The 141178-nt window shown below is 37.9% G+C and overlaps 14 protein-coding genes, 1 long non-coding RNA gene and 2 pseudogenes across 27 annotated transcripts; 7 read left to right on the forward strand and 10 right to left on the reverse strand.

The window, feature by feature from the left end:
• Window positions 1-21423: 21423 nt before the first annotated feature.
• LOC106380611 (tobamovirus multiplication protein 2A-like) lies at window positions 21424-23684 on the forward strand. Of its 2 annotated transcripts, none has more exons than XM_013820412.3 (7): window positions 21424-21617; window positions 21906-22215; window positions 22292-22391; window positions 22516-22596; window positions 22701-22805; window positions 23003-23212; window positions 23306-23684. In XM_013820412.3, the coding sequence occupies exons 1-7, from the start codon at window positions 21455-21457 to the stop codon at window positions 23411-23413; spliced, it is 1077 nt and encodes a 358-aa protein (XP_013675866.2). In that variant the 5' UTR covers window positions 21424-21454; the 3' UTR covers window positions 23414-23684. The 2 variants fall into 2 exon arrangements, with proteins under 2 accessions (XP_013675866.2, XP_013675867.1); XM_013820413.3 differs by having other exon boundaries at window positions 21451-21617; window positions 21898-22215.
• A 1183-nt stretch (window positions 23685-24867) lies between these two features.
• Window positions 24868-29721, reverse strand: LOC106380610 (midasin-like). Of its 4 annotated transcripts, none has more exons than XM_048758526.1 (14): window positions 29539-29721; window positions 29297-29453; window positions 28961-29118; window positions 28782-28876; window positions 28483-28684; window positions 28156-28389; window positions 27827-27956; window positions 27638-27740; window positions 27339-27557; window positions 26964-27242; window positions 26750-26884; window positions 26427-26624; window positions 25166-26345; window positions 24868-25064 (listed from the first exon to the last, which is right to left on the reverse strand). In XM_048758526.1, the coding sequence occupies exons 9-13, from the start codon at window positions 27471-27473 to the stop codon at window positions 25944-25946; spliced, it is 1149 nt and encodes a 382-aa protein (XP_048614483.1). In that variant the 5' UTR covers window positions 27474-27557; window positions 27638-27740; window positions 27827-27956; window positions 28156-28389; window positions 28483-28684; window positions 28782-28876; window positions 28961-29118; window positions 29297-29453; window positions 29539-29721; the 3' UTR covers window positions 24868-25064; window positions 25166-25943. The 4 variants fall into 4 exon arrangements, with proteins under 4 accessions (XP_048614483.1, XP_048614482.1, XP_013675864.1 ...); XM_048758525.1 differs by having other exon boundaries at window positions 27827-28042; XM_013820410.3 differs by having other exon boundaries at window positions 27827-28047.
• Window positions 29722-39913: 10192 nt separating this feature from the next.
• On the forward strand, window positions 39914-42317 carry LOC125587650. The gene is made up of 2 exons (XM_048758527.1): window positions 39914-40124; window positions 40207-42317. Exon 2 carries the CDS (start codon window positions 41225-41227, stop codon window positions 42299-42301), a length of 1077 nt encoding a protein of 358 aa, XP_048614484.1. The 5' UTR covers window positions 39914-40124; window positions 40207-41224; the 3' UTR covers window positions 42302-42317.
• A 1510-nt stretch (window positions 42318-43827) lies between these two features.
• Window positions 43828-46209, reverse strand: LOC125587230. Its single transcript, XM_048757439.1, has 2 exons — window positions 44899-46209; window positions 43828-44826 (listed from the first exon to the last, which is right to left on the reverse strand). Exons 1-2 carry the CDS (start codon window positions 46207-46209, stop codon window positions 43828-43830), a joined length of 2310 nt encoding a protein of 769 aa, XP_048613396.1.
• A 3307-nt stretch (window positions 46210-49516) lies between these two features.
• On the reverse strand, window positions 49517-51775 carry LOC125587651 (midasin-like). The gene is made up of 6 exons (XM_048758528.1): window positions 51655-51775; window positions 50794-51185; window positions 50549-50681; window positions 50389-50474; window positions 50208-50293; window positions 49517-49846 (listed from the first exon to the last, which is right to left on the reverse strand). Exons 1-6 carry the CDS (start codon window positions 51773-51775, stop codon window positions 49822-49824), a joined length of 843 nt encoding a protein of 280 aa, XP_048614485.1. The 3' UTR covers window positions 49517-49821.
• A 96-nt stretch (window positions 51776-51871) lies between these two features.
• LOC125587649 lies at window positions 51872-59923 on the reverse strand. The gene is made up of 2 exons (XM_048758524.1): window positions 57459-59923; window positions 51872-52116 (listed from the first exon to the last, which is right to left on the reverse strand). The coding sequence occupies exons 1-2, from the start codon at window positions 58702-58704 to the stop codon at window positions 52094-52096; spliced, it is 1269 nt and encodes a 422-aa protein (XP_048614481.1). The 5' UTR covers window positions 58705-59923; the 3' UTR covers window positions 51872-52093.
• Window positions 59924-61587: 1664 nt separating this feature from the next.
• On the reverse strand, window positions 61588-67671 carry BNAC05G28690D. Of its 3 annotated transcripts, XR_007323928.1 has the most exons (4): window positions 67120-67671; window positions 66938-67013; window positions 66421-66609; window positions 61588-65001 (listed from the first exon to the last, which is right to left on the reverse strand). XR_007323928.1 is itself a non-coding variant. In XM_013820416.3 (3 exons), exons 1-3 carry the CDS (start codon window positions 67669-67671, stop codon window positions 66572-66574), a joined length of 666 nt encoding a protein of 221 aa, XP_013675870.1. In that variant the 3' UTR covers window positions 66224-66571. The 3 variants fall into 3 exon arrangements, 2 of the variants coding, with proteins under 2 accessions (XP_013675870.1, XP_022563021.1); XM_013820416.3 differs by lacking the exon at window positions 61588-65001 and having other exon boundaries at window positions 66224-66609; XM_022707300.2 differs by lacking the exon at window positions 61588-65001 and having other exon boundaries at window positions 66224-66609; window positions 66871-67013.
• Window positions 67672-67762: 91 nt separating this feature from the next.
• Window positions 67763-69548, forward strand: LOC106380617 (stem-specific protein TSJT1-like). 2 transcript variants are annotated; one of them, XM_013820421.3, is made up of 5 exons: window positions 67763-68115; window positions 68492-68579; window positions 68720-68799; window positions 68917-68960; window positions 69148-69548. In XM_013820421.3, exons 2-5 carry the CDS (start codon window positions 68526-68528, stop codon window positions 69204-69206), a joined length of 237 nt encoding a protein of 78 aa, XP_013675875.2. In that variant the 5' UTR covers window positions 67763-68115; window positions 68492-68525; the 3' UTR covers window positions 69207-69548. The 2 variants fall into 2 exon arrangements, with proteins under 2 accessions (XP_013675875.2, XP_013675873.2); XM_013820419.3 differs by lacking the exon at window positions 68917-68960 and having other exon boundaries at window positions 67876-68115.
• Window positions 69549-71521: 1973 nt separating this feature from the next.
• On the reverse strand, window positions 71522-77705 carry LOC106358893. 2 transcript variants are annotated; one of them, XM_048758523.1, is made up of 7 exons: window positions 77400-77705; window positions 76120-76982; window positions 75768-76040; window positions 75446-75691; window positions 74898-75376; window positions 74713-74818; window positions 71522-74620 (listed from the first exon to the last, which is right to left on the reverse strand). In XM_048758523.1, exons 2-7 carry the CDS (start codon window positions 76978-76980, stop codon window positions 73961-73963), a joined length of 2625 nt encoding a protein of 874 aa, XP_048614480.1. In that variant the 5' UTR covers window positions 76981-76982; window positions 77400-77705; the 3' UTR covers window positions 71522-73960. The 2 variants fall into 2 exon arrangements, with proteins under 2 accessions (XP_048614480.1, XP_022547672.2); XM_022691951.2 differs by having other exon boundaries at window positions 77268-77705.
• Window positions 77706-77921: 216 nt separating this feature from the next.
• Window positions 77922-82105, reverse strand: LOC106380614 (midasin-like). Its single transcript, XM_013820415.3, has 15 exons — window positions 81859-82105; window positions 81470-81783; window positions 81254-81338; window positions 80849-81127; window positions 80581-80764; window positions 80313-80482; window positions 80001-80110; window positions 79793-79912; window positions 79567-79645; window positions 78959-79066; window positions 78782-78881; window positions 78631-78700; window positions 78426-78545; window positions 78294-78350; window positions 77922-78213 (listed from the first exon to the last, which is right to left on the reverse strand). The coding sequence occupies exons 7-15, from the start codon at window positions 80094-80096 to the stop codon at window positions 78028-78030; spliced, it is 936 nt and encodes a 311-aa protein (XP_013675869.2). The 5' UTR covers window positions 80097-80110; window positions 80313-80482; window positions 80581-80764; window positions 80849-81127; window positions 81254-81338; window positions 81470-81783; window positions 81859-82105; the 3' UTR covers window positions 77922-78027.
• A 26998-nt stretch (window positions 82106-109103) lies between these two features.
• On the reverse strand, window positions 109104-109637 carry LOC125587982. The gene is made up of 2 exons (XR_007324376.1): window positions 109416-109637; window positions 109104-109312 (listed from the first exon to the last, which is right to left on the reverse strand). It is a non-coding gene; the product is annotated as an uncharacterized LOC125587982 (long non-coding RNA).
• A 369-nt stretch (window positions 109638-110006) lies between these two features.
• LOC111208064 lies at window positions 110007-113381 on the forward strand (annotated as a pseudogene).
• A 663-nt stretch (window positions 113382-114044) lies between these two features.
• On the forward strand, window positions 114045-115846 carry LOC106377728 (annotated as a pseudogene).
• A 933-nt stretch (window positions 115847-116779) lies between these two features.
• On the reverse strand, window positions 116780-119041 carry LOC106379173 (B3 domain-containing protein REM9-like). Of its 2 annotated transcripts, none has more exons than XM_013819180.3 (4): window positions 118010-119041; window positions 117500-117562; window positions 117104-117386; window positions 116780-117029 (listed from the first exon to the last, which is right to left on the reverse strand). In XM_013819180.3, the coding sequence occupies exons 2-4, from the start codon at window positions 117560-117562 to the stop codon at window positions 116998-117000; spliced, it is 378 nt and encodes a 125-aa protein (XP_013674634.1). In that variant the 5' UTR covers window positions 118010-119041; the 3' UTR covers window positions 116780-116997. The 2 variants fall into 2 exon arrangements, with proteins under 2 accessions (XP_013674634.1, XP_022561374.1); XM_022705653.2 differs by having other exon boundaries at window positions 117104-117413; window positions 118010-119040.
• Window positions 119042-119371: 330 nt separating this feature from the next.
• LOC106443766 (glutathione S-transferase T3-like) lies at window positions 119372-122960 on the forward strand. 4 transcript variants are annotated; one of them, XM_048756563.1, is made up of 4 exons: window positions 119372-120516; window positions 120782-121337; window positions 121420-121476; window positions 122613-122952. In XM_048756563.1, the coding sequence occupies exons 2-4, from the start codon at window positions 120792-120794 to the stop codon at window positions 122637-122639; spliced, it is 630 nt and encodes a 209-aa protein (XP_048612520.1). In that variant the 5' UTR covers window positions 119372-120516; window positions 120782-120791; the 3' UTR covers window positions 122640-122952. The 4 variants fall into 4 exon arrangements, with proteins under 4 accessions (XP_048612520.1, XP_048612518.1, XP_048612519.1 ...); XM_048756561.1 differs by having other exon boundaries at window positions 121420-122958; XM_048756562.1 differs by having other exon boundaries at window positions 119372-121337; window positions 121420-122960.
• A 1739-nt stretch (window positions 122961-124699) lies between these two features.
• Window positions 124700-127319, reverse strand: LOC106379176 (ribose-phosphate pyrophosphokinase 2, chloroplastic). The gene is made up of 8 exons (XM_013819184.3): window positions 126866-127319; window positions 126398-126580; window positions 126073-126321; window positions 125845-125988; window positions 125468-125635; window positions 125323-125392; window positions 125173-125254; window positions 124700-125093 (listed from the first exon to the last, which is right to left on the reverse strand). The coding sequence occupies exons 1-8, from the start codon at window positions 127007-127009 to the stop codon at window positions 124913-124915; spliced, it is 1221 nt and encodes a 406-aa protein (XP_013674638.1). The 5' UTR covers window positions 127010-127319; the 3' UTR covers window positions 124700-124912.
• An 8828-nt stretch (window positions 127320-136147) lies between these two features.
• On the forward strand, window positions 136148-137512 carry LOC106377730. Its single transcript, XM_013817983.1, has 2 exons — window positions 136148-136297; window positions 136394-137512. Exons 1-2 carry the CDS (start codon window positions 136148-136150, stop codon window positions 137510-137512), a joined length of 1269 nt encoding a protein of 422 aa, XP_013673437.1.
• Window positions 137513-141178: the final 3666 nt, after the last annotated feature.

A 141178-nucleotide genomic window follows, 5' to 3' on the forward strand; every position in this document is an offset into this window, starting at 1 on the left:
TAAATTTAGTTTTTTTTATCGCGTCAAAATAAATTACTTTACATAAAACACATCCAATATATTTTCTAACATTGTAAAAATATCAACAAATAATTCATTAATACCTCTTTGTGTTTCTTTATATTCGTCATATTTTCATTTTCATGAATCTACTAAAAAGTATTGATTAAATAATATTTTAATAGATAAATATGAACAAAAAACAATTAAACAAACCTTTAGACAATTTCAACATATATGTTTGTTTCTCAATTTTATCAGCTATTTTCATATCCATAACCATATCAACACAATCTGTACAAATAATGAAGAAAAGATTATTGATATTTAATATAAAATGCAAAAGATTAAAAATATATATATATTAAATCAAATAAAGTTAATTATTACTTGTGTCACTTGTTTTTAAGGGTAGTCCTGCACTAAAATATTAAATTAAATTTGTTTACTTCATTAAGGAAAATTTATTAAATTCCTAAAAATCTTTTCACCTTGCTCATTATAAAATTTTGGTAACATAAATTTCTCATGTGTAATAAAACTATTGGAATTAGTTTTTTTGAAAACCTGGCATTTTCTGTAATTCAAGTGCTTTAAAAAAATAACATAAAATATCATCATTGTTGACTTTTGCATCACTGATAATATATCAACAATTCAATAGCAAACACTCACTAGTTGCTATTGTTAATCTATATTCATCATCATCATTGTTGACTTTTGCATCTATAAATTTAGAAGAAGATACCAAAAACCATACCTTAACAATAATTAAAAAGATGAAAGAATGAGAAACAAGATGTAAGAATAATTTTGCTGTAAAAACTTCAATATATAGATCCTTAAAAGATACATATAAAGCTACTTTAGAGGTATGTGTTGTTTCAAAAGGAAACCTTTCAAAGAAGAGTTACGATCAAATAATACATTCAAACAAAAAAATATTTTAAGACCATTAGATAAAAAAATTCAATTATGACCATCACATCGTAATTCTTCAGATTTTTTAAAAATCTAATATAGTTATAAGAATGTATGTTTGTCAAAGTATGTGTTGTTTAAATAATGAAAATGTATGTTTTTTAAGGGATGTGTTTTAAAAAAAAATTGTTCTAAGAATTATAAAAAGGCATGTATGTCCAAGGATGTGTTGTTTAGATCATGAAAATGTATGATTATTAAAGGATGTGTTGTTTAAAAAGATAAATGTTCAATGAAGAGTTGCCAAATATAAATTTTTGATGACTTCAGCAAAAGTATTATATATGACCCTTAAATCATAAAAAAAAAGATAATTATGACCATTGGATTAGTGTGTTGTTTAAATAATGAAAATGTGTGTCTTTTAAGGGATGTGTTTTTTAAAAAGATAATTGTTCTAAGAATTATAAAAAGGCATGTATGTCCACGGATGTGTTGTTTAGATAACGAAAATGTATGATTCTTAAAGGATGTGTTGTTTAAAAAGATAGATGTTCAATGAAGAGTTGCCAAATATATTTTTTGATGACATCAGCAAAAGTATTATATGACCCTTATTTCATAAAAAAAATTACGACCATTGGATTAGAATTTTTTTTTACTATAAAAAAAGATGATGTCAGCAAGTACAAAAATTCAGTTTGCTATTATATATAGATTGATATTTGAAGAATAAAAGTTTTGATGCATACGTATATGTCATAACACATATGTAACATTTTATCATATCTTCAATTTTAGTGTAGTTGCTATGTGAAAGGATGTATCAATATAATAGTAAACATAATATTTTTGTATGAACGAAAACGTTTGAGTTTTTTTCTCCCACGCGACATTGAGAAGAATAAAATACACTTTCTCTAATAAATATTTGTGATATATTTTGTCAAAAAGGTTGACGTCAAACTACATATATGCTTGACTCAGTCAAAAAATTTCGAAGAAAAATTTCTAGTCGTAAAACTCTTAAGAATATCTAAAGAAAATGACTAGAATACAACGTGACTTCAGACTAAGAATTACCTAACTTGTAGATCCAAGATCAGACTCTAACCCTTCTTACTACAGATTTAGAAGACTCACGAGTGAAGAACCAAATAAAATTGGAGCTTCGTTTCCTTCTCTTAAAGTGTATATCGGTGCTTCGCTTGTTAGATTCTCTATAAGAAAATCATGCTTAAGAAATTTCTGTTAAGGCAGAGGATCTATAGGAACAATTTTGTAGTTTTGCTACATTAATATAAGCTGAATGAATGTAAGTACCTTTCTAATGGATAAAAAACTACTACTTCTTAGGGTCAACTTGTTGCCCGACCCGGATATATATTTCAGTGTGACGATCAAAGAATGAAGATATCTTCAGTGATTTGATCATCTTCAGTGAAGCTGAAGATCGTTGTAACCTATACGAGGTTATAAAGGAAAGAAAGAAGAGCCTTGGTAAATACTCGAGACGTGGGATAATATAACATGAATATGGCTTATTAAAATCAAAACCATATGTTACATTTTATATTTTCTGGTAAGATGAGCAACATCTACAAGACAATCAACGATTAACAAAACCCTCCATAAAATACATACGATAATATTTAAAAGTTTTTCACTTATTCTAGGTACAATTTTAGTGGATAGCTCAAAACAAAAACCAAACGGAAAGCTCGAAAAATGACAATAATGTGACAGTTTGAAAGTCAACTCGACTCGTGGGAACTACCCAAGCTCAATTATTTATTATCAAGCAAGACGAACCTTTAGATGACGTCAGATAAGGGTTAAATGATACTTACATCTTTATATATCAGGTAAAAAAATTAGTTGTATCATTAAAGATGATGCTTGGCATTCATGTGTCTTCATGTACTACCATTTTAGTTAGACCGATCCCAACACTGAGAGGAACAAAAGAAATATACAATACGAAGATGAGATCAGAGTTACTGCAAAAATAAAAATACATTAGTAACATATTTTTTAAGTGGATATCCAAGTACCTGATTTAAAAATGTGAGTCATTTGTAAGAGTTAAATTAGGTTGAAGAAAACAAAGAGTAACATTTGGTTGCAGGTTACAATAGTTATAATTGATATTGTTATTAGGTTGCCATTGAAGTTACTGCATCAAACTTACATTACATACAAATAAGGCAACTAATGAGATCAAGAACGTTACCTGAATGTTCCCCAATTAGTGCAGTGGCAGTTCAGATTGCATCCAAATTGTGGTGGGGACATTGGGAAACAAACTTAATTTCATTAATCCAAAAAGTGATATGGACGTCTGAGACGTTAACTTCATTTAATTCTCTCATTCATCAATTAGAATCCGACCAACAAGATTGTAATTTAACTAATTTTTGGATTTTTCTTTTTGTCGTGTTGTATCAAATTTTAGTTAAAATTTTGGTTGGATGAGTCATATTAAATTAATTAACAGGAAAATTAAACTTAGTTAATGTCTCTGACGTCTATGTCACTTTTTGGATTAATAAAATTTAGCTCATGATGTTAACTACATCTCTATAATATTATTTGAGAAGTCAGTTTCCTATTTGTCGCTCTCACGTTAACTCTTACGATGGTTGATTACACTGATACCCTTAATGAATTAAAAATATTACATTTAAAATTCTATTATTTATTTTTTATTTAGTTTCCTTTTTAAAATTTTCCAAAAACATATACATATAATAAAAAAGGAAAGTTTTATAAATTAAAAAAAAAAGAATTGAAAAACGAATATATATATATAATATGATTTCATAAAAAAAGGGAAAGTTAACAAAATAGTAATATTACATTTAATTTTTTTTTTAAATAACATAAAATATACTTTTGAAGTAATAAAATACTTTCTTTATATCTATATTTTCTTAGATGAAAATATAAATTTGTATATAATGTGATTTCATTAAAAATCAATTTACACAGATAATCTTGATATTATAAAAAAAATATTATTTCTTTTAAAAAAAAAATTTAAACAATACAAATAAATTCAAAGTAATAGAAATATTTTTATATATCTATCTATTTTCTTAGATGATTACAAAAAATAATTAAGTAACATAAATTGATATATGTTTAAAAATAGTTTATAATTACTACTATTGAAATGCTTTATTTATTTTTCATATATTTAGTTGACTATAATATCTTTCAATTCCAGCAAAAATATATTGATAAATTATATTTTACTTATATAATATTATTATCAAATAAAATCTCAATTTTGTTTACTGCTTATTTTTTAAGATATATAAAAAAATGAAAAAGTAAAATTTTAAAATAAACATCGTTTGATCAAATAGTTACGAAATAGTTTAATGAGGTAGATATATTATATTTTATCATTATTAAAGTTATTTGTTTTCTTAATATTAAATTTTCTTTTAAATTTTATGTTTATATGTTTGTGGAACTTAATAGAACCATAATCAAAATACCAAAGCAAATCTGAATTCTCATTTTTAAGATTATTTAAAAGAAATATCAGTTTCCATTCAATAAATCAATGACATAAAGTTATTTAGAATTTATAAAATATTTTAATTATTGTAAATATTGACATATGTTCATGAGCTTCCAAAAATGTATTAGCTACTTATGCATGTAACTTCCTATTGATCATCGCTTTATTTTCTAATATTTTTTTAAAAACATCAACGTATAATTTGATAAATTTTATGAAAATACATGCACATTTAAACGATGAATAAAATTGTTTGATATGACTTAATTATAATAAAAATAATTATACTTCATTTTAAATTTGAAAAAATATATGTAACTCAATATACTCACAACATGAGTCACTCGACTAATCCAACTTATATCTAAAATCATAGATTTAACTACTATAAGAATATATAATTTTATAAGAATAGTAATTTATTTTATAAATATAAATCATAGGACAACTCAAAACATATTAAAAATAAAAATAAAATATTAAACATCTATTACAATTTAGTTTTTTTGTAAAATTTATATATATGCATGAGACTTCCCAATATTATCGTTATATTAATTTATATAATTTAGAATCAGACACTTTAGTTTATTTTTTTTATTTCATTCTAACCACAATATATCTTAAGTTATACATAATCTCATAAAATATATGTACATATCTAAAACAACAACCACCTAAATGTAAATAAGAAATTAATCAAAATTTTAATATATATAATAAAAAATATAACAGTTGAATTCAGAGATGCAATCCAATTTACCCCAATGATAACTAAATCCACTGTAAAAATAAAAAAACCGATTAGATATAACATATATAAAATCACATGTATAAGTAAAGTAATATAATATTATTAATATAAATTATGCATACAAATTATAAATTAATTTAAAATTTAAAAGTAAATAGCAATCAATTATTATAGTATATTTACTTTATAAATATTTATACCCGTGCATGAGCACGGGAAAATCACCTAGTAATATCATTAATTTAAGTGATGTTGTCATGCATAACATATATTTTGTTTAGCTAGATTAGATATATAGAACCGCCGGGATTTCATTGGTTCATAAAAATAAACAAAAAATATAGTAGTTTAATCTGCATGCTAGCCATGTGATAGTTAATACTTCAGATAGCCAACAATCATTTTTCCTTATTAGAAAAATAAATGATAGAACAATTAAATGTTATGACATTTTTAGAGATGGTCCAAGATGAAATATCACATATGAATGAAGTCATGTCTTCTATTGTAATAGTATAGATGATTGGATTGTTATCCATCAAAGAATCACTAAAAAGAAAGGTCTAAGGAAGGAGAAGTAAAACTACATTTGTTTCTTCAATGAATCAATGTTAATTAGTTTTTTTCTCTAAAAAATATTAGAGTTGAATTAATATAAATTTAGAATACGGTTTTGGAATAGATTTCATTATCGAAATCATAAAAGAATATTTAACACATAAAACCAATGAATTAATCTTCAATTTAACAGAATAGCACAACAAAAGAGCTCAAATAAAGTAACATCAAAGGTCTGTTTTATACTGTATCTTTAAGTGGTAAGAGGGATGAAGCTTATTAATAATCTGGCGATCAAATACAACATATTTAGACCTCAATTCTTCTTTAACATTCGCTATCAAATTTTGTGAAAAAGAAAAAAAAAATCATTTAACTTAGAAACTACATTTCTATAAAACAGTTACCTAAGACTTGACAAGCTCAGCAATTATTTCCAAAAAATCGATAGAATCAATTTAAATTGAGATAGTGTTTCAAACGTACAATAGCGGAACATTGGTTCCGAATGGAGAAAGCGGATCAAGCGTTGCGGATCTAGCGGATCAAGCGGATCGAGCGGAGCAAGTGTGGATCAAGCGGATCGAGCGGTCCAAGTGTGGATCAAGCGGATCTAGTGGTTTAAAACATATATTTGAATGGTTAAAATGGATAAAAAATAGTCCAAAATACTGTACATATTTAAATTAATATATATATAATTTTGAAATACTGTATATTTTCCCAATTAAAAGAGTTTTTAAAAAAATAACTTTATAAATGAAAATAAAAAATTTAATTCAAAATATAATAGATTATTTTACACATATATATTATCATTTTGATTTTTTTAAATTAAACATTATCTGATTTTGGTTGCTTTTGAAATAATTATATTTGATAAAAGAAGTGTAAAGTTAATTTAATGTTATTTGTCAAAGAATTGAATTAATTTAATTTTTATAATTAACTTTAATTATTTATAAAAATAGTTAACTTTCATTCATTAAGTTTATAAATAATTAAAATATACTGTCATAACTAATTCAAAATATCCAATTAAAAAAAATTAGATTCTATATTGATTTTTAAATTTACTCAATTAATTTTTGTTCACAAGTATTAAATTAAATTGGAACATACAAATTGACTATAATATAGTTTAGTTAAAGATGAACTGGAAAAATAAATTTAAATGTACAGTAAATTAATTGAATCAATTGGCTCAAAACAAATTTGCTAAATAGTTATTGTTCTTACAGATACTCCTAAGTCCTAACAACAAAGTCGATAATTACATTATTTAAAAAATCAACCTAAATAGTAAAAGTAAAAGGAACGCTAAAACCACTCCACAATTGTGATATAATTAATGTACATGGCAGTTCTTTATTTTTGCTCATAAATTCAGACCGCAAGCAGTCCAATAATATTATACTAATAAATAAAGCGGATCAAACTTGAACTTACAAAAACGGTTGAATGGAGAAACAGATGATGGACCGTACGCTTCGGTGTGTCATCCACCTTTTGCCCACTCCCCAATCAAAACCTAATGTTAGATTTATGCCAGGTGAACAAATAACCCTTAACGATTAAATCTTTTCACATACCACACGACTTTTGATGCCTAGGCATGGGGATTCGAGATTTCGGGTCGGGTTCAGATCGGTTCTTTTCGATTCTATATCTTTCGGATTCTAGACACTTGGATCCAATTAGATATCTGGAAATTTTTGGTTTGAATTCGGGTCGGTTCCTTTCGTACGGGTCGGTTCCTTTCGAGTACGGATCGGTTATGATCTATAATTAAAATACCTATAAAATACTTATAATTTTCGGGCCCGTAAAGGTTCAAGTATTTAAGACCGAAAAGCTCAAATTACCAAAACTTCATCAAAATTAGCTAATCCATCATATCTATCGAAAGTTCTGAAAATAACCAAATTTTTTTTATTAATAATTGAGTTAAGCAGTTTAAACTCTAAATTTGCCATTAAAAATTTATATTACCTGAAAATATTACAAAAATAATAATAAATATTGCAAACAAAAAGATAATACAACTAAATCATAAATTAAAATATATAAACTAGTCTTGGAAATTCACATTTTTGATCGGATGTAAATCGATTTTTATTTGGTCGGATCTATTCGAGTCAGTTATTTTTGGATCTGGATCTATTCGTGTCAGTTCTGTTTAATTATTTTTTTCGGGTAGAAAATTTTTAAACCCAGTTAAGTACTAGTATATTTTGGTTCGGTTTCGAATCGAGTATTTTCCAAGGTTTGGATTTTCGGGTGGGGAAAAATTCTCTTGATGCGCTTCAAATTTTTAGACATTGCCTAAAAGGATAAAATATATATATACTAGAGGTGTGCACGCGCTTCGCGCGGGATATATGTATTATTAGTTGAATGTGTTTTTGACTGGAAAATTAAATGTATTGTGTGTATATGTTAATTGTTTGTGTTCTTGGTGAAGCTAGAGGAGTGGTGGAGATGGTATATTTTTTGAGAAGTACTGTGATTTTTTTCTTCTAAAAGTTTGACAGTGTTTTTGTTTATATGAGAATGTGTTTTGCTATTGAGCGTGGATAAATTATTTTTTAATTACAATTTTAATGTGTTTTATATTTTTGATGATTCACACCTTTTTAATATTATTTTTTATAATGATTTTGAAATAAAAAATTTAAAGACATATTTTAGCTGTTAATATGGAATTTAAAACGATTTTTTTTTTAATTTTAAAACCAAATTTTCTATGGCATATTATTGTAAAAAAAATATGAGGATGTTTTGTTTTTATTTCACTTTCGGTACATTTATTTTAGAAAGTTTGAAAAATAAGTAAAGTTTGATCTTCTCATAATTAATATATTATTTTTTACATAAGAGTATTTTGAAACATTTTTTACTATTGGTTTTGAATTTGATTTTAAGTTATTTTGATATAATAGTCAAATATATGATTTAGCTATTAATCCTTTTTGCATCATTTTTTTGAAATTAATAAAATTAGTAAAAACTAAATATATATTCTTTTTTTTTCTGATCTGCAAAATAAATATATTCATGAATAATATATTAGTCTTTCTAGATTTTGGAATAAAATAAAAATGACTACTTTGTATTATAAGTACATTTGACTTATATATTACTGAGTTATTTGCTTCTAAAATTCTAATTCTAATTTATTTTTATTTATTTTGTTTTCTATTTTTTTCGAATTCTAATTTAAATTACAACTTTATAGAGAACCAAGTCGTTTGCTATGTATCATCAATTCAACAGCACTTCACGCAAGGTCCAAATGAGGGGTAATAGATTATACAAAACGTAACTCCGAGAAGAGACCAAATGAAGCTTTTATGCTTTTTCAATTTTTTCTCTCTCGTGTAACTTTGTTTGAAGGCTTTTGTCAGTAAATATGGTGAGTTTGGTGAAGATGCTAGCATAGAATACCTTCTCGCCGCTCTTGCAGAAGTTGCATTTTTCATTGGTCTTGAAAAGAAAATGTTTCTTCAGTTTTTTTTGTCTACCCAGGTCCCGGGCTTTTGATCACAACTTAAAACACTAAATGAGCAAAACATCTTTCATGCTTTCTTTGTTGCAGTGACATTGTGGAAATGGCGAGATTACATACACATAAAGGTACGTCGGGGAAAATATATGCAGAAAGTGTAGAGCCTGAGTTATCTGATTCTTTTAAAATGTGTTTTGACTTCCAAATTCGTACGCAGACTGTAAACTTTGGAGCTACCTCAGTAAATATAAAGGTGTTGATTAGTGGACTGGATCCAAAAGTGATGAGTTTCAGGACAAGACAATAATTACATCTACAAATCTGATGGATGGAAATTCTTTCACACATTTGATCAATAAAAAGAAAATTCCTTCAGACATCCAAAGAAGCTAAGTCAAGCCTTTATCACAATTTTGAGTGTTTTTCTTCTGCTTACTGGTTAAATCTGATTTGATTATTGCAGGTTTTGCCGCACGAAAGCTAGCTTAAGAGGGCTGTGGAGGATCTGACAAGCATGTATCCAACAAACATAGTCATCTCGGTGAAGCTGATGGCGGTGGTGAAGTGACATATGAATAGAGCTATAGAAGAAGTTTACACAAACAGAGTTCGGATGAGCCATCATCATCCAAGACAAATAAATATACTTTTTTAAAACAGATCATAACATTGATAAGAACACTACAAGAAAACACAAATTTAACGACGGCCAAAATCGTCGTTATTTCCTCGTAAAAGAAGAGTTACGAGGAAATGGCGATAAAAGGCGTTTCGTCGTTATACGTTTGTCGTAAGAGAAGATTCGTCGCCATTTCCTCGTCCATTAGCGAGGTTATATTTTCCTCGTAAAGAAGAATTAAGTTTTCCTCGTAAAGACCACGTGGGCTTTCCACGTAACGCGGTCGTTGTGCTTCCTCGTAATAAACTCGAAAAGGATTCGTCGTAAAAGACCCGCAAAAACCTCTAAATATATTCGTCGTAATAAAAACGTTAAGAACACGAAAATATTTCGTCGTAATTGAATCGTAAAGTATACGAAATAGAATCCACGTAAAATCCTCGTTAATAGTTCCTCGAGATTTTGTCGTTAATTTTCCTCGTTAATACATCGGGAATTAGCGACGAAATTACTTTGTTTTCTATTTACTGAATTTATAAATAAAAATAAAATAAAAATTATATTTATTTAATTTATTAATAAAATTTTAATTGAAATTAAATCGAATAGAAAATTTTTTTTTGGCCGAATCAAAATGAAATTATATAATATATAAATAAGTTTTGAATTTTAAAATACAATAACAAAAAAAAAACTAATGCTGCATTGCCGCGTCGTAGAATTCCTCGCTCCTTCTCGAGAGATCTGCCTCGTTGACTTGCACGGATGTCTCGCCTGGAATGGGGTTTTGTTGTTTCATGGTCCTGAACATGGCCTCCCATTCCGGATTTGTGGCCGCTATGACGTCCAAGAAGTTCTCGAGACCACTCATACGAGCTGTGAACGACGTTTTTGTCGAGGCCAACTCGTTTTGTGTCGACGTCAGCTGATGTTGTGTCGTCTCCAACACGTCGCGCAGCTGAGAGACTTCATCATCCCGTCTCTGGCCATAAGAGGAAGTCGCTCTCGGAACATCGTTGACGGAACCAATCACCAACACACGTCCTTTTTCCTAGGAGCGACCTTAAAAAACAATAAAATATATATTAAAATTTAAATTTTAAAGTAAAATGGAATTAATAAAAAATTTATATAAAATTTACCTCCTCGTAAATTCTATCCACTTCTATTGTGGATAAGACGACGGGTGATCCGTCGGCGGACTCCTGCGCCAGCTGGGTCTCACGCTCGTCAATACGAGCTGCCACATCATTGTAGATCTTCTCAGACTTCTCATCTACAAATCCGCCCGCCTTGTTCTTGTGGGTCCGATCGAAAAGTTCCATAAGAGTCGGTAAACGTCCCAACTCCTTGGCCTAAAAACAGTTAAGAAAGTTTTTATTATATATATATATATATATATTAAAAATCAAAAAGTTAAATATTTAAATTACGTACCATTTCCAAACGGACGCGGGCGTGTGGCTTTTGGCCCGTACTATGTTGCATCGCCCTGTGGCCGTGCTCATCTACCGAGTTACGGGAGGCGGAGCAAGACTGGGCGACTCTCATGGCATCAGGATCCCTCCAATAACGGATGAGGCCATCCCACACGTCCGTGGTGATGGTTGAGGGTTTGCCCCGCTCATAGCCCTTCACGATCCAGTCACCCTTCCAGTTGGAGACCGTGTCCAACAAACGTTTCTTCGCCTTGTCGATAAACTCTTTCCGCACCTTCTCAGTGACCCCCATGGACCAATTAAATTTTTGCTGCAAAAAAAAAAAATATTAATAATTAGTTTAGAAAAATAAAATTTTAAAAAATATAAATCAGGAATAAATTGTAAAAACTTACAGCGTAAATCTTGAACCACGTCCTTCTGATGTAGATCGGAGTGGATTTCCAGTTGGGATGTGCCATGGAGAAGTAACCTTTAATCGTCTCGGTTACTTCTGTTGCAAGGCAATTATCAACCCCAAACCTGAAAAAAAAAAAACAAATTTAAAGTTTTAAATATTTATTAAAGTCACAAATGAATTTAAAAAAATTAATGTAACATACATACCAGAGAGTTCCGTCAGGTCGGTCGGGGTCTATGATCGGTAAGCCTTCTCTGCCTGGCAAACCGAGAATGTCCTCAACAGTGTACTGAGAGTAAGGACAACTCGGTGGCACCATCAAATCAGCATGAACCTGATTGGCGGGCATCTGAGGAGGCACATGAGGAGCTGGCATCGGATGAGGAGCTATCGGAGGAGGCACATGAGGAACTGATGGCGATGCCGTAGAAGAAGGCGAGACTCTCTGAGAAGATTGAGTCTCGGGGACGGTCTCCTGCTGACCCGAAGAACCGGGAGCTGAAGAAGAACCGGGAAGTGAAGGCGGGTCTAACCGACTACCCGGTGGACCGAACATCTGCGAGTAGTGAGCAGTACGCTGGTGCTTGCGAATAGTCTGCAAAATTTAAATTTCTAAATTAAAGTCAAGAGTAAAAAAAAAAATTATGAACAGTATTAACTACGTAATTAATAAAATTACGAAACCTAAATTTTCTAAACTAATTTCGTAAACTAAATTCCCTAAACTAACCACCTAATCTAAATTCCCTAAACTACTTAGAGAGGAATGAGAGACTTACCATGGTGAGAGGAAATAGAGAGGCTGTAGAGAGGAAATAGAGAGGAAATGAAGAGGGCCTGCGGTTTCGCCTATATATAGGATTACGGTTCGTCGAAGATTAATCGCAAAATAACGAGGAAAGACAGAGGCCCGTCTTTCGTTTCGTCGCAAGGCCCACGCAAATTAACGAGGAAATACAGAGGCCCGTGTTTTTTTTGCGAGGAAATACAGAGGCCCGTCTTTTATTTTACGTCGTTCTTGCGACGATTTTTGTTTTTATCATCGATTTTACGTGCAAATGGCGAGGCTTTTTTTGCTAACCCCTAAAATCTTAAACCCCAAACCTCAAACCCTATCTTTCTTATCTCCAAACCTCAAACCCTATCTTTCTTATATTTCTTATCTTATACTTCATATATTTCTAACCCTTTAACTTCAATATATATTTTTTTGAATTTGAAAGGTTTAATACGTTGAAAAACAATTTTACAATATCTTACGTATCAAATATGAAAGGTTTAATATGTGTTTCCAATATCTTACGTATCTCGTCATATGTGTTTCCAATATATTTTTTCTCTTTTTTTTTTAAGTTTATATAAAATAGAAAATAATTTTTTTTAGGGTTTGCACATTTGGGGTTTAGGGATTTGGGTTTCATTTTAGTTTAGGGTTTATATTTACCGACGAATTAACGACGAAAAGTAAAATAAAAAGCGAACCTCGCTCATTCCACGTAAGTTCACGAGGCTCTTACGACGTTTTCATCTTACGTGGAATAAGCGAGGTTCGCTTCTTTAATTATAAAGCGTCTCTTATTCCACGTAATTTCACGAGGCTGTTACGACGATTTTTGTTTTTATCATCGACATTACGTGCAAATAGCGAGGCTTTTTTTGCTAACCCCTAAAATCTTAAACCCCAAACCTCAAACCCTATCTTTCTTATCTCCAAACCTCAAACCCTATCTTTCTTATATTTCTTATCTTATACTTCATATATTTCTAACCCTTTAACTTCAATATATATATTTTTTTGAATTTGAAAGGTTTAATACGTTGGAAAACAATTTTACAAATTTTGAATTTGACATATCACACAACAAATCAAACACACTCTACAATTTTGAATTTGACGTATCTCGTCATATGTGTTTCCAATATCTTTCTTCTCTTTTTTTTTTAAGTTTATATAAAATAGAAAATAATTTTTTTTAGTTTATATGAAGTAGGATGGGGAGTTTTAGGGTTTGCACATTTGGGGTTTAGGGATTTGGGTTTCATTTTAGTTTAGGGTTTATATTTACCGACGAATTAACGACGAAAAGTAAAATAAAAAAGCGAACCTCGCTCATTCCACGTAAGTTCACGAGGCTCTTACGACGTTTTGGTCTTACGTGGAATAAGCGAGGTCCGCTTTTTTAATTATAAAGCGTCTCTTATTCCACGTAAGTTAACGAGGCTATTACGACGTTTACTGTTACCGTGGAATATGCGAGGTAATGTATTATAAATCGTCGTAAAATTCCCGTGAGGTAACGTGGAAAGTACGACGACTGTCTCTAAACCCCTAAAACGAAACGCCAAACCCCAAACCACATCTTCTTTATCTTCTACTTCATATATCAAACACTTCTATCCTTTAACCTCAAGCAATTCATTCTAATCCAAACCGAAAATTATAAAAACACAATTCCTTTACTTATAATTAATGTCGATATCTTATTTATAAATAAACTCCCATTATCTTTAATTATATATAATAAATCAAACTCATACAAATATCAAATACATTAATCGGATTCATCGACATTCTCGTCATCACTTGAAACATCATCATTTTCATGAAACTCGTCTTCAACAGCTTCCTCCGTGGGATCTTCGGTAAGATCTTCATACTCGTGATTATGCGGATCAATGAGAAGGATGTCATCAATTTCTTGTTCAGGTTCATGAACTTCATTTATTTGTTCTTCTTGCAATGGTGGTTCTTCTCCTATGATGATTCGTCCTCGAGGTGTAACTTTGATCACGGCTAACCAATTTATACCCGACTCTCTCATCCGAGGGTATGGAAGGAAGCTAACTTGGTCTGCTTGTGAAGCTAAGATGAAGGGCTCGAATTTGTTGTACCTCCGGCCACCGTTGACATCTACAACACCGAATTTGTTCAACCGAACACCTCTATTGACGACGGGGTCGAACCATTCACACTTGAAGAGGACGCATTTTAGCTTCAATATCCCTGGGAATTCGACTTCAATAATCTCCGTCAAGATTCCGTAGAAATCTGTTTCTCCTTTCACACAAATTCCATAGTTACTGGTTGCCCGCTGTTTACCATACTCATATGTGTGAAAAGTATAGCCTCGTGTGAAATACATCTGTGATGTGGTGACCTTTACAAGTGGAGATTGAATTACTTCGTGTAACCACTTAGGATAATCTGCATCGTCGTCATAATCAACCTATTTAAAAATAAAAAGAACGTTGAAATACAAATCATTCATGTATGAAAATTTTAAAAGTATTTGATTAATACCTGATTCTTCAACCACTTAACAAAGTGTTGATCTTTTCTTTTGTCTACGTCACTTGTGGATATACCAGGAAATGTTTCTTCGACTTGTGAAACAAACATGCTGTAAAATCACATTTTACATGAATTAATCTCTCTCAATTATATAATGTATACTCAATTTAAGTTACCTTTCAAAATAACGCATCAATGGATCCTCGCAATTGAGTAGAATATAGGTGTGTGCACTATGAGCGTCTTCTTCACTCGACCACCAAACCTGTTTTGATTTCCCACCAAGTCGTCCAATCTGGCTAAAGATTTCTGGAACACCAACAACTGCATATGTGGGCGCAACGCCACCATCATCATATCTTCTTGGAGCTCTTCTTCGGGTACGTACTTTTGACGCAAAGTAGTACGATGTGAAGTGAGAAACTTCTTCTGTCAAACTTCCAGCAATTATAGAACCTTCAACTTTGGCGAGGTTCTTTGCTTTTCCCTTCAAATATTTCATGGCTCGCTCGTACTGATACATCCATCCGTAATGTACCGGTCCACGAAGCAATGCCTCATATGGGAGGTGGATAGCTAGATGCTCCATCACGTCAAAAAAGCCTGGAGGAAATATCTTCTCCAAGTTGCACAATAAGATAGGAATGTTCTCCTGAAGCTGTTCTACGACTTCTTCTTTAAGAGTGCGTGTGCTCAAATCCCTGAAAAATGCTCCAATGCCTATTCCAAAAACAATTAAACACATTGTTAGTCAAATACTATTATTGTAAACTAAACCAATTTAATATTATTGTCCTATTGTAAACTACCTGCAAGTGCTTCATGTACGTTTGTTGGAAGTAGCTCCGCAAATGCAAATGGCAGAAGTCGTTGCATAAAGACATGACAATCATGACTCTTCATCCCGGAGAACTTTTGACCCTTTTCAACACATCTTGAAAGATTTGAAACATACCCATCAGGGAACTTCACTTCTGATGCCACCCAATTGAACAAAACCGACTTTTTTTCTGAAGACAATCTAAAAATTGGAACGGGAACTTGGCCATTGCTTTTTATATGTAACTCACTTCTTGAGCAAATATCCGGCAAGTCCAACCTCGATTTTATGTTGTCTTTTGTCTTCCCTGGGACATTCAATATTGTATTCATGATGTTCTCAAAGAAATTCTTCTCTATATGCATCACATCAAGGTTGTGGCGCAGAAGAAGATCCTTCCAATATGGTAACTCCCAAAATATACTCTTCTTGTGCCAGTTGTGATGAACACCGTAAGAATCAGGCATATTACGAGGGACATGCCAATTACCACCCCAGCGAACTGTTTCGTTAGCTCCGTAGTAGTCGATTTGCGCTTCAATTTGTTCTCCAGTTAGATATGGAGGAGGAGTGTCTCTCACAACCTTTTTGTGCCTAAACAAATTCTTGTTTCTTCGGTACGGATGGCCAACTGGAAGAAATCGACGGTGACAATCGAACCAACTTGTCTTTCTACCATTCTTCAGTTGAAATGCATCTGTCGTTCCATTACAATATGGACAAGCTAATCTCCCATGTGTAGTCCATCCAGACAACATCCCATAGGCAGGAAAGTCACTTATGGTCCACAAAAGCATAGCTCGCATCGTAAAATTCTTCTTCGTTGAGCAGTCATACGTCCTCACCCCTGTTGACCACAAATCCTTCAACTCTTTTATCAGTGGTTGTAGGAAAACATCAAGTGACCTTTTTGGATGCTTCGGACCGGGTATTAATATGGTCAAGAATAAAAACTCCCGTTGCATGCACATCTCCGGTGGCAGGTTGTATGGCGTAAGAAAGACTGGCCACAATGAATATTGTCTCCCTGACATTCCAAATGGACTAAATCCATCTGTGCATAATCCGAGGTACACATTCCGGCTATTGCTAGCGAAATTCGGATGTACTTTGTTAAAATGTTTCCAGGCTCTTGCATCTGATGGATGAGTCATCTCACCATCCGTCTGAGTATGCTCGGCATGCCACCTCATCTTTCCAGCAGTCTGCTCCGATTGGTACAATCTTTTCAATCTATCTGTAATTGGTAGGTACCACATCCTTTGGTACGGTACCCTATTACGTCCCCTTCCTTGCGGCTTGAATCGTGGTTTCTTGCAGAATCGACATTCTTCCAACTTCTCATCATCTCCCCAGTAGATCATGCAGTTGTCGATGCAAACATCTATCATCTCCGAAGGCAACCCAAGACTATAAACCAGTTTCTGAATCTCATAATAAGAATCAGCAGACTCATTGTCTTCCGGCAAATACTCTTTAAATAAATCTGCCCATTCGTTCATGCAACTTTCAGGTAGATTGTGATCAGTTTTAATATTCATCATTCTAGCAGCCAATGACAATTTAGAGAGACCTTCTCTACAACCACTGTAAAGTGGTTGATTTGCCGCATCTAACATTTCATAAAACTTTTTTGAATCTATGTTAGGTTCTTCATCTTCATCATCATGAGCTACGAATGCATCAGTTACCATATCATGAACCCTATCATAATCTACCATTGCCTGATCCTCCTGATGGTAACTATGTGCATTATGCAATTGATGATCAACCGGTTCTTCTTGAAAGTTGCTATTACTACTACTAGCTTCATTCTGATCATAACTATAACCTTCTCCATGTTGAAACCAGATATAATAATTTGGCGTGAAACCTCTATTTACTAAATGCTTCCAAACATTTTCACGATTTGCCAACTTTGAATTGTTACATTTTCTACAAGGACAGAATATTTTACCGCTTTCTTGGGCGAGCGGTGTAGAATCTGCTTGATGCATAAAACGCTCCAACCCAGCAAGATATTCTTTCGTCACTCTCCCGTTAGCATCTCTATGCATATACATCCACCTCCGCAACTCGAAAATATTTCCCAAGCCCGACATTTTTTTCACGTTTTTTTTTCTTGTTGGTGTGCTTAAAATTATGTTCAAACCTCCATATTTATAGAAAATTTTTGAATCTGGTAGTTGAATTTTGCTACGAATTTACGACGAAATATTAGGTTGGTGGCAAAAAAAACGTGTTAAGTTGGTGGATTTCTCGTTCTTTCCTCGTAAGTTATTTCCTCGTAAAAATCATGCTAATTTTACGACGAATTTGCGACGAAACACATTTTTCTCGGAAAAACCACGTCAACTTACGACGATTTTACGAGGAAACGCATTACTCGGTATTTTACAAGGCCGTTACGAGGAAACTTTATTTCCTCGCAATTTCATCGTTAAGTCAACGTAATTTCACGAGGATTAGTTTTCATCGTTAAATTTCCTTGCTAAAACTGTGTTTTCTTGTAGTGGAAAACCGGACTAATATTAGAGCTCATCTTCACCAACCTGATACTTCTTAGTCAACTCATAGCAAAACACATCAGTAACATTTGTGTCAAACCCCATGTTGTTAGCTTGACTAATCTGAATACCATTGTAATTATTCAATGTTACACGTGACTGTTCACGTCCCTTAGAGATTATTGAGAAGCCTAAAATTGCACATATGGTCGTCGTGGAAAACGAACTTGTATTTTACATACCTACTTGATACAGCTACATCTGTGTAGATATCTTTCATTATTTTCCTGCCTTTGCACATGTATAGTCAGATTCAACACATAAGTAGAAGACTCGAGAAGTATAAATAAAAAGCAGAACGAACCTTCTCATCTAGGTATGAAGCAATCATAGATTCAGATGTGAACAAATATCTTCTCATCTAATATAACTCTGTCCACCCCATAAGCTCTCTTCTCCACCCTTCTTCAGGTTCCATGCTTCCCAAAAACGGAGGACCCTGTCACAACAGTGTAACGACCCGGTTGGCTGGATTTTTCTCATTAATTAATTTTGACTCAACCAAACCATTTCCTAAACCAATCCTTATATATAATCTTACATATCTTTTTCCCTAATGGAAAATCCCTAGCCGTATGCCTTTGTAGTTATCTCCACCATCTACTCTTATGATTCCTCTCCTTCTCTCGTTTGTTCTCGCATGGGTGTGTGGTCTCGCCATTTTCATGTGTCCGATCATCACCACCACTCTCGGTTCCATACCGGAGGAGCTTTGCTGTGCTGGAGTTGATGAAGGGACACCGGAGATAAAGCCTTGCCATTGGAGACGTTGTCGTTGCCTCATGCCAGTGGTGGTACACTCGCCGTGATGAGAGCCAAGCCAACCAGAGCTGCCGTGTTCCTCACTACCGATCAATAATACATACCAACGTGAGCCTTTGGTCTTTGGAGATGAGATGTGTTGACGGAGAGGCGTAGATGCAGCCTCGTGATGTGCGTCACGTATCTGGTCGGTGATGTGAGAACGTGATCAAAGACGTTAAGGTTTAATTGTGGTCCTTGTTCCTTGTGTGTCAAGCTTCATTAAGCCCTAAATCTAATATTTCTTTTCTTATGTCATTGTTTTATATTTATTATACATGTGTATCTTTGTTATGCTTTTCACGCGATGATGGTGAGAAGCCGAGACAAGTGTGAAAGTCTAGGGTTCTTGGTGATCAAGTCATCTCGTTTTATTCCTCGGTCCGTTTTGGTTCTCGTTTGTGGCTACGGTGAGGGCTATTCCGTTAAATCCTGAGCTAGTTTAGTACTACTATTATGGAAAGTCTAGTTTCGAAACATGATCTGTCTCTCTGAATCAAGTCGGATTGAGAGTCTTGTTTGATTATTATTATTATTGATTGTTAAACCGGAAATAGGATAATAGAAGATTCAACGGTTGAATGAATTGAGTGATGTTAAAATGCTATATATATGTATATATATAAATATGTCCATTTGTGTGGATTGCGGTGCACAAAGACGTTTGTGTAAGCCGCCGACGAGCAGTGTGATTGCGGGTGCACAAAGACGTTTGTGTAAGCCGCCGACGAGCAGTGAGATTGCGGGGGTACAAAGACGTTTGTACCAGTCGCCGACGCGCAGATTCTTGGAGTACAGAGATGGACTACTGTACGCCTAGAGATATACATATATCCTTATGAGGAAATGCGGGGTGCATAGAGTAGCATGTACTATCAACACATTGGATGTTTTATGTGGTGTACTAGACACTATGTTTGTTTCATGCTAAAGCTAGGCCTACATTGTCGTAGTGCTATGTACTGAGTCAGTGGTTTGCGGTTTAGCATCCCATACCTCACGGAGTAACTCCCCTGTTACTCACCACTCTTTCTTCCCCTTGCAGGTGAACATGACGAGTAGTTGGATATGTGGACGGATTGGTGTCTTGGGGATCACATATTTTATTCCGGTCTTACAATCGATTTATTAGACGTATTTTTATAAATCAATTTAAAGATGTAATTCTTTTGTATTTATTTTATTAAATGCTTTGGTATTTTATTCGGTTTTGAATAACTCGGTTTGATTCGGTACTTTTCGGTAAGTAGCACGCCGGTCTCGAAAGAGGAGGAGACGGGTGTTACTAACAGTCTCCCTGAAATTACCAACCTTTAAATCAGACAGAAGCAATTGAGGGTTGGTCATGATCGAAGAGGATCTTACTGAGTTCAGCATTTTAGAAAATTGGGAGAGAAAGAGATGTACTGATTCCCCTCTTTAGGTCAATATTTATAATGTATGAATAAGATGACAAACGCTTGGAATCAGGAAGGATAAGGCTGTTGATTCAGAGTTCATCTGATTGAATGCTATCATTATTGCAACTTGGAGATGTTACAGTCACTTGATCGACAGTTGGAGATTTCGTCTGCAAATTCGAAGCTGAGAAGAAGATGAAAACTTAGATTTCAATGAGCTGAATGTTATGTAAAAGCCCAAACGTAACTTTTCTATGATAAAAAAAAATGCAAACCAAATGTCCAGTTCAGAAAAGGCACAATCATTCGAAAACTTGAAATTTTAACCATGACACGTGATGCAATTTGTCCTTCTCTCCATGGTGACGTGGCAGTAGGAGAAGAGAGAATATTCTACTTTATTGTTATAGATAGATAGATATATATTCTTATATGTAAAATCGAAATTGTTATCAGGCATGGTGACGTTCATGATAACTACGGTAAATCCGCTAATAGTCGATGGCACGTGTCAAAAAGGATTGCATTCAGTCAACAATCATAAAACAAGTGTCAACTGCACTCCGAAGCGGGTTGAAGATATTTTAGTCCTGGTTAGATCCATTCTGAACCACGTTCTGAAGATGAACTAAAGTTGGATTTGTTTTTAGTAAAATAACAAACAGAAATTGTGTGGGACTGTACATTCAATTCCACACACAAAAAAAAAAAAGAAAAAAAACAAATTTTAATTGCCGACTGAATAATAATAAAGATTATCATCCAAAGACACGTACACCTACTTGGGCTCCTGACACTTAAAAGGCCTTATATATCTTCAAGTTGTCCAATAATAAAAATAAAATGACAGCTGGCACTAACAATGATGACATACAGCAAAAATACAAAACAAAAGAAAATTCCATTCCCTTCCCTTCGGTTTTTCTTCACCTTCCTCTCGACGACAAAGATAAAATTAAAACTATCTATTCAGACCTTTGCTCGAAGACTCAATCATTCATCCTCCGTAAGTTTCTTCCATCATCTCTCGCTTCGATCCCCTAATTCCGATTCGTTGTCCTTGTCCCGATCTGAACTAATCCGATTCGTCTATTTTTTTTGTTCTCCGGAAATGCTTCGTGGAATCATTTCTGTGATGATTAGGAAAATTTTATTTCTATATCTCTCAATTTCATATCGTTGCGATGGTTTATTCGTGTATAGTCACGACGTTGGATTTTGAATTTTTGTAATAACGTTTCTAGGGTTGCCTAAATCAACAAGTAGTTAGTTTCGATTAATTTTAGTTTTTCAGGAGAATTCTTCCAAAGGGGAGAAAAAAAAGCTGAGTCAACCATACATAAAGGAGCTGAGTCGTTAAAGAACAAAATGGCATGTAGAGGTTGTCTAGAGTGTTTGCTAAAGTTACTCAACTTTCTTCTGGCGGTTGCTGGACTTGGGATGATTGGTTATGGTATCTACTTGTTTGTCGAGTACCAGAGAGCAACCGATAACAACTCTCTTAACTTCACTGGCGACGACCAAAGTTACGTCTCTTTCGGGAGGCCCATGCTTATGTCTGTCGCTCTCTCTTCCAATGTCTTTGACAATCTCCCCAAAGCTTGGTATGTCTTGTCCTGTACTAGTTATTTTTCTGTGTCCCAAAAAACATAATCTTGGTCACGTAAAACTGAACTGCAGGTTCATCTACTTGTTCATTGGTATCGGCGTGGCTTTGTTTGTTATTTCATGCTGTGGCTGTGTTGGTACTTGTTCCAGGAACATCTGCTGCTTATCTTGTGTATCCTGGCTGACCATGCTTCTCTTAGATTTGTTTGCTCTTGTGAACCTTTTTAATTGCGCATACTACTCTCTGCTTTACAAACCGAAAGTCTCAACCTTTTAGATTCCTTAATTGAGATTAGTACTCTCTGCTTCTCATCTTGTTGATCTTGGCGGAGCTTGGAGCTGCTGCGTTTATTTTCTTCGACAACAGCTGGAGAGATGTGAGTTTCTTTCTTCTTCTTTTCTTGGGCTTTAGGTTTCATGTTGTCTCAAGTCAGGACTGTACTCAATTCTTAGCTAACCATTTTGTATATCTGTTCTCTAGGAAATTCCTTCTGACAGGACTGGAAACTTCGACACCATCTATAATTTCCTCAGAGAAAACTGGAACATTGTGAGATGGGTAGCTCTAGGAGCCGTTGTTTTCGAGGTAAGAGCAAGCAAACTTTTGATATCAATTTTAAATATTTTTTATGAATAAAACTTGTCTGCAAATCTCTCTTTAAAAGTTTAATATCCCTGTGTAAGGGCTTGTATGGTCTTTACATTGAGATACTACTCAGAATATTGTAATGGAAACATACTATCACCTCGAAAAACTCTTAATGCTGTCTTGTTTCCTCGCAGGCTTTGCTTTTCTTGCTTGCCCTTATGGTTAGGGCAGCTAATACACCAGCGGAGTATGACAGTGATGACGAGTTTATTACTCCACCAAGGCAGATCAGGCAGCCATTCATCAACCGCCAACCCGCCCCTGTTACTGGTGTCCCAGTCGCTCCTACTTTAGACCAACGCCCGAGCCGCAGTGACCCTTGGAGTGCACGTATGAGGGAGAAGGTAACATGATTAAATTGCGTAAAAGCTTTTGAAACAACAGGTGAAAAGAAACGAGATACTGAGATTCGCTGATGTGTTTTTTTGTTGAACCAGTATGGGCTTGACACATCTGAGTTCACATACAATCCCTCAGAGTCGCACCGGTTCCAGCAAATGCCAACGCAACCAAATGAAGAAAAGGGTCGATGCACCATCATGTGAGTCCATGCTAAAAGGTCTTCGAAAGAGAGAGTTCAGTCAGTTCTCTTTTCCTGTTTTCTTGTCTTCGTGTGTAGCAATCAAGAGAGTCAGTGAAACTAGAGGGTTGTTTCTAGGTTGATGATGATTGACTCTTAGCATTGGAGATCTGTCTAATCAACCTAGAAAACTCTTTTTGTTGTGTCTTTGTAGTCGTTTGTAATTTCATATTTGGTTGTTTGATTCGGTCCTATAATTCTTATTATATATAAAATTCATCTGCTTCATCATGTTATCTAAGTTTTAAGACTAAGTTTTATGAGAGTTTTCATGAATACACACACCTGAACATGTTAAAGAGAGTCGAGAAGATATACTTTTTTGGTTCTTCATTTGGTCAATAATTCGGTACGTAAACGCAGCGGTAGAGACTAGCGACAACGAAAAAACACGGAGAACAAAGAAATTAATGTAAAATATCACGGTGGTGAGAGTGGAATAGGAACAGAAGTTGCCGCTGGCGACTCAAATAATTCCGGAGTCTGACGCTCTTTTATCTGGCGTTCCACAATTTCTCTCGGTTTCTCCGCTTCTTAACGTCAAAGTGATCGCTGCGTCTTTCACAAGCAAAAGAATTTCACCATTCCTTCTGTACTTTTGATCGCTGTCGCTGCCGCAGCGTTAACGCTCCGAACAGGGCTACAATCTTCATTTGGTGAACTCCATCGAGTCCAGATTTGAACAATTTCAAATATACGAAAAAACTTTTGGATTTATGTTTAATTTAAAAAAACTAAAAGTGATACTTTGAGAACATCATGTTTAAATTTTGAAATTTCTTTAACAGAATGGTACGCATTTAAACATAGTTCGAGAATCAATATTCATGGAAATTCAAAAGTCTACCGAGTGCTCGACCTTTTTTTTTAAAAAAAGTGAAATATTATTATCAAAACATAGGTTGATTATTTCAGTATCGGTCGCCACAGCTTAAAGAAGTTTTTTGAAGTTGAAACTGATAAAATTATTTTTCGTTCTACTATTTCACAAGAAATGTTAACTAGGTTGGCTACAAGAAAAAAATGTAAAAAAAAGTTATATTTCAACAATAAATGATCTAAATATCACTGTTTTTTAAGTAGTGCTAATAGCTTTGCTTTGTTCATAATCATAACCTTGAAAAGCTTGTTACTCAAAGAAGATCAACTTTAATCATCAAGGGCCGATGACCCAAAAAGAAGCAATTAAGGGCCCAGACGAATGCATGTGGCAAAGTAGTTGTTGGGTCAAAGAAATAAAAAGAGTTGATAAAAATAGCAGGAACTAAATCAGATGATATACCAAGACAACAAACCGGTCAGATAACTTGATGTCATACATAATTTTCTTGTGCTTTATCAGTTTGTAATGATACCTTTACCAGCTCGCAATTGAAAGTGTACACACTTTAGGAGAAATAGCAATTGACGTTGTGGACATTCGCAAAAGAAGAGGGCTTTCCCCACATATATAAATAATAAAAGATAAAAACAGCATCTGTGGGTTCTCATGTGAATTAACTAACTACGGTCGTTGTATACTATAACAGTCTAGAAGCAAAGGCATCACACCCGTCGAACAAAATTTCAGCCCTCGACCTCTCTCAGTCCCGCGAGCTTTGCATCAGCTCAAACCACTGCAAATAAACACATTAAAGAAAAATACATTTCAAGTACATGACAGTGGTTTTCTATTTTCCCATACAAAAGACAGCAAGTGGACAAAGAAAATGTGTACCTGTCTCTGGACATCACCAAGTGTTCTGGGTAAGGCTTCAATATCTCTCAGCACAATGTAGTATGGGAAGGGGAATGAGGAGACCTTAATTCTTTCTTTCCACTCCTTCAATGCATCACCAACGTTCCTATAAGGATTTACCTTGGTTTGTTGAGATCGATGACTGGCTCTGAGGAAATTCCATCTTTGGTATGCTGTCCGTCAACGTCTCACCACTGGCCATGCTAGTCATCGTGAATTTCATCTCAGTGTTCCTACCCGAAGGCGGATCCATTGAATCTGTGAGTTCATCCGAAACATTAGTAGCTGCCAAATTTTCTTGTGGTGCTGTACTTCCTGCCCCCAATCCGTTAAATCCGTGAGGATTGTGTGAACCAGCGTCCACGCCGGAAATATTATCATTACAGACGTTCGGCTTCATGTCTTCTGACATGACGACTTCTTTTCCTTCTATCGGTTCCGTTTCACATTTCTGTTCAAGATCATTTCCAGGATCTTTTTGGGGTGATTCAGACACATCTTCAGCCCCAGCCTCCGTTGTTTCCTCAGCAGGCTCTTGACTCTCTTCATCATTTTCACCTTCTTCAGGATGCTTTTGATCTTCCGGACAAGGTTCTTCCTGCTCATCTTCCTTTTCAACCTCATCTGTTTTGTCAATCTGCATGGCATCATCAGTCTGTTCATTGTCCAATTCAGGAGTTGGTCCAGATGTATCTGTAAGTGCTTCATTTTGGTTCTTGATTTCATCTTCTAAATTTTCGGGTTCACCAAAATTATCCTAATCCACATTCTCATCGTTTCCTTCTTCCGGTTTGTCTGAAGTATTGGACTCCTCAGGCTCATCGGCAGTGTCAACACCATCATCATCCTTGGCTCGTAGCTCCCTTGAACTTGTGTCCTTGTCAGCAACAGATGGTCCAGATTCATTCTTCTCATTCTTATTTCCTGCCTCCTCATCTTCATCTTTGCCCCACGGCTTTTCATCAGCTTTTTCAGCATCAGAACCCGCATCTCCCAGTTTAGAGTCCAACTGCTCATCCTCGCTTTCCTCGTCCTCCTTGTCTTCTTCCGAATCTTCACTAAGACTATATTCTTTGCCCTCAAATTCTTCGGTCATCTCAATGCCTTTATTCTTATCCAGCACATTGTCCGGGGTATCTTGCTCTTTCTCTTCTTCTTCCTGCAAAGACAACACGGAAGAAAAAATCTAGATTGGTGAAAATTTTCCATGCAAAATTCGGGAATGAAAGACGATATATACCTTGCCACGCAGTTGATCTTCATCTTCTATTTGGTCACTTACATCTTTTGCTCCCACACCATCTCCCATTCCAGTACCTTTTGCAGCTTCTGATTTTTCATCTTTAGAGTCATCATCTTCATCGTTTTTGGAGATGCCAAACCCTTTTGTAAATAGATCAGCCAGAAAAGTTGCAAGGACATGGGTTATCAATGACACCTACAAAACAAAAGTTCACAAGGTACCAAAATATTCAATTTATAGGATAACGTTATAGCCCAGACGAGTATAACTATTGCTCCGAATGCCTAGGAAAGAACAGCAAAGGATTAAAAACAACATACCGTTTTACTTATCGCCAAAAACTCTTGGAGGTAAAAATCGCCAAAGTTCAATAAAAGTTCCAAAAATGCTTGAAGTTGCTTCAACTGGTCCCCAACACAAGCTGAAAGGACGCCCGATGAGTTCAATAGTTTTTCCTGAGAAAATAACAGCCTCAGTTCAATTTAGGTTTGAAGAAAAATAGTATCCCGTAGGTAAAAAAATAATCTGACTTACAATGGAACCAAATGTTTCTGACAGCAGTTTGCATAAGTTATCAAGGTTAAGGTCATTTTTTGCCTTCTTAAGCAGACCATCCCATATAGTAATATTCCCTTCCTCTTCTTGAGAAACACTTCTGTCTTTATAAGAGCAAAGCTTTCCAATCACATCCTTAACATTTTCAAATGCATTTGCTAAATTTGCTTCAAGAGCAGATTGTTCCTTGGGTTCCATTCCGGTTGATTGGTCTCCCGTTTTCAGTAAACAGTTCAGATTTTTAGCCAGCAATTTCCCCTGCGTTAAATTCATTTCTTAAATCCTACTCTAGAACCCTAAAAACAATCTATATGCTAGGCTAGAATCCACAAAGGATGAACAAAGATGGGATACCTCTTTAAAGACGGAGGCAAAATGACTAAGAAGAACGTTTATAGCATAGGTTTTCTCATTGTCTTCACAGAAAGCCGAAATTTGATTTTCAAGGTCCGTAAGCTGATTAAAGTTGTGGCATAGCAGCTTAACCATATGCTGTGTGACAAACTGATTACGACAGCTACGTGGCGTAATGATAAAACCGTTGGAATCAAGTAGAAGCCTATCCAGTGAAGCCTGATGAAAAACACATCTTCAGACCATTGCAAGAAATAACATACATTAGAGGATTGAAAAGAAGCGCGAGGATTCTGCACCTTAGAATTCAACAGTTTGACAGGAGTCCAAGTGTGTACTTCCAACGGTTCTCAGCAACGCCAATTCCTCCAGAAGCATTGCACTGAAGTTATCAATTAGTTGCTGCCATGTCACGAAAGTAACAAATTAACCAAGTGTTGTTGCAACAGAGGTTCAGTGCACATCATTCAAGTTAGAAGCTGAAATACCTTTTGTTGCCACATGCAATTGAATATAGCATGTTGATTTTGGGGAAAACTCAACAAAGACGCATCCTTTCTGTCCTCCTCCGCTGAATCTCCTAGTAATTTTGCGAAGGGTGAAACACGACGGCGAAAGCTGTTTAGAAGTTCAGCAAAACCGTAAGCAGTTTTCCTTTGCTGCCGTTGTATTTCCACAAGATGGTTGAGAAATGAGATTGAGCGCTTGACTTGTTAACATAGGAAATTTAGTGCGAGGACAATAAAAATTTGAAACAACAAGTTAAAATGGGATTCATAGAAGCTCGGGTATAAATTACAAGCTTTGGAAAGCCTACCTGCTCGGATGTAATATCTGAGTGTTTTCGTTCAATATTTAACATGAGTTGCACTGAAGCCAAGCTCTTAAAGTAAAATTCATTCGCTGCTCGCCACTCAGCCACTGAACTTTCCTTGTTTTGATCTTCGACAACCCTGGAAGTATGCATGCTACTTTTGGCATCTGTTAGCAGTAACAGATGATTTGGATCGTATGCTGGCTGGTAAAGCAACTCTTTAAAGTGATTTGACATCTAAAAAAGAAGATCATCATAGAATTAGTTAATCAGTAAGAAGATCATGTCTAGGAAGTACATAAACAGATGCAACAAACAAAAGTTTCTTACCTCTACATTTTCAAACTTGTGTTTCTGCAAACCACATTTTTCCAATGACTTGAGAAGGTAGGCAAGGCCCTCTTTTTTGCAACATCTCTATCACTGTTTCTCCATAGATCTGAACAGCTAGCTATCTTCTCACCAATCTTAGAAACTGTACTCCACAGAAATTTCCAATCACCCTGATAGACAGGGGGAGGGTACTGATGATCTGCCAAGATATTATGCAATTTTAAGAATATGCAGACTCCGCAAAAGCAAAAACAAAAATAGATCATATAGAACCCAGCAAGTGTACAAAGAAAAACCTTCACCCCTCAGTAATTCTTTAAAATGCATTTCTTGGTGGAAGCATCCTACCGACTCCTTTAATTTTTTCCTCCAAACAGCATACCAGGAAAACCTATGGCGAAGAGTTTACATAATGGAGAATTCTGTTTCTGTAAACTTCTAGTAATGTAGAAGGTCACAAGGTACACATGCATACCTGTCATTCACTTGTTCTGCATCTAACTTACTAACTAGAACGTCGACCCTCATGTTGGACGCTCCATTCATTAGATCTGGTCCTAGTAGAGGGAGAAATTGTACTCTTTCCTTTGCTAGGTTTGGCCTATCAAGCATTACAGGGCGCTGCAGCATGTCCTGCTCAAAAACAAGAAGCAATTTAAAAATCTCTTTGATAAGGCTCCACAATTTTAACTCATAGAAAACAAAAATTCTCTATATAATAACCCCTAGAAAAATGAAAAAGAAGACTCTCGCTATGGCAAGGAAGCTTTCAATCAACAGAAGCAACAACTACGCCTTAAACGTTACTTACAGTAAAATTCTGTATCAGCTTCTTGACCTTTTGCCTGGTTCTTTTAGTGGTCTCAATGAGCAGATGATTATCTGGCCTCTCCCACCGACAAAGTTTTAGATGCTCCTTTAACTCAGCTTCAACATTTTTTCTATTCAAATCTAATTGCTCCATAGCACTGATAAACAAATTTGAATTAAGAACATCTCTGGCCAAACAATCTCGAACTGATAAAAATCAAGACAGAATTATAAAAGGCTTACACTGGTAGAAACTGAATATAGAATCCAAAAATATTGTAGCAAATTTCAACCTTCCTCTTGTGTGAATCACTGTTAAAGAAAATGTATGATTTAAGGCAAAAAGACAGCCAGTACGGAAGATACAGTCATGTTAAAACTAGAAGTCAACTGTAAACAGTGGATGTGCAACCAACAGTGGCGACTGAAGGAAATAACGCTGAAACACATTTAAATCCATCAAGATTGAAACGGACGAAAAAATAAAAACTAAGTGATATATCATAGAGAAAAAAACAAAAATAGCACTAAATCAAGTTTTTGTTCCCAAACTAGCATTCAAGGTCAAAAGTCACAAAAATAGCACTTAATGTTTTATCAAAAGTCACAAACTTAGGGTTTAGAGTTTAGGGTTTAGGGTTTAGAATTTAGGGTTTAGAGTTTAGAGTTTAGGGTTTAGGGTTTAGGGTTTAGGGTTTAGAGTTGAGAAATGAGGTTTTGGGGATAATATTTCAAATTTTAAGAAATAAAAAAATTAAAATTTTCAAAAGATAAACTTAGAAATGTGCTATTTTGGTCATTTTAGTTTTTGAGTGCTATTTTTGTGATATAAACTTAGAAATGTGCTATTTTGGAGATTTGCCTTATATCATACGCAGCTAACCTTGAATATACTCCCAACGAGCGCTACCCATACTTAAATGAAGAAGGAAGCGAAGGAGAAGCTCAAGACGTCTCTTAAATTCACCAATATTTGACGTTTCAATGAACTCCATCAAACTGCGACAAAAGATCTATTAGATGACCGAATTTGCAAGAATACATATGTAAGCACCAGAATTCGTTTGGTGCACACCTTTGTGAAATAGACTCATTTTCATGTTCTAAAAGTTCAACACAATCCTTCTGGAAGAGAACTGAAAACAAAGGAAGCCACAACTGCAACGAGAAAAAAAAATGTTACCCTTAAGAGTGTTATTGTTCATGACTACAAATTTTTTTAACTAGTCCTACCTTCCTTGCGCTTAGTTCATACTGATCCTGAACCTCATCAAGCAATGTAGGCCAGCACTCAAATTCTAACTTCTGCCAAGAACTTGCGAGGGAAATAATTGGCTCCAAAAGATCTATAAGACACAAAAACAATATGACAATCGATAAACAGAGTAAATAATGGAAGAAACAAATGGTATAACTAAAGAGAGAAACGATTAAAATCCATACCAGATACGGGCAATTTACATCCCTCTTCCTGTAACTTCTGGACCTTGCAAATCAGAAATTGCAATCCTGAAAGAGCCTTTTCAAACAATGGCAAAAAGGAAAGTAATGGTTATGATGAATCACTAAAACATCAAAGTGAAGGGAAGGCGATTCCATGGGTATAAGCTACCACAACCAATTTGAGTATATATGTATACCTTTGCCAGCAGAGTCCTTGAAGGAATATCCATGAGCATTCGCAGGATATCAGAGTTTTTGAAGACCAGGATGGTCCTCATGTTCTTGCAACAGAAAATTAATTCTCAATTGAAGTGGAGTGAGAAACTTGACCATTTTCCCCAGCTCAGGACCATCAAAGTCCTATAAAAGACACTGTCAGAACCCAGGCGGAAGTAACATAAATAAGAGAACTTCTTTAGCAAACAAAAAGCTAGCAGACCTTGTAGAAGTTGTATTTACAGGCACTGTCCGTGTGAAGTGAAGGTTTTTTTGTATTCCTTGCAAAGACGAAGCAGGTGTTCTGGAACAAGTTTTGCATCCAAGCTTGATGTAAATAGACCCTTCAGCCCTGTCGGAATCAAAAGATAATCCAGTAATGTATTTAGTATAACGAATCAGCCACATTAAACAATCAACAGCGACAATGGTGTCTGATGGTCACCTTTGATCATATTGACTCCAAGTTCATAGGAATCAGTGAATGAATCCAGCCTTCTACTATCAGTAATACATCTTCCAGTCTGAATATAATATATATTGCTAGATACAACGGAATTGCGACAAGTACTTATGCAACATTTGAAGAGTTTAAATAGAAAAGCTTTTGGCAATACCTTTTCATAGAGGTCACAGAAACCAAATAACTCATTATGTGCGCTATATATATTATCTACATGCTCCTCTATCAAGTCCCAATCATCCTCCAAATTTTCGTCACCCTGGTCAGTTTGCGTCTGTGGAGAACAAAAGAAAAATCAGAAGTGATAAACAAGAGAGTTTACAAGTTCCAGTAATGCATTAGAATGAAAGGTTTACCATAAGTTTCATATCATCATTAGCCAGATACTCTTGCCATTCTGAAAAGCTCTCACTTGGGAAGTACTTGCCAAGGGCAGATATATCTACTTCCATGACACTCTCAATTTTGAAGTCACGGGAACGAAATTTGTACAGCCCAAAAAGAGCGTCAGCCCTTGTTCTTACTTGATATTTCATCTCCATCCAATTTCTCGCCAATTCAAAATATATGCTATCCAATATCTGCAGATGGAGTTCTTGGAACGTTAGATAGCAAATTTCCATATTCATATGCATATAACTGGCAAATATTTTATCTCAAAAGAAGCTTTATCCATTAGCCCAGTGTTTGCAACAAAGTGCGCAACACGAGCATGCTGATTTGAAAGTAGATATGTTTCCCTTGAAATATTCTTGTATTCATGTGTGAATATATAGTACAATGAGTCGAGAGATCTCAGGGATCTTTACAAAACTGTTATGAATATATGGGAGAATATTCAGTAGAATATCTCAACTATACATGAGGATAGTTATCGTCTAATACCCTCCCTCAGTCGTAGCGGTGGTTCAACGACGCCTAGACCGGATAGAAAACTGAGGAAGAGAGAGGATGGCAAGCCCTTCGTAAAGATGTCAGCGTACTGTATTGTTGAAGGAACATGAAGAACCCGGACCTCTCCTTTGATGACCTTTTCCCGAACAAAGTGTATGTCTATTTCAATATGTTTCGTCCGCTGGTGTTGTACAGGGTTTGAAGAAAGATAGACTGCACTTACGTTGTCGCAGTAAACGACCGTAGCTTTTGTAAGTGGCCTTCCCATTTTGAGCAAAAGATTGCGTAGCCAACACGCCTCGGCAACTGCATTAGCCACTCCTTTGTACTCAGCTTCAGCACTCGATCGTGATATTGTTGGTTGGCGCTTAGCTGACCATGATATCAAGTTGTCTCCAAGGTAAAGGCAGAAGCCAGAGGTAGACCGCCTGGTTGTGGGACACCCAGCCCAATCGGCATCTGTGTAAGCCGTAAGGGAGGAGTGTTGTTTCTTCAACAGTTGTAATCCAAGCGTCTTTGTGCCTTGTATATATCGTATAACACGTTTCATCGCTAGCCAGTGACTCTCTCTCGGATCGTGCATGAATAAGCACAGCTGTTGAACAACATATGATAAGTCTGGCCTGGTGAATGTAAGATATTGCAAAGCTCCCGCAAGGCTTCTATATTCAGTCGGGTTTGACACCGGTTTGCCGTCGTCTTCTGCAAGTTTTGACTTTAAATCAACAGGAGTGGAGCATGGTTTACACTCTGTCAAGCCGGCCCTCTGAATGATTTCCTCTGCATATTTACTTTGATTGAGGAATAGTCCTTTGGCGTTGAACATCGCTGATACGCTTAGAAAGGAATGAATGATGCCGCAGTCTGTCATTGGGAATTCGGACTTTAGAACCCGTATGATTGTATCTTTTAGACTCGTTGTTGATGCTGTTACGATGATGTCATCAACGTAGAGAATTAGATACGCCATTAGCCCATTTTTATTGTAAACGAACAAGCTTGCATCCGATCTGCTTTGCACAAAACCATTATTAGTAATGAATGTAACAAATCGAGCATTCCAAGCCCTTGGGGCCTGTTTCAATCCGTAAATAGATCGCTTGAGTTTGCAGACGTAATCAGGTTTCGTCTTGTCAACAAAACCCGGAGGCTGGAACATGTAAACCGTCTCATCCAGTGTCCCATGTAGGAAAGCATTTTGAACATCGAGTTGATTAACCTCCCAATCGTTAGCGAGTGCAACGTGTAGGACCGTTCGAATTGTAACTGGTTTCACAACAGGACTAAACGTTTCGTCAAAATCGACCCCATGCTCTTGAGACTTTCCATTCGCTACAAGCCGTGACTTATGCTTGCAAAACACTCCATCTGCATCATACTTATGTTTGTACAACCACATTGAGCGCACAATGTTAGTGTTTGGTGGTCGCGGGACAAGATCAAAAGTCTCGCTTTTAACAATAGCATCGTACTCTATAGTCATTGAAGGATTCCAATTGGGATCGTCTAGAGCACTAAGATGGCTTTTTGGTAGAGGTGAAATGGTTTGAGTTTGAAGAGAGAAAATTTGTTTTGGTTTTGAATTGCCATGCTTAGAGCGAGTAGACATAGAGTGCCGTGGTGCCTCATTTACTACAGGTGCAGTTTGAGTTGGCGCCTCGGTTGAAGGTGGGGCTGCAACCGGGATGTGGTTGGTTACAGATGGAGCTTCCAATATCTGTCGGAAGATAGAGGATGAAGAGGGCTCAATATGAAGAAAGTCATAAGCTGAAGTGTTTTGTGTTTTGGCTTCTTTGTAGGGAAAAGATGTTTCATCAAAACTCACATGTCGTGATATTATGATTTTTTTTGTAGATAGATCCATGCACCGGTATCCACTGTGATTGGTAGGATATCCCAAAAAATGCATTTTGCGGACCTAGGAGAGAGCTTATGTGTGTTTGAGTGATTGATATTAGCAAAACATAAGCACCCAAAAACTTTTAAATGAGAATAAGAGATTGGCTTTTGAAAAAGTAAAGAGAAGGGGACCTTGTTTTGAATAGCCTTTGAGGGAAGAAGGTTTAGAATGTGGACAGCCGTGTGTAGCGCTTCTACCCAGAAGGAAGATGGTAGATGAGCTTGGAAGAGGAGACTACGCACTGCATTGTTGATTGTGCGGATCATCCTCTCCGATTTTCCGTTCTGCTGAAAAGTATAAGGGCAAGAGAAACGGAAGGTAATACCCCTAGTTGCGAATAATCTGTGAAACTCAGAGTTGTTGAACTCGCCACCATTATCACATTGAAGTGATTTAATGTCTTTGCCAAACTGCGTTTTGACATAGTTAGCAAAGTGAAGGAATTTTGAATATGTTTCATGTTTATGTCGCAAGGGGTACACCCATAAGAAGTGGGTATAATGATCAAGAAATAGTACGTAGTACTTAATACCACTGAGACTGTTGACAGGCGATGTCCACAAGTCACAATGGATGATTTCGAAAGGACAGGAGACAGATGTGTTTGATTGATAAAAAGGAATCTTTGTTTGTTTTCCAAACTGACAAGAAGAACACAAGTGATTAGAATCACGTTTATTACATAATAAAACTGAAGAAGCAAATAAATGATCTAATGTTTGGTTGCTGGGGTGAGCCAGCCTTTGATGCCAAACGTTAGACGAAGCTGCAAAGAAAGAAGAATGTTGCTCAGTCGTATTATTTGATGATGGAAGAATAGGATAGAGATCTCCTGTGCTGTCACTGCAGAGAATCATATTCTTGGTTTGAAGATCCTTCACAGAAAAACCAAAAGGGTCAAATTCAACAGAACATGAGTTATCCTTAGTAAAGCGACGAACAGATATGAGATTTTTTATAATAGAGGGGGTAACCAGAACAGAATTCAGTGAGAGTGGTCGACTTTTAGTGAGAAAAGAACGTGAGCCAGAGAAGGTAACCGGAATCCTTCCTCCGTTAGCAACGGTGACTGTTTTTCCGATGTTATTTTTAAAAACAGAGTGAAGATTACCTGCCGAGTTTGAGAGATGCGCGGTAGCTCCTGAATCCATGTACCACTGATTATCTGAAGGATCGAAGAGCGTCATTGTGTTGTAGGCGGAAGCGAAGTCCGCTGTAGGCGCATTCTTCTGATCTGCAGCGTTGACAGGAGTATGTTGTGGTTGTGGTCGTGGACCTAGCAGACCTGGTTGAGCGTAGGCAGGTTGTGGGAACTGAGTCCAAGGATTGAACTGCTGTGAGTTCCACATAGGATAGCCGTTGTTCCAGTATGGAACACCCCATTGATTGAATTGAGCGCGAGGATGGGTTGAGTTATTTCTTCCACGACCTCGTGAGCCACCTCTGCCTCTATTTCCTCTGTTCTTGCCAAAGTGGTGAGGTTGCTGCTGCGATGATCGGTCGTTTGGTGTGACCGCAACGTTGAGCGCCTTTGTTGATGATGAGGAGTTATCAACAACCTTCTTTCCTTTCCCTAATCGATCTTCCTCAAGGATCAACATTGAACGAGCCTCATCAAAGGTTGGAAAGGGAGTGCGATGAATTATGACGTTTATTATGTTGTCATATTTGGTATTTAGCCCATTCAGCAAGTAAGTCACCAACGCTCTCTCCGTGACTGGCGCGTCGACGTTGGCTAAGTTGTCAGCAATGGATTTTAGTTCCTGGCAGTAGGCGTGAATAGAGAGATCACCAATTTCTTGAGATCGAAGTTTGTGGTCAAGTTGGATCGCACGGGCTTCTTTGTTGTTGCGGAAGAAATTTTCGAATCCAAATCTCCCGCGATGTACCGCCGGTTTTGAAGGTACTGCAAAACAAATTCTTAGAGAGTGTGCCGTAGAGCCACAATTTCACCAAACCATCTTTTTTTCTCCACGCAACATCATTGTCATCGACTGGGACGAGAGTGCCATCTAAGTGTCCGGAAACATCAAAACTCTGACAGTGTGTCATGAATAGTTCTCTCCAAGCATCATAATTGCCATCATCAATATCCAAGAGGAAAGGGATATGTGACTTGATGTTGGTGACGCCGTAGGCGCGTTCGTGGGGAGCGAGAATAGGTTGCTCTGCCATGGAGGGAACTTTTTTCTTTTTTTTGGAAGAGAAGAGAAAGAAGAAGGAGAAGAGTTAAGAACGCAGGGAAGAAGCGTTAAAAGGTTCAGAAACGTGAACCCTCTGATACCATGAAAGTATATATGTTTCCCTTGAAATATTCTTGTATTCATGTGTGAATATATAGTACAATGAGTCGAGAGATCTCAGGGATCTTTACAAAACTGTTATGAATATATGGGAGAATATTCAGTAGAATATCTCAACTATACATGAGGATAGTTATCGTCTAATATGATTTTTATATAGTGCAGTCTTGAGTTGCAACTCGGAGATCTACAGTAATCAAGTGGAAGGTAATTATACATAAGCAACTTCAAAAGTCTGATAATCCTTTTCATTATGTTAAAGAAAATCATAATATAATTCAAGAAATCATAAGAAACTTACTTTTCTCGTATAGTCTGCACTTGAAACAGAAATCAGTTTGTGCAGGAAGCCAACATCCAAACCTAACGACTTAGCACGGTAATCTGCATCATGAGAAAGGTGCAGCGGTGGCAAGCTCTCAATGTAGGTAGCTGAAGCGAAGGAAGAGCTCCTTGGAAATCTCATTAAGGCATAGATTGTCTCCTGCAAGGATCATAACTCATTATTATTTTGTACCAACATTTGTGATAAACAAAAGGTTAATTAAGTACCATGAGTGAGTCGACCGTGTCTATGTCAAATCTGCTGAGAATTTTTCCCAAGAGAGCACCTGAGACAAAGAGTGATAAACCCATTTTCATCTCGTATACCGAAACTTGTATTGGCTGAGTTATATCAACATATTCGGAATAGTCACTGGACAACCGATCAATAAACGATGTTGCCGTCTCCTGCCAGTTGAAAACTTGCTCAATAACCTGGTTCCAGTCAACCTTGTCAATATCCTTAATCAGACTTATCGGACGTGTGAGAAATCCGGCGAACTCATCCAGCGCTCTTCTCAAATTCTGGTACTTATTAGGATCAGAGCGAAAAATAACCTGTTTCAGAAGGAAAACAAAAGAAACAACAAGTGAACAGTGGGAGGTGGGATAGGTATAATCACGAAGCAAATAGGGGGAAGCTGCAGTGGCTGTTTCATACCTTTCGTTGCAACCTTTTGCGCTCAGTATTGAGCTTAGATAATGTACATTCAGTTCTTTCGTCATCTCCAGTGTAAAGCAATCCAGACAGATACTCACATTCTTCCCGGACCTGTTCACGATTGACATAGGTCAATAAAAACAATCAGAGACAGTATGCAATTGCTGTTGTGAACCTAAATAATGCAAAGAGCAACCACCTCTTTGTTAAGCTTCAGCGATGAAATCTTTTCTTCTAGTTCTGCCAGCTTACAAGTGATCTTCATGGCAGGATCTATAACATCCAAGCTATTCAAAAGATTGAAGCGCAATCCTCCAAGATAAATCCATGCCAGACCAAGATTGGAGTAGAATTCTACAAACGTTGGGAAAACTGTAAGAACCATTCACACGTCGAGGACGGTTTACCTTGCAGAGACTAAAATTGTTGCAGCTTATATATAAACTATATACGATACCATTTGATGAGCACTCAGAATAAAGATGTTTCGCTAATGGTTCGACAAATGAGTGAGAAAAAGATTTCAATTTCTGATGGCTTGATGAGCTGATAAGTGAAATGAGAGACTTAATGCCATCCATCTGCATAAACGAGAAGAGATGCATAAACTTGGAGCTGTAGCTTTTCTCCACAAAGATTCTAAACTGTAGCTTTTCTTGTTTAAGGTGAGATTGGTCTCGGATAGAGTAAACAATACTAAAAATGGGACGAACAGAGGCGTTTATTAGATTTCGAGATGAGGTTACAAAGGTGGAGAAAGTAAAAGAGCCGGAGCTCGTGAGAGCTTAAACCGGAAAAATACAAACAGCAGAGAGATGATTGTACGGACAATAAATCATAATCTCGCCGCCGAGTTTGTGTAGCTAAGTGTCGATATCTTTCTCCTTTGCTTTCCTCTCCTTTTATAGTCTGTTCGATCGTCTTAACCTAATCTCCTTTTAGTTGATTGGGCATTGTCGGCCTTTCGGGCCTGATTAGGGGAATGCTCGCCCTGAGCTGTTTAGTCGATCGATCGTGCTCTGTTTGCTCTCCACTTCGACTAAAAGCATTCCTTGGTTAAGTCGAAGCCTTGAGCATCGGCTTCCGAGCTGATGGCAATCCGGCTTACTGGATTGGGCCTTTTGTTTGATGGGCTTTGTGGATGGGTTAAATCCATCCCCAACAATAAGTCCCCCCCCAGTTCATTGATGGTCGAGTGGTCGATCTTCAATGAATTTGGTGTCTTTAGTTCGGAGGATAAAAGGCTCAATCCGGGCAAACGACTGGATCTACTTGAGAGATCAAAACGCCAGATCGATGCTTCTTAACCGAGAAAATGAACCAGCGCATCTGTCGATCACGCGTTGTGATCGTGGAATAAATGCTGGTCGGTCGAGAAAATGGACCGACACGTCTGTCGATCACGCGCCAATTGGGTTTAGTCCCATTTAGGCCTCATTAGGCGTAATGATTACGCCTTGATCCCAGCGCTCACCCTCCTCTATAAATAATGCGCCCCTCCTCGCTCCTCTTCACTTTTCTCTGCAGCGTCAAGGTACTTTCTCTCTCTACCCTCTTTCTCTCTCTTAATCTTTGTTTAGAACTTCGATTATCGAGATGTCGTCTTCCCAAAAGTTAATTTGGGAGCAAAAGGGGAAAGAGGTAGCGCTTAGTCGGGGTTCCTCCAAGGATTCGTAGGGTATTCGTCACGAGGCGATGATGGATACTGGGAGCATGAATCCGGCGCAGCGTCTTCTCATCTCGGAGGCGAGGGAACAATTTCGGGATGATGACGATGGTCAAGAAGCAGTGGACATCTCGTGCATTCCGATCAGCTATTATCCGGGAAATATTTTTGCGGAGGAGAGTCCGCTGGAAGCCTGGCGGGTGCATCCTTCTGTTGTCGACGGTCAGGAGTGGCCGAACGTCGAGAAGACGAAGTCCACTGTAGAATCAGTGGAGGCGATTCTCCGATATCTCACTGCGCACGGGGTCTCGTTTATAATCCCGAAGGAAAACCAAAGGCCTTGGTCCCCGCCGAGAGGTTACCAATGTGTCTACGAGTCGTACTTCCAAAACGTCACGAAGCTGTGGTTTCCGATTCCCCGAATCGTCACGGCCTACGCGTTCCGCAGGGGGGTTGCTCTGAGTCAGCTAATGAATGGCTCGCTTCGCCTGATGGTTGTTTTGTCGGTGATCGCGGCTGAAGCGGGGATGTCGTTGAGCGTGAGGGCATTCGAGGAACTGACTTCGGCCTCAATCTCTGATGACGGGCTAGTCTCGACGAGGATGCGTCCAAACTACAACGTGGTTACCGGGTATCCGACCAAAACCTCAGACTGGCAGCGTTCATACTTCTACGTGAAGTCGAATAGGTCGGCATTTGAGGAACCGCCGAGATCTAGCTGTCGTGTTTTTTGGAATGCGGAGATGGGTATAGCATACTGATTTAATGACGACTGTTGCGCGTACTTATCTGATATTTTGTGTTTGTCTTTTTTTTTTTTGCAGTTGGTCACCCGAATATTGCCACCTACCCCGAGGATTGGAAGACAAGTGCCCGAACCGTTGCGCTGCAGAAACAAGATTATTGGGAGAATTTTACTCGGGATAGGACTTGCAGATCTATTGATCGAATCGCCAACAGTGAGCCCTCACTTTTTCCTTCTTTATTTCCGAGTGATTGTTCGATAACTTACCAGTTTTCCTTTTTCCTTTCTTTTTGCAGGGGATTGGATCTCGGACTCCCTCCCTCTTGTTAATCAGTCAACGACGAAGAGATTGTCGCTTTTTACTCGAGCCGAGCAGAAAGAAATTAATCGAGCTAGATCCATGAAGCAATTACCAGATCTCAGTCTCATCGTGGCCGGGAAGTTAGGTACCCAAAAGGGGACTTCTGGGGGTAAGGTTGGTACTTCGGGGCCGGAGACTACTGACGCTGTTCCTGTTACCGCCGAGCAAGCACCTACCGGCGGTTCTTCTCAGGGGAAGAATTCAAAGAAGAAGAAGAGAAACATGGAGGCTCGGAAGGAGCCTAATGATGTGGAGCGAACCGACGTGGGTGATTCCTCCAAGAAGGATGGGAAGAAGAGGAAGGCCGGGGATCCGCCTGTAGAAGACGCTCCCAAGAAGAAAAAGATGAGGAAGAAAGATTCCTCCTTGCCCCGACCATCCTCAGTTTGTGAGGAGGAACTCCAGGCTTTGGTCCCTGATGCTACTCCCGAGGCTGGAACCTCGGATGATGACGAGAACGAGACCATCGCCTTGCGTCGGCGGAGACGAGAGGGTCAGACGACAGAAGGAGGGTCTCTTGGAGTCTCGACGGGAGATCGGGGCGTCTTGGAGGTTCCGAGGAAATTGCAAGCTTCCGGGGGACAGCAAGTCCGCCTGATGGGCGATTCCTCAGCTCATATCACGGAGGGATCTGAGACCCGCGTGTCCGGACGTCCCAAAGAGACCCCGGAAGATGGGTTCAAGTTTGAGTTTAATCGCGAGCTTCCGTTAGCTTGTTACCCAGAAGATTGTGCTCGTTTGCTGCAATCGGTTAAGGGCGGCCCCGACCAGCTTCCTCCGGTAGGGGATCTCCTCTTTAAGGACGAGTATGAACACGCCGCTTGCTCGTCTGTTAAGGTAAGCGTTTGCCCGCGCTTTTCCATCACTTGTTCTCGATATTTTGTCTAACTTTTTCTTTGTTGTGCCCTGATCAGAGTCAAGGCGATTGGAACGTACTCGTTGAGAAGTACGATATGGCGTTAAGGCGAACCCGAGAGCAGGTTCGTGAGGGCGAGGAAGCTAGGAAGAAAACCGAGGAAGCTCTCCGAATTGCGTTGCGAGACAAGTCCGACGCGATTACTCGGGAAAAAGCCCTCAGAAAGGCGTTCGACGAGACGAGGACGTCTGACGCGGCGGAATTGCAAATGTGCAAAGAGTCCATGAAGAACCTCGAGTTGGTGCTGGACAAGGTGGCAAAGGAGAAGGCCGAGTTAGAGAAGGCAAGGGCTGCGGAGTCGCTGAAGTACGAGGAAGAGATGAATAGGCTTCGGAAGTCTCGCAGGTACGAAGTCACGCATGAGAGGATCCGCGTGATGATCGCTATGATTGCCAAGGCCGAAAAACGCTTTCATAGGATTTCTCTTCGGGAAGCGCGAAGGGACAAGTACGAAGAGGCTCGATGCCTGCAAGGCCAAGCTTTCGGGACGAGGAGATGTCTCGAGCGGATCAAGGATGCGGGAACTGAAATCCCGCCGGAGATTATCGAGACTTTTGCTGGGCAGGAGGAGCATTACAAGCGGGAAGCAGCTCGTCTCGAGGTTAAGGAGATTCCTGAGGAAGATCTTTGCCTTTCTCCGTTGGTGTTGGAATCTCGGTTCTTAATCGACGAGGTTTGGCGGCAGATCGATCCGTTCGGATCGAATATTGATTTGATCGACTCTGAAGCCGCTATTGCTCTCCGAACTCCCCGCGCTAATCGAGATCCACCCCCCGAAGATCAGATGAAGGAACCCGCCCAAACCGCTGGATCTTCCACCCAGCGCGCTGACCAAGATGCTGATCTTACGAAGCAAACGTCGATGGATGCGGTCATTCCGGAGGACGGAGCTGTGCCTACCATTGTCCTGACTGATTCTCCTACGAAGGCGTCTAAAAATCTAAGTTCTTCGACGTCTTCTTCTGAAGAGCTTAAGAAGGATGGCGGCGTTTCTGCGGGTCGTCCGGAAGGCGTTTCCACGGCGAACGAGGACCCACCGATCCTAACTTTTGGTCGTATCTCGGGTCCCGGGGAGAAAGATGGCACGGTGAGCAAAGATCCCCCGGCTATTTGACGGATGAAGACCGCTGTTTGTTGTAGCTTTCTTTTTTTTATTTTGTTCTAGGCTCATGGAAGCCCTTGACTTTATGTATTGTGTAATCGACCTTGATAGGTCTTGTTGTTCGGTACTGGGATAGTTCCATTTTTTCGTTAAGACTTCTTATTTTTATCAAGTACTTTCATCGTAAGTGCATTGTGAACGAACACAAATGACTTAAATGATTTTGAAGTAATTCATTGCTCGTTAACTTAATCCCACCAATCTTGTTTGCGATTAGTCGGGTATCCGGATGCTTCACAGTAACCGAAAGAAATTTGGTCGGCCAACCCACTATTCTTCAATTTGTGATAAGATCTGGAAATTTTGCTCGCGAATTGGTCAATGCGAGAAGCATCGGTGACTCTGTTTTTCCCTTCGTTCGATATCTGATCGGGATACGTTCGATTGATTGGGACGAGTGCTCGTGCGCCGCATTCGAGTTAAGGGGCTGGCATCGTTTGCTCGGATTTTTACTCTCGTTATTTTGCTTGAGAAAAAACAAGATAAGTAAACAGGTTTTTTTTTTTTGGGCGAGTAAAAGGTGATGTAGATCATTTACTCGCTCTTGCAAGTTACTCATTTTACGAGTAGAAACGTCGAAGATGCATGGAGTTCCAAGCTCGTGGGATTGCCTCTCCGCGGGAAGTCTCGAGTCGGTATACTCCTGGTTTGACGACTCGAATGATCTTGTATGGTCCTTCCCAATTCGCGCCGAGCTTTCCGGCGTTGGGTTCTTTGGTGTTTTCGAAGACTTTTCACATGACCAGATCACCGAGCTCAAGAGGGCGCGAGCGGACCTTCTTGTTATAGTAGCTCTCGATTTGATTTTGGTAATTCTGGATCCGAAGGAGGGATTGGTCGCGTTTCTCTTCTAGTTCATCGAGGGCATCTAGTAGCATCTCTTGGTTAAGCTCGACGTGCTGAGGCATCTTGGATCGGCGGAGACTTGTGACGTTGACCTCAACCAGAGACATTGCCTCCATCCCGTAAGCGAGAGAGAAGGGGGTAGATTTTGTTGCTCCTCGAGGAGTCGTCCTGTGCGACCAGAGGACGCCGTCGAGTTCGTCGGCCCAGTATCCCTTCTTGAGATCAAGACGCTTCTTGATTCCGTCGATGATAATCTTATTCGAGGATTCTGCTTGTCCGTTTCCTTGAGGGTATCTCGGTGTCGAGGGGCTTAGTCGGATGTCCCACTTGCTACAGAAATCTTTGAAATTTCCGGACATAAATTGTGATCCATTGTCCGTCACAATCTCGTACGGTAGGCCGTGGCGACAGATGATGTTTTTCCAAACAAAACCGCGAACTTCCTTCTCAGTAACCTGCGCGAAGGCTTCTGCTTCAATCCATTTGGTGAAGTAGTCGGTTAATACCAACACGAAACGACGTTGGCGAGAATTCGGCATTGGTCCGATGATATCCATCCCCCATCGCATGAATGGGTAAGGAGCTGCGGAGGTTCGCAGTAGTTCGGTTGGGCTGTGGATACTCGGAGCATGTCATTGACATTTGTCGCATCGCCGAGCATACGCTTCGTAGTCGGTATTCATAGTTGGCCAGAAGAATCCTAAGTTTCGAATTTTTAAAGCTAGTGCTCGGCCTCCGGAATGGTTACCGCCTGCTCCTTCATGAGTCTCGGCCATTACTAGCTGCGTTTGCTCGCCAAAAATGCAGTTGAGGAGGACCTTGCTAGCTGTTACCCGGTGGAGTTCTTCTTCTATGACGACGTAGTGCGCGCTGCGTCTCTTTAATCGTCTCGCGGCCCATTTATCAGTGGGAAGTATGCCCTTGGTGAGATACTGGATGAATTCAGTTCTCCAGTCCAGTATCAACTGATCTTGGTCTGTCATCTCGGAGTCGTCATTGGTCGGAGATAAGGGCGTTGTTTCGGATTCCGTAGTGACGAAGTTAGCTGCCTCCGTTGAGATGTCGATGCTTGGTTTTTCGATTCGATGGATCGGAATAGTCCTTTTGACTTGATCGCGGAGCTTGCTTCCGAGTGCTGCCAATGCATCGGCACATACATTCTTTCCGCGAGGAACCTTTGTGAGTTCGAAGAATTCGAACTCTTTAGCTAACGATTGTACGACTCGGAGGTAAGCGTCCATTCTGTCGTTGTGCGCATCATAATCACCGCTGAACTGACTGGCAACGAGCTGTGAGTCGCAGTATGCACTGAGCCACTTAGCTTTGACTGCTTTTGCGAGACGAAGGCCAGCGATGAGCGATTCGTACTCCGCCTCGTTGTTTGATGCCGGGAAACCAAACCTGAACGACTGTCGAATGAGTTCTCCCGATGGAGATTGAAGTTGAACTCCTGCTCCTGAGCCTTTGTTTGTCGAGGAACCGTCGACATGCAGGATCCAGGTTGAACCTGAGTTTTCTAAATCTTGAGCGAGTTCCGGGGATAACTCCACGAGGAAATCGGCGAGGACTTGAGCCTTAGCGGGTGTCCTACATTTGTAAGTGATGTCGAGCTCTCCGAGTTCAATCGCCCACTTGGTAATACGGCCAGCTCTGTTCGTGTTTTGCAAAACAGTTCAGAGCGGCTGGTCGGTAAGAACTTCTACCGAGTGCGACTGAAAATAGGGGCGGAGTTTCCTCGCTGATTCGACAATGGCCAAGGCCATCTTCTCAACTGTCGGGTGTCGGGTTTCTGGTCCGGTCATCCTTCTACTCATGTAGAAAACAGGTCGTTGTTCTCCTCGGTCCTCCTTGATTAGTACACTGCTGACTGCGGCGGACGAAACTGCAATGTAGAGGGATAAAACGTCGCCTACGTCTGGCTTTGCCAAGATCGGAGGCGTCGTCAGGTAGTGCTTGAGCTGATTAAAAGCCTCTTCGCACTTATCGTCCCAGATGAATTTCTTATTTCCTCGGAGGAGATCGTAGAAGGGGAGACATTTGTCGGTGGATCGGGAGATAAAACGATTGAGTGTTGCGATTCGGCCGGTCAGTCGTTGGACTTCTCGGCAGTTTCTCGGGCTGGGTAGGTCGAGGACGGCTGATATTTGCTTCGGGTTTGCTTCAATTCCCCGCTGTGTCACTATGTAGCCAAGGAATTCTCCGGATGACACGCCAAATGTGCACTTGGCTGGGTTTAACTTCATTTTGTACGTGTTTAGGATGTCAAAACACTCCCGTAAGTGCGTTAGGTGGTCGTCAGCTCGGATTGATTTGACGAGCATATCATCGATGTAGACTTCCATTGTTGCACCAAGCTGTTTAGCGAACATACGGTTGACAAGTCGCTGGTACGTCGCTCCGGCATTCTTCAGCCCGAAAGGCATCACTTTGTAGCAGTAGGTTCCTCGATCGGTTATGAACGACGTCTTCTCTCGATCATCCGGATGCATCATAATCTGGTTGTATCCTGAGAAAGCGTCCATAAATGTGAGCATTTCATTGCCGGCAGTTGACTCAACGAGTCTGTCGATGTTCGGGAGCGGGTAGCTATCCTTTAGACAGGCCTTGTTGAGGTCGGTAAAGTCGACGCACATGCGCCACTTGCCATTTTTCTTTTTGACGACCACTGGGTTGGCGAGCCATTCCAGGTAACGGACTTCCGTTATGGAGCCCACGCTCAGTAAGCGTTCGACTTCCTCGACGACTGCTTTGGATCTTTCGGGACCCAACTTTCGTCTCTTCTGTCGGATGGGCTTAATATTCGGATCTACGTTCAACTCGTGAGTCGTGATGGACGGGTCGATCCATTGCATGTCAGACATTGACCAAGCAAAGGTAGACAAGTTTTGCTTCAGGAAATCCAGGATAGCACGCTGCATCTCGTCCGATAGATAGGCGCCTACTCGTAGCACTTTACTTGGATCCGACTCGTCGATCGGGACTTCGAGCACTTCTTCCTTTTGTGGGCAGACCATACTTATTGGAGGGGAAATCTAGTTGACTAGTGATTGTGAACGTTGTAACTTGACCGTGGCGATTAAGAGATCTCGTGCAGCTCGTTGATCTCCTCTCACCGTCTTAATGGTACCATCCATTCCCGGGAATTTGACACACTGATGGTATGTGGATGCAATTGCTCGCATAGAGTATAACCATGGGGTCCCTAGTATCACGTGATAGGGAGCCTTGGTGCTGACTACCGAGAATTTGACCATCCGAGCTACCCCCTCTGCTTGTACCGAGAGACGGATAGTCCCCAGGATTACCTCGGAGGAACCGTTGAAGCCAGTGAGAGTTCTGGAAGACGGTTTCACGTCTTTTAAGTCGATTCCCATTTTTACGAGAGTTTTGCGAAATATGATATCGACCGAACTACCAGTATCGATTAGCACTTTGGTAACATCGTACTTATCGATAGCCAAAACGACGAGAAGGGGATCGTTATGAGGGAAATTTACTCCAAGGAGGTCTTCTGTCGAGAAGGAAATTGGGAGATCGGTTGGGAGCTTCTGTGGCCAACGCTGTGAAGTATCCACCATTCGACGGTGATCCTTGACCGCCCGTACTGAATCCCCGCAAGGCGGAGATCCTCCCATAATCACGTTGATCCGCGGCCTGACGCTTGTTTGCTTTTTGATGAGAAGAGCTCGGAGGTCCTCGCTCTCCTTTGGTGATTCGGCTCTTTTACGGTCCAGCTTTGTACGCAGATCGTTAATTCGTGCGTTAAGCTGATCTCGCAAATCGACGATAGGATTATCGCCTGTAGATGCTGGTGAAGGTCCTTGGCTCAATGCATGCTTGGTTCTTTTAGCGTTAAGCTTGACTCGGAAATCGGAAGGTCCGGGAGTCTCGTTATTTGTCGACGTGATCTTCCGCTTGAGGAGCGTACGTAGGTCCAACGGGTCAAGAGCTTCCTCGAGATCGCTCTCTTCGTCTGATGAGGGCTCCGGTTTGACGCGAATAACTTCGATCCTTTGTCTGACCGCTGGTTGATCCTCCTCAGCTGAGGCGTCACCATCGTCGTCCTGATGTGGTGTTTGCTCGGCAACCTTAGGCTTTTGGTCGTCTTGACGCGGTTTTCCTTGATTTTTTCGCTGATTTTTCCTATCCTTGTTCCTGCTCCAACTGTTCTCGCTTTTAGGCTTCGGAGGAGGGATCTTGATTTCGCCGCTTTCGAGCGAGGAGAGGAATTGTGCGAAAAGTGTCTTGCACTCTGAAGTGTCGTGGCCTTTTACACCGTGGAGTTTACACGACTTGGTAAGTCCTGGAGGGGTCCGGGAGGAACCTGCTGCGGAATCGACCTGGGTGACCGCGGCCGTCACTGTTGCTCGGGGGGATTCGCTCGGAGGATCGGCTTCTCGATGAAAGGTGTTCCATTTCTTCCCGTTTTCGTCGACGACGTAAAGGAGACCATTCTTACGGTTGTTTTGTCACTGGGAGCATGCTGACGAGGTTCGACGTGAGCTATAGCAGTGTTTTTAGGCGCTGATTGCTTCGCCGAGTTGTGCCTGCTCATGATGGCTTTGGTGTCCTCTTCCATACGAATGAAGTTGTGGGAACGAGCAACGGCGTCTTGCAACGATGTGGTGGGAGACCGATAGAGGTCTTCTCGGAACTTACATTCTACGTGGAGATTGTTCCTCAGGACGTCGACGGCGATGTGATCTGGAATGTCGATTCTTGGCACGACTGACTTAAACCGTTCCATGTAATCGCGAAGGCTCTGGTCCTTCGTTTGCTTGAGGTTCCAGAGGGTTGAAGCTGTTACTTCGCGTTTGGTGAACATGATGTAAGTCTTGAGAAACGCCGAGGAGAGCTCTTTGAAGCTGCTAATCGAGTTCTCTTCGAGTCCCGAGAACCAAGTTAATGCTTGTTCATTGAGTGTTTCGACAAAAAGTTGGCAATATCCCGCGTCTCTTTCGTCGGGAGCAAGTCTGGATCTTGCCACCGCGATGTTGAAAGCTGTCAGATGCTCGACGGGATCTCCCCCCCGGTTTGTACTCTGGGAGACGCAACTTGTCCATTTTTTGGAGTTTGACCCCCGTCAATTCTTCGGTGAAAGGAGTGCGCGACGTTGACGCGATGACGCTGTCGATCTCAGGTACTGCGCTCGTTGCTTGGTGAATCCTCGAGCTCATTTGTTGGAAATTTAACTTTAGCTCGGCGATTTCTCGGACAGTTGATGGGTCGGATGCTGCCGGAAGAGCATCAGCGATGAGGGTCTCAGCGAGTTGAAGAGTAGGGTCAACTGGGTTCGTCGTTCGCCCTTCTGTCGGAGTAGGGGGGTTTGTATTGAAGAGGTGACGACGGAGTGGTTGCGAGCTGCCGGTGGACGCGTTGAGGGCAGCGACGATGGCGGCGAGCTGGTCATTTGTCGTCTTTTGGACCTCTTCTTGATGGGCGAGTCGAGCTATGACTGAACTCATGAACTCCGACGAGAGAAGGGGAGGAGACGGAGGAGGCGGAGGAGGTGTGAGTGCCGGCTCCTCTCCTGAGGTATCTGGGTTCGTACCTCCGGTGGTCATTTCGGTCTAGAAACACTGGGTCTGTTCGGCCCCACGGTGGACGCCAATTGTTTAAGGTGAGATTGGTCTCGGAGAGAGTAAACAATACTAAAAATGGGACGAACAGAGGCGTTTATTAGATTTCGACATGAGGTTACAAAGGTGGAGAAAGTAAAAGAGCCGGAGCTCGTGAGAGCTTAAACCGGAAAAATACAAACAGCAGAGAGATGATTGTACGGACAATAAATCCTAATCTCGCCGCCGAGTTTGTGTAGCTAAGTGTCGATATCTTTCTCCTTTGCTTTCCTCTCCTTTTATAGTATGTTCGATCGTCTTAACTTAATCTCCTTTTAGTTGATTGGGCCTTGTCGGCCTTTCGGGCCTGATTAGGTGAATGCTCGCCCTGAGCTGTTTAGTCGATCGATCGCGCTCTGTTTGCTCTCCGCTTCGACTAAAAGCATTCCTTGGTTAAGTCGAAGCCTTGAGCATCGGCTTCCGAGCTGATGGCAATCCGGCTTACTGGATTGGGCCTTTTGTTCGATGGGCTTTGTGGATGGGTTAAATCCATCCCCAACATTTCTCCACAAAGATTCTGAACTTTTAAGAAGATTCCAATATGTTTTACAGGAAAGACGGAAGAATGAATGGGAAAAAAAAAACTTTGGAACTATACCTTGTTCTGTTTCTTCTCAACCGCATGAAATGCAGACTTAATATCCGCAAACACTTCAGGCTTAAATGACTTTTGGTGCGTATACACCATCTACAAAGGTTGAAATCATGATCAAAATCAGTGTGAAAAGAAACAGATTATAATATTAAAGCGTATCACGACTCCGTACCTGTTGGAAAAGGGAACGCGCTATTGATAGTAAGGAACCAGGCATTTCTTGGTAGGATTGTGCGCTTTTCCATAGAACTCGTGAAGCAGAAAGAAATTTCCGAGGTGCTGATTGGATGTCAACGTCACAATTTAAGGTGACTATTTATTTGCTGTCCGACCATGTCGTGAAAGCTACATTAACGCATTCAAGCACCGTCTTGAGTTCGCTGTCATCTTCTTCTTTTGAAGACCTATCCTTTTTATCTTATGCTGTTGTAGTTTATCCTTTCAATCAAAGAGTATGGACAATTCCCTCTATTATTTGTAATCAAGCAAGTTGAAGTTAATGAAAAAGTTGTGCTTCAAAAAAAATGAAGAGGATAGTCCTTAACAGCAAAAGGATTATCCCTGCAAAAACATTAATAAAAAAGCTTTTACTTTTTGTTAATGAAACCCTAGTTTTTCATCATGCAACATTGAAAGTGTATTATCCTGGGGGGTAAGCATTGCAATCACAGTACAATGCATCAATAATTGTCGCTAATAAATGTTAGGTATACCAAAGTTGAAGGAAAAGTATAAAACATGTTAGCTGCCACACCAAATGCTAAGATTTCACACCGTTTAATGGAGTTACATCACTTACAGAATCTGATCAATGGTAGCTGTTTTCACAGGCTGAATCAGCATAGAAGGCGACATAATCCGACAGTTACCGATCTCTGAGATACTCTGTACGCCCCGTGAACATGAATGAGATGAAAGAAATATGTTACATAATGCGCAATCTAGGAACGACTGAACAAAAGTCATTTAGTTTTGTTTACCATGAGACCGATTTGACAATTTTTCCACAAAACAGAATGCCACCAGTACCACATTTCGAGAACAAAACCAGCAATTTTGGTGTCCACTGCAACAAAGCCAAATATAAGAAACCAGATAACTTAAGTAGACAAAAGTAATTGAAGATCCGACTTTATTTACCCCGGAGGACAGAGGCACGGGCATCAATTGCCCACAGTAGTTTTTGATGAGCTACAAGAGTCTGTGGAGGTCTTGTTGAGGATAAGGAATACTCTAGAGCAGGTTTAAGCAGATTTCGAATATCCAAAAGATCCTGCAACTAAGTAAAGTAAGTTTTAGAGAAGTAAACAGGAAGCTTGATTTTAACCAGGGATTTACAAAGAGTAGTGCACCACATCGACATTTTAATTCAATTATTCACTAACCTTATGTTCAGTAGATTGTGCCACCAAGAGGTGCTGAAGTACAGCAAGTAACTCTACATCTAACGAACTACTTTCACTTCTAGCAATAGAATATATCTCCATCCAACTGCTAAATCCAAACCCTGTAGCCACAATCTCTGGGCGAAAAATACAGCATGCAGCAGATCTATTTTCAATATTATCATTCTCACTGTAAACCATTCTATCCTGCATTCTCTTCTTCTCTAGTTCCATCCTCTCCAAAAACATCTGGTGATGATGGTCAACTGTGAGAGCAGATAGAGACATTTGATTACACACGGTAGAATAAAGAAAACAAACCTGGTAAATCTCATCCAGCTGAAGAGCAGCTGCATCATCCTTGTCAGCAATGTAAGATGAAATGCAAAGACCTGTTACAACGACGTTAATTACAGGTACAATACTCTCAACTGATGGAGTGAGTTTCTTTTCAGCTTATATTTTCCTTATAAAACTAAGCTAGTTCGATCACAGAAGCTGCCTTTGTAAAAATGGCAAAAAAAAATACCAAAAGGATATCAAACAATCAAATATAAAAAGCACTGTATATCCTTCACGCATTTAAAAATTAAGAAACATTTAGCATATTTCACCGAAGTTCTCTGATAGGTACTCATAACATTCTCTTGGCGTAGTTTATTTTATGAAAAATCTATACAGTAGATGCCGCAATTCCGTATATTTCTACGTTAACCCACAACAATCAACAATCAATTATCCCCTGCTTGAAGACAAAATTATAGATAGTGCTCAGCAATGTTTCTTGAACACTACATTCTGCTTGTATTTGAGACAAGTAAATTGAAACATGATGAGCAAAATTTAATTAAGAAAAATTACCTTCCAAGGCAAGCAAACATAACTCAGGGCCCGAAAATGCAATGGCTTTGGTAAGATGATCATTTCCTGCCAAACACCAAACAAATGTCAGAAGAGAGTTTAATTTCTTTAACAGAACCATAAAGAGTGTTGTGACACCCGGTTTTTTCGGGATATAATAAATAAATAAAAGCGGAAATTAAATAAAATCGAAATAATAATAATAATAATCTCCATATCATAATATAAAAGTCAATACGATACCATAAGTCAAAATGAAAGTACTGATAACAACATAAGTCCAAAATATATAAAGACAACATAATTCCAAAATATAAAGACGAGAAGTCTGAAATAAGAAATAACATAAACGATAAAAGCCCAAAAGCCTAGAGGCCCGATAACGATAAAAGCGATAAAACGATAGAAGCCCAAAAGCCCAATAGCACCGGTCCGAAAATCACTCCTGCTCGTCGGTCTCACCTGAAAGGGGGAAAGAAGGAGGGGTGAGCGACAAGGGAATCGCCCAGTGAGGTATGGGATGCTAAACCGCAAACCACTGACTTAGTTCATAGCACTACAGCTATGTAGGCCTAGCTCTAGCATGAGACAATCACGGTGCCTATTACACCACACAGAACAATCATATGCCTATTGCACCATACAACGAGAAACAATGCGATGATAGTACATAGCTATTCTCTGCACCCCGCATTCTCCTCATAAGGATATACATATATAACTCTACAGGCGTCGCTAGCACAGTAGTCCACACTGCACTCCGCAAATCTCTAAAGCGTCGTAAGTACAAACGTCTATGTACCTACGCAAATCTCCACAAACATGGCAGTCAGTGCAAACGTCTCTGCACCCCGCAAAACTCCTCAAACATAGGCAGCCAGTACAGACGTCTCTGCACCCCGCAAATCTCCACACTTGGACTCGCATATATATACATATATATAACAATTCTTAACATCAATCATTTCAATCAACAGTTGAATCCTCTATTATCCTATTTCCGGTTTATTAATCAATAATAATAATAAACAAGCAAGACTCTCAAACAGACTCGATTCACAGAGACGGATCATGTTTCGAAACTAAACTTTTCATAACGGTAGTACGACTCTCAAACAGACTCGATTCACAGAGACGGATCATGTTTTGAAACTAAACTTTTCATAACGGTAGTACTAAACTAGTTCGGGATTTAAACGGAAAAGCCCGCACCTTAGCAACAAGAAGAAGTGGTATCTATGAACTCCAGATGCTCAAATAGACTCCAAATCTGAAATCAGGGTGAAAAATCGAGTCAGAACGCCTTTCGGGTTTAAAACGGGTCTGGTCAATGTCTAGAGAAAAGTCAACCCGCTGGTCAAATGTCAATCCGGTCAACCCTTGACCAGAAATCAATTTGACCTAACCGATCGGTTTACCATAACCGATTTCGAATTCAATTGAACCAGATCCTAATTAATTGCAATTCGGCTTACTTCTAACCAAAAATTAATTTCCAATAACCAACCAGTTTAACCTAACCAGCCCAAAATCGATTTAAACCAGTCAAACCACCGGTTGACTGAGTCACCGAGTTGACTCACCGAGTCGACTCAGCCGAGTTGGCTGAGTCACCGGCGAGTCACCGGCTCAGGTCACCGGCGGCGATGGAAGAGGGGCGGTGGCTTACTGGAAAAGTTACCAGCGGCGGCGAAGGTGCGGCGGCGATGCGGCGGCGGCTTCCCGACGGCGGACTGACGGTGGCCAAGCACGGCGGCTCCGAAGAATGGCGGTCGGAGACGGTGGCGCGTGGCCAGAATGCGTGGTGACTCCGACGGACTGCGGCGGCGCGTGCGTTTCACGCGAGCGCGGATGCGAAACTTCGGGAGGCTCTAGCGGCTTCTTCCGGGCTCCGATTGCGGCGTGGTTGGTGTCTACGGCTTCGTCTCGACGAGAGGAACACGACAGTGGTCTTGCATGCATGAGATTCTCAACGGTTAGGGAGATATGATCGATTTACTAAAACGGCCGAAACTGAACTAAATGCATGATGGTTTTGCGGTGGTTACCTAGGGTTGCGAACGGTGGTGTCGAGATGAACGTGATCACGGCACACGGTTGCTCCGGCGACCCACTCACTGTAAAATGATCACACTTCTTCTCTTAGCTCACCTTCTCTCTAACTCTTCTTTTTTTTTGTATGAAGTTTCTGAGAAACCAAAGTGGATAGAGGGGTTTTTATAACAAAATACCTTGGGCTTCTGAAATATGGTTTTGGGCCTCGACCTGAATTCTTTGGGCCAGAATTTGGGTCATTACAACTCTCCCCAACTAATAAGGAATTCTACCCCGAATTTCGAATCACCAACTGTCTCTCCAATGATGTCTGGAAATAGCTCCGGGTAATCAATCCTCATCTGGGGCTCAGACTCCCAAGTCTCCTCCTGAATACCATCTCTCTCCCAATGAAATTTGACCAACATGGTCATCATACCATGATCTGCTCTCACTTGGCGATCCAATATCTCTACTGGCTGACACGGCGCATGCAAATTTCTACCAAGATCACTGGGCGGCTGCTGCAAAATAAGCCCAGGTTCTCTCACGACTTTCCTCAAAACCGACATATGAAACACGTCATGGAAGTCTGATAACTCTCTTGATAAATCCAATCGGTAAGCAACTGCCCCAATCCGCTCCAAAATAGGATATGACCCCATATATCTCGGTTTAGGCTTCTTTAGCTTCCGAGTCTTAGATCATCCCTGAAATCTCCTCATTTTCAGGTATACCAGGTCGCCTACCTGGAACTCCAAATCCTTACGCCGCTTATCTGCATAACTCTTCTAACGGTCATGGGCTTCCTTAAGCCGAACCTTGAGCATCTCAACCTGCTCTACAGTCTCTTGAACCATGGCTGGTTCTATCTCACGTCGCTCCCCCACTTATGTCCAACAAAGTGGTGTGCGACAAGGTCTACCATATAGAGCCTCATATGGTGCCATCCCAATACTCGAATGATAGCTGTTGTTGTAGGCATACTCGGCTAGAGGTAGATACTTCACCGAACTACCTTCCCAATCTAAGACGCAAGCCCTGAGCATATCCTCTAAGGTCTGGATAGTCCTCTCTGACTGACCATCTGTCTGCGGGTGATAAACCGTACTCATATGAACTTTTGTCCCAAGCGCCTTCTGGAAGGCTCTCCAAAACTCGGACGTGAACTTTGTATCCCGATCCGATATAATGCTGACAGGAACTCCATGCAATCTCACAATCTCGCTGATGTAAGTCTGTGCTAACTGATCAGCTATGTCCGTCTTCTTAATCGCTAGGAAATGGGCTGACTTGGTAAGTCTATCCACGATTACCCATATGGCATTCTTTCCTCCTGAGGTGGTCGGTAAACCCGTCACAAAATCCATAATTACCATGTCCCATTTCCACTCTGGCAATGGTAGGTTCTGCAATAACCCGCTAGGCACCTGATGCTCGGCCTTGACCATATGACACGTCTGACACTGCAATATAAATGAAGCAACATCCCTCTTCATACCAGGCCAATGGTAATATCGCTTCAGATCCCTGTACATCTTCTTATTCCCCGGGTGGATAGAAAAATTCGAGTGATGTGCTTGCCGTAAGATCTCCTTCCTTAACGGCTCATCGTCTGGCACACAAACCCGGTTTCGATATATGTACATCCCACTGGAGGCTGTATGATAACCAACACTCTCCATCTCAATCTGCTTACACAAAGCCCCATCACTATCCTGAGCTTTGCGTATCCTCCATAGTAAATCTGCCTGCTCCACAGCCTCAACGCCAACTGTCTCTCCCTCTACAGTAACTGCACATAATCTGAGGCTAGTAAGTGTCTCCGTAAGCTCCTGAACTTCTCTGGTTCCCGATACATCGTTTCTGCGCCTACTCAAGGCATCCGCCACATGATTGGCTTTGCTCGGATGATAAGTAATCTCCAAGTCGTAGTCTGCTAACAACTCCATCCATCTACGCTGCCTCAAATTCAAGTCCGTCTGCGTAAATATGTACTTCAGACTCTAGTGGTCCGTGAAAATCTTCACCTTCTCTCCATACAAATATGACCTCTAGATCTTCAATGCAAATACAACTGCAGCTAACTCCAAATCATGTGTAGGATAGTTGACCTCGTGAGGCCTCAACTGACGTGATGCATATGCAATGACCAGACCTTCCTGCATCAATACACTTCCCAACCCGGTACTTGACGCATCAGTGTAGACCTCATATGGTATTCCTGGCCTCGGAAGTACCAAAACTGGCGTATGTGTCAGCTGTCGCTTCAACTCACCGAAACTCCTCGATGAATCGTCTGACCAATCAAACTTGACGTCTTTGCCCGTCAGCTTCGTCATCGGCTTTGCAATGCTTGCAAACCCCTTGACGAACTTCCTGTAGTACCCTGCTAAACCGAGAAAACTGCAGATTTCTGTAGCACTCTTTGGCGTCGGCCATTCTGAAATAGCGGTAAACTTCTCCTGATCTACGGCAACTCCTGCTTCTGAAACCACGTGGCCCAAAAATCCAATCATCCTCTGCCAAAAGCTACACTTACTCAGCTTGGCAAACAACTTGTGTTCCCGAAGCTTACCCAGCACAATCCGCAAATGCTCATCATGCTCTTCTCTACTTCGAGAATAAACCAAGATGTCGTCGATGAAAACGATCACACACTTATCCAAGGGCTCCCGAAACACATCATTCATAAGCTTCATGAACGCTGCTGGTGCGTTCGTCACCCCAAATGGCATCACCACAAACTCGTAATGTCCATAGCGTGTACGGAAGGCCGTCTTCCGCACGTCTCCCTCAGCTATCGCAATCTGGTGGTATCCCGATGCCAAGTCAATCTTAAAGAACCATGAAGCTCCCTGCAACTGGTCCAACAACTCGTCGATACGCGGAAGCAGATACTTATTCTTGATTGTCACTTTGTTCAGACCTCTATAGTCGATACAAAGTCTGAAACTCCCATCTTTCTTCTTCACAAACAACACTGGTGCTCCCCACGGTGAAGTACTCGGCCTGATAAATCCCTTATCCGATAACTCCTCCAACTGCTTCTTCAACTCCGCCATCTCAGCTGGTGCAAGGCGGTATGGGGCTCGTGAAACTGGTGCTACTCCTGGCTCCACCTCGATCCTAAGAACGTCTGCTCTAGCTGGTGGTTGCCCTTTTAAAGCCTCAAAAATGTCTTCGTACTCGGAAACCACTGGAATGTCATGCAGCTCCTGCTGACCATCCTCCTTAACCATCGAAATGGTCGCCAAAAATCCTTATGCTCCTCTCTCCAGTAGCTCATCTGCGCGCAACATGGAGACAATGGAAATTTCATGGTGCGTCTGAATCCCCTGGAATATGATCTTCCCTTCTGCTCTGGGGATATGAACTCTCGCTCTCGGATAATCCAGTACTACTCGATGTCGTGATAACCAATCCATCCCGAGTATAACATCATAGTAGTTCAGCTCCATCTCAGTCAAATCTCCGAACAAGTCGACTCCTCCAAGCATAATGGGTACATCGCGATGAACGCCGACTGCTCCCAATCTCTCTGTGCCGACTATCTGAATCTTCTTAGCCTTCGGTTCGAAGACACCCCGAAAGGACTAAGACTGGACTACACGCGGACTCACAAAACTATGAGAGGCTCCTGTGTCGAATAAGGTATGAGCTGACTCTCCTCAAACCAAAACCGATCCTACACGAGATTTTTACTACCTACACAAGATAACCACGCACCAAAATATTCAAACACAAACAAGTATGGAAAAGTCACATACCCGCTATCGGCTCAACTCCCTGGGGATCTCCAACTGCAAACACCCGTGGAGCGATCGCTGGACGCTTCAGTGGTGGTGGAAGCGCTGCATTGCCCCTCCTCGGACAATCTCTGTAGATCTGACCCGGCTGGTTACAGCCGTAACAGTTCATCGCTGCCACTGCTGGTGCTACTGCCGCTGCTGGCGCTGCAACATGAGTATGTGGTGGCTTCCTACAATTCTTTGAAAGATGCCAAAACTGATTGCAATTATAGCACTGGAAACACTCTCTAAAATGGTGGCGACGACAAAGTCCACAACGGGGTGCTCCAGTCTGCTCCCAAGGCCTCTTCTGCGACCCCGAAGCCCCTCCTGCCTTAGGCTGAACTGCTTTGGAGAACTTCTGGTCCTCACCCATACATTTCTCCTGCACAGCCGCCTTCTCTACCAGATCCTCCAAACTGGTGTAGGTAACCACACTGCACCTACCACGAAGCTCTACTCGCATCCCATCTAAGAACCTCCTGATCAGATCCTCCTCATCTATGTTGTTACCCACAAATCTGTGGAGTTGGTTAAACTCCCGCCCATACTCCCTGACAGACTTTGCACCCTGCCTCAAATGGTCGAAATCATTCTTCTTCTTCTCATGCAAAGCTTCCCTCGGAAAATACTTCTTGTTGAACGCGTAAAGAAAATCATCATATGTCAGCTCGCCACGGTGCATAAATCTCACTCCATCCCACCAGATTGATGCATCTCCACACAAATACAACTCAGCGATGTTAAGCTTGAGCCTTGGTGGGCACGAGATGGTCTTCAAACACTTATCCAAACTGTGCTTCCAATCCTGAGCAACTGTAGGTTCCGTCGTTCCACTGAAATGCTCCAAACTCACATACTTCATCTGTCCCAACACCCTGATAAATGTCTCATCAACCTCGGGCACCTGAACTGGGAAAGCAGGTGGCGGCGGTGGAACCTGAAAAACTCCTTGAACCGGCTGAACAGGAACCTGAGGGTACTGCTGGGCTGGAGCCAGCTGATGTGGAACCTGATGATCATGCTGAACATGAACTGGTGGGGCCTGCTGCATGTGAATCTGCGGGCCCTGCTGCACCTGAACCTGAGGACCATGCGGAATCTGCTGACCCTGCTGAACTGCAGCCATCTGTCTGGCAACCTCCTGAGCTGCTACTCGGGCAGCCTCCTGGGCAGCTAGCTGGACTGCCTCCTGTGCAGCCTGCCTAGCCGCATCCTGAACCATCTAACTCAAAGCATCCTGATCAATAGGCGGAGCCACCTGCTGCGGAACTGCGGGCTGGACATGCTCATCCTCAGCCTCTCTAGCAACTCCGTTGGTCTGAGTACGAACAACTCTCTTCCTGGGCGGCATCTGAAAGAAAAGCGAAAAAGTTAACTTATGCCGAACTCTGGATACCAACATTTAAGGAGTGATGCCGAACGGAAATGTGCTATTTATTTTCATTTTCAAAATTCCCAAATCCCCGAAAATATTTTGAAATCGTGTAAAACCGTTTAAACCGAATAAAATCGAATAAAACCAGGTCTCCAAAATCGCCATCCCGGGTCGGAGCCGGGACGGAACCCCGCTCTGAAACCAAAATTGTGACACCCGGTTTTCTCGGGATATAATAAATAAATAAAAGCAGAAATTAAATAAAACCGAAAGAATAATAATAATAATCTACATATCATAATATAAAAGTCAATACGATACCATAAGTCAAAATGAAAGTATTGATAACAACATAAGTCCGAAATAAATAAAGACAACATAATTCTGAAATATAAAGACGAGAAGTCTGAAATAGGAAATAACATAAATGATAAAAGCCCAAAGACCTAGAGGCCCGATAACGATAAAACGATAGAAGCCCAAAAGCCCAATAGCACCGGTCCGAAAATCACTCCTGCTCGTCGGTCTCACCTGAAAGGGGGAAAGAAGGAGGGGTGAGCGACAAGGGAATCGCCCAGTGAGGTATGAGATGCTAAACCGCAAACCACTGACTCAGTTCATAGCACTACAACTATGTAGGCCTAGCTCTAGCATGAGACAATCACGGTGCCTATTACACCACACAGAACAATCATATGCCTATTGCACCATACAACGACAAACAATGCAATGATAGTACATAGCTATTCTCTGCACCCCGCATTCTCCTCATAAGGATATACATATATAACTCTACAGGCGTCGCTAGCACAGTAGTCCACACTGCACCCCGCAAATCTCTAAGGCGTCGTAAGTACAAACGTCTATGTACCTACGCAAATCTCCACAAACATGGCAGCCAGTGCAAACGTCTCTGCACCCCGCAAAACTCCTCAAACATAGGCAGCCAGTACAGACGTCTCTGCACCCCGCAAATCTCCACACTTGGACTCGCATATATATACATATATATAACAATTCTTAACATCAATCATTTCAATCAACAGTTGAATCCTCTATTATCCTATTTTCGGTTTATCAATCAATAATAATAATAAACAAGCAAGACTCTCAAACAGACTCGATTCACAGAGACGGATCATGTTTCGAAACTAAACTTTTCATAACGGTAGTACGACTCTCAAACAGACTCGATTCACAGAGACGGATCATGTTTCGAAACTAAACTTTTCATAACGGTAGTACTAAACTAGTTCGGGATTTAAACGGAAAAGCCCTCACCTTAGCAACAAGAAGAAGTGGTATCTATGAACTCCAGATGCTCAAATAGACTCCAAATCTGAAATCAGGGTGAAAAATCGAGTCAGAACTCCTTTCGAACGGTTTAAAACGGGACTGGTCAATGTCTAGAGAAAAATCAACTCGCTGGTCAAAGGTCAATCCGGTCAACCCTTGACCAGAAATCAATTTGACCTAACTGATCGGTTTACCATAACCGATTTCGAATTCAATTGAACCAGATCCTAATTAATTGCAATTCGGTTTACTTCTAACCAAAAATTAATTTCCAATAACCAACCAGGTTAACCTAACCAGCCCAAAATCGATTTAAACCAATTAAACCAGTCAAACCACCGGTTGACCGAGTCACCGAGTTGACTCATCGAGTCGACTCAGCCGAGTTGGCTGAGTCACCGGCGGCGATGGAAGAGGGACGGTGGCTTACCGGAAAAGTTACCGGCGGCGGCGAAGGTGCGACGGCGATGCGGCGGTGGCTTCCCGACGGCGGACTGACGGTGGCCGAGCACGGTGGCTCCGGCGAACGGCGGCCGGAGACGGCGGTGCGTGGCCGGAATGCGCGGTGACTCCGACGGACTGCGGCGGCGCGTGCGTTTCACGCGAGCGCGGATGCGAAACTTTGGGAGGCTCTAGCGGCTTCGGCCGGGCTCCGATTGTGGCGTGGTTGGTGTCTACGGCTTCGTCTCGACGAGAGGAACACGATGGTGGTCTTGCATGCACGAGATTCTCAATGGTTAGGGAGATATGATCGATTTACTTAAACGGCCGAAACTGAACTAAATGCATGACGGTTTTGCGGTGGTTACCTAGGGTTGCGAACGGTGGTGTCGAGCTGAACGTGATCACGGCACACGGTTGCTCCGGCGACGAGCTCCAGCGACGAGCTCCGGCGACGAGCTCCAGCGACGAGCTCCAGCGACGAGCTCCGGCGACCCGCTCACTGTAAAATGATCACACTTCTTCTCTTAGCTCACCCTCTCTCTAACTCTTCTTTTTTTTGTACTAAGTTTCTGAGAAACCAAAGTGGATAGAGGTGGGTTTTTATAACAAAATACCTTGGGCTTCTGGGAAATAGTTTTGGGCTCGACCTGAATTCTTTGTACCAGAATTTGGGTCATTACAAGTGTAGTGTAGTATCAAATATTTCTGATATCCAACCTTGTCCATCTGATTCTGATTTTAATGGCCAAATTGTGCTGCTGGGCTAAAGTACAAATCTGCAGAAACCGGCAAGGAAGGATGGCCCCCATATGCCCATAGTAAAGACTTTCTGGCTCACCGTGCAAAGTTATATTGTTAATATTTTTACTTTCCTCCTGCTGAAGACAGCCGAAATTATTGAGCAACCAGTATAATAATTTGAAGACAAAAAAAGCTAATGGATAACTTAAAGGCTGGCTTACCAAAACCACATGAACTTCTTCAGGAAAAGAACTGTCCAACTTTTTGATAGCCTTTATTAGTGACCAAAAGAAAAACAATTTACACTCGTCTGAAGACGAGACCAAATCAGACCAGAAAAATGAATGCTTTTCAATAACTTCAATGTACAACTGAATCAACACAGTGAAAGAAGGTGATCCAACAATTTCGCTAAGAATTTTCTTCTCCAGTGCGCGAAGGGAATCCAGAAAGCGAATAAAAGAGGATACATCAGTGTGGTTGTAGTTATTTTCTGCAAGCCACTGCTGATAGGTAAGCCGAAGAACGCCAACAGAGCTAAGAGACTCAAAGAGGGTTTTACTAAGGGGTTTTGACTGTTCATTCGATGCTGCTATATCAATCAACTTGGAGGACATCATCGGAATTGAAAAAGCATCTGGATCCAGTTTGCAGAGGGATTTCAGGTGTTTTCGACAGCTGGATATATGACTCCAGATTGGATGCTGCAACTCATCTTTCAACATATTGAGAAAACACAGGAAAAAGGGACAGTATTGTTGCAGCCTGGAACCAAATCAACTAATCCACACCAGATAGAGTTGAATGTCCTCTTCCTGTTCCATTGTCCAGTTGGCAGCATACAATAGCTTCTTTGAAGTCAAATCATGGTCAATTTTTGCTGTATCTGCGGAACGAGTTGACCCAATTAAGGCTTTAGGAAACAAGATTTTATTTAGCGTCCAAGAATCAGTAGTATAAATCATTCTCCGTTTCCCAGCAGTCAAATCCCTACCTCTCAACTTGACATTGTAGCTTATTTTAGACTGATATGATGCGTATTTTACGCATTGTCGATTTTAAGATTAATGTTTTCAACGTCAAAATTTTATTTTATTTTGTTCATATTTTTGAACATTATAACTTTTAAGATGTTTTTTTCCTCTCTCCATATTTTGACCTTGAATCGTCACCATCACCGGAAAAAGATTCACCTCCTGCTCTTGTTCTTCCTCGCCTTCTTTGTCAGTGAGATTATAGAATTTGCTGTAAACTGACTTTATGAGTTCCCAGTTGTGTGGTTGTTTCTCACAACGTTGTAGGCTTTTCCAGTCAATATTGGTTGCTCCTCTTCTTCCTTAGATTTCGGCTGATGTTAAGAACTGCATCTCCTTGGGCTGGGTCAGATTTTAGTCGTCTTTGATGTTGTCTTCCTCGTCGTTGGTTTGCCGTCAATAGTCCTTGCTCGTCTTGGTTTTCAAGATCTAGTTTTTGGGGATCTGACTTCTATGCTCTCTTTCATAACTCGAGGACAGCTCCATAGTTTGATGATTTTGTTTTGTCTCACTTTCCCTCTCTGTTTTCTCATCTCGTTGCAGCTTTCATCGCTGCTCGCATCTCTTGTAGCTCTCCCTTTCACCATGCTTACCACTCCAGGTTTGGATAATGTTTTCGTTTGTGTATGGTATGTGGGCTTTGAAGGTTATTTCTGGTCTCAAGCTTATTCTCTGATTTCGCGGTGGTTGGTTTCTATTATCCCTCCCTCATGTTGTTTCTCTTCTTCCCATGTTTCTTTTGGTATAGGTGTGCGGAGTTAGTCTCTTGGAGCTTTGGTCCCTTCTATCCAGAGATTTGTGTTTCTTCACTTGCATGAGCGCCTTGTCTGTTCTTGTTTAGTTTGTGAGGTGTTTCTTACCTTTTTGCTAGTGGTTGTGCTTCCAGTACTTTAGGCATGTATCTTCCTGCTTTTTGATGACTTTGGCCTTCCGATTATTATTCTCCATCTTGTCCGCTTTCCTAATTATTTGCATATCGCGCTTATTTTTGTTCGGAGGATTGCTTTGTTTCAGATTTTATCTTTCTATCTCCTTTTTTTTTACTTGTTCTGGCCAAGACACTTTATGGTACAATGAGGTAAGTTAGTCTTCGTTCTTGATCTCCTTTCAGCTATAGACCTCTATTGAATTAGCGTTAATATGGCATTTTGATTTCCCAGTGATAATGGAGGTTTTAGGTTTAAATTTTGTGTTGTGCTCTAGTTTCTTATTTTTAGTTTGGTTATTTTATAACTTTAATTGTAAATTAAATATATAATTTGTAAAAGAAATAATAGAAAATAATAAAAATAATAAAATGATGAAAGTTGATGCTATTTTTAGTTGTGAATAAATTAAACATTTAAAATATATTTATATTATTTTACTTATTTTAGAATTTTAGTGACCAATAAAATAGATTCTCAAGCGATAATGATACTTAATGTGAGAATGATTAGATAGTGCACAATTAGAAAGTGATGAGACAAATGTAATAATCTATAAGAAAAAAGATCTAAAATACAAAAAGAAAAACACGTGGACACATGTCAACAAACCCCTATTTCACATGTCATAAGAAGAGAACAAAGTCTACTTTATATATATAGATATTTATTTGTTATTTCGCTGTAGTTATTTCATGCTAATGTTACTTTGAACTTTCCATTGCTAGATATGGCCTCAACAACCATCGAGGAACATTAGGAATGAATAGAAAAAGAATGAATAGGAATAAAATTTTGGGAATGATGAGGAATGAGAGTTCCTTATCAAAATTAACAAGGAATAAATTTGCAGTGTAATTTTCTACAAAAAAGGGAATGAGAAGGAACGAAGAGGAAAAAATATTCCTCATGAATGGTAACATTTTTGAGGAACGTTAAGGAATGTATTGTTCCTCTTCATTCCCTTGATTACCATTCAAACTCTATGAGTTACTATAGTTATTTGTCAAATTTTCAAATGGTGGAAGTATGAGTAGGAAACGATGCATGGGATGCACTGAAGAAGTCATCAGTTGGAGTTTTTCCTAGATTTTACGAGCTTGATTTCACATGGTCTGCAAAGGTTGTTCGTTACCTCTTAACGCATCAGCTGGTAGTTAGAAAGAATTATGAGATATGGTCGTTGATTGATTGGCAGCCCATTCGTCTCTCTTTGTTAGAGTTTGGTGAGATAACTAGTTTGAATTGTGCTATTTTTGATGATGGTGACCTTTGCAAAGTTGACCATAAAGAATTTTGGGCAGAACTGAATGTGTGTACATGTGTTGGTCCTAGTCTGTATGAGTTACTACATCATCATCTTCTTCCTCCAAATCTATTTCCTTAAGTTCGAGACAAATATTCATAGGTTCGGTCTTTAGTTGCTCCAAAATTCCAGAAAATTGTCTTTGATTTCCGATATCTATAGGCGGTGTGTTATGTGGTAATGTCAACAAAACCTTTTTTGGATACATGTAGCTCAATTCTACCTTGGAATTTTGTGTATCAACTTTGTATTCTCTGATCACCATCTGAACAAAAACTTCATAGCAAATCATATCGCTTACTTCTATGACTTTTCTCTCTTTTTTCTTGTCAACACCAAATAGCCATCTAGTTTCTTGATATATCCATTTACCACATGTAAGAGTAAGTTGCCCCATCTGTGAAAAAAAAGAAAGGAGAATTGATGGAAAGAAAACGTGAACAACCTAAGAAGAAGAAGATGGCTTGACGTAATAGGTAAAAGACGTGATTAGACTTTGTTTAGATTAGGGTTGGATTCAATTTTATTTCTGGTCTAAATTAAGTTATGATTTAATTGGTTTACACAATTAAATTATGATTTGGTTTAAATTAAGTTATGGTTTGGTTTTCACATTTAAATTATTGTTTGGTTTAAATTATATCCGGTTTATTTGTCTCGATTTTGCTTAATTGGCTAAAATTATATGTCTTATCTTCAAAAAGAAAAAAAAAATCTGCGGTCAAAAGTAAATAGATCTGTTGAAGTTTGTTAACTAAATCTATTGAAAAGAAATAAATCGGTTGGAAGTCTATCAAAACTAAATAAATTTGTGGGCAAATGAAAACAAATCTGTGAAAACAAAAATAAGTTTGTCAAAAATAAATAAATATGTGTCTAAAGAACAAATAAATCTATCAAACCTTAAATAAACCTATTAACTTTAAATAAGTCTGTATCTATAAGAAATAAATCTGTTGATATATATTAATAAAACTGTCAAAATTAAATAAATCTGTTGCGAAAGAAAAATAAATCTATCAAATAAATCTGTGAAAATCAAATTAAGTCTATTGATTTTTAATAAGTTTGTGGCAATAGGGAAATGAATCGATGGTTAATAAGTCTGTGGTTTCTTGTAACATGAATCAAATAAATCTATGAAATGGCAAAACTGTAATTATTAATTTATTTATTTTTAAATTAAAAAATATATTAGTGGCAGTTTGGTAATTATCATTTTACATAACAAAGGATCCAAGGACATTATAGGTATCAAAACTAAACTAGTAATTAAAACAATATTAGAACTAAGAACATGATTATTGGGGGTTCTTAGAGTGGAGTTCTTAGCGGAATATAAGAACCCGTCTCTTAAAATTCTTATTTAAGAACCAGTTCTTAGCTTTTTTAGTTAAAAGTTAAGAGACGGATTCTTATATTCTGCTAAGAACCCCACCTTAAGAACCCCCAATAATCATGCTCTAAGAGCATCATTATCCCAAAGACCTCTTTAGGGTCTCTTAATTATTTTTAATACTTTTTAAATAGTAAATGTGAGTTAAGAGACTTAGCTAAGAGATTTCAACATTTATGTGCTTCAATGCAAGTCTCTTAATTAAGAGTTCTTAGAAAAAAAATGTAGAAAGTGTTTTTGATTATTTTGTGAATGTAGAAGATGAGAACATGATTTTGATTCCTCATTAAGCAGAAAACAAAATCAAAAACTTAGCAAGCTTGTTTTTGATTCCTCATTATTTTGTGAATGTAGAAGATGAGCACACAAATGTAACTTCATATCAAGATTACAGTAATCCAAGGCGCAAAGTGAAGTTACCAGTTTAGGAACTAGTGGATAGACGTTGCAGAATGATTTCATCTCTTCTCTAGATACAAGAGAATCAATGGACAGTACATGTGCTCCAGCATCTGTAAAAGCTCTTGCTCTACTGAATGATTCCTCAAGAAACACCGCTTCTCTACGCGCATCACTGCTTCCTCTCTAGAAACCACCCCTCTCTCGCCACTACAAGAAACATGATCGCTGATGATGATTCCAGCAAAGCAATACACATATGTACATAAAGATCAAAAAGCAAACATCTTTCTTAAATTTAAGCTAAAGAAAACTGTAAAATCTTAAACTTTAAGATCAAGAAGAGTTAGTTTAGCAGATTCATTCAAATCAACCTCTATGAAAAACTATACCACAAATCTTCTTTACATTCTACAAAGAATCTCAAGTTCCATCACCAAACACACAGACAAGAATGAAAAGGAACTGTACCACAATGAAGAGCTAAAAAGTTAGAACTGAATTGTAATATTGGTGGTGATTGTATTGGAAGCCTCACCAAAGAGTTTCCACAATGGCACTCCAACGCTCTTAGCAGCAGCATCAATCATAGCCATCTCCACCCCAGCTCTTACCTTCACATCCATTAAACAACATTCTCTTCATCAGATACATTCACAAAAATACAAAGAAAGTTATATGCTTTTAAGCAAAAAAGGAACTAAAAGTTTCAGACTTTACAGATGCAAATCGATGGCAAGGGAGAATCCCACCAATCTCTTGAAGAACGTGACCTAGTTTCATCTCCGGTAGCTCTCTGAGAAGCTCGAAGGCTTCCCGGGCTTTAACCATGGCCGTAATATGATCCTCCGCCGTCACCGAAAGAAGAATCGGAGCTTCTCCCCAGCCGACGCATCCGCCGCTGTTGAGCTCGAATCGCGACGTTTCCGACGGAATCGAGGCGTGATGAAGCGATGGTGAAGAGGGGAGACAAAGATCGCGAGGACGGCGTTGGTGTTGGTCATGTCGGAGATGGCGTTGGTCATGGAGGTGAGGACGGATGGGTGTGCCAGGTGAGGCATCTGGGTGACGATCTCGATCGATGATGACGGTGGCTGTTCGACATCGAAGGCGGGAGCTGAAGGGTGACGGTGGCTGTTCGACACGACGACATCCAGTACTCCGATTCCAATCGAAGAAGCAAAAGTCGAGAGATAGAGAGAGAGAAACACTATCGCAGCTGCACGTGGCACACGAGAGACGAATCTTGTTTTGTCTGATTAAGAGCATCATTATCCCTGTCTCTTAGACAGGTTTCTTAGTGTAATTGGGATTTAAAAAAAAGAAAAATTGTAATAACTATAGAAGACGTCTCTTAATTAAACAATGGAAGAGACGTCTCTTCTCTTCCTCTCTTCGCCTTCCTCTCTTGGCCTTCCTCTCTTTCTCTCTGTCTATCTTTGGTCTTTATAAACAACGGTAAACCGGTTTGCGAATCAGCCATCCAGGTTCAGGTTCAGTACATCGACGAGGTCTGGTCTGACAAGAACCCTATCCTCCCTTCTGATCCTTACCGGAGGGCTTTGACGGGGTTTGTGCTTAAACTATAGAACGTGATTTGTTCCTTTGACGGTGGCAGTGGAATAGAGAAAGTTCCATCACCAGAGCCATCAACGGTATCAGTGGGATAGAGAAAGTTCCTTTGACGGTGGCTCTAGTTTCTTCCTTTTTAATCGGGTATGTATGATCTGCGCGACGATTCTTTGTTCTTTGCTCTTTTGTTGGTTTACGAGCAATTCTCTAGCCCAAGTTGAGTTATTTAGTGTATGCACGTAAGCTGTTCGACGATTTGGCTGTGGGAGTATATGTTGATTAAAGTTTTGTCACAGAGATTTATAGTGGATTTAGCTTAGAAAAATCTTACCCTGTGAGGGATAGGTTGAGGGAGTAAGAAGGGTTTAGTGAAAGGGGAAGAACTTTGTGAAGAAAGTAGAACTTGTTGCATACAACTAGTGAAACGCAAGTGTTTCTAAGATTTGACAAGAGCTTACGTATGTTCAAAAAACAAACAAGAGCTTACTTATGATTTTTTTTTCCTTACTAATGTAAGCAGGAAGTTTGGTGGTGGTGGTGATACTCTAGTTGCAATGACAAAGAAGAAAACACCACAGATTCTCAAGACAGATACGGCACTAAAACTTGTAAGATTCTCCTCCTTGAAGCAACCAAATTTTGGGATTGAAGAAGCTAAAGTTTTAATCTTTCTCGAAAACCCTGTTTGGATTAGCTTCTTTTTACTTTGCATTGATATCTCATGGCTCTGTGTTTGCTCGTTTTCCAGGCTGAGAAGTGGGTTGCCAACATGTCGATGCCTGCAGAGGATGATCCTATTGAGGCTCAACAAGAAGCTCGACCACCCAGGTGAAGCAATATTTATTCTTTTACATGTTGATTTTGCATTTCGTTTGCGAATACAAAGCTGAATAGAAGTATTGTTTAACATAAATTTGTAATTTTAATATGGGCTTGACAACCTAGGAAGCTTGAAGCCAATATGAGCTTACAGAGGCTACAAACAGAGTGTAGGTTGATTTATGAATTATTATTATGCCTCACATTCTTAGTACTTTTGATCAAATGGGTTTAAAAGTCTTAACATTTGTTTTGCTCCTCTAGAGATCTCAAATTGAGTTAATATGAACTCTGTGGATATAATATATAGATAGGCTTATGCTTGTCTTAAAGATGGGTTTTCTCGAATTTATGCAGGTCATTTGGGGCCAAGGATGAGATATCCTGCTTGTTTCAATGCTCACTTGACAACCTAGGAAGCTTGAAGCAGCAATATGGGCTTGCCAAGAATGCAAACGAGGTTCTCTTGGTCATCGAGGCTTACAAGACTCTCCGTGACAGAGCTCCTTACCCGGCTAACCACGTTGTGTCACACCTAAGTGGCGATTTCGCTTTTGTGGTGTTTGATAAATCAACATCCACTCTGTTTGTAGCCTCTGTAAATTCTTTTTAACCCCTTTTTTTATTGTGAGGTAGATTGAATTCTTTTTACATGTTGATTTTGCATTTCTTTTACATGTTGATTTTGCATTTCCTTTTTTTATTTCAAAATAAATTTTTAATTTTAATAAAAATTATTTAATAATTTTTTTTAAGAACTCTTAAATAAGAAATTTGCAATGGAGGACATAAATGACCGGGTCTCTTAACGGAGTCTCTTAACACATATTTATTACTTAAAAATATTAAAAAATAAAGGGAAAAAAACTAGTTTAACCCTTATTTATCAACTAATGACTAGTTTAACTCTAATTTTATTTTAATTACTAATTTGTTTTTCATACCTAATTTACCCCTATTTCCTTTGTTAACAAAAAAAGTAATTACGAAAATGCCATTACTGAATTTTTGAAATATTTGCGATTTTGCCATCCACAGACTTATTTTGTCTACGTTTTATGTAGCCACAGACTTAAATATTTTTTTATTTCAGCCACAGATTTATTTAAAAATATATAGACTTAATAATATTTCTACAGACTTGTTATTACAAATCTGACATGTTTGGTCACAAATTTATTAAATATTGACAAATTTACTTTATTTGGCCACAAATTTACTTAATTTGAACAGATTTACGTAAGATTTGATAGATTTATTTTTTCTATAGCCACAGATTTACGTGTTTTTGACAGATTTAATTTCGATTTGATTGATTTATTATTCTTAAGCCACAGATTTACTTAATTTTTACAGACTTAGTTAAGATTTAATAGATTTATTTATACTTTGACCACAGATTTATTAGAATTTGACATATTTAGTTAGAATTTGATAGATTTATTTATTATTTGACCACAGATTTGTTACAGTTTGACAGATTTGTTTAAACTTAAGCCACAGATATATTTATGACTTGGCCACATATTTTTTTTAATTCCCCTTAACCAAGTTATTGCAAACCAGATTAAACCATTTAATTCTGAAATTATTTCATATACCAGTAATTTCACTTGATTTAAACCAAAACGTTTTAAACCTAACCATAATTTGAATCAAAAGCATGTAAACCAAATTTTATTTAATTAAACCAAATCCAACTTAATTTAAACCAAACAAAGAGAAAAGCCCTAATTTAAGAATCACTCTTTTACACGTGATTACCTTGGTCAACGTTAATGGCGTTTTCAGATTGACGTTTCTTTTCTTCCTTCTTCTCTCATGGCACAAATAAAAATTGTTTGTGGTCATTGGATATTTGGTAAAAACAAATGGTTATTTGGTGTTGACAAAGGAATGAGGAGTAAAGCTATAGCCATAGAAGACAAAACAAGTTATGATGATTTTGTTCATATGGTGATCAAAGAGTATAAGGTTAATGAGCAGATTTACGAGGTGGAGTTGAGCTACATGTTTCCGAAGAAGGTTTTGTTGACGTTACCCCAAAACACACCACCTATAGATATTAAAAATCAGAGGCAATTCACTGGATTTTTGGAACAGCTGAAAATGGAGGCAATGCAAGTATGTCTCGAACTTAAGGAACGAGTTTTGGAAAAAGACGAGGACAAAAGTGATGATGAAGATGAAGGCTCCATATTTGATTATTGTGATGATTTAGATGGCGCATCTTCAGGTGACGAAGACTTTGCATTGAATGGGATTCATGCTGAAGAAGAAGAAAAAGAAGAAGAAGAAGACGAAGAAGAAGAAGAAGAAGAGGAAAAGAAAAATAAAATTTCAACTAGTATGAAAAGTGGTTCCACGTCTGCGAGTGTTCCGGTAAAACAGGGTAATGTTCATGTTAAGCTAGAATTAGATGCACTTAATATAGCTGTTGGACAACGATATGACACGAAAGATGCATTGGAGACTAGGCTGAAGATCTTGTCAGTCCTTCGTCAATTTGATTTCAGAGTAGACAGATCAGCGACAGATATATTAACTATTAAGTGCTGGATAGAAGGATGTACATGGAGAGTAAGAGCTACCCCAGTTGGTAATTCTACTCAGTTTACCATTCGTACATACGTTTCAGAACATTCATGTTCCATTACAGAACGTTCTGCCAGTGCCCGACAAGCGACTCCAGAAATTCTTGCAAGACTATATGTGGACTATGTTGGAGGTGTTGATTCAAAAGTTCTCCCGAAACATGTTGGAGAAGCCTTAAACATGAGATTTGGTGTCAAGGTGCGTCATCTGATATGACATGTTTATTATATTTTTATATTTCATTTAGTACAAAATAATAGGTCTAATATGTTATTGTAAAATATTTTGTAACTAGATGGATTATTGGAAGTCTCATCGGACACTGTTACGCGCAAGAAATATTGTTAGAGGTTCTGCGGAGAGTGGCTACTCAGAGTTTCCTGTGTATCTATATCATATAAGAAAAGCAAATCCTGGAACTTTCGCACATTTGGAAGTTGATGAGGTTAACAGATTCAAGTATTTGTTTCTTGCATTTGGTGCAAGTATAACTGGATTTCCCTACATGAGAAAAGTAATAGTCGTGGATGGTACATACCTTCAGGGAAAATATAAAGGAACACTACTAACTGCAACAGCTCAAGATGGGAATTTCCAGATATTTCCTATTGCTTTTGCAGTTGTTGATACCGAAAATGATGATTCTTGGGAATGGTTCTTTCAACAACTAAGCAAGGTAATTCCCGATGACGAAGAACTTGCACTTATTTCTGATAGGCATAAAGCTATAAGTAATGCTATTGGAAAAGTGTATCCTAAGTCTAGTCGTGGAATTTGCACGTACCATCTTTACAAAAATATATTGCTACGGTTCAGAGGTGGTGATGCATTTAGATTGGTTAAAAAAGCTGCAAGTGCTTTTACATTGGCTGATTTTAATACAACATTTGAAGAGATCCAAGCGATGAATCCAGGATTACATAAATATTTGGAAACTGCTGATATACAAAAGTGGGCTCGTGTGCATTTCCCTGGGGATAGATACAACTTAATGACGACAAACATTGCTGAGTCCATCAACAAAGTCATCTCAAGCTCGAGAACTCTGCCCATTGTAAAACTCTTGGATGCGTTACGGTTAATGATGACAAGATGGTTTACAAGTAGGAGGATAGCTGCAGGAACAACGAAGACAACCTTGACTCGTGGAGTGGAGATACTTTTGGAGGTAAAAATAGCATATTTTTCTTGTTTAGTTAGTTACTTGTTTTTATAGTCATTTGTAACACTGTTTTTTATTTTCTCAGAAACGTGTATTAAATGCAAAGGTGCTTACAGTTCAATCAATTGATTTGCATCATTCACAAGTTACAACTGGTTCGTCTCTTCATATCGTTAATTTAGGAGGAAGACAATGTACTTGTCGTCGGTTTGATAAGGAGAAGTTACCATGTGTTCATGCAATCGCGGCGGCAGAAGCACGTAAGCAAAGCAGCATATCACTTTGTCACCCCTATTATCACAGCTCATACTTGTGGAACGCTTATTCCACTTCCATAATGCCAAGAGATGTTGCTTCACCAGTTCCAGAAAATATCTCAATAAAGATTTGCTTGCCTCCGGTTATACACACACAACCTGGAAGACCCAAAAAATCAAGGATGAAATCGGCGTTGGAGAAAGCCACTGAAAAAAAACGACCTAGAAAACAACATTTATGTTCAAATTGTCATCAATCTGGACATAATTGTAAGACCTGCAAGATTCAAGTTTAGCTTATGGTTAGTCCTTTCCTATGCTTTCTATGTTTGCTTCAGTTAAAGTGAGGTATATTTTTTTTTTGTTGAGCATGATGTGTGTATGTTCTTATGGTTATTAATAAGTCTCTATTTAAATTTGCAGGTGATGTGTTGTTCTTACCGTTCTTCCTTAGTAGACAAGAGAACAACAACGATTGATCCAAAGAAGTGTTCAAAGCTTCAGCCTGTTTGAGTTTAGATGTTTTCTTAATAAGGATTGAATTCACGTGATAGATATAATATTTTTCCTCAACTTGTATTAGTTATGCGTGCTATTTACAATAATAATCTTGTTTTTTTTTTATGTCTAGTTACATGGATGTGGCTACACAGTAGACTACAACTTCACTAAGGAAATAAGTGCAGATAATTAAACTACTAAGAAAATACGTGGGCATTTTTCACAATAAGACTTCAAGTTCACTAAGAAAATAAGTGCATGGAATTAAAATACTAAGTTCAAAGTGTCATCAATCTGGACATAACTGTAACACCTGCAAGGTTCAAGTTTAGCTTATGTTTAGTCGTTTTCTATACTTTCAGAATTTTTAGTAGAAAATAATTAGCTTGGTTCTGGTTCTTTTGTTTCTCTTCTAGCTCTTCTTCTCGCACATGCTTTTTTTTTTAAAATACGTTGCGAGTTAAAACTGTTGTTATATGTAACAATAATTAGTTAACTCAGTCAATAAACCAAAGCTGATTTTTTTAAAAAAACAGAACAAACGGCCTTGTGATAAATGTGGACTGCAAATTGTAGCTGACACACGTTCACTAATAAAACTCATGTTACGCTAATAAGACTAAACAATCACCAAGAGAATCTAAAACTAAACGTACTACTTTGCAGTATCAGTAAATAAATGAGTGATTTGAGGTTCTCCAACAGAGTCGTAAATCTCAGCAGCTAGCTTCCGTTGAAGATCCTGAATGGTTTCATCACGTAACCCTTCAAATGTGCAACCAATCGCAAGACATTCAATGTATTTTATGGTATAAACACCACAGTCTCCTGGGGGGTCATTCTGTGGAACTTTTTTCAATCTTCGTACAGTGAATTGTTTTTCACTTTTCTTCCGAACAGTGGCGGAGACCATAGTACTCAGAATGGAGGGAATCATCTTTGCAAACGGCCGGCAGAAGTTCTGGATTTCTTTATCATCTACTAAGGTCAGAATGCTGTCATAAACGGTAATGGTCTCCTTCCCCAAGTCGATGTCCAATGCAACCCAGTGATTACCATTTACGAAATGACATGCATATAGATGATCTATATCGTGAAGCCACTTCTTGTTTGTGACTCGGTCAGATGGATACGTGCCGTTGAAGATACACTTATATGTATCTGTAGGTTTCCAAGTCTTCGGATTAAACTCTTTAAAATCACTGACAATTTTGGTGACAACCCACTGATCCAAAAAAGCAATGCGCTGAGAATGGTATGGTGAAGGATCACAAAGTGATCTCTTATAGAACATATGCATCGCAGACCACATATGCTGAAAAAAAAATTAAAAAGAACTTGTTAGGACAAATGTATAACACTTAGAGAATTTAAGACTAAAACATTTAAGAAGAATAAAAGGATTACCATGTTATTCAACCAGCCATAGTTATATGTACGCCACTTATTTCTTGGGGTTATTATCACCTTATAGAACTCTGTACTATGGGTAGATGTCCTGTCCGAGTTCTTCCTATAAGAACACTATATAGATTAAAACAAATATAGGAATATGACATTATTAAACTCAAGAAAATAACAGGAATACATACTCATCATCCAGTAAAAAGTGCAGTAAATTCCTCATTTTATCAGCGTCAACATCAGCAAACGGATCATATGCTGAGACGGACGGTGTCACACCTGTGATGATGCGCTTCACGGTAGAGTTTCCTACGAAAGGAAAAAGCTGAGATGATGCCAGCTTAGTTTGGCGCTTCTGCGGAGGTGACGAAGGTGTGGGAGATGTAGGCTTATTTAGCTTTTTAGCCATGGCTGCTAAGGCATCTAAATGATCACCAAGATCTGTAACCTTTTCACGCTGCACTGGATCAGACCATGTTTCATCCCCTGAGGCGTTATCAAGTAAATGTGGCACTTGAATTTTGGTTTTCAAAACCTTCTTATCAAAAACCTTTTTCTTGTCAAGTCCCATATCTTCACATTTTTTGCTTGCCTTCTTTGCTTTTTTGACAACACGTTGAGAAGGTAAACCATCCTGCGATGTGGAATTCATCTCCACCATCCAAGACTTCAAAAGAAAAAAATATATTAATAATCCTAACAGGAAACAAATATATGAATAAGATAATAATCATACCATTTCTTTGCTATTTACTTCAGCATTTTCATTATTGTTAGCGTTGGAATTTGCATCTTCTTTCCTCTCATCAGCTGCCTCTTTTTGTTTCATTTTTTGAAGTTCCTTCTCCATTGTTGCTAGCTTCTCAGTTATAGGAGCGAGAAGGGAACCAACCTTTGCTTCAATCGATGTATCTATGTTATCCAGTTTTCCTGTCAATGTCTTCATCAAAGTGTAAAGCTGGCTCACTGGAATTTCTTCTTTCTACAATTAACCAAAATAAATTATTATAATAAAAGCATATTGCAGACTTACTTAAAAAAGTATAAATATAACTCACACTTGGACTATTAGTGTTTTCTTCAATCCCAATAGTTTTTGTATCATCACCTTTTTTCTTTTTAGAACTCTGACCATCAGTCTCGGGAACAGATTTAGGACGCTTCAGCCTTGTAGTAGCTGGAGATTCTTCTGTGACATCCCAAAATCCTCTATTTATACAATCATTACGTATATCCAGAACCAAGTTTATCACATCACCATCATCAACTTCATCATCCCACTTAGGCGTATACTGTCCATTTGGTTCTGTGGTAAAATGTCTCACACGCACCTATAAGATAATTGTTATTCATTATTCTATGAAATAATGAAAACGATGAACAGACAACAAAATTGTTAAGAAATTAAACCTTATCTTCATGGTGCTCTTTCTCCTGTCTAACAAACTCCTCGAACTTGAATCTCTTGCGGGATCCACTCCATGAAAGAAGAGGCACTTCTGCACCACCAATTCTGTTTCCGTAAAGCTCTCCTAAGCCCATAACTGACTCATATGCCCATATTTGTAAGATGAAAATAAACCCTGCCATTGTATATGATTCCTTTGTGCTGTAATCAGCACACTTAACAGAGTATATCAAACTCTGACACGCTACGCGACCCCACGGGTATCTTTGGAAAGCTTCATAATCAAGGACTCTCTTCGCACACTCCAACGGAATATGACGTGAGGGAGCAATTCCATAGACACCAAGATGAAGAACACATAACAATCCAACCATTGTCCTCTTCTCGAGACTCCAATACTTGCATCTTTCCAATACCGACTGAAGCTGAACCAAGTTAGGACCAACAACTGTAGAAACCCCCATTTCTTTCCAGAAGTCTGTATGATCAACATCACAAATTTCCCCTTTTTGGAACGGTTCACAATTCATTCCCGTTATCTCACCAAATTCAACCAAAGAGAGACGAATGGGCTGCCAATCAATCAACGACCATATCTCATAATTCTTCTTCACTTGAAGCTGATTCGTTAAAAGGTAATGGACAAGCTTCGCACACCATGTGAATTTGAGCTCATAAAACATAGGAAAAACGCCAACTGCAGACTTCTTTACAGCCTCCCATGCATCAAATCCCACACCCTCTCTTACCATTTGAAAATTGGACAAATAGCTATAATAGCTCATACTCCTTTGCTGACTAGGAGCTTTTCCTTTACTGTAGAGTAGACGCGGATAGTTTCTCTTAGTGCTAGAAGAAGCCATATCTAACAATGAAAACAAAAAAAATTGTTACCATGAATGCTAGTACAAAAGCGAGTATTTGTTGTAATCAAGAGAATGAGGATTTTCACTCAATCAACCTCTTGGCCAAGGCTCTATACCCAGTACTACAATAGATTATCTGTCAAACCAGTGAAGACATCTAAGATTCTTTATCTTGTTTGGGGTCATAGAAAACATGTAAGATCAACACTAAAACTAACCACTCTCTAAAACTCATAGCATAATTTAAAAGTACTACCGATTGGTGAACAAAAGCGTGTGTTTACCTTAACGAAGGGATAACTATCCCTAATCTGATTTCAAGTCTTCTTGCTAAAGTTATTTGGAACCATAAATCAGTTTGGATTTTCAGTAGAGGAGACGAAAAGGATGACAGGTGAAACAATGGTGATTCTCACCGGAGAGTTCAAGAGCGGAGATAACAAGACGCCAAATCGAGCTTTGTCGGAGGAAGGGTTGCAAACACTCGCCAGAGAAATCAAAGCCCTCACAATGTCGATGCTACTATCAGAGGAAGAAAATCAAACCGCTAGCGACATCTCCTTAGGCGAACCCTAGGTTTTGTTATTGTGAATGTTTATTTTTGCTTCTGTCGACGTACGACGACGAAAGGAAAACCTTTTTTTTTCTTTAGTTTTTAAATTTGTTAATGAATTAAATTGATAATGGCAATATTGTAGTAAAGAAGAATTATTGGGGTTATTTGGTCTTTATATACCTATATTCAGATTTGTTGATTACATAGAGATAAACTAGTAATTAACTAAAAGATTAGAGTTAATCTGAGTAATTTTCTCAAAAATAAATAAGAGACCCTAATTGTGTATGTGGGATAATAATGCTCTAAGATACGTAGCTTATGGTATTTGCCTTTTTTCATTTTCTTTAATTCCTAATTAAACTAAATACTCTTGGTAAGATACCCCAATAATGATGCTCTAATCTAGTAATAAACGGATAAATTAGGTCTACATTAACTTTTTCCCCTTAATTATATGAAACAATTACTATAGAGAAGAATGTACGCTAAAAACACACCAAAACTGTGAGTTTCTGTCCGATCCACTGTGCAAGATTTTGAACTAGAGTAGTTTTCCCTGTCCCTGTTTCTCCTACTAAGAGAACTGGCTCGTTGTACTCAACAGAGCGGGCTATTTTCTCAAGTAACCGTGTGGATGTGCGTGTTTCAACAAACCTCGACCGGTCATGTGACTGGGAAAAAAAAAACAGATCAATAAGTCTTTGACATTTTATTATTTGTATCAATAGGACGGAGATGCTTAAAAACTAACCGCAGTTTCGCCAAGTGGTAGAGACACTCTGCCAATTTTAAGCGTTTTAGAAAGTTCCTGCAGTTCACTGGAAAATTAATAAAACAATCTCAACACAGCAAGGCAACACACTGTCAAGGAACACTAAGATACCTGAATTGGGGGCTTATGCTGAGATTCTGGAACAAGAACATTCCAAACGCTAGCCACGATTTCACTTACAGTCGCTCGATTTTGAGTTGACATATAAGAAGCAGAGAATATATCTGCTGCCTGAGGAAAAAGCACATAAACGCCTACTTAAATAAATGAAATCTAGAATAAGAGACTAGCATAAGTAAACTTCATAGAATCTGACCTCCAGAGAAATTGCATGACCATCATACGAGGGCAGACCCTGAACTCGTTCACACAACTTGAGCAAATCTCTGGAAAAGATGACCATTCAGAAACAATAGTTGACCAATCTATTATGAACAATAAAACTCTTGGATATATGCTTAGCTTACCTCAGTGAAAAACTACTCGGGGAACTGAATGTAGCTGAGTTTTCAGTTGCCGAACCAGAAAACTGGGGACGAAGAGCAGAGTTGACTTTTTCATAAGTTTCTGCAAAGATGGAAAAGTAAAGTTTCACTGCGAGTACAGAAACCATATCAAGGGGAGTATGCGCAGAAGGAACCTACCAATAAGTATCAGGTTCTGATACCGAGCACCCACAATATTTTGCAAGCTTTCACGATCTGGTGGATAAACAACAATTCTCCTCCAAAGAGGACTTAGAGAATTTCCAGCTACATTTAAAAAAACAGACAAAAAATTGATACGGTTCCTGTAACGAATCTTAATTGCAGCAAGGAAAGGGATTCCATAAGCTCTATAGCCAAGAGATAACATAAATACTACAGGACCTCATAAAAGCTTTGCTGTTGAGAACATTAAAAGAGAGAAAAATTAGCAATTCGAGATCGTTTGGTTATTTGCGAAAGGCCATATTAATCAACAGATTAGCCTTTTAACTGGGAACAATAGCCAACATGACAATTCATTATAACAGCCGTTGGTTGAGCCTCTTAATCTCCCTTGGTGTTTGACTTTATGCTTCAAGAAATAAACTTCAATGTAAAGTTGCAGGCGTCAAGATTATCCAACTAAAATACCCTTTAACCAATACGCAATTCACCTCTATATCACATTACTTTAGCAAGATCGCAGGTATCAATGGTAGATCTAGCACAGATCAGGCCAACGAATGCAAAGCTAGCTGCCAAACTAATTAATTATTAATGTATACCTTCCCCGATGTGTGATACACTGCATTCGGGTGTGGATATGGTTGAAAACAGTTGGAAACTCTCTGCTATCTTTATCACCTGCGAAAAGTTAAGAAGCACTGAAACTTGAAAACATTTTTGAGGAAAACACACAAATACCTAAAACAGAGTAATATAAAAAAGTATATGCCTTACAAATAATGTTCCACTTAAAAATTTAGAGCGCAGAAAAGAGAGTGTATTTACCTCTCCATGGCTGGTCACGAATGAGCATGAGCCTCCCAGCAAAGGTGACAAGACAAGGGGGACATCTGATGGAGCTTTGTCTATGTCCTCAAGAACCACCCAGAAACCATTCATAATAGCCTACCAAGATGAAAAGCAAAAAAAATATTAACGTAAAGGTAGGAGGATACATACCGCGAGGGTGCCATCTGAATTCCATGCAACAAACCTGGGTAAGTGAACAAGGCAGCCATTTAAATTCTCCAGGTTGATCAGTACACACATAAGTGCCAACCAGCGTTTTCTCGTCAAGTTGATCATCCATGTGGATAAATACAACTACCAAAAAAAAACAAAGTATAGTGAGAAATAATTCAGTTTAGGGCTTCATTTTAATGTGGAAACACTCAATGTATTAGTGTGAACAGCAATTTCTCAAGCTAGTTGATTTTCCTCTTCCAGCATAGTAGAAAGTTCCTTGAATTTAGTTAAGTACAAATAATTGAGATAAAGATACGTAGATACTAAAAACATATCATACCATGGTTACCACTCTCATCAGCCAACTTTTTAATGAGGGCAGGCTATCCAGATCCCGAGGGACCATACAGAAGAACAGGTCGTTTTTGACTAACAGCCAATGAGACCATTTAAAAAGATTTTTTCACCCTAGAGTGAATTTCAAATGGTTCAGCGAAAGATTTGACATCCCTGAATCGAAGAGGAAGGAGGAATCAAGCCGAAATGAGAAAATTAACATCGAGTACACACGTAGCAATTTATTGAAAAGAAACACAGAGTAAACCTACCAGGTGTCCACCCTTCGGATCTTCATCAGCGGCTCCTTTTCTTCCATCCCTGCTGATTGTTTCTTGTGAATACCAGGTGCAAGGGCACTAAAATCTTGTAAAGACCGCAACCCCTCGTATGTTGGGCAATTGAACGTCCGATCCAGCCTTTTCTATTTCTATATCCTGAAAAAATTCTTCCCAGCTGAAAGCATCAAAGAAAATATATAAACCTTGAGAAACAAAACTTAAGACGAAAACTGAATTAAGAAGTCTTAAGTAGAGTTACCGTAGCAAGCATGAGAATGCTTCCTCTCCTCCAAAACCGAAACATCCTGCCATTCTGTCAGTGCATCTTAAAACAACAGACAGAATTTGTATCCCACACCACACAGCCTCTCGATGCTTTTCCACAAGATGCCTTTTCCGGCTAGGGCAGTCTGAGAGACTTTTCATGGAGTCCAAGTAACAGGACCAGTCAGTCCCACAACTTAGAGAAAACCTCAGGTCTAATAACCAGAAAACGATATAATACTTGAAGACACAGCAAGTATGCAGCTGTAGTAGCCTGATTCAGGGGAGAAACAAGCAAAATTCAACAAAACACCGACCAAAGACTAGAAAATAGAAAAGAATAAGAACGATGTCATACAACGCACAACATGTACAAATGTCAAAGATAACAAGAATTTACCTCCATCTGCGACTCAGAAATGATTTATTTCACAAGAATCCGCTCGTATGGTGGTGGAGCTTTCTTAAAATAACTTAGAATAGACCTAACACAATTAGCAAAAGCGTCACTTAGTCTTAGTAAAACTAGTCAAGGAAACCAAAGTAAACTTGTAACCGATATCTTAGCTTTACTGCTCGTTAATGTTTCAAATCTATGTGTAGGCGAACCCCTTACCCTGGCAAGGAGGTGTTTAGATGAAGAGCACGGCTGAAGGCTAAGCAAGCAGACTCATGAAGCTCCAGCCTTTGTCCACGCCGAACATAAAAATCAATGAAACTAACACCTTCGTTCAACGCATTTTCCAAGACTGATACATCGTCTGAGTAATCACTACTTGAGCTGAGATCACCCACTAGATGAAGAAGACCCACCACTCTATCTACAACTCTTTTGATAATGGGAAGGAAGTAATGAACCAATGGAATAGTAAGCTCCGGGTGAAGAAACACGTCAGATAAAGCATTAATCACCTCCTCCACTTCTTCTCCCTAAACAAAAACAAAACGAAACATTTCAACCAAATTCGAATCTGTGTTTCTGGGTAATCAATTACAAGAACGTACGTTGCTGAGAATCGATTTGAATAATGGAAAAGCTGCGACTTTGGGGCAACGTTCAGAAAACCTTTCCAGCGCCAGTTTAAGATTGAAACTCCCGTCAATAGCCATCGAAACCTGTTGAAGAAGAGGCGCAAGATTAGGGTTTATGTGAAGCGAGAGCAAAATTGTTTTGGGGTTTAAGAGAGCCCTCCCTTGAAGCTTTTCTTTTGTTCGAGTTGAAAGAAAAGGCGGTCTGTGTCCGTGTGTATTGGGGTTTAAGACTCTTAAAGAAAAGGAAAATAATATTGCTAAATGAACCTCGTATTTATTCTAAAATTGTACAACCCCCCTCCCCCACCAATATTATTTGATATATTTTTAAGGGCAAATCTCCAAAATAGCATCTTTTTAAGTTTATATCACAAAAATAGCACTCAAAAACTAAAATGACCAAAATAGCACATTTCTAAGTTTATCCTTTGAAAATTTTAATTTTTTTATTTTTCAAAATTTAAAATCTTATCCACAAAACCTCATTTCTCAACTCTAAACCCTAAACCCTAAACTCTAAACCCTAAACCCTAAACTCTAAACCCTAAACCCTAAACCCTAAATCCTAAACCCCACCTTTTAACTCTAAACCCTAAGTTTGTGACTTTTGATAAAACATTAAGTGCTATTTTTGTGACTTTTGACCTTGAATGCTAGTTTGGGAACAAAAACTTGATTTAGTGCTATTTTTGTCTTTTTCTCTATTTTTAATATATAAACTAGATTAATAATGTTTCAAAAAAAAACTAGATTAATAATTTTCTCAACAAAATCTAATTTACAAAATCAATATGTTTTAACATTTTATTTTAGTGTATTTGAAATCTACACAATTATATTATTTGTATTTATAATAAATATGAAATTATATAATATATTAATTAATTTTGGTTCTTAATATGAGATAATTGGCGGGCATAGCCCTATCGTATACATTAATTGGCAAAATACACACGCCCTTTGAGTTTCTTTTCGGAGACCATTATACCCCTATAATCTATTCTGCAAACCTAAAACCGCATGCAGGCTCGTGGACGTGTTGATGTTAACAACCCGAATGAATGCGTATTGCTTCATTGGTTGTGTCCGTTCGACGGGACATTATGCTTCTTTCTTTATCCTTTTTAGCTTATGTTCCCTAAAACATGCGTCTTCTACTATCTTAGCTTTAATGTTCCACATTTATTTGAACACAACTACATTTTAAAGAGACTAATTGGTTACCAAACCAGTTATATTTGTGTTTTAACTCTTTCCATTTCCCTTGGTCTTACTATCGAGGAAATGCAATCCATGGAGGCTCCAAATTTACCACCGCGTATGTTCGTCGCCGGAGAGGAACCCATCGGAGAACGAGTTATCTCATACCACAAGATCAAGAAGCACTACAAGAAAACATAAGTTTAACGACGGCGGTATTCCTCGTTAGTTCGTCGTAAAAGAGGCTTTACGATGAATTAGCGAGGAAACACGTTTCGTCGTTACTCGTTCGTCGTAACGCATATTTCCTCGCCAATTCTTCGTAACTTAGCGAGGAAAACGTTTCGTCGTAAAGACGAAGTACCATATTTTGTCGTAAAGACCACATAAATATCCCACGTAAGAATGTCGCTATATTTCCTCGTAAATACCTCGAAAACAGTTCCTCGTACACTACACGTATTTATCTCGAAAGTATTTCCTCGTAAAGTATACGTAAATACCTCGAAAATAATACCTCGTAAAGTACTCATTTAGCCTTCCTCGTCATTTTCCCTTAAACTTTCCACGCAAATAAGGCGTAAATTAGCAACGAATTCACTTCGTTTTATTATTTTACAAAATTTAAAAATATAATAAAAAAATAATTAAAATTATTTAATTTATTAATAAAATTAAAATTCAAAAACAAAATCAATACGAAAATATTGTATATATAAATAAGTTTTGAATTTATAAATACAACAACCGAAAAAAAAAAGAACTAAGAGTCGTTCATCACCCGGTAGAATTCATCACTCCTCCTCTCTACATCCGTCTCGGCATATGTGTCGGATGATGACTCGCCTGGAATGGGATTTGGTCGTCGCATGTTCCTCAACAAGGACTCTCATTCCGGATTTGTGGACGCTATAACGTCCAAGAAGCCCTCGACTCCACCCACACGAGATGTGAACGCAGATCGCGTTGAGTCCAACTCGTTACGCAGCTGAGCGGACTCTCTACGCAGCTGAGTGACTTCATCTTCCTGTGTCTGACCATAAGACGATGTCGCTCTCGGAACATCGTTGACGGAACCAATCCCCAACGTACGTCCCTTTTTCTTAGGGACAACCTTAAAAACAAAAAATAAATATTGTTAGTAAAAATTTAAAGATAAATTAAATGAATAGTAAAAAAAATTAAAATTTTAAAAAATTTACCTCCTCGTAAATCTTATCCACTTCAAGTGTGGATAAGGTGACGGGTAATCTGTCGGTGGACTGCTGGGTCAGCTGGGTCTGGCGGTCGTCAACCTGAGCAACCAAGTCGTTGAAGATTTGCTCGGACTTGCCATCTAGAAATTGTCCCGCCTTATTCTTGTGGGTCCTCTCGTAAAGTTGCATAAGAGACGGGAGTAGGCCTAAAAACATTTAAGAAAATTAGAATATACATATATATATATATATATATATATATATTAAAAAATTAACTAAATAAAATATTTAATTACCATTTCCAAACGGACACCGGCATGGGGTTTTTGGCCCGTAGAGTGAAGCATCGGCCTGTGGCCGTGCTCATCTACCGTGTTACGGGAGGCAGAGCAAGACTGGGCGATTCTAATGGACTCATGATCCCGCCAATAACGGATGAGGCCATCCCACACATCCGTGGTGAGCTCAGCGGGTTTGCCACGCTCATACCCCTTCACGATCCAGTCACCCTTCAAGTTGGAGATCGTGTCCAACAAGCGAACTTTCGCCTTCGCGTAAAACGCTTTCCTCACCCTCTCATTGACCCCCATGGACCAATGATATTTTGCTGTAAAAAAATAAATAAATTAATAATTAGTTTTTAAAAATATATATATAAATCATGAAAAAATTAAAGTATATATAATTATTGAATATTAACTTACAGCGTAAATTTTGAACCACGTCTTTCTGACGTAGATCAGCGTCTTTTTCCAGTTCGGATGTGGCATCACTACAAGAAAACATCGGTATTATGACGGACATTCCGACGGAAAATGAAATCCTCGGAATTTCCTCGGAATATACCGACGGAATTCCGAGGAAACATCAATCCGTCAGAATATTCCGAGGAAATTCCGACGAACTAGTGATCGATCGATGCGTTTTTGGACATATACCCATCGATCGATCACATTGTTACGCTTTGGTCCATCTTAGTGATCGATCGATGCGTTTTTGGACATAAATACATCGATCGATCCGTTTATAAAAAAACATTCGAGATTTTGAAACCCCAAACACTAGTTCCTCAGAATTTCCTCGGAATATTCCGAGGAAATTCCGAGGAACACTTGATATCCTTGATCGATCGATGGGATAATCTCATCGATCGATCACATTGTTACGCTTTGGTCCATCTTAGTGATCGATCGATGCGTTTTTGGACATAAATACATCGATCGATCCGTTTATAAAAAAACATTCGAGATTTTGAAACCCCAAACACTAGTTCCTCAGAATTTCCTCGGAATATTCCGAGGAAATTCCGAGGAACACTTGATATCCTCGATCGATCGATGGGATAATCTCATCGATCGATCACATTGTTACGCTTTGGTCCATCTTAGTGATCGATCGATGCGTTTTTGGACATATATCCATCGATCGATCCGTTTAAAAAAAATTGACGTTTTGAAACCCCAAACACTAGTTCCTCGGAATTTCCTCGGAATATTTCGACGGAATTCTGAGGAAGAAAAGGGTTTCCTCGGAATTCCCTCGGAATATTCCGAGAAAATTACGAGGAAATAGGGTTTTTAAACCGAAAACAACGTTTTGCGGTTTGAATAACACCTATATAACCCTTATTAAGTGTCTTACGTTCATTATGAAGTCAAAAATTTGTTCATTACCCTATAATAAACACTTTTCCGATTGTATGAACGAAATCCCCACAACATAAGAGAAACACTTATACACTTTAATGAACGGTAAAGGGAATACTTACAATTCGTTTTGAAATTTGTTATTTCATGGTTTATGCTCATCTATACAAAGAATCTTCAATGGTATGCATTACAATTGTATAAGAAATGAAATACGGCAAAAAAAATTGATGTTTTGAAACCCCAAACACTAGTTCCTCGGTATTTCCTCTGAATATTCCGAGGAAATTCCGAGGAACAATATAAATTAATAGAAATACATGCACAGGATATTCTTTTTCCTCGAATTAATGAAAATATTCCGAGGAAATTCCGACGGATATTTAAGTGGCCGTCGGAATTTCCTCGGAATATTTTCATTTAACCGGGCAAACAAGCCGCCAAATATTTCGCGAAAATTGAAATTGAAAATACTGAGGGAATTCCGACGGAAAATATCCGTCAGACCCAAGGTTTTATAAACTCGAACCGCATCTTCTTCCCCATTTCTCTCTTCTTCCCCATTTCTCTCTTCTTCCTCTCCGGCGATCTCTCTCTCCTTCCGGCGTTCTCCACCTTCTCTCGCGACGATCTCTCCGGCGAATCCTTTCCATTCCTTTACAAATCATGTAAGTACTTTATCCCACTCTCTTAGGTCCTATTTGTTAGGTTTTTAAGTAGATTTGATGATTTTAGAAGTTTTTTGATAGATTTTTGTTAGGGTGATTGGGTAGGATTGTGATTTATTTTGTAATAGGTTTAGAATTGTGATTTGGTTGTGTTGAATTGATTTAGAACTTTTTTTTATAAATTGTTTATTATTTTTGTATTTACAAAACGTTTATATAAATTCGATTTTACAAAACGTTTTTGTATATAAATTCGATTTTTGGATTTATAAAAGATGATTTCATATTTATAAAAATATTTATATTTATTAAAACTAATTTTGTATTTATAAAACATTTTTTTGATTTATAAACACTATTTTTTTATTTTTGTATTTATAAAAACTATTTTTAAATATACAAAACGTTCTTTGTATATAAATTCGATTTTTGGATTTATAAAAGATGATTTCATATTTTAAAATTAATTTTGTATTTATAAAACATTTTTTGATTTATAAACACGATTTTATTATTTTTTGTATTTATAAATACTATTTTGTATTTATAAAAAGATGATTTCATATCTATAAAAATATTTATATTTATTAAAACTAATTTTGTATTTATAAAACATTTTTTTATTTATAAACACTATTTTATTATTTTTTGTATTTATAAAAACTATTTTGTATTTATAAAAAGATGATTTCATATTTATAAAAATATTTATATTTATTAAAACTAATTTTGTATTTATAGAACATTTTTTTTATTTATAAAAACTATTTTATTATTTTTTGTATTTTAAATATGTTTTCTATTTCAATTTTAATTTTATATTTTTGAATTTCAATTTAAAAAAAAATTTATAATTTTTTTTTTTTTGGAAATATTCCGAGGAAGTGTATCCCTCGGAATATTCCGACGACATATTCCTCGGAATATTCCGAGGAATTTCCGACGAAAAAAGTCCTCGGAATATTCTGAGGAAATTCATTTCCTTGGAATTCCGTCGGAAATTTCCGAGGGATTTCCGAGGAAAGATGAATTTCCGAGGAGTTATTTCCGAGGACTTTTTTCGTCGGTATGTCGTCGGAATAGCGTTATTCCGACGACATACCGACGATTTTTTCCCTCAGTATGCCGCTGTTTTCTTGTAGTGCATGGAGAAGTAACCTTTCATCGTGTCGGTTACGTCCGATGCAAGACATCCGTCAACCCCAAACCTGAAAAAAACAAATTTAAAGTATAAATTATCTATTAATGTTATAAAAGAATTTTAAAAGAATTAAAAAATAATAATTAATGTAACATACCACAAAGTTCCGTCCGGTCGGTCGGGGTCTATGACTGGTAAACCTTCTCTGCCTGGCTGACCGAGAATGTACTCGACAGTGTACTGCGAGTAAGGAGCACTCGGAGGCACCATCAAATCGGGATGAGTCTCGGCGGGCATCGGAGTAGCCATCGGAGGAGGCACAGGAGGAGGAATCATCAGAGGAGCCATCGGAGGAGGCACAGGAGGAACTGATGGTGCACTAGAAGAAGGCGACCGAGAGACTCTCTGAGAAGGCTGAGTCTCGGGGACAGTCTCCGGACCCGAAGAACCGGGAGCTGAAGAAGAACCGGGAGCTGAAGAAGACGACGGGTCTAAACGACTACCAGGCTCACCGAACATCTGTCTGTAATGGGGAGTAAGTCTATTCTTTTGAATCGTCTGGAAAAAAAATTAATTTTTAAAATTAACATCAACAGTAATTAACAAATTCTATAAATAACAAATTCTATAAATCTAGCTAAATTCCCTACATTAACCACCTAATCAACACTAATTAACATAAAATTAGTAAACCTATGTAAATTCCCTACACTAACCACCTAATCTACCCTAAACTAATCAAATTAGAGAGGAAATAGAAAGAGAACGTACCATAGCTACGAAAGAGAGAGGAAGTGGAGAGGAAATGGAACAGCGAAGCTCGCGTGTATATATATGAAATTAGTAATCGTCGTAATTTCCTCGTAAATGTACGAGGAACTAGCGATGCAGTGTTTTTCCTTACGAGGAATTAGCGAGGACCGCGTTTTGTTTCCTCGTAACGAGGAAATAGCGAGGCCCGCGTTTTCCTATTACGAGGTCTTTACGACGAATTGTGCTTACGTGGAATTAACCATGATTATTTTAGGAATCGTCGTAAGGTCCTCGTTAGCTTACGAGGAAATAGCGATGATTATGCTTAAATCCTTAAAATCCGAAACCCCAAACCCCATCTTCCTTATCTTCTACTTCATATATTCCAAAGCCCAAACCCATCTTCCCTTTAACGAGGAACTCGCGAGGTTCGTGTTGGGTTTCCTCGTAATGTCCTCGTTCACTTACGAGGAATTAGCGAGGGCCACTTTTTTATTTACGAGGAAGGAGACGAAGCTAATTGGTCGTAAAACCTTTCGAAATTTCCTATAAATACACACCAGTTTGCTTCTCAAATCAAATATAAACTCCCCGATTTGCTTCTCAAATCAGAGATAATAACTCACTAGTTTGCTTCTCAAATTAGAAAGATTTGAAAAAAAAGAAGGAGAGAAAGACACGGGAACACGTGGGCGGAGACAAGGCTAGACTTACGTAGGTCTCGCCTTGTTTTTTCCCTCCTATGATTCCAGTATCTTTCTTCTCTTTTTTTATTGGTCGTTCATTTACGAGGAAATAGCAAGGCCGGTGTTATTATTTACGAGGAAATAGCGAGGTCCGTGTTTTCCTATTACGAGGTCTTTACGACGAATTGTGCTTACGTGGTATTAACGATGATTATTTTAGGATTCGTCGTAAGGTCCTCGTTAACTTACGAGGAAATAGCGATGATTATGTTTAAATCCCTAAAATCCGAAACCCCAAACCCCATCTTCCTTATCTTCTACTTTATATATTCCAAACCTCAAACTCATCTTCCTTTTAACCTCAATCTATTCTTTCCATTCCAAATCTCAAATTCTAAAACCACAATTCCTTAACTTATAATCTCAATCTCTTATTTCTAATACAAACTCCCATTACCTTACACAAAGTCAAATTATATAAATAGTTTTACATGATTAAATCCATCAAATCACATGCATTAAGTCTGAAAATCAATCTTATTAAAAACAAATACATCAATCGGATACATCGACATTCTCGTCATCACTAGAAACATCATCATTTTCATTAAACTCGTCTTCAACAGCTTCGTCCGTGGCATCGTGAGTAAGATCTTCGTACTCATGATTATGCGGATCAATGAGAAGGATGTCATCAATTTCTTGTTCAGGTTTCTCGACTTCATTTATCTGTTCTTCTTGCAATGGTGGTTCTTCTCCACTGATGATTCGTGCTCGAGGTATAACTTTGATCACAGCTAACCAATTTATTCCTGATTCTCTCATCCGAGGGTATGGAAGGAAGCTAACTTGGTCTGCTTGTGAAGCTAAGATGAAATGCTCGAATTTGTTGTACCTGCAAAAATAAAAAAACGTAGAAATTAATTTATTTTTCTCATGTATGGCAAAAAAAGAATTTGTTGTACCTTCGTCCACCATTGACATCAACTACACCGAATTTGTTAAATTGAACACCTCTGTTGACGACTGGGTCGAACCATTCACATTTGAAGAGGATGCATTTCAGCTTCAATATCCCTAAGAATTCGACTTCAATAATCTCCGCCAAGATCCCGTAGAAATTTGTTTCCCCTTTCACACATATTCCATAGTTACTGGTCCCCCGCTGTCTACCATACTCATATGTGTGAAAAGTATAGCCTCGTGTGAAATACATTTGTGATGTGGTGACCTTTACAAGTGGAGATTGAATTACTTCGTGTAACCACTTAGGATTATCTGCATCGTCGTCATAATCAACCTTCAAAAATAAAGAGAACGTTTAAATACAGATCATGTATGAAAAAAAAGTTTGATCGACCTGAAAAAATCAAGAGTTTGAGTTAATACCTGATTCTTCAACCACTTAATAAAGTGTTGATCTTTCCTTTTGTCTACGTCACTTGTGGATATACCTGGGAATGTTTCTTTGACTTGAGAAACAAATAGGCTGTAAAATCACATTTTATATTAATTAATCTTTGGCAATTATATAATTTATACTTATATGTGTTTAGAAGTGTCCATATATGTTACCTTTCAAAATAATGCATCAATGGATCCTCGCAATTGAGTAGAATATAGGTGTGTGCACTATGAGCGTCTTCTTCACTCGACCAACAAACCTCTTTTAATTTTCCACCGAGTTGCACAATCTGGCTAAAGATGTCTGGAACACCAGCAACTGTATATGTTGGCGCGACACCACCATCATCATATCTTCTTGGAGCTATTTTTCGGGTACGTACTTTTGACACAAAGTAGTACGATGTGAAGTGAGAAGTTTCTTCCGTCAAACTTCCAGCAATTATAGAACCTTCAACTCTTGCGAGGTTCTTTGCTTTTCCCTTCAAATATTTCATGGCTCGCTCATACTGATACATCCATCCGTAATGTACAGGTCCACGAAACAATGCCTCATATGGGAGGTGGACAGCTAGATGCTCCATGACGTCAAAAAAATCCGGAGGAAATATCTTCTCCAAGTTGCACAATAAGATGGGAATGTTTTGCTGAAGTTGTTCCATGACTTCTTCTTTAAAAGTGCGTGTGCTCAGATCCCTGAAAAATGCTCCAATGCCTTGTATATTCCAAAAACAATTAAACACATTATATTAGTCATATATTATTGCAAACTGAACCATTATAAAATTAATGCGTTATAATATACTACCTGCAAGTGCTTCATGTACGTTTGTTGGAAGTAGCTCCGCAAATACAAAGGGAAGTAGTCGTTGCATAAAGACATGACAATCATGACTCTTCATCCCAGAGAACTTTTGACCCTTTTCAACACATCTAGAGAGATTTGAAACATACCCTTCGGGGAACTTCACTTCTGATGCCACCCAGTTGAACAACACCGACTTTTTTTCTCAAAGACAATCTGAATATCAGAACGGGAACTTGTCCATTGCTTTTTATATGTAACTCACTTCTTGAGAAAATATCCGGCAAGTCCAACCTCGATTTTATGTTGTCTTTTGTCTTCTCTGGGACATTCAATATTGTATTCATGATGTTCTCAAAGAAATTCTTCTCCATATGCATCACATCGAGGTTGTGGCGCAGAAGAAGATCCTTCCAATATGGCAACTCCCAAAATATACTCTTCTTGTGCCAGTTGTGATGAACACCATAAGAATAAGACATACTACGAGGGACATGTCAATTACCACCACAGCGAACTATTTCGTTAGCTCCGTAGTAGTCGATTTGCGCTTCAATTTGTTCTCCAGTTAGATATGGAGGAGGAGTGTCTCTCACAACCCTTTTGTGCCTAAGCAAATTCTTGTTTCTTCGGTACAGATGGCCAATGGGAAGAAATCGACGGTGACAATCGAACCAACTTGTCTTCCTACCATTCTTCAGTTGAAACGCATCTGTCGTTCCATTACAATATGGACAACCTAATCTCCCATGTGTAGTCCATCCAGACAACATCCCATAGGCAGGAAAGTCACTTATGGTCCACAAAAGCATCGCTCGCATCGTAAAATCCGTCTTCGTTGAGAGCAGTCATACTTCCTCACCCCTGTTGACCACAAATCCTTCAACTCTTTTATCAGTGGTTGTAGAAAAACATTCAGAGACCTTTTTGGATGGTTCACACCAGGTATTAACATGGTCAAGAATAGCAACTCCCGTTGCATGCACATCTCCGGTGGCAGGTTGTATGGTGTAAAAAAGACTGGCCACAATGAATATTGTCTCCCTGACATTCCGAATGGACTAAATCCATATGTGCATAATCCGAGATACACATTCCGGCTATTGCTAGCAAAATCCAGATGTACTTTGTTAAAATGTTTCCAGGCTCTTGCATCTGATGGATGAGTCATCTCACCATCCGTCTGAGTATGCTCGGCATGCCATCTCATCTTTCCAGCAGTCTGCTCTGATTGGTACAATCTTTTTAATCTGTCTGTAATTGGTAGGTACCACATCCTTTGGTACGGTACCCTATTACGTCCCCGTCCTTGAGGCTTGAATCGTGGATTCTTGCAGAATTGACATTCTTCTAACTTCTCATCGTCTCCCCAGTAGATCATGCAGTTGTCGATGCAAACATCTATCATCTCCAAAGGTAACCCAAGACTATAAACCAGTTTCTGAATCTCATAATAAGAATCAGCAGACACATTGTCTTCCGGCAAATACTCTTTAAAAAAGTCTGCCCATTCATTCATGCAACTTTCAGGTAGATTGTGATCATTTTTAATATTCATCATTCTAGCAGCCAACGACAATTTAGAGAGACCTTCTCTACAACCACTGTAAAGTGGCTGATTCGCCGTATTTAACATTTCATAAAAATTTTTTGCATCTATATTAGGTTCTTCATCTTCATCATGAGCTACGAATGCATCAGCTACCATATCATGAACCCTATCATAATCTACCATCTGCTCTTCCTGATGGTAACAATGTTCATTATGCAAATGATGATCAACCGGTTCTTCCTAAAAATTGCTATTACTACTACTAGCTTCATTCTGATCATAATTATAACATTCTTCATGTTGAAACCAAATATAGTAAATTGGTGTGAAACCTCTATTTATTAAATGCTTCCAAATATTTTCACGATTTGCCAATTTCGAATTGTTGCATTTCCGACAAGGACATAACATCTTACCACTTTCTTGGGCGAGCGGTGTGGAATCTGCTTGATGCATAAGTGTCTCCAGCCCCACAAGGTATTCTTTCGTCACTCTCCCCTTAGCATCTCTATGCATATACATCCACCTCCGCAACTCAAAAATATTTCCGGAGCCCGACATTTTTTTTTCTTTCACGGTTTTTTTCTTGTTAGTGTGTTTAAAATGATGTTCAAATGTCCATATTTATAGGAAATTTTTGAATCTGGCAGTTGTAATTTTCCTAGGAAATTACGACAAAATTTAGTTAGGTGGCCGAAAAAAACGTGTTACAACTACAAAGTTGGTGGATTCAAAATTTCCTCGCTAAGTAGACGTAAAATATTTCCTCGTAAAGTACACGCTACATTTACGTCGAGTTTACGAGGAAATCATATTTCCTCGTAAAAGCCACGTGATATTACATCGACTTTACAACAAAATCATTTCGTTGTCACTTTACGAGGAAATAACGCTGATTTTATATTTCCTCGTAAGTTCCTCGTAAAATCGACGTAAAATTACGAGGATTACTTTTGCTCGTTAAATTTCCTCGCTAAACTTGTGTTTTCTTGTAGTGGAGACAGAGTCGATTCTTGAAGCCCTTGATGCGTAAGAGGTTGATTTCCTCAAGAATTCCCAATTTGGAAAGATTCTATCTTTCGAAGAAACCCCTACATTTTCTGGTTCTTTTGGGCAATTCATCATTCTTCGTCTTCTGAAGGTGAACAAGAAGTACGAAGTTTGGATTCTCTTTGCCGGTCGACCGATTCGATTCTCGCTTAGAGAGTTTGCTATTGTTAATGGGCTTAATTGTGAGAAACTGTCGGTCTCTTCTAAGAAGAAGCGCAAAAATCCGCTGAATCATAAGCTTTATTGGACAGAGTTGTTTGAGTCTTTAAAATCTTGTTCTATCGAGTTGTTGGTTGACATGCTGAAGCGTCGCAAGGTTAAGGATCGGGAAACACGGCTGAAACTCGCTTGTCTGGCCATTACGTCGTCGGTACTACTACCGTCATCCCACACTCCTCGTATAATTCCAGAGCATGTGGAAATTAGTAAGGATTTTGATGAATTATTGGCATATCCATGGGGACGGGTACCATTTAAGTTCCTCGTTACAAATCTTCTTAGCAAAGACAAAGTCTCCTTATCACAGAGTTCTGTAGCTCTGAAAGGTTTTGTTGATGCCATCCAACATGTTCTGATAGCTAATGTCCCGGTTCTTAAGGAGGAGGTTATACCCAATGAGCCGGTAGTACTTGACGACTCCGAAAGCGATGGTGAAGATGAAGAAACACGTTATGATGGCTCTCCTGATCCACAACCTCCATCTGAGAAACCTCATGTTGGGGTAAAATTCGAGGTCTCTTTGTAATTTATTCACTATTTTAATTTGTAGCGTTTAAATTGTATGTTAGTCTCCAACTTCCATTTGAAAGAAAACTCCCACATCCTACCCGATAATTAACTTACCAGAGACAATGTGCCAGGTTGATGTTAGGTGTATTACTGACGATCCTCATGAGAACTGGGCCGAAGGTGTTGATTTTGGATGGGATGATGAGTCAGTGGATGAGTTGGTTGACAATATGGTTCGTTTAATTGGTGAGGACTTTGCCTTCAAGAAAGAGATGTTTATTGGTGGTTTAACGTTAGCTGAGCTGGGCCGACTGCGGGCCCTCAAAAAATCTAAGGATAAAGAAACTTCAGAGAAGCAAGAGAAAGACACCATTCCAGAGTCAACGGAGGCCGACACTACAAGAAAGAGTAGCAAATAGCGACGGTAACATTTACGGGTATCTCGTCGGAATTAGTTAAGTCCGATGTGTTGCCGAGAAACCGCAAGACGTCGGAGTTTGGGTCTCGGAAATGAGTAGTCATCGGTCAACTGTCGGAAACTACCTAGAAGCTCATTTGTCGGAAATCTCGTCGGAACGGTTCTCGGTAATTTCCGATGCTTATCTGAGGTGAAAATTTTGTCGGTCAAATCGATGGTTCTCGGTAACTTCCGATGGTCTTCTGAGGCGACGTAATTGTCGGTCTTCTGTCGGTAAGTAATCGGTTTAGTTTCTGGGAAATTGATCAGTAAATACCTATGCCGCACCGTTGAATATGATTTAACGAAAAGTAGTCGGTGTAATTGCCGGAAATAACAGAGGTGTTCTCGAGAATGAAGACGTCGGAAATAATATAGTTGATTGTCGGGAAAAATGTGGCTAAATTATGACGTTTTTTGATGTAAAAATCACGTTTATTTGAAAGTGAAAGACAAATGCATTCAAACATATAAAAATACATCAATAAAGTTTAACTTGGATTGAAACATAAAATATTTTACAGACCATAATTTAAAATATCTTACAACATCCAGCAAACATAACTTTCAACCTACAAACCACATTTTTGAAACAAAAAATTTGCAAGCCATATTTGACAAAGCATATTTAACAAACAAAAAATTTCTACAAATACCACGTTAGGCTTCGAAGGTGTTATTAGCGGTTGCAGCTTGTCTTGCAGCTTGAGAGGGTGGGACATGATCAGGGAACATGTTTCGCATGACAGTACTCCAATACTGAGCATCTTCAACTTGAGAAGACAACTCATCACACTTATTGGTAACTTGGACGAGCTTTGTTTGTGTCTCCAGATACAATGCTTTGTAATCCGGAGATTGAGTTGCATAACTTGGACCACTTGGTTCACCGATATCCATTGTTCCATACCCAAAACGGCGACCATTTTTTGTTACTTTAACCTCCTATAAATGAGAATATGAAAAGTAAAGTCAGAAAGTTAATTTGTCTAAATTTTTGAAAAAGGACTTACAGAATCGTAAATGGCATTTTTTCGGCTTGGGTGAGTTGGAGATCACCGCAAGTTTCTTCGCCTTGGGTCATTTGTGTGAGCTTCTCTTCCTCAAGTGCTCTGCATCTGCGAGCAATATGCTCAGCCTTTTTGTCTACAAAAAGGCCATCGGATTTCCTCTTATGCGTCTTTTCCATGAATGTTACCATATCCGGCAGTTCACCAGTCACTTCATCTCGCTAAAGACAAAATAAATCACAAGTTAAATACGTATAGAAAATTAAAATTAAAATGACATAGAAAGACATAAATAATACCATGTTTTCTCGCATTCGAATATATGGACATGAACCGCAAGTGTGCTTGGATATTCCATAACCTCCCCTGTCGCTATTTCGGTTTTTAGAATTTGTCTTGCTCCGTTTGGCATTTTTCTCCAGGGTCCAATACACAATAAACCCGAGCCAAACCGATCCCTTCATCCAAGTTGGTTTGTTATCCACCCCTTGACGCCATAATACCTTCCACTCGTAAACTCTGTCTAGCAAACGAGCTGCACATTTTGCATCAAAATGTTCTCGTACAAGAGTAGTATGACAGTAATCCCAGTAGTATTTTTGCTAACATAAATACAATACTTTGTTAGTACACATATATTGACAAATATAATCTGTAAGATAGAAATAATAATGTGAGTCATCAATATTACCGCAAATGCCTTAAACCACCGTTCCTTAGTGTCAGACGATAGTAATGTCCAATTCGGAGCAGCTACGGGAAAATCATTCTCCATGATTTTTTTGATTGACTTTGTTATCCCCTTCGTGTATTCAAACCTTGTAATATATATCAGAATATAAATATTGTATACATATATATTGTTTATAATATGAGATAAGAAAATAAGTCGGAAACATGAATAAACATGGCATACATACCATCCTGCACCATTCACTCTCTTAGGATGAAGTTTGGGCAAATCACTTCTTCCTGGTGCAAGAAGCAACTCATCTAACGTCATAAGGTCAACATGAATAGTTGGTGCATTTGGAACAGGGACATCGTCCATCTCGATTTCTGGACTTGGAGGTTGTGGACTTGGAGGTTGTGTCTCGTCGTTTCCGAATTGAGTTCCTGTGCCTGAGACTTGTTCTAAGAAACCACGCCATGATCCAGGTTCTGGGAAAAGCGCCATTCTTGTAAAGTGAAAAAGAAACAATTAGTAATAATAACTAGTAAACAAATAACATCATAGTTTTATCATAAACAGATTCCTAAACTACATATCTAACAATATAACCATGAACTTATTGGAATACCAATCAGGATGGGAGATAAGAAACATTACCTTGGAAATTTGGTGAAATGAGAGAAGCTGAAAAGGTTAAAGATTAGTCCTCTATATGTAATAGATTGCCTCGTAAACCTATCCCTGTAAAATTAGCCGGGAAATTAAAATGAAATGAAATTTGGAAGCGGGAAAAAGGATCTAGAGAACGATTAATTACTGACAACAGAGGGCAATCCTTCTCGGAAAATCGTCCCTCATGCTGGTAATTAACTGAGACAGTAAATTAATTTGATTAGAGAGTAGATGTGACTGTCGTAAATTTATCCTTTCCGAGAAAAGTTTTCTTGGAAAGACGTTGGTAGGATGAGATGTGACTGTCATTAGTTTAACCCTAAGCCCTTTTAAAAAGAAATATGGGCCCGTTATATTTAGACATTGGGCTTGAGAAGGTTAAAAAGAAATTTAATTAAGAAAAGTTAAACGATGCCGTAGAATAAGTAATCAAAGACTTGGGTTGATCTGACTTTCAAATTTTCAAACTAGAAAAGTGATAAAACAGAGGAGATTCATCGGTTATTCAATCTGAATCAGAAGAATATTCAGATGAAACGGAATCTCTGTAGCTTCCAAATTCTCCACCACTATCTTCATTGCCGTCGCCTTCGTAAACGTCTTCCGGAAATTCATCCTCTTCATTGACGAGAGGAATCTCTTCAACTGAATGCTGAGATGGCTGTGTTACTGTTAAACCATTTTGCTGCAAAGGTTCATTGTCTCTCACCCCTACTACTCTACCACGTGGATTGATCTGGGTTACAGTAACCCACGGAATACGCCGACCCGTTACTCGTGGATAGGGGATATATGACACCTGGTCTGCTTGACTTGCAAGTATAAATGGATCATATTTGTTGAGGCGCCTACCTGTGTGTATTTCAGTAACCCCAAACTTTGTTGTTCTAACTCCAACTCCAATGATAGGATCATACCAATCACATTTGAACAACACACATTTGAGATTAATTACTCTTGGGTACTCGACCTCGATGATGTCGTTGATTTCGCCATAGTAATCCAAAGTGTCTGTGTGGACAACAACACCGTGATTATTTGTTTTTCTATTGTTCGTGCCCGGTCGTTTCCTAAACATATAGCCACGGGTACAATACATAGGAGACGATATTGCTTGGGATAAGGGACCACCGATCAACTCTAAAAGCCATGTGTCTTGCGGTTGGTTCATAGCCAATTGTGATTTGATCTACGCAAAAGAGACACCAAATATGTAACTATAGTAACAAAATTTAAGAGAATATAATCCTAGTGAAAGTTAGACTTACGTAATACTGCAACCACTTCGAAAATTTTTGGCTTTTCATTTGCTCTAACTGTGTTTCAGACACATCACCGTACTCTCCGCGTATTTGATCATCAAAAATCCTGTAACATTAAAATTAACTCAAAGATATACACAGTAGTTATACTAATATTTAAAAAGCTGAAAACTAACTAAAGAGGAACCAATACCTTTCATAAGGTCGTATGTTATCGCAATTCCGAAGAATGTAATTATGGATATGATCGAACTCTTGGTCTGTAAGCCATACACTTTTCTTTTTGCCACTAAGCCTCCCGATTTCAGAAAAAATGTCAGGCACAGGTGTGGGATAAATACGCCTTTCTCCTCTATCGTCGTATCTCTCCTGTTTTCTTAACTTGATATCGCCTATATTAACATGACTAGTACTAGGCAATGTTCCAAAATCCTCTCCATGTGAAAACCATATATAATACCCGGGTGTGAATCCTTTCCAAAACAAATGCTTCCATACAGTCTCAATATTAATGAATTTCTCGTTATCACATTTGCTACAAGGACAACTCATTTTACCTTGTTCACGAGAGATTTCTTGATTTGTAGCAAATTGCATAAATCCGGTGAGCCCTTCCTTGTACTCCTTCTTGATTTCACCGGTGACTTCATCTACACGATTATACATCCATTCACGAGCTCTGTATATATTGTGACTAGACATTTGAACAAAGAAAAATCTTCCTCTCAAATTTTATCTGATTTTTGTCTCTCACTTTTTTCAGATTCTTTGTTTCGTTACACGATTGTAACAAGAAAGAAAACACAAGGCAAACTATGACTTTGTTTGCTCAAAATAAATATTTTCACCTAGAAGTATTTATTATCTACCCACTTGTATATAGTTATTTATTACCAACTGTTGTTAAAAAATAAATTATTTATTACCAACTGCTTATGTGAAGCACATGTCGGTTATGCTTTGCGACAATTAACCGACGAAGCACACTCCACGTAAATTTTCTACAAAAATCCAACTATTTATTTCAAGGACATTCCGACTCTAATTAATCATCGGAAATCACTGATACAATACCGACAATAATCAAGTCCATATTAGTTTCTGACAAAACACCGACAAATGATTCCGTGGACATTCCAAGCTTACATTTTCGTCGGAAATTTCCTATAAAATACAGAGTGTAATCACGTCGACATTAATTTCCTACGAAACCCTGGCCATTAATTCCGACAACGTTCCTATAGATTGGCTTTGTCGGAAATCTCCGATAAATTACCCACTGGAGTTTCTTTTCCTCGGTTTTACGTCGGTACGCCGTCGCTAACTTACCCATAACTTGAATTGTCGGAAGTTTTTCTCGGAGTCAGCTACTCTTTCTTGTAGTGCGAGTCATCTCAACAACCCTCCGCAATAGGTATTTCCGACATTGCGTCTTCCTTATTGAAGGATTTAATAGGTGGTTTAGAGGGTCGAGTTGCTAGCTCTGTCGAGTCTTTTGTACAACATGGCTTGCATGGTATTGAGAAGAGGTTTTGAATTTACAGTTGTTTCCAATATACAGAAGATGAAAGGGGCTTTGATGGAAGCACTGAAGGACTATTTATCAAAGGCGTCCTCCTCACCCGGGGATGATTACGTTTTTCTAGAGCGTCATACCGGTTTTCTAGGCGCAAGAGTTTCCGGGGCATCAATCCCACTGAGGCCTTTTTCGTCTGCAGCTGCTTACCATAAAACTCATGCACGTGAGATTATAGACGGTGTTATTGATGATCTTAATCAGCAACATAACCCGGTACATGTCAACTATCATATACAATTTTCCCATTAAGCTCACCTAATGTATCACATTATGTTATATTATCTGATATACCCATCTCACTCCACAACAGGCTAGAGCTGACGATCTGGTCCGGTGTCCATCTTCCCGGCGTAATAGGAACCAGGCCACCCCAGATTCACAGGGGGTCGATAAGGTTAGTTATTTGTTGTCGTAGTTTATCTTAAATTTGATATTATCGGTTAACAATGAATGTTAAGGTTAAACTAATCTAATACATCATACAAGATTCTTGTGGGTTCCAATACCACTGCGCAGGAGCAGCACTCAGTCCCCGTTGATTGTCCTCCCCCGCCGAGTTCAGTTCTGAGGATCAAATAAGTCAACAGGGTAACCCCCCCCCCCCCCTCCGAGAAGGTGGTTCGCGCACCTGCTTCAAACAAGGTTAGCAAGCTAACATATTTGTAGCTGATAAACATTAGTTTCCCTGTATTTTGAGTAGTTGCATTATTGGGATTTATACCATATACATTCCAGGGTAAGGCTCCATCTGCTTCTCCTCCCTCGTCAAAGCCAGCCGACAAGAAAGCCGACCCTCCGATACCTCCCAATGATGATGAATAGAATGGAAAACCAGTTCAATCAAACCACCGAGGTTTGTTTTCTTGTAATATTTAGCGCTATCCTTGTGGATATTTTTCATTTACGAATTTGTAACGATCTGTTTCGATTCCCCCATATTAGGAGTCATATATTCCTTATAACCTCCTCGAAATGCCGTCTTTCTCACTCGGCCTATCGCAGGAAGAAGTTGATGAGGTACAGGTTAATGTGAAACCAGTCCAGTTCTTCATGCCTGAAGAGCAAGTGGATGTCGACTTTGTAAAGACTCGCAAAAGCAAGAGGTCGCGTAACATGCCTGCTGGCTATGAAGACTTCCAGTACGATCCTAAGGTTGGTATGGGGTATGACATCAACCCCAACATCGGTGGAATGTTCTCGAATCTCCAGGAAGAGCTTAGCAAGAAAGAGTAAGTGTAACCGCTATTTGTGTAGGTTTAAGTATTACCTTTTTATTAACCTATACATTTGCGTTTACAGGATAATAGATGTTTCTCGTACTCACGCTATATCGCCAACAGAGTTCTCTGACAGAGCGCTTAAACCACAAACCATAGCTCCCAAGGTATCTCATTCATTAATTTATCTTTTCAATTCGCTTGAATGTATGCTATAACTTTAGATTTTTTATTGCTTGTTAGATAATGGATGCATTGATGCTCTTCATTGGTCGTCAACTGCCTGGAGACTATGAGAAGGTTCAAATTTTCGACACCACACTCCCCACATCATTGGTTAAGAATCATTCCCGCTATACCAGAATTTCGGTTAAGGATAGGCCCAAGTTCAAGTCTTCAGGCTTATATGTTGAAAGTTTAATATCCCAACAACCTGAAAGAATCTACTTCCCCTTCAACATCGATCAACAGCACTGGGTTGGTGTTTTCGTAGACACTAAAGCTACCACCATCAATGTACTTGACTGTTATGTCGCTTTTAAGAGCGATAGTCTTCTGAAGAGGGAGTTTACGGTGGTGGCCAATACAATGCCATATATTGTTAGGGTGGCGAACGGTTCCGACATGCAAGGGTCTCTGAAGCTGTATTCTTTAACCCGCTGCAAAGGTGTCCCTCAGGTCTCTTCCACCGCGGATTCTGCTGTAATGTATGTTCTGCTCATCGAAGCTCATGCCAAGAATGGATCCCAAGGGATAAGAGGTATTACATCTCGCGTACTACCAGAGGGTGCCAAGAAATTGGCGGTTAACTTCTACAATGACTTGTCCGCCGCTTAATTGTTTGTCTTTGTTGTATCATTTGCTTCAACTATGTAGTATTCAAAGCTTCTTTTGTTTACACTTGACAATACTCACAATGTTTCCAGTCATTACTTTAAGGTTATTATTAGCACTATGCGATGGTACTTTTTTTCTACGTAGTAGCTTTATTCTCTAACTTTTTTTTTTACGCTTAAAATTTTCATTTCTTCCGACATCGAGATGTACCATATTATATATAGTTTTCTCTTAACTATAAGTAGGATATTTTGTAATTGTACTAATATGCCGTGTCACTAAATTAAATAAACTGTTAACCAACATATTGCAGAATAATTATGTTAATGTCATATGCTATGATTGTTCCTTATTAGTGAAGCAACTAATTTCACAAATGACGGTCATTTTAGTCGCCACAATTGGAATTAACCGTTAACCAACTTTTGATTGCTACAATTGTATTTAACCGTTACCGAACATATTGTAGGCTAAACATACTAATGACATATGCTTGGGTTGTGCCTAATTATTTAGGTAATTTATTTATCATTTGTAGGATAATCCTACCAATGTCATATGCTAAGATTGTTCCTTATTATTTTTCATATTCTATCAATGTATATTAATCTTATCTGCTAAAATACTTAAAAGGAGAAACCATAATTTATAGAACACAAAATATCTTATCAAATCCAAGTCTTACAATCCCTAGTAGAGGGCAATCGTATTCAGACCCCACACTGTGCTCACATATTTGCCAGCGTGGGTCTGCTTAGGGGAACTTTAGTTTATAACATAATACAAAAGGGTCTTCCCATATCAGACCTTCAAAAGCGCCACCATCCCTACCACTGCACCTCCTAATAGCTTATACTTCTTGTTTTTTATATATGCATCTTGCAGGTTGTCCGGTTATGGTTTCCACCGCCACACCTGCTACATGCCCTACGAGCCTTGAACATTCCCTTCAGCTACGATTAGATGTACCGGATTAGAGTTTATTTGAAAAGTTTATTATTATCAGCTAATAGATTTATTTTCAGATAACACGATTTATTTTAACTGACCTAAAATTCACCTCTCGATGGGATCCTGGATTTCCTGGGCCTTCCTGGTGGTCGCCTTGTATATGGAGGCAGGAGATGGATGCTTCCTTGGTCAGTAGATGCTGTCTACCCTTCAGAAATTGGATGACCCGGATTGATGCTACCCGAGTAAGCCATGGCCCAATAAGTGTGTGTGTACTCCACAGACACAAGACTCTCAACTTTCTGTGAAGCCTTAACGGAAGCAGATACCGCGTGGGTACATGGGATTTCCAAAGCATCAAATTCTTTGCACGAGCAAGTCCTTTTGGCTAGATCAATACGGTAGAACATGCCATTATCATCCTGGACCTCATATTCAGCATTAATGATGTGGTTTACTGCATATCAAGTTGATACCATGAAGTTCCTTGAAACCATTTCAGCAATTTTGGGCGTTAATGAACTTGGATTTGCCGCGGAAGCAGCACACCTTGAAGAGAACCAGCCCATGAGCATTGTCCTTGTGTAGTTAATGAGGGGGACGATAGGATACTCCCGTGCCTGTGCAAGGGCTGCGTTCAGAGATTCCGCCAAGTTGTTGGTCATGATGTTGTACCTTGAACCAGCAAATTGTGACCTTGCCCAATGCTCTAATCCTATTCTGATTAAGTAGTCCGCACAAGCTATGTCCATCACCTTTATTTCATTGAAGTGAATGTAGAAATCCTCCAAACGATAAGCTCTTGCCACCCTCGCAATCAGATACAGAAAATGACGCTTCTTAAATATGGTATATACATTCCGCCGAAGGTGCATCAGGCAGGCAGAGTGAGATGCTTTGGGGTAAACCTGTTAAGTTAACGAGCAATATAACCGTTAACATCTAAACGACAAAATATGTACTAAGCGCAAATATATTAGTATTGATAAACAATCGTGTAGGTGTTAAGGGAATAATTACTCGTTAAGATACAATAGCAATTCATAAAATTACGGCGCATTGAATATTGTTCTAACTCGTTCATTACACTTACCCGTCTAATCCCCGAGTAGATGGAGTTATGCCTGTCCGAGACAAAGACCAGCTCCTCACAATCCGGCACTAATGCCTGAAGCTTATTGAAAAACCAAGACCAAGCATGATCATTCTCACTGTCCACGATCCCAAAAGCGAGTGGAAAGATCTTGTAATTTCCATCCTGAGCACTTGCTGTCAGAAATACTCATGAGTACTTTCCTTTGAGGTGAGTTTCGTCGATGATGACAACCTTCCTCATGAACGCATATCCTCTAACACTTGCTCCAAAAGAAACAAAAAGATACTTAAATCGGTTGGTACCAGACGTATCTCCATTTGTCTCAAGCGCGATAACTGATCCTGGGTTTTGAACCGCCAACCCTTCTAGGTAGGCAGGGAGAGATAAGTAGGCATTTTCGGCATTTCCACTACCACTGCCCTTAGCACACTCCCTTGATTTCCACGCCTTCCAGTAGGTGATAGGGACCCTGTGATCGGTCCTCATGATCTCTCGGAGCGCTGTGGGACGAGGGCCGCTGCCGCTTCCAGCGTAACGGTTACGCATCATGCCACCGATAATGTTGGAGGTTGCGTGTCTCTGGAATAAACACCTTTCATCCACAGAGCACATATGTGTCTTCACTAAGGTTTTAATTTCAAACTTTGGACATGGGCTTTTTTGCATCTGTGTAGGTAACACCATCACTCTATGGGTTGAGACTAAACGTTGTATCTGGCTCATGATAGACCTTCTCCTTCCCTTTAGACATTAAGCCCAGATGGTACCCACTACCTTCATTCGTAGATGTAACATATAATGTTACACTTTAATATCTAGTAATAAATCTTGACATATATAATCACAACTATTTAACTGGTGTAATATGATACAATGCAGCTTACCTATAGTCAGGCTTAAGTCTGTTTGATGAACAGGACTAGCAGCTTCATCAAGTAGACTTATAAACGGCACCGCTCGGCCACACCCCATCCCTCCGGTCTTAAAGCCGTTAGAGTCACTAGAAGAATCCGAGAGTTCCTCTATAACTAAAGTTGGCTTCTCAGGCTGGCTTTGTTGGGTTGGCCTCGCCATATTCGTTTGAGCTTTTATCCCAATGAAATCATGCGTGCACCACACCCATTCCTCATCCATTGTTTCTATACTAAGTTCATGCACTTGTTAATATCAACTGATATCTTGTCGGATAATAAGTCGACGTTTTTGTTTTACTGATACATAACCGGTTAACATCTAAATATATCGCGGTTAATAAAACATTTGCTTGCTAGTTAACATTATGTATGTTAATACCTGGCCCTGGTATCTGTTTGGCTATTTCCGGTTTTGTTTGCCACGCTAGCACTATGTACTCGGTTCTCTGCATTGTCTCATACTCCTCGACTGCCCGATTTCCAAACGTTACGTAGATCTGGAGATTGACGAAGTCAAGTTTGACAGCCATGAACAGCTCGATATCTCCATCCTCTTTTATTTCAACCGGTGCATTGGTGTATTCACCCGGAACCTTCATTGGGTCGGGAAAATCATACGTGAGTAGTACGGACTCTGAGGGTAAGAGCCTTTCGTGGAGACGAAACTTTTTTTCGCCATTTCCATAAGGTAGTCAAAGCTTTCGTTCTCCCTTACGGCCACGTCGTACTTCGCTTCAACATGATCAACATCGAACTTCCACACGCCTTGTGCGTGTCTCACTAACCATCCGGACACTAGCTTCACAAGCTGTCCCATTTAGTATCCTATTCAAACAAATAATACCATACAGTTAACTAACAAATAATAAAGCTTTTAAAGTCTTCAGTTATTCAGATTGCAACTTACCTTTGAGAAAAACGAGTACTGTCAATGGAGATGTTTTGTTCTTCACTCTCACTCACAGTTTTCGTTCTAAACTCTCTTCTCCCACAAATCTATCTACAACTGTTATGTCTTATATTTATCTACATATAATCTATTATTAAGTACTAAAGTATTTTCAAAATCTCCATCTCCTTTACCGATGATATCTCGGAGATAGCGTCCACTTTTTGACGCAAAACCCGGTGTGAACGATTGGTGGAGGAGTGAACACCTGGCAACCTACGACTTCGAACGCCATTCTACTCGCCTGACACGCTTTTCGGCTACCTGCTGCGGCAGAGTACGAACCTGTGGTAGCTACATCACGTCGAGGGCAAATTCATCCATCCCTTGCCGATGGGGTATGGCATGGACCGATACTGTCCAATCATGTATAGTTTGCTAATATCGATTTAAGAAATAGCCTAGGATAACACTAAAAAGATCATTGTTACAAATATAGACTCTAGGGAACAAAATGACCAAAATGTTTTATTAAAAAATCCTAAAGTTGACTAATCCAAACCTTAGAGTTTAGAGTTAATGGGTGAAGATTTGAGATTAAGTTTTAAAATTTTATAAAATAAAAAATAAATATTAAAATTTTGAAAATAAAAATTTGAAAAATAGTTTCAAAAAGTATTTCAAATTTCAAAAAAAAATTCAAAAAAAAAAATCAATAAAAAATTTCAATAAAAAAATTTATAAATAATTTCCAATTTGACAACATATAAACTGAAACTATATAAAAAAATTATTTATTTATTATTATTTTTTTTAATTTATTTGTATTTAGAGAAATTCCCTAGGATAGAACTAAAAAAGTTTTTGTCACAAATATATACTTTAAAAATAAAAATGACCAAAATAGATTTAAATGTTATCTCAAAAAAAGTAAATACACACTTATACTCATAGGGCTAATTAATCTAGATATTAGAGTTTAGAGTTAAGAGGTGGGGTTTAGGGTTAAGGGTTTAGGGTTTAGAGTTTAGGGTTTAGAGTTGAAGAGTGGAGTTTTGGGGTCAAAATTTGGTCATTTTAGTTTTTGAGGTCTATTTTTGTGACAGAAACTTAAAAATGTTTATTTGAGAGAATTGCCCTTGTATTTATATATCTAGGGTATTAAGGTCTTTTACCTATTAAATGAAACATTTTGGTCATTTTCTTCTTAGGATCTATTTTTGTGATAAAAACTTGAAAATATTCTATTTAAGAGAATTGCCCTATTATAAATGTCATGAAAATAACATATTTAAAACCAAAATAGTAAATACTATATAAACGAGAAAATGAAAATTAACCAAAAAAAGAAAAATATATGGAAGTATGAAAAACTCGGATAAAAACATTAAATAACATTAAAAATTTGACAAATAATAAAAATATAATCTAAGAGAATATAGAGATAGTTTTTTGTAATTTATTATTTTTGTGCTTTTGTCTCACTGTTTTTAAAATCTTAATTATAAAAAATAAAAAAAAATTATTGTTTATTGTTATTTTGTTGATGTTTTATGAGTTTTGATTGTTTATAATCTTTTCAATGCCACTGGATTGTTTTTCAGTCGACAAATACGAAGTGTTTAATTTCAATTCTAAGCTTATTAGTTTGATTATTACTATTTTTACCCAAAATTTACATCCCATTAATAAAACTACTAGGGCCGGCCCGCCCTACGGGGGGGGGATAAAAATTAAAAAATAATTTAAATAGTTAAAATAAATATTTAATATAAATTTTTATTAATTAAAAATATGTATATTAGTTAAATTTTGTACATATTATTGTATTTGAATATTAAATAAACCATGCTATCTAGAAAATTTAGATATGATTTTGTAAAATAATATTACTTGTTTTAAGAATATGATTTTTCTGTTTAAAAGTTTTAAGATGATTTCTTTTGTTAAATAATCTATGTTTTAATTATACATCAAAAATTGGATGTGACATTATATCATTTATTGTGATTTTTTTTGGAGTAGGATGACCATAAATAAACCTGTGAAAAAAGAAACAAACTTGTAAAGTTTATAGTAGATAGTTTAGTTAAAGCTTCATGACATTAAGGTACCCCGTGGTTTGGGTACATTGTCATTCAGTTAGACTAATTCACGTTTAACAATTGTTTCTGATTTTTGATTTTTTTTATGGTGTATTTTGTATCAAAAATGGATACTTGTTTGGGTTCTTAGAACATTATATGTTTTTAGAACAACTGTTTATATGTTATCATGTCTGAATTGAATTTGTGGTTGTTGTGAGCTAACGACCCTTTTAATCATGTGAAATATTTAGTTGAAACTCCATTGCGAGATAAATTGTGGGGCATAATTATATTTAGCAGAATGTTTTTATTAAAAAGAATTTCAATTTATTTATTGCTGTTCAGAAAGTGTTTTCTAAGCTTCTCAACTCTTTGAAAACTTCTTTAAGTTTCTTGTTATATTTTTGTCAGCCAAAAAGTAGACTTGCATTTTTTACATTTTACTAATTTTGTTAATAGACAACATACATTTTTTAATGCATTTCTACTATTACATAGATAACCAATCAAAGTTTTATTTAATTTTGATCAGTATTGAAATCTGTAATGTAAATATAATTTTAAATTTTAGATTTGATGTTTTGGTATCGGAGAATAACATATTGGACAAACCTTAAAATAAGATTGATTTTAAAGACGACAAAAACCAACTTTAGTTATTCAATTTTAATATGTTCCCTCAAACATCTTTTTATTTTCTCTACCCAAATGGAAATTACAAAAATGTTTATATATATCTTATAGTGACACTTTACTATATTTTATTATTGAATTTAATAAGTTATAAAAAAAAACTGTTGTTTGACGTGTACACATATGAGGACGGGTATGTTAATGTTGATGTTACATTCCTAAGTTTCCACTGTTGATGTTACATTCCTTTTGTTCTAAACACTAACCAACTTTTGACGTGTACACGTATGACTGTAGTTGGTACTTCAGGTTCCATGTACCTGTTAGAAATTTAGAGCAATTGCAATCATCACATGTAACATCTAGCTACAAATAGAATGCTTGTAAGGACTAATTCGAACAGATTAAGGAAGTGAACCTTACCAGCGTGTCGAGACATACGATGTATATGGTGGACTCGAATTGACCTCTCGCCAGGCCAAGATCAGTGATCCTAATGACATCGTTAGAGGCTAATAAATTTTCTGCAGGAACAAAATATCCCTGTTAGGGATCGCGCTAGGCGCTAGTCGGGCGGTCGGGTTGGGCCTAGCGCCTAAAGAGAAAATCGGGGATTAATCGGAAATTATGCGGAGCGGAATTTTTAGATGGTTTACTATGTTATAAAACATGTTAATCTTTAATTGTGTATAACATTAATACATTTTCATGTTTAAGATTGTATAAAACACACAAATAGAATATATAAACTTAATATAGTGTAATTTTCATCAAAATTATGAATATAAATGATATTTATAAAATTTTAGATCAAATAAATAAATAAAAATATTATTAAAAATAAAAAAAAATAAATAAAAAAAATAAAAAAAAAAATAAAAAAAATAGATTAGGCGGCCGCCTAGGCGGCTAGGCGGTCATTTAGGCGGCTAGGCGGTCATTTAGGCGGTCTAGGCGGAAAAAAATCGGATATCCGATTTTTTAAACCGATTTGGTATAAATCGGGGCGGAAAAATGACGCGTAACGCCTAGGCGGCCGAGTTTTAGAACAGGGCAAAATATACGCATGATTCATTGATAGAATATTTAACTATGACTGCTAAAAAACCTAGAAACTGAATCAAAAATACCCATCACACGTGTGTACATGGCCTTAGATCACTGTGGAAGCATCCATGCTAATTCAGGCAAGAGAGCCTAGAAAGATTTGAAAGCACCAATTTCGGACATCAGATTCCGCAAGAAGATTAATAAGAAACGAAACCTTTCACTTCACTCGGATTAATACATTCTTTCAAAGAGATATACGTACTTATTGTTCATTAATTTAAATTGAAACCTGTCCATGAAAACTTTAGTACCCTAAATTCAAGGTACAAAAAGTATAAAAGAATTGATCTCTCGTAAAAACAACTTAAAACTTCACCAGTCAGTTTATTGACAGCTAGTTAAACATTCCCAAAAGTTCCATCACCAATATATTTTAACAAAATTATACTCAACTTTATAGATAATTTAACTGAAAAAGATATTTTAATATATTTGTAAAGGTATCTAATATTAAGAAAGTGCGGTTTTCATGGGGTTTCTCGAAAACCTGGGAGTAAAAGGAATATTCATGATACAATATTGCAGAAGTTCCTAAACCAACATGAGTTTTTTATATGGGGAAAACTGATGTATGAGGAAAACTGTAGCAAAACTTCTGGAGCTCGATACCTGTTGCAAATAACAGAATCAGTTATATACACCAATAAGTTTATATATTCCCCTCTGCCAAAACAATATCAAATAAACCAATCACTTTGTCAACGTGTAGACACATATTCAGTCAGTGTAAGGAGTCAGATGATTAGATGCAACTTCGCCAGCTAGTCCAAAGATACGTTTGGCTTGTATTAGCTTTACTAAGTTTGACACTGATACGCTTGGCATTTACCAGAATGGTAGCACATAAAGTGATATGATATTGCAGTCATACATTCTGTAAGTGAACTGACTGATTCCCAATTGCAGCTAGCTTCAGGGCCCTTAAGCTTTTTCAGAAATGACTACATGACGTTAATGAGAAGCCAACCGGAGATCATGGGCCCATATATATTTTCCCTCAAAGAATAGGACCCTGCAGGAGGGTTTGCGATTCCAATCATGGGAAAGATATGCTCACCTCTCATTATGAGACCGATAACTCCCATCTGAGCACATGTTACAATCTTAGCTAGAAGGCTGAACAACTTCACAATCCTAATTAGAAGGCAAGCCCAGAATAAATATATAAACCGTGGACACTAACCATGATTGGAACCACTAACATCAACACTGGAAGAGCACCTGCCGGACTAAAAATCAGAGAGAAAAACTTTAGAGTTATACATTTTTAGGGGATTAAGGTTTAGAAGATGAGTTTTCAGAGGATGAAAGCGAACCTTTTATACGCGAATGTCACCGACTAACAGATGATAAGCTCACATTGAAGGCAAGATCGTGGGTCTTCCTTGTGGCGGAGCTCACCGAAGTTTCCCGTCGCAGCGCTCGCGTCTTCCTCCACGGCGTCGGGCGCGAAGGCCTCATGCTGAAAGCCTTCGCGATGCGTCCCTTCCACCTCGGCCTCTCCTCTCACTTAGCCTCCGACGTGACCACGCCTCCGACCTCATCTCCCGATCTCCTCATCGCCTCAGCCGGTCCCGGAGGATCTCCACCGTCGATGCGATTTGCTCCATCGCGAAATCGTGCGGTGCTAAAGCTGTGCTCATCACCGCGCAGCCAGAGAGAGGTTCTTGTGTGAAGCACGCGACGGATGCGTGTTATGTCCCGCGCAGACGATGGCGAGTGACGGCGGAGGTGCGGCTGAGAAGGGAGAGGGGCCGTTGTTGCCGACGTAAATTGTACGGGGATGAGTAGGGAGTAGGGCTTCTGGTAATGGGCTGGATTATCAAATTGTCAATCCAAAACAGAACAAAACCCAAAGAATCCATCATTTAAATGAAACGATACGTTTTAGTAATATGACACGTGTCAACTCATTAGGCAGTTACTTATCTAGCTAGCATCCCATATGTGGCGCAAGGAAAAAAGATAAAATCTTCATTTATATAAATAGATAATAAAAAACATAATTTAATATGCTGATTACCAACATGAATATTAAAGTTATCTAATTTAAAAAAAAATTATTCAATTTAAAAATTTGTATAAAAATGTTAATATCAAAATTAATTTGATAGGTATATATTTATATATATATTCGTTATAAAGTATAAAGGTTTTATGACAGAGAGGAGGAAGGCTTAATTTAGTTTAGGTTTAGGTTTAGGTTTTTTTTTTTTAGTCTGGTTTATTAACTGAATGTGTAATGGTAACACAATAAATTATTTCTATTATTTTTAAACAATTTTTTTATTAGTAATTAGATTTTTATTTGTAATTGGGTTAACATTTTATTTATTTAGTTTAATTTATAAATTTATTTTATTTTAAAATTTGGAATTCATCTATGAATATTCTTTTTAAACAGTTATGTATTAGATATGATTTATTTCGTAGCTATTTTAGCCACAAATATTCTTGACATAATGTGGTATATTTTAGCCACAAATGAATCTTGCCTTCTCGGTCACACGATTATAACCGATTTGAAATGGCTACAAAAGTATAGCTATGATTTTTTCGTGACTTTTCGTGGCTATTATCACTAAATTTAACCTATAGCCATGAAACAAATCGTGGCTCTAGCCGATTATTTTACTAGTGTTGAAACTTTGAGTTTCGAGGATGTTCTTCTTTGGCTCAAAGATGGATCTTTATGTTTCGGTGTTTATTAACATTGTATCCTATTCATAGGTTTGTTTTGAACTTTCTTTCTAGAGGTAAGCAATAGCGGACCTAGGATTATATTTTAGGGGTGTCACTAATTGGGTTTGGCCCAGCTTAAAATTAAAATGAAGATGAAATTTTTAAAAGAGGTGCAAAATGAATGGTCGAAGTCAGGTTGCACAATTAAAAGTGGGTCAGATGGGGAAGAAACAAACCAACTGAGCCACAAAATTTTCACTACTAGCTAACAAACTTGCTAAAGTATATTTTTAACCTTTTGACCCACACCTTTGTTCAAGGTGGGTCCGCCTCTGGAGGTAAGGATGTTACCTAAATTACGATGATTCTCCTTAGTTATGTTAGTGGTGGATCGTGATGCCGATCTGTTGATAGCTTTCAGCGCATTAACTTCCATTTGTTCTGTATCAGCTGATTTAGTAAGTTTATGGATGATTTTAGCCTTTTGTTTCTCAATTTTTTGTATATTTAGTTATTCTCAATTTTATTAATTCATCAAAATATGTTATTAATTCATCAAAGTGTTTATTAATTCATCAAAATAACATATTTAGTCATTCAAAATAACATATTTTGTATATTTAGTTATAAGAAAAATTTTCAATTTGAAAACATATATACTGGAACTATATAAAAAAATATTTTTTTTTAATTTATTTGTATTAATATATCCAGGGTATTAAGGTCTTTTACCTATTAAATGAAACATTTTGGTCATTTTTTTTTAGGATCTATTTTTTGTGATAAAAACTTGAAAATAGTCTATTTAGGAGAATTGTCCGATTATAAATGTCATAAAAAAGTTATTCTCAATTTTGTTAATTCGTGTACACAAGTATCTGGATAGTGATTAAAAATAAATAAATAATTCAAATGATAAGAAGTGTGCCCATTTTTTAAAATGAATATTTTTTAATCTAAAACGTTTTCTTGTAGTGTGCTTCAGTCAACAAATTCTTTTTGTTTATTCGGCTTTTATGTTTCAAGATATCTTGATTTTATAGTAATCGCCCTAAGTGGATTTATAGAGTCCATGCTTAACGATACTTTTTTGCGTCGTGATGAAAATTTCATATAAATATTTTTTTTTTATAAATATGTATAATTTGGTTTTTGGTGTAAAAGCATTAATTAAATCTTAATCAAACCATCGAGAGCTTTCACCAAAATCTTGATTTTATGGTACACTTTTTTTTAATGAGGGGGGGGGGGGGGGGCGGTTGGAATTAGATAACCAGTTCTAATAGAGTCACAATGGTTAAGTGTTGGATCTGAAATTCAAACCGGTTTGATTACACAAAAACAGGTTTTGGAAAACGCCTTCCCTTATCACCGGTACATATGTGCCCTAGCCCCTAGGAGGATATACATCAGAGTCTCCGCCAAGACTTTTTCTTATAATTGGTATTCATGCAGCGATCATGATGAATTCCATGCCGACTGATCTCATTCTCGAGATATTCTCCAGATTGCCTGCAAAATCAGTAGCCGTATGTTGTTGCGTGTCGAAGCTATGGGCGTCAATACTGAACAGTCAAGACTTCAGAGAGTTGTTCCTGACTAGGTCCTCGTCTCGTCCACGTCTCTTATTCGCCATTCAAGGATTATATAACAACTGGAGATTCTTCTCGTCCCCTCATCCTCATTATTCATCAGATAAGTCGTCTCACGTAGTTACCGCCGATTCTTATATGAAGTATTTGGAAGACATGCGACGGTACTTTTGCAGCTACGCCTCTGGTTTGATGTGTTTCCGTCAATCTAGGTGGATCTGCAAGGAAACGGAATTGTATATAGTGCATGTGATATGTAACCCTAGCACAGGACAATATGATTTATTACCTAAACTGATACTAAATTTTTGTGGTGACTGGACAAGCTTTTTAGGGTTTGATCCCGTTGACAGGCAATTCAAGGTAATGTTCACTGATTATAATGTTCAGAGAATTATAACGTTAGGAACTGGAGAACTGAGATGGAGAAATATCCAATGCTCTTTACCCCATCAAGCTCAGAATGAAGGGATATGCATCAATGGGATTTTGTATTACTCGGGTTTTACAGGTGATTCATGGCCGCATTCTCGAATACTAGTTTGTTTGATTGTTCGGTCTGAGATATTCAACTTCATTGAAGAAGAAGACGTAATAGAATGCTTTAATGGGGTTTTGATAAACTATAAGGGTATAAATTAGGTGGTGTTAAAACAAATTATGCTGGCTATACCCTTCAGTTACGTATGTGGGTTCTAGAAGATGTGGAGAAACAGAAACGGTCGGAATATGTCTACAATTTGCCGAAGAATGAATTCGTTGGAGGCAATGTTTCTGTTGTTGGAATGACCGCGAGAGGTGAGATTGTTTTGATATCGGACTATACGTATCTAGTGTTGTATGTTCTCTACTTCAATCCCGAAAGTAACACTCTCCAAAGTGTTACAATCCAAGGTTTGTGTAACTTCAGAATCAATGACGTTAAAGTCTTTGTAGACTATGCCGATGCTTATGCATGTGGCAGTGTCTTCGAATGTGTGTTTTGATAATCTTCCCAAAGCTTGGTGGTATGTGTCCCTACTCCCTCGACTAGTTTATTTATTGTCTATGTACTAGTTATATGAAACAAAATCATGATTTGTCTCCGTATCTGACATGATGTCTGGTTTGGTTTAATGTAGGCTAATATACATGTTAATTGGTATGGGCGTGGGTCTGTTTTGTTCTCTCCTCCACATTGTAGTACAACCAACCATAGAACGTTTTCGGCTCTGCTCAGCTCACAGATGGAGGAAGCTTCTCTGGTCCTGGTTTGAAATGTTTACTTGTTTCCAGGTTCTGTACTCATTTTCTTGTCAATCTCTTATGAAACTGTGCTTGTTGGAAGCATGAGTGATTCGATTTTTATTATTATTATTATTATTTTGAGGATTTAAACTTGGGAAACAGAGTATTTTTGTGTAAAATGACTAGGATAGCACTAAAAAAGTTTTTGTCACAAATATAGCCTCTAAAAGTAAAAATGACCAAAATAGCACCTAATGTTTTATCAAAAGAGATAAATATACACTTATATTCCAATGGTAAATTAATTTAGACATTAGGGTTTAGAATTAAGGGGTGGGGTTTAGGATTTAGGATTTAGTGTTTAGGGTTTAGGGTTTAGAGTTTAGAGTTTAGGATTTAGGGTTTAGAGTTTAGGGGTGGGGTTTAGGGTTTAGAGTTTAGGGGTGGGGTTTAGGGTTTAGGATTTAGGGTTTAGGGTTTAGGATTTAGGGTTTAGAGTTGGGGAGTGGGGTTTTGGGATATGATTTCAAATTTTGAAAAATAAAAAAAATTTAATTTTTTCAAAAGATAAAATGCTATTTTGGTCATTTTAGTTTTTGAGGGCTATTTTTGTGACATAAACTTAGAAAGATGTTATTTTGGAGATTTGCCCAATCTTAAACGTAGATATGTTAAATGACAACTCTTAGAGCATGTGCAATGGTGAGACCAACCCATGAATCCTTAGCATTTTTATAATTTTTCTTTTTCTTTTTGGTTGTTGTTTGAATAGTTAAGGATTCGAATCAAAATTGCTCGTCCAATGGTGTTACCGAAGATGGAGTCCTTAGGAATAATTTTTTTCTTTTTAAATTGAAATTGAAATTTTATTAATTGCATGATTAAAAATAAAGATACAAAAAAAGAGAAGTTTAAAAATGTATAAGTTTAAAAACTATAAGTTTTACAATGTCAATTTTTTTTAAAAAAATTTATAAGCTATAAGGTAAAGAATTTCTATTAGTTTTTCTTATCTTATGTATAAGTTTATCTTCTTAAAACTATAAGTTTCATTTAGTATGGTTTCTATAAGTGTGATAGAAGTTTAAAAATATCTACGTTTGATACAAGTTTAAAAATGTTTACAAGCCAAATTCAAGCCAAATTCAAGTTTAACACAGTAGCCTTAGCCGAAAATAACATAAGAGAAGCATATAAGATAAGAAACAAGATTACACTTGTGGCAACTTCGAGTTGTAGCAACAAGATTTTACAGTAGTACCAAAAGGAAAGAAAAGGAAACAAGTTCTGATAGAGACGAAACAAACCGAAAGAGATAACTAGCAAGAGAGGAAACAAGTTTGATAGAGAGGAAACACAGCAAAAGAGATATCTATTTCCGGTCACAATCACTCCTAAATCATCCGTGAGCTAGAAGCAATGTGAGCTGCAGAACAAGACAAAAGAAGTTAAAGCAGAAGCAATGTAGTAAAAGAGGAAACAAGTTTGATTGAAACTTACTAATCTCATTGTCATCAGCATCACCCGCGTCGGCTTCTTCCTTGTTGATGTCAGGATCTGTATACTGAATCTCACAACAGCTAGGACCAAAAGGAGTGACATGAAACACCATGTCTCCTTCGTGTTTGAAGATGACAATGTCACCGATTCGAAGGTCATGTGCTGTGGCGAAATCTTTCCAACCTCCGGTGAGTCTCATGCCTTCTTGTATCACTTCCCAAATTTTATCTGAAGCGTCCGATCTTAGTTTCCATGTTTTCTGGTTCGTCTTCCTTTCTATGTGCTTTGAGAAGAAGCCAAGTGGTATTGTCTGCAAGAAAAGGCAAAGTTAATCAAACAAGAAATACATCTAATCAATAAACGAATGTAAACAAATAGAGAGAGTGAGGTTCTTACGATGCCACTGTGGAAACCAGGAAGCAGAGGCTTTAAGAAATGAGGTTCATGTGGATTCGCCATCTGCAAACAAGAAACGAATGTAAACAATATCAACAATGAGTTTCCAAGCAAACTAAATCAGAGTAAAGGGATAAAAGAACAAACGAGAAGATTATCAAATCAATTAAAAACCCGAGTAAGAACAAAGGACAACAAATCATCACCAAAGATTATCAAATCAGAGGGATCGAGTTAAGAACAAACGAAAACACTTGAGCAGAAAACACAAAACTCTAACTACAAACGACTTAAACCCCAAATCGTTTGAAACCAAAATGCTTTTCAAACCCTAACTACAAACGACCTAAACCCCAAATCGATTAAAAACCCAGTTTTTCGAAAACCTAATTTCAAACGTAAATGACCCCAAATCGATTGAAAACACAAAACCGAACACTAAATTGACAGGAAAACAACATCGAACCTAATCTAAATCCCTAAATCAGCAAGAGAAGGGTTCCATTTTACCTTCGTAGCGGGACGGTTCCAATTCGCCTTTCCTCGAGAGCTTTTTTTTTTCTCCGCTTCGATCGAAAATGATTTTTTTTTTGGTATACGAAAGACGAAAGCCGACCAACGAATCACCCGCTGCCACGTCTCTAAGGATCAAATCCTTTAAATCCTTATGTAAGGATTAATCCTTAGCTTATTTAGCTCAAATAATATTATTATAATCCCAAAAGCATATGATTATGCGCTAAGGACCATCAACGATCTCCCGTTGCAGCTGCTCTTAAGAGAGACGTTGGCCTCGAATGCAAATTTACAGCAACACCAATGTGCCCGAGATGTTGCAATCCAGTTAAAAAACGGAACCAAAGACAAACTTCACTTTTGACAATATGCACGTGTTTAATTCTTTGGTCTAAAGACAAACCAAATACAGAGTTCCTTAAGAGTTCCACACGATCCAAGTTTCACTTTGCATTGTTTCCAACCAACACATCTTCACAAACCTTGTTTTGCGTGTGTGTGTCCCTACTGGTGTTGTAATATGCAGGTTCACTTGTTAATAGTTATCGGCATGTCTATGTTTTTTTCTGCTCTTTTCATCATAAAAACGAGAAAAACGACGCCCTCAAGACTCGCACAACCATGTGAAGAAAAGGAGGACCGATGCACCAACGCCACTAATTTTAATTTCCTGTATATTTGGTTCGTGCGGAGCTATTACAAGAACTGTTTTAGTTATCCATCTTCGATAGCTTAGGCATTGATTGGTAAACCATTAGCATTAGCATTAGCATTATGCTCTACATTATCCTATCAACAATTGTTAGAAAAACATTTAGAGAAGCAACTACTAAATGCTAATGTTCTCCAAATGCTCTATGGCAAATGCTTTCATATGAAGCTTTTAGGAGAGCATTTGCATTTATAATTTATAAAATTAAGGAAAATATATAATTAATTCATTTATTTTATTTAATAATATCATAAAATTATTTTTATATCCAGAAAATAAAATTTTGATTCTAAAATTAATTTACAATAAAAATACTTTTTTTAAAAAAAAGTAGTTTTTCACATTTAAAATATAAAATTTAATTCATATAATTTTATTTTATATAATTTAAATTATTTTAAATGTGAAATATTATTTTGTAAAATAGATATTTTAATTATAAAATTTATTTTAAAATAATATTTTTCGATATAAACATAATTTTTAAATTATTAAATAAAATAAATTAATTATATATATTTTTCATTTTATATGTTACTATATTTATATATATATATATATATATATTAGAAATATATTCATTAAAATAAATATATTATATATTATATACTAATTTTATAATAATTTTAAATCGCATACTCATACTGCTATACCAATCATCATATTAAACAGTTTAGCAAAAGCATACAATTCCTGCAGCATACTGCTTCTATATCATACTACTACTGCTAATGCTAACGCTTTACCAATCAAGGCCTAATTTCTCTACCTGCTTTTACGGGCTAGTTTTCCGATTTTTCTGCATCTTCCAGAGTTAAAAGGGCTAACAACCATAGCAGGATATTAGAGATACTAACAACTGTTTCTCAATATAAATCGTGTACCAAGTGCGGAAACTGTAATCAAAACTCCACAATTTGTTATACTTATTGAAAATTTCTAAGCTAATAAATGAAAATAAAAAGGTACAACTCAGACAAGTGACAAAAGTTTGGTTTGGGGTAGAGAGACAATCAAAACATACTTAGGGGAGTGTATTGGACTAAAAGTTTTAGGAGATTTGGGTTTTTTTTGTAAAATCCACTGTTATTTAACTACTGATTCTTTAAATTTTTTCCAAATCATGTGTTATTGAATATGGAATTTATGTGAAATCATTAAAACCCACTTGAAATCCATTGTTATTCAACTATCAATTATAAAAATTGTTTTGAGTTCAAAAAAAAAAAAAAAAAACTATCAATTATAAAAAATTTATCAAATCTAGTGTTATTCAAAACTAAACATTATTTTGTAAGAGAACTTTGTAAAAGGATATTAGAATACTTTGCTTTCTTTTTTAGTTGAAAATAGTTTATACGAAATACACACCCCCATATATTTGGAGAAATTTTCATAATTATAAAAGAAAAAACATTATAGAAAAACACGTGCAAAAGAATAACAGTTTCTTCATTCTCCAGTCTTAGACCATCCGCAACGGCAGTTTTAGGACAATCCTTAGGAGTTAATCCTTAAGTTTAATTAATATAATATTAGCAAAAAGGGGAAATAAACTAAGGAATGGTCCGTAATTAAGGATCAAATTGGGGTGATCCTTAGTGACGTGGCACACGCATTTGGTGCGTTGAGTGAAGGGTCTCGCGTCTTCTTTTCATTTATTCTCACCACGAAAAAAAAAAAACAGAGGAGGCGACAAAGGCGATTCTGCTCTCGAAGGTGAAGAACACTAATCGAAGGGTTCTCGACGATAAAGAGGTTAATCGAAGGGTTGTCGGTGCAATCGAAGGTAAATCGAAAGGTTCTCTCGTTGATTTATTGATTTACGCTAGGTATAAAGTTGTGTTCCTCGCAAATTAGGGTTCGGATTTGGGGTTCGAAAACGGTTTTTGTTTGAATCGAATCGTGGATTATTTTTTTTTCAAATTATTGGTTTCAAAATGATAAGGGTTTAAATCGATTGGGGGATATTATAGTTTTTGGTAAGGGTCTGAAAATGCATTAACGCCTTTGTTTGCTTTCAATCGATAACGCCTTCGTTTCTCTGCTTTCAGGTAAAGAAAAATGGGTCGTTATAGCTACAGCCAGCCTTCATCTTCAGAGGAGTACGATGTAGATATAACTTCGCTTCTTCAAGCGGAGGCTGATCTATACTCCGACGATGCTGACAGTAGGCAGAACATACCGGAGCCGGTTGAGTACCCTCCTCAACCTGAGAGTGATGATGGAATCCCCGCTACCTGCTACTGTGGTAGTGAGGCAGTTGTTAAAACTTCTTACACAAGCAAAGATCCAGGGAGAAGGTACTTCAGTTGTTCGAACACGGATGATGGAGACTGCCATGTGTGGAAATGGTGGGATGTGGCGGTCATGGAGGAGTTGCGTGACCAGCAGAGACAACTTAGGGAGCTTAAGGATCAAGCTTATGAGAGTGACGAGAAGCTGGTTAAGGTTGAGAAGTTTGTGGGGGAGTTAACTAAGAAGAAAACCGGGATTGCAAATGGCTATCCATTGCTTGTTTGTGTGTTGGTTAGTGTAGCATTCCTAATATGTATGGTGGTCATGTTCAAGTGGGTTGCAGAGAAGGACAACGTCGTAACAGAGAGCCTGGTTAGTGTCGTTCCTTCTTCATCTTATTTTTGTTCATATTTCCTTGAAAAAATTTAGACTCTTTTGTCTCATGTCTGTTCAGGAAGAGCTTCAGGAAGAGGTTCAGAGGATGAAAATGCGACTGTCTGACCTTTACAAGGTAATGTACAAACAACTTCCAACCTTCATATATGAGATGTAATCAAAATGCTTGAATATATGTCATTGCATACTAGTAATTAAAAGTCATGTTGTAGCTATAAATGCATACTAAACCACCATTTAATTGACCGTAACTGCATTTTGCAAAGAACCACTTCATTAAATTATAGCTAGCTGTTTTGATAAGACTGTTTTCTACTAGGAGTAATTGTAGAATCCCCTATTTAATCCTACTGGTTAGTCGCTGTAGAATCACAATTACTTATTCCCAAATGGCAACTTCCTCTAGTTTTATTAACCTTTTAGCGAGTCAAGACTCAGTTGAGCTTGAGTCTTTAGAAACTCCCATCTTTAGTTCTCAATCTCCGCAAGAGTCAACTGTGAAAGAGAGAAGAAAGTGGACTGTCAAAGAGGATTTAGTCCTCGTTGGTGCTTGGCTCAACACCAGCAAGGATGCAATTGTAAGTAACGAACAAAAAGGTCTTGCCTTTTGGAAGAGGATTTTATATTACTACAACAACAGTCCTGTCCTGGTTGGGACAGTGCCAAGAGAACTAGGCCAATGCAAGCAAAGATGGGCTCGGATCAACGAATTGGTGTGTAAGTTTTCTGGCTGCTACGACTTGGCCCTGAGAGAGCAGAGAAGCGGCCAGAATGAGAACGATGTGATGAAGGCTGCATTGGAGATCTTCAGCAGTGACCATCACATGAAGTTCAACTTGGAACACGCGTGGAGGGAGCTTAGACATGACGTCAAATGGTGCTCCACCTTTCTGGAGAAGGACAAGGATAAGCGGAAAAGTATGGATTCTCCACTGCCAGTACCAGAGCCAGAAGCTAGACCGGTAGGGGTTAAGGCTGCTAAGGCCGCAGGTAAGAGGAAGAAAACTGGAAAAGAAGAAGAACTAACCAAGATAGAAGGCTTGTTGGCGACGAAAAAGGAAATCTCTAAGCATAGTTTGTTACAGAGTTTGCTAGAAAAGCCCGAGCCACTCTCTGAGATGGAAGCAGCACTGAAAAATAAACTGTTGGCTGAAATATTGTCGTGAATTATGGTTTGTTAGCTTTAGTGATGTTTGCATTAGAAGATTGATTTACTTAACTTACTTACTCATGTCATTTTCTTTGTTTCAGGTGAAGAGCAAGACATGTTCCAGTTGAAGACAACAGATGATGTCTCTTCCAAGTTTTACGTTTCTGAATGTCACGGGTAGTCTTGAATCAAGTCAGAACCAAAATATTTGGAACAAGTTTGGTAATGATTAAAATGTTTAATTATTGTATGTTTCTATTTTGTCTTTTAATAAATAAAATTTTTTATCTTTATTGTTTTAAAATTTAATTTTTTTTTGGCTAAGGATTCCAAAACGGATAACACCATTGGACCAAGATTTAGGTTTAAAGTCCTTAACTATTTAAAAAAAAAAAAAATATTAAACTAAGGCTAAGGACTCCAATGGTGGGTAACACCATTGGAGGTGCTCTTATCCCCATTCCCCTCTCAATCGATCCTTAAAACAACTTCGTGCAAAATGCAATTTTGTTTCGAGTTTTGATTACATCTTCTCCTTTCTTGTTCTGGGTCAGTTTATATGCTAAAACATTATTTAAAAATTGTTCCCCTTATCGTCTCTTCATCAATGGGGAAATGAAAGTGAGAAGATAGAAACAAGGGGTCAAAGAGGGATGATTTCACTGATTTTCTTGAGATTTCAATGATTAATTGACATATAATACGTAGTTAATGTGTCTGTTCTAATTCTGGAAATGGTTTATGTTGATGAAGCATATATAGTAGAATTTGCATAACCACTAATCAAACATTGTTGTTTGTAAGAAACCGCACATGTTCATGACGAACGGTTCTAGACGAGATCTTGCCTTGTATAGACAATTCCACAGCTTCACCCCATCACAGCCACCAACGAGCCAAGTGGTGGGTATGTTCTAAGCTAAGCAACAATGCCATTAAAACTCTTGAGAACACACGTAAGTTCATGAGAAAACAAGTGAGAATCTTGGTAAAGTTGACAAGCTCATTGTTAACACTTAACAGTCAGTTCTATGTCAAAGTTACGACGGAAGAGTCGAAACTCGAGACTATCCGTGGTTTCTCTTGTTTCCCAATTTAATTCACTCAAGTACTCTGAAATTTTAGAAAAGGATCATGCCAAATCCCCAATATTTTGGCACTAGATTAAGACCCGCACCTTGCGCGGGATAAAAATTATATATATAAATTATTTTATGTATTATATGTTTTTACATATTATGAAATAATAAATATATATTAAATAATTAAAAGTCAGTAACTATTACATATATAATAAAATTGGTGCGAACGTATAAATTAATTTTATTAATACAAACAATTTTTTTAAAAAATTTGATACGATATGTAATTAAATTTAAATGATATTAACATACATAGTATATTTTTAATATTAATGTCTATTTTTTTTAATGGTGTTTTCTACTCATATGTTTTTTTTTATCATGTGTATCTTTAATAGCAAAAACTTTAAATTACTGATAACAAAATTTTCATTGTGGGACTAATAATTTTAGTAATTGATAATTTAAAAAAATTTATCAATGTTAGTTCAAAACTTTTATCAAAAAAATTATTCAAAGTAAATTTTGAAACTAAAATATTTATTTATTCAATATGGTTTATAGTTTAATTTAGAATGATATATATATATATATATTTTAAATCTTAATGATTAATTAAATTAGACTTTTACTTATATGATTTTGTAATCATTTGTATTTTGTCATAACAAAAATTTTAAACCATGGATCGCAAAATTTGAATGTGAGACTTTTAACAATTTTAGTAATCTATAGTCATTTTTTAAAATTCAAAATATAAAATATACAGAAAAATCTAAATTTTTATAATATGGTTATTTTGTTTTTTTAAGTTATTTTAATAGTTTTAAATTAAACAAATTTGATAGAAGATACATTTTTTTTATCAGATCTTTTTTATTCAAAATCATTAATTGTCATATATATTTTACCCACATTAGGCAATTCCGTAATCTTTATTTAAGGAAATAATAATTGACATTAATAATGAATTTATGGTTAGTTTAATAAAAAGTTTATTATATAATTAGATGGACCAATAAATTTATTATATAATTAGATGGACCAACTTATTTCTCTAGTAATTCTAAGAATCATCCTAGTGATGACATGTGGCTACAAAAATAAGTTGTAATGTTTCACAAATAATATATAGGGGATTTTTATTTTTAAAGCCCACCAAAATCATCTAAACATCTTCAAAACCCACTTAAAATCCCACCAAACCTAAAAATCCCAAAACCTCTTCAAACACTCTGTTCAATACACCCTCCTTAGGGTGTAGAAACTGTGAATAGAAGAAAGAACCCCATCCTAAAACCTTAAACACCAAGGAAGCATCAAAGAAAAATGCTACTAACGGAGCTATCATCATGGACACGCCAAATGGTCTCACCCAGAAGATTAGCCACCGACAATATCGTTAGCTGCGGGAAGTAATTCTTCTCCGCTACCGGTAATGTATTCGTCACTATCACTTCTTGCAGCAAACCGCTCGATAACCGCTCTATCGCAGGCGGACTGTAAGAAAAAAAAACTCTAATCACATGTGTTCTCACATACACAAGAAGAAGAAAAAATGGTGAATTCGAGAGCTCACCTGAAAACCGCGTGCGTGCAGCAAGCGTAAACCTCACGAGCACCCTCCTCGTGCAAAAGAGCTGCTCCTTTCACAATGGTTCCTGCATACAAAACAAAGTGGTACTTGGTAATGTTGTTTCGGTCTGGGAATCATCTCTTGGTAACTAACCAGCGGTATCAATCATGTCATCCACCATTACTGCCACTTTGCCTTTAACATCACCTATTAGGTTCATGACCTGTGTGGAAGAGTGAGTCACGTGTGAAAAAACTTGCGTGCAGGAACGAGTCATTAGAAAGTTTAGAAGTTTGACCTCAGCAACATTGTGGCCGTGACGTCTTTTATCAACAATGGCAAGGGGAGCATCGGATAATTTCTTGGCAAAAGCACGTGCCCTAGCAACTCCACCAACATCAGGAGAAACCACTACCAAATCCTTTGATGAAATTGACTTGCTAGCAAGATAATCTAGTATCACAGGCTGAAACGTAAAATCACAGAAATTAAAAGAGCTATAATGATTAAAAACATAAAATACAAAGAAGCGTTTGTCCTTTGATCTAAATAAGAGTTTAAAAGCAGAAGAAAAAAAGTTTGATTTATGAAAATTTATAAGATATAACGGAAAGAAGTCCGGCTAGTAAAACGGAGACGGCTGATATGTCAAGAAGTTTGAAGGTACACACACACCTGGCAATAGACATGATCCACAGGTATGTCAAAATAACCCATGGACTGTCCTGAATGAAGATCACACGCAAGAACCCGATCCACACCTGCCTCCGTTATAAGGTTTGCAACCAGTTTGGCAGCAATGGATTCACGCCCTTGTGTCTAGAATATACAATAAGTTTTAAAATTGCTTTGCTTGAAACCTCATTTTGCCAAAAAAAAAAGGGAGAGATTAATTGTTGGTACCTTTCTATCAGCTCTTGCGTATCCAAAATAGGGAATCACAGCAGTAACTTTCTTAGCGGAAGCTCTTCGGCAAGCATCCACCATGATCAACAGCTCCATGAGATTCTCATTAGTCGGAGTGCAAGTAGGCTGCACCAAGAAGACATCGCAGCCTCTAACACTCTCTTTGAGCTGAACGTAGACCTCCCCATCAGCAAACCTCTTGATGCTAATCTTGCCAAGCTCCAAGCCCATATACCAAGCAATTTCCTTCACAAGAGAGAGAGAGAGAGAGAGTTAGCAAAAGTATAAGAAGAAGAAGAAGAATGACGAGGAAAAAACAAACCTGAGAAAGTGCTGGATTTGCAGTACCAGAGAAGAGCTTGAGCTTTGTGTTGGCTCTTCTACTACTCACTGGTTTCTCCAACCGGGAAGAAGAATCAAGGTACTTTGGAAGTGTCGTCCCGTTGATGATTGGAATGCTAGCGTTCCCGTTGCCAAGAGTCAGTGCTTTCGGCAAATTGCATTTCTGGCAAAAAAATAAAAATAAAAAAAAATGTTTAACCAAAGATTAACATAGTTACTAACTTCCACCGTTACATTCATGGATAGATAAACAAACAAACATAAGAAGTTAGAACATAAATGCACTGCTAATAGGATACGCTCATCTCCACAGACCAAATCAGATATCAAACAAAAGATTTTTTTGAATTCATTATCAAAATACTATAGCATCCAAAACAGTCTATAATACATACGTGTTTACGTACGTAATGTGTGTGATTGAATTAGAAGATACAAGACTGCTCACCGCCGAATTGGAAACGCAGATTCGGGAGCCAGACTCAATGGTGGTGAATGAAATCGAGGAGCGGGAGATGAGAGACGAAGACGAGGAGGCAAGGTGCGACGGAACCTTAACGCCGGGAGGAGAAGTCAGAGCTAGCGACGCCATTCGTTATTATTAATACGTCTACAGAGCCTCCAATTATACGTCGGGGAAGGGAATCTACGCAGTATCAGATTCTCGCCGTAGAGACGAAAAACTGATTCGTCGAAGAAGGTGCTGGTCTCCGAGAATCGGACGGTGCGGCGAAAGCTATTTTCACTTTCTCGGAGAAACTGTGTCGTTTTACTCGTCTCTACTCTGCGGGTGGGTTCTCAGCTTACGTATCAAGTGGGGACTTACCATGGTTAACCCGAAGTTCTTAGAGTAGGTTCTTATCAGAAGTTAAAAAACGGTTTCTTAACTTTTAACTAAGAAAACTAAGAACCGGTTCACCGGTTCTTAAAATCCTTATTTAAGAACCGGTTCTTATCTTTTTTAGTTAAAAGTTAAGAAACAGTCTCATCCTAAGAACCCGGGTTAATCATGCTCTTAGATTCTTAGAACATGATTAACCTGGGGGATAAACTTAAAAAATTTATATATACATAAAACTATGTATATGATTTATATTTATTTTCAAATATTATGATGTAAAATATTTTTGGCTTACCTAATATAGAATCTTTTTAGATAATGATGATTATCAAATTAATAAAATTCATTTATAATTCATGGGTAATTACATATTAGTAAATCTAATCTAATTATTTATTAAGAATAATAAAGACTTTAAATGCTCTATTTTTTTTTACGTGAGAGAAAAAAAAAATACTTCATAAATAGTAGTATAAATGTTTTTGAATTCTTTGCCAACTTTTTCAGAAATTATCACAATGATTGATTTTAGTTGTCCTAAAAAAATTATCTTAAACTATAAATGATTCATTTTATGTTATGTGATATATATATATATATATATATATATATATATATAAAATAGAACGAGTTTAATATTACTAAACCAAATATAATATAAACATATATATATAATATTTTAATATTATTAAAGTAAATAAAATATAAATTTAGCTATCTTATTATCGTTATAATTTTTAAATTATTATAAATATATGATAAATTATCAGCTAAATCACTAACACTATCTATCAAGATTAATAATTGAGCATAAAATATAACTAACTTAAAGAAATGGAAAGCATGACAAATAACTAGGTGTTTTACCGCACATGCGAGCATGATCGTTTTACTAATAATTAGTAATATATGTATTATGATATAAACATCATGATAACTTATTATTTATATTCTTAATCATTTTAGTTCTCTTCGATTTTTATTTTGATCTACGTATTCTTAACGCAAAGGAAAGCTATAAAACTATGAGACCATAAGAGCATAATTACATATCAAATATTCCACCCAATAAAGTAATGTAAGAATGTGAACTTTTGGTCTCTCTTAATCTACATTGTATTTTTGAACCATAAACATGAATTAACTTACCAAAAAAACATTAAACACACAAAATCCAAATACGAACAAAATAAATAAAAAGTAAATAAAAACTAAAGTTCGATGATAATTTTGAAGACCTAAAAAAAAACGAATTGAAATAATGACAATATTTCATTGGTTTACTTGATCAATATATACATTGACTTATCTTAATATTTCATAAGTTTACTTTTAATAAAAGAAACAATAGATAATGATAGTTTTATTATTAAAGTTAATTTATGGTTAATTGTATAATGATAAATCTAATTATTCATTATAAATATATTTACTTTTGGCCGTTTTAGAAACTAAACCATTAAAGACATGTTCATAACATGATTACATAGGCAATTCTCTAAATTTAATATCAAAGCATATTTTTCTTATAGATTAAACAGTAATAAAACATACACGTGAAATAACTACTGAAATAATTCAGAGTACCTAATTCATAATACCTAATTCTAAATTCTAAATTCCATGTAACAAAACCGATTTGATCCTAGTATTTCAGACTCAAAGAAAGAAGAAAAACATAGAACTCCAACTATAAAAAACAAATATCAAAAGTACATAAATATAGATGTCAAAAACTATAATCGAGACAACTTGGAATGAATGAGAAAATTGAAACTATAGAGTTTAAAACATCTTACATCATATGAAAATAAGAATTGGTCCTAAATTTTTTAAATAATTATAATTGTAATTCCAATTAGAAAGTCTGAAATAGTTATGTTATTTAAATTAATAAATTAATGATTTAAGCTAAAAACTAATAAAAATCGTGTGAAAGTTAAAATAATTATAATCATAATTCCAATTAGAAATTTCGAAATATTTATATTATTTATATTAATAATTTAATTAGAAATCAAAATATTTATATTATTTAAATTAATAAATTGATGATTTAATCTAAAAACTAATAAGAATATGAAAAATAAGCAAAATTAGCTAAAATCATGGAGAATGTGACAAATCAGTAAAATCACTTCATAAATAATGGTATGACAAAATATTTATATTATTTAAATTCATAAATTAATGATTTAATCTAAAAACTAATAAGAATATGACAAATAAGCAAAATTAGGTAAAATTATGGAGAATGTGACAAATCAACAAAATCACTTCATAAATAATAGTATAGATAACTTAGAAAATTTGTTATCTTTTTATTTGTTTTTTTAATCAACATCCTATAATAAAACATCAAACGTGTTTTATAACTAGCATATATCTATCTATATATATAAAATAGACTTTTCTCTCTTCTTATGACATGTGGAAGGGGGTTTGTTGACATGTTTCTTTTTTTTTGTCTTTTTACATTTTTGATCCTTCTTCTTTTAGATTATTGCAATTTGGCTCGCTATTTTCTAATAATGCACTATCTAATCTTTCTCACACTAACCATCATCATTTGAAGTTTGATAATCTATTTTATTGTTCAAAAAATTGCTAAACGAATAAAGAAATAACTAAAAAGTATTTTAAATACTTAATTAATTCACAGCTACAAATAACATAAACTTTCGCTATTTTATTATTTTTTACTATTTCCTATTATTTCATTTACAACTATAAATTTATCTTAATATTAACAAAAATAAAATAGAACACACAATCTAAACATAATTAATTCCATAATCACAGAGAAAAAAAATGCCAAAGTAACACTAACTCAATAAAGGTCCAGAGCTCAAAGGCGATCAAGAACGAAAACTAACTTACCTCAATTTATTATAGAGTGTCTTGACCAGAACAATCAAAAGTCAGAAAAATGTACAAAGATAATCTTGAGATACATCAATCCCTCGAACACAAAAGAACGTGATCAAGGACCAATGCAAAGAACCGAGAAAGCGGGTTAGAGGAAGAATAATCAACAGAAGGCCAAAATCACCACGAAGCAGGAAGAGACATACATAACGAACGATAAGCACAACCACTAGCAAAGAAGTAAGAAACACCTCACAAACTAAACAAGCACAAACAAGACGCCTATGCCGGTGAAAAACCACAAAGCTCTGGATAGAAGGGATCAAAGCTCCAAGAGGCTAATACCGCACACTTATACTAAGGGAAGCAAGGGCATAAGAGAACAACCTGAGTGAGGGAGAACGGAAGCCAACCCCTGAAAAACCAGAGCCCAGACTTGAGACCATAAATAATCTTCCAAATCTACAGAGCATACTCAGAGGAGAATACTATCCAAACCTTGAGTGGCAAACATGGCGAAAGGGAGAGTCATAGAGACGCAAGCAACGATGAAAGGTGCAACGAGATGAGGGAACATAGATGGAAGGGAAGACAAAACGAAATCATCAAATCGTGGAGCCGTCCTCGAGCTATTGAAGTCAGATCACCAAAAACCATATATTGAAAACCAAGACGAGAAGGGACTATCGATGGTATGCCAACGACGAGGAAAACAACTTCAAAGACGACTAAACTCTGACCCAACCCAAGGAGATGCAGTTCCTAACATGAGCCGAAAAAAAGAAGAAGAGGAGAAAAAGGTGAGGAAGAACAAGAGCACATATGTGAGTCTTTTTCGGTGATGGTGAGAATCACAACACACCGAAAAGGTAAACGGAATGCATAGATGGTGACGGCTCAATGTAAAAATAAAGGGAGAGAGCACAAAACATCTTTAAAAAGTAATGTAAATCTTCAAATAATTGGAAAAAATATTAATTTTTACCCTGAAACTATTAGCCTTAGAATCAACAATAGTCTTAATGCAAAATTATTGAAATTCAATATCCATTATATCACAATCTCACTCCACCACTAATAAGTACTATTATACCCACAACAACACACTATTAAAAAAAAACACATAATATGTTAGCATATCACCTATTACTACATAACATAATAAAAATACCAAATAATGCTCTTAGCAAATAAAAACGATCACATAATTAGTTAACTATATCATCCGAAAAATAATAATTAACAACAATAAAATAATATTTCGCGCGAAGCGCGGACATACCCCTAGTAATGAATAAATTATAGGGTGTTTTGGTAAATCTAAGAGGAGGGGTGTTCAATCTGAATTTCGGTTTTGTTTCTGTTCGTTTTTTTTTGGTTTTTCGGTATTTAAGTTTATAAAAAATAGTTACCATTTTAAAACCATATCTATTTTGGTTTGGTTCGATTTATATACCGCCGGTTTTATGTTTATTCGGTTTTATACGAAAATCCATAAATATATTTATCTTTTATAACATTTTGTAAATTTTACTTTAGATGGTTGGATATCGGCTTTAATAAAACATGAATATATTTCCTTTTTTAAATAGACTATTTTTCTTTTCATTTTTACTAATTAAAATAATTAGTAAACATATTAAGTTAATAATAATAATTATAATAATAATAATTTTTAAAAAATAAAAATAGAAAAATTAATAATCCATAATATTATTAAATAACTAAATATTAGTACATATATTTTTCAACGAAAAAGTAAAAATTATGGTTTGTTTAATTGATAAAAATAAAAATAAATGAATTTTAACTTAAAACAAAATATTAAATTACTAAATCAATATTTTAAGTACGAAGATCATATCAATAAAAATAAATTATACATATGTTATTAATTATGCTATATAATTTACATACAAATATACTACTATACTTTAATATAATCGGTTTACTCGGTTTATTCCGTTTGATCGGTTTATGTACCAAACCATATTTATATACCACAGTTTTTTAAAAATAACATATGTTTGGTATATTCGGTATTACCAAATCTAAACCATTTTTTCTATTTCGGCTTGGTTTTAATTGTTTAACTCCGTTAATTTCTTCATGAGTTACTTACAAGTCTTTCTATCTTCTTCTAAACTACCAGACATGATCTTGTTTTGACACGTGAAGATAGAAAGACTTGTAAGTAACTCATGAAGAAATTAACGGAGTTAAACATATGTACTTGTATCTCGGAGATCACTAGTTGGCATTAGTCGGAAATGCTCAACTGGCCCCTGGAGATTGATTGTGGTCCTATTGAGGAATCTGAATAAAAATACACCACATATATGATAAACTCAATCGCTTGGTAGAAAAAAAAAGAACCATTATTGCAATATAAGAGATTTAGTTAATACCATGGTGGTTATGTCAGATTACCGCAGCGCATGAAGCTGTGTGATTTCCATGTTTTCAAGTAACTGAGTTACTGTGTTTAGATGATCCCCACTGTATTGACAAATGAAACTTGGCTCAGAACACTGAAGATGCAAAGATCAGGTGGACGCTCTGATACAGAGACAAGTACAACAACGAATGGAGCAGAGTCTACGACAATGAGTGCACATGCGGATGAACAAGACGAAGTGAAAATCGAGACTTGAAGAAAGGATTTCTGACCAAGTTAGAGTTAATTCGAAGACATGTTGGAGGGCAAGCATGAAGAGATTCACCTTGGAGAAGGGAGATCTCATGATGGGAAGTTCCTTAAAGGCTTTGTATGAGTTTTAGGGAACTTACCATATTTGGGTAGTTAGTAAATATTTGGTAGATAGGCTAGGTTAACCGACTTGACTATTATGTATTTATAGTCTATTACGACCTATGTATTAGGGTTATCACCGAAATTGTATTCTTAGCATAGGAGTTAATTTCATAAACTTGTAAGCGAGTGAAAGCACTAAGGATTAAGAGGAGAGGTTCTAGAGGTTTTGTATTCGACCTTAGGACGTGTGAGGCTAGAGCAACAAGTCAAGGGTGTCTTGTTCTTGTTGAGGTTTTGTTTAAAGAGAGACTTGTAAGTTTGCTTTAAAAGAATACTAGTAATACACATATCTTTGTAGAAATATTCTCTGGTGTACTTTGTGCTTTACGTTTGTGCCTTAGTTCTTACATTTACAAACACCACCACAGCCATAAGAATATTGCTAGTCTTCATAGTTAAAGACTTAAAGGTAATAATTCTTTGCCTGATGCATCTCAAAAGAGATCAAACCTGTTCAATCCGCTTTCTATGTATGGGCATCCAGCGATGAAATCACTTGAGGAAGCAGCGCCAACGCCTTTAAAAGGGGAAATACATAAGAAACCAGTCATCATCTATGTTATTGAAATGCTCCACCATAAGATATACATACTTGTCCAGTTGCCTTAGTTAAAGAAGCTTTGGCCAGAAGATTCTTTGGGAGCTTTGCCAACTGAGCATGCGCAGAGTAATACAAAGATAAACGTAATAAAACGTGTTAGATGCTTCTTTATTTTCAGTGTTTAAGGGGCTGTTTGTTTCACCATTTGTCATCTCCATCTAGATGATTCATTTGTATGATCTATTTAGATGATCCATTCAGATTTTTGTGACTGTTTGTTTGTCCATGCAAATAGCTCATCTAGATGAATCATCTAAATGAATCTTATCTTTGTTTCTTTATTTTCATTTCCATATAAATGAGTTTAGTAAACAAATTATCAAAAATACTCTTGTGTTGATTTAACCATATATTTGATATTAATTTTAACTATATTATATTTAATTATTTAATCTAATATATTTACATTAGAATTATTTCAAAATTAACGAGTTTTTTTTGCGGTTTTGGGAGGGAAAACAAGATTTTTTGGTTTTAGCGGGAAAACGCACTTTTCGATTTTGGCCAGAAAACGAGATTTTGCGATTTAGGCGGTAAAAAGCATTTTTGCGGTTTTGGCGGGAAAAAACGTTTTTGCGGTTTTGGCGGGAAAACGAGATTTTCGATTTTGGCTGGAAAACGAGATTTTGCGATTTTGACTGGAAAACGCGTTTTTGCGGTTTTGGCGGGAAAACAAGATTTTCGGTTTTGGCGGGAAAACATGATTTTTCGGTTTTGGCAGGAAAACGAGATTTTCCAATTTTGGCGGGAAAATGCATTTTGGAGTTTTGACGTGAAAAATTAGTTTTTAGGTTTTCACAGGAAAACGCGTTTTTGTGGTTTTGTCAGTTTTCGTGTGTGACAAAATGATATTATGTTTAGGTTTGTAATTTGTGAATTACATTTAGGGCATAATAGACATTATACCATTTTGAATGAACCTTTTCCATTCAAATGATCCAAATTGGTTCAGCTGGATGGACTTTAAAATTAAGCTTAAATTTCTGAAAGTCATTCGGATGATCCATCTGGATGAGTTGCACTTTTAGTGCCTAAACAAACAAAACTCTCATCTTCATCCAGATGGCTCATCCGGATGGAGAAACAAACATGCCCTAACAGTAGCATGATACACCCCGCACGAGCTACATCATCGTAGCTATGGAAGCATGAGTTAAGCGTTTCAAGAGTATACCTTAGCAGAAGATGATTGACGAATCAGATGGAGAAGGTTAGCAGTAGAATTCACAGCTTGTGAGATCTGACCGGCGACGACTGCTTCCGCCGTTCGATCACCTCCACCGTTTCCAGATGCCGTCGCCATATCTGCTTTCGCCTGTTCTATTATTTTTTTAAAAATGAGAAACTCTAGGTGTCAACTTGTAAATAATATAAATCATCATTGATCCCCGCTACTTTTTATTTATCTCATATGTTTCCCAATAAGTGTTTCTACTAATTTGGCACCCATATCAAACCGGAACTGGGCTGCTATATTCGGTACATGTAAACCGAACCGCATCAATGGCGTTTTTCTATCAATAGCATCTCTGTTTAGTATTCAAAGAAGAATGAAAACTTGAATGCAGACATTACTGCACTCTTCAACATCTTCTATTTGTATAACCTAGGGTTGGGCAAATAAACCGAACCCAATCCGTTAAAAATGAATCCGAACAAATTACTTATTTTATTAACCTACGCTTTTGAGTTTTAGTTACTTAAGAATATACCGATAAAAATATACATAATATTTTATCATTCTAGTATATGTAAACTATGTATAAACTAAAAAAATGTTTGTTTTATTAAATGATAAACCCGAAAACTTATAATAAATAGTTCAAATCTCTCATTCTTACAATTATAATGGCTAGATAGAGTATTAGGAAGAAACAAATATTAGACGAATGATCAAATCTCTCAACAAATTCAAAAGGAGGCGACTGGAATTTTGTCATGATATTTTATTAAAAGATTTTAAGAATAAAAATCAAGACTAAATTATTTAATCTATATATATATATATTGCTTCCAATATTAAAAATTACATTGATTTGAAGAAGTGCATTTTTGGAATTGTCAGGATTAAATAACATATTAGAAACCATCTATTTAAAAAATAATTTGTATACATAAAAATATATATATTAGAGTAAGAACATAAATCAAAATCAATAATTTTTGTTAATTGACAATCATGTATTTGGTAAGTAAATCAAAACAACCAGGAAAACATTTTGGTATTTTATATTCCTCTCCACCAGATATCTCTAATTTCCTTTTTTAATTTCTTCCCACTTCTGAGTGGACTTTCTTTACCGGCAATCACAGCCACAATGTTTCTGCTTTGCCCTTTTGGAAATTTATTAATTTTGGAAGCTCCCAGTATTGATAATCTTCTCCAGCTCTGGTTCTTTCCTTAAAACAGAGGGCGAATTGATTTTGTTTCCTTACGAATTCTCCTTTTTCCAAGCTTTTCCTTTTCTTGATGGATTCTCAAAAAATTGTAGTGGAGTTTTGTGTTATTAGAGGAAAGTTCTCTTCAATCACGTTGAATCTTTTTCCTCAGAATTTCCAGCTCTGCCTCTCTCCCTCCGCAGTGAAGCTTCAATTTTATCGGCTAATGGCAGACATGTTGCATAAGGCTATTCAAGCAATGTCGTTGGAAGAGGAGGAACCGCTTACGCTCCCAGACAGCCCCAGATTCCGAGTGTATGATGAGAATGAAACTAGTTTGCTGGGTCGTTTGTTGAATCCTGACTGCCAATCAATGGCGTGAATGATCGAGTATATGCCAACAGCATGGAGGGTGTATGATAGAGTTCGCGGGATTTCTCTGTTTCTGGACCGTTTTCAATTTGTTTTTCAGCGCGAAGAAGATCTTCAAACGGTGTTGAAGGATAGACCATGGTCCTATAACCATTGGGCCATGGTGATTGATCGATGGACTCCAAACCCACCCGAAGATTTCCTTCAACACATGGAGTTATGGATTCGTATCCGCCACATTCCTGTGAATCTGTTCACAACAGATACGATGTATGCTTTGGCTAAGGAAGTGGGCAAGGTGGAGGTGATTGCGTACGATCCTAAAGTTTCTCAAACCAAAGATTATATCAGAGCTAAGGTTCTATTAAATGTTGACAACTCAGCGAAGGCCTCCAGGAAGCTTACTGTCTCTAAAGAGTCGACAGTAACAATTGAGTTCAAATATGAAAAGATTCATAAACGTTGCTTTCACTGTCTTCGTCTTACTCACGAAAAACTTCGATGTCCTCTTCTAAGGAGAGGAACTCATAATGGCAAGATGATGACACAAACACCGCGTCCTGTGACTGTGGCTCCTCTAGTTACAGATCCGCTTGAAGGGCCACCGGGTTTCCCTATATTATTTCCGGAATTGTCAAAAGAAGATATGAAGATGGCTATGTTGTACATCTCTCATGCTGATGAGACTGAAAGAAGAGCTAGGATACAGCGTGTGCAACAAGGATTCAAAGAGAACAAAGCAGAGTCTTCGATCAGGTTGACAAAAATCACCAAGGAACTAGACAAAGGAAAGTGGCATGTTTTCTCCTATCAGGATCATGGTTCAGACAAGTTCAGGAGCTCGGGGCCTGATCAGAGATCTTACTCTAAGCTAACCATTTGCGATAAGGAGGAAGGAGATACAGACTCTTCTGCTTCGTATCTTTCAGCTTGCTCAAAACCTGTTCTTCCTACGGGTTTTCGGCTTGGCCCTTCTTCGGGAGGGCGAGTCTCCGGGACCCAGGGGACGAGCAAGGCTTCAAGGAGACGGCCTTCGTCCTGGAAAAGGAAAGTCTTTGCAAACTCCAATCAAACGATCATCAACGGTGCTCCATTGTCTTCTTCCAAAGCCGGCAGCACCAAAAGAAAACCAACTCCTCTTGTTCCTGCAGAAAACATGTCCTTCAAAGTCTCAGACTATACGGTGGCTTCGGTTTTGAAGCCACTGCCTTCCCAATGAGCATCTTTTGCTGAAACTGTCAAGGTACTGGTAGTATTGAGACAGTTCGTCAACTCCGGGCGTTTCCTAGAAGGTTTTTCCCGGATTTTATGTTCTTGAGTGAGACTAAGCAAAAGTTTGATTACATGTTGGGTTTGAAAAAGAGTTTGGGTTACGATCAGTTGTTTATGGTGGAGCCGGTGGGGCTAAGTGGTGGTTTGGCAATGCTATGGAAAGACAGTTACCAAGTTGATGTTCTCTCTAGTGACATAAGAATAATCGACTTGAAGGTTACATGTGGTGTTTCGTCGTTCTTCTTGACGTGCGTGTATGGTGATCCGGTACAGGCTAAGCGTCGAGATGTGTGGGATCATATTGTTTCAATTGGTCTGAATAGAGATGAGGCATGGATTCTTGCAGGAGATTTCAACGAGTTGTTATCGAATGAGAAAAAGAGTGGGGGTGCTATACGAAGCGATTCTAGTTTCTGGGATTTCAGGAACATGGTTCAGAATTGCAAGCTGAGAGAGATTGGGTTTACTGGGAATAGTCTCTCGTGGGGTGGCTGGCGTGAACAAGTTTGGGTGCAATGTCGGTTGGATCGGAGTTTTGGAAACAGTGAATGGTTCTCGTTATTTCCGAAATCGAGTATGGAGTACCTTGAACTCTGGGGCTCTGACCACAGACCTATACGTATTAGCTTTGCTTTGGAGAAAGTTGACTCGAGGAAAAGTCAATTCTTTTTTGATAAACGTATGCTCTCTTGTGAAGGATTTGAAGACCTTGTGAGATTGAGCTGGGAAGGTAAGGCTAGAGAACGTAATAGAACTATGGATCTTATTGGCCGTTGCCGCAGGAAAATAATGAACTGGAGAAAACACTCAGACTTAAACTCCAGAGACAAGATCACACGGTTGAAAGCATCTCTTGAGTCGGAGGTTTCTAATGTCCATCCCTCTTATGACAGGATGAAAGCTATCAAACAAGAGTTAGCAGAAGCTCTTAGAGAAGAAGAGCTGTTCTGGAGGCAGAAGTGCAGAGAAGAATGGTTACGCGCAGGAGACCGAAATACTAAGTATTTCACAATTGTGTGAAAGGGAGATGCATTCATAACAGAATTTTGATGTTACTTGATGAGATGGGCCAAGAACACTTTTCTGAAGGGGCTAAAGGGAACATAGCAGTGGAGTCTTTTTGGGACCTTTTCATGAGCTCGAATCCAGTAGATTTGGAGTCCCTGTTTCATGGTTTTCAGAGTAGGGTATCTGCCTATATGAACACACACCTCACTAGACAGGTCTCTTCTGAGGAAATTAAGCAAGCAGCCTTTAGTGTTAAAGGAAGCAGTGCTCCAGGAGAAGATGGTTTAACATGAATTTTTTATCAACGGTTCTGGCATATTGTAGGCCTTAGCTGACAGAAGAGATTCAGGAATTCTTTCGATCATCAGTTATGCCGGCTGGATGGAACCACACTCAAATCAGTCTCCTGCCAAAGATTCAGAATCCATCGAAGATGCAAGACATGAGACCAATAAGCCTCTGCTCGGTTCAGTATAAAATCATATCAAAGATTATTTGCAACCGTTTGAAAACTATCCTGCCAGAGATCATCTCTGAAACTCAAGGAGCTTTTGTAGCTGGTCGTCACATATCTGACAACATCATCATAGCTCACGAAATGGTCCACTGTTTGCGTACGGTTGAGAAAGTTGCTGAACGATGGATGGCTAGTAAGACTGATATGTCTAAAGCCTATAATCGTGTGGAGTGGAATTTTGTTGAGGTTCTATTGGAACGAATGGGTTTTGATCATACTTGGATTCGATGGGTTCTGGCCTGCATCAGTTCGGTCTCGTTCTTGGTCTTGTTAAAGGGGGACTCACATGGTTATATAAAACCAGAACGTGGTTTACGGCAAGGTGATCCATTGTCTCCCTTCCTATTTATTCTATGCGCAGACGCTTTAGTTAGCTGTCTCAACTCATCCGAAGAAGCTGGGCGTCTTCATGGTATTAAACTCACTGAATCATGCCCATCTATTCATCATCTTCTTTTTGCGGACGATAGTCTTCTCCTATGCAAGGCGAATGTAGATGAAGCCAATGAGATTTTGTCTTGTCTTAAGTTGTACGGTGATGCTTCAGGACACTTGGTTAATCGTCTGAAATCTTCAGTGATGTTTGGCTCCAAAGTCGCTGAAAGTACGAAAACGGAGGTCAAAGAGATTCTAGGTATTGAACTAGAAGGTGGTGAGGGTTCTTATCTTGGTCTCCCCGAGTGCTTTAGTGGGTCGAAAGTTAAACTTCTAAGTTTCATTCGGGAGAAGCTTCAAGGGCGTTTGAGAGGATGGTTTGCAAAGTCTCTTTCACAAGGTGGCAAAGAGATTTTATTAAAATCAGTTTGTTTAGCGCTTCCAGTATATGCGATTTCCTGTTTCAAACTCTGAAAAGAAGTGTGTATGAAACTCATTAGCGCGATGATAGAGTTTTGGTGGAGTAGTGGCAACAATAGGAAGAAGATACCCTGGGTTGCTTGGCAGAAATTATGCAAGGAAAAGGAACTTGGAGGGCTTGGATTCCGTGATATTGAGCAGTTCAATCAGTCCTTGCTTGCGAATCAAGCTTGGATAGTTTGGTCTAAATCAGATTCACTACTAGCTCGTCTTCTTCGTCAGCAGTATTTCAAACGATCATCGTTCCTGGAGTGCAGTCTAGGGGCTAGACCTTCATATGCGTGGCGAAGTATGTTACATGGTAGAGATCTTCTGAAACAGGGTTATTAAAAGAGGTTGGGAGTGGAGAAGATACCAGAGTTTGGTTAGATAATTGGTTGCTGGCTCCGTCACCTCGGTCTCCTCGGTATCGTCAGGACGTGTTGATTGATCTTAATTTGTTAGTGTCAGATTTGATTGATGAACGTACGGCTTGGTGGAATCATAATCAGGTGCGTCAATTAATAGCAGAAGAGGATGTGGAGTTGGTTCTCAACACTTCATCATACCCGTGGGGATCAATTGATTTGGGGCATGGCAAAGAATGGTAGATATGATGCTAAAAGTGGTTACAAGTTAACCGAACTCCTCTTGAATCCCCAAATTCCTCTTGCTTCTCCGCAACCTCCACTGGAAAGACAACTGTGGACCAATTTATGGAAAACTAAAGCTCCTCCTAAACTCAAACATTTCTTGTGGAGAGTGAACTCGGGAGCTCTTGCAGTAAAGACTCAACTACGAACTCGGGGTATACAAGTAGATCCTTTGTGTTTGGTGTGCGGTCAAAGTTCTGAATCTATATGTCACGTTCTCTTTCATTGCAACACTGCTAAGGAAATTTGAGATTTGTCTAATATTCCTCCTCCTCCAGCGGGCTGGTCGCAGAATTCAGTCTTCCTTAACTTGTACTACCTCTTGAAGTGTAGCAAAAACATAGCAGTTGGTGCTTGCTCTCGTCAATCTTTTCCTTGGGTCCTATGGCACCTGTGAAAAGATCGTAATGCTTTCTGTTTTGAAAATATTTCCCCGGATCCGTCTATCATAATTCAGAGAGCTATGGAAGAACCTGCTATATGGTTGAATCTTCATAATGTGCTCCCTAAGGCTGATGTTCCTGCGGCTAGTGCTGTGATCTCCCATAGCAAGTGGCAAAAACCTCCTCTATCCTTTGTGAAATGCAATGTGGGAGCATCT

This window comes from Brassica napus, chromosome C5, assembly GCF_020379485.1.
Source record: "Brassica napus cultivar Da-Ae chromosome C5, Da-Ae, whole genome shotgun sequence".
NCBI classification, from domain to species: Eukaryota; Viridiplantae; Streptophyta; class Magnoliopsida; order Brassicales; family Brassicaceae; genus Brassica; species Brassica napus.

Coding starts and splice junctions, on each gene's coding strand:
- LOC106380617 (XM_013820419.3), top strand. CDS start 68,526: ATGACAAAGAAGAAAACACCACAGATTCTCAAGACAGATACGGCACTA. Junction 68,580..68,719: donor CAGATACGGCACTAAAACTT/GTAAGATTCTCC, acceptor CTCGTTTTCCAG/GCTGAGAAGTGGGTTGCCAA. Junction 68,800..69,147: donor CAAGAAGCTCGACCACCCAG/GTGAAGCAATAT, acceptor GAATTTATGCAG/GTCATTTGGGGCCAAGGATG.
- LOC106380611 (XM_013820412.3), top strand. CDS start 21,455: ATGACAGCTGGCACTAACAATGATGACATACAGCAAAAATACAAAACA. Junction 22,597..22,700: donor TCGACAACAGCTGGAGAGAT/GTGAGTTTCTTT, acceptor TCTGTTCTCTAG/GAAATTCCTTCTGACAGGAC. Junction 23,213..23,305: donor GTGCACGTATGAGGGAGAAG/GTAACATGATTA, acceptor TTGTTGAACCAG/TATGGGCTTGACACATCTGA.
- LOC106377730 (XM_013817983.1), top strand. CDS start 136,148: ATGGCAGACATGTTGCATAAGGCTATTCAAGCAATGTCGTTGGAAGAG. Junction 136,298..136,393: donor ATCCTGACTGCCAATCAATG/GCGTGAATGATC, acceptor TTTGTTTTTCAG/CGCGAAGAAGATCTTCAAAC.
- BNAC05G28690D (XM_022707300.2), bottom strand. CDS start 67,671: ATGATGCTCTTAATCAGACAAAACAAGATTCGTCTCTCGTGTGCCACG. Junction 67,014..67,119: donor CTTGCCATCGATTTGCATCT/GTAAAGTCTGAA, acceptor ATGGATGTGAAG/GTAAGAGCTGGGGTGGAGAT.
- LOC106379176 (XM_013819184.3), bottom strand. CDS start 127,009: ATGGCGTCGCTAGCTCTGACTTCTCCTCCCGGCGTTAAGGTTCCGTCG. Junction 126,322..126,397: donor CAAATCCAGCACTTTCTCAG/GTTTGTTTTTTC, acceptor TCTCTTGTGAAG/GAAATTGCTTGGTATATGGG. Junction 125,094..125,172: donor TGCACGCACGCGGTTTTCAG/GTGAGCTCTCGA, acceptor TTTTTCTTACAG/TCCGCCTGCGATAGAGCGGT.
- LOC125587230 (XM_048757439.1), bottom strand. CDS start 46,209: ATGGTCTGCCCACAAAAGGAAGAAGTGCTCGAAGTCCCGATCGACGAG. Junction 44,827..44,898: donor CCTATTTTCAGTCGCACTCG/GTAGAAGTTCTT, acceptor CGTATTACCAAG/TGGGCGATTGAACTCGGAGA.
- LOC106380614 (XM_013820415.3), bottom strand. CDS start 80,096: ATGGATGATCAACTTGACGAGAAAACGCTGGTTGGCACTTATGTGTGT. Junction 78,546..78,630: donor GTCATGCAATTTCTCTGGAG/GTCAGATTCTAT, acceptor CTTTTTCCTCAG/GCAGCAGATATATTCTCTGC. Junction 78,214..78,293: donor TACCACTTGGCGAAACTGCG/GTTAGTTTTTAA, acceptor TTTTTTTCCCAG/TCACATGACCGGTCGAGGTT.
- LOC106379173 (XM_022705653.2), bottom strand. CDS start 117,562: ATGGCGAATCCACATGAACCTCATTTCTTAAAGCCTCTGCTTCCTGGT. Junction 117,414..117,499: donor CTGGTTTCCACAGTGGCATC/GTAAGAACCTCA, acceptor CTTTTCTTGCAG/ACAATACCACTTGGCTTCTT. Junction 117,030..117,103: donor TGCTGATGACAATGAGATTA/GTAAGTTTCAAT, acceptor CTTGTTCTGCAG/CTCACATTGCTTCTAGCTCA.
- LOC106380610 (XM_022707297.2), bottom strand. CDS start 27,473: ATGGTTAAGCTGCTATGCCACAACTTTAATCAGCTTACGGACCTTGAA. Junction 26,885..26,963: donor CAGAAACATTTGGTTCCATT/GTAAGTCAGATT, acceptor TTATTTTCTCAG/GAAAAACTATTGAACTCATC. Junction 26,346..26,426: donor AAGATCAACTGCGTGGCAAG/GTATATATCGTC, acceptor TTGTCTTTGCAG/GAAGAAGAAGAGAAAGAGCA.
- LOC125587651 (XM_048758528.1), bottom strand. CDS start 51,775: ATGGTTCTGTTAAAGAAATTAAACTCTCTTCTGACATTTGTTTGGTGT. Junction 50,294..50,388: donor ATTGTCAAATCGGTCTCATG/GTAAACAAAACT, acceptor CGGGGCGTACAG/AGTATCTCAGAGATCGGTAA. Junction 49,847..50,207: donor GCTACCATTGATCAGATTCT/GTAAGTGATGTA, acceptor TTTGATTGAAAG/GATAAACTACAACAGCATAA.
- LOC106358893 (XM_048758523.1), bottom strand. CDS start 76,980: ATGGCTTCTTCTAGCACTAAGAGAAACTATCCGCGTCTACTCTACAGT. Junction 76,041..76,119: donor AAGAGCACCATGAAGATAAG/GTTTAATTTCTT, acceptor ATTATCTTATAG/GTGCGTGTGAGACATTTTAC. Junction 75,692..75,767: donor AAAACACTAATAGTCCAAGT/GTGAGTTATATT, acceptor GGTTAATTGTAG/AAAGAAGAAATTCCAGTGAG.
- LOC106443766 (XM_048756560.1), top strand. CDS start 121,751: ATGGCAACTTCCTCTAGTTTTATTAACCTTTTAGCGAGTCAAGACTCA.
- LOC125587650 (XM_048758527.1), top strand. CDS start 41,225: ATGGCGTTAAGGCGAACCCGAGAGCAGGTTCGTGAGGGCGAGGAAGCT.
- LOC125587649 (XM_048758524.1), bottom strand. CDS start 58,704: ATGGTTCAGGATGCGGCTAGGCAGGCTGCACAGGAGGCAGTCCAGCTA. Junction 52,117..57,458: donor GGGAGTTGAGCCGATAGCGG/GTATGTGACTTT, acceptor TCCCCCTTTCAG/GTGAGACCGACGAGCAGGAG.